Below are 118,028 nucleotides of genomic sequence, written 5' to 3' on the forward strand. Positions count from 1 at the left end.
GAAGCTAGCAGAAGACACGAACAGATGATCGAAGTTGTCCAATGCATGAAATAACTCGACTAGCCACAAAACCGTTTCGTGGAAAAGGCTCCAAAAATGAAGCAGGCTGCATGCAGCGATCAATCAGTATGCCGGAAACGGCGAAATAATTCAGAGAGATCCCTAAGAAATATACGCCACTAAAACAAGTTATTGATAGTTGTACCTGCAACCCAAACGTAATGCCGAGCTTACTCGCGTCCCCGTGAGCATTGGCCACTTTTTGACCCTTTCCTTGTTGATTCATTTGCCAGCCTAACACTTCACTCCAACATTGCTTACTGTACAGCTGGCTTCACCGTTGACATAGTCACTATGCAAAAAAGCCAGCTGCTCAGTACGCAGAGCACGCATACTTGCCAAGACAGCAGTCTTAAATGACATTACCGGAGATGTTAACCGATATTATCACCTGGTTTGCTATCCAGGTGTCGGGTGTTGACTATGGTTTTTTTGAGGACAACTCACCTAAACTATACTCAATAAGTAAAAGCATTAATGATACAAGAAAGAAAAAAATAACAGCATATCGACGGAGTGAATGATGATGAGAGGGGCGAAGCGTCCGTCAGCCCGCCTGTGCTTCCGTCCGGCCATTCATTCCTTCTTCCGTCCGTCCGCGCGACTATCCGTGCGTCCATCCACGCGTCCGTCCGTCTGTCCATGCGTCCATCCGTCCGTACGTCCACGCGTCCGTCCATCTGCCCATCCGTCTTCTAGTCTGTTTGTCCGTCCGTCCGTGCGTCCATCTAGTGAGCACTCCAAGTACCACCATATCGCATCTTGCATCTCCTGTGGCACATACCTGCTCCGCGCGTGTGTCCCTCCGTCCGCCCATGCGTCTGATATTCTGTCCGTCCATTCATGCGTCCGTCCGTGCGTCCATCTAGTGAACACTCCCAGTACCGCCATCTCCCATCTCGCATCCGGGTGGCTACGTACGACAACGACGGGGGATGGACAGACCCACGCCTTAAGGAGCTTCGCCCCTAAAAACTAGCACTTGTTCCGAGTACGAATACAACCGATGAACGAAACTCCTTGGAAGTGGGAAGCAAACGACAGTTCGCCTGATCTCGCTGCTGGCTTTCGTGAAGGCTTGTAGGGCGCGGAGCTGGTGGGGAGGGCGTCTGCTACACTCGAGGGCGGGAAAGACTGAGCGAGTGACTGTGTGGCGCAAGCCAGCCCAGACAACGGGCCTAGTGGAACCCGGAAAATGCCACGGGGTTGAACACGACAGGGCGAAGCGATATTTTCGCGCGTTCGCCGGTTTCAGAAGAGAAGGCAGAGATAGAGATGGAGACAGGTGGAAAAGGAATGCGAGCGGTGATGCGGCGGGAGGCTTCGACGGCGGCGACGGCGGGGTGGGGGCCCAAGGAGCTTCGCTCCGAAAAAATAACCAAACACGCCTTCATGGCGAGATTTAGCACGCGGAAAACTTGAGTCGCCATGGATTCATTCATTCGCCCAGCATGCCACCTTATAAGGACGATAGTCATTCTTGGGATACTTGAACGCCAAAATTTTTTTCTGTCTGTCTGTCTGTCTGTCGCTTAAACTTTGGCAGCCGGCCAAAGTTCAAGCACTTGTTGAAAACCCAGCCATTTTGAACTGGTGGCTGCGTTCATACTTGTGAACATTGTCGATCAAAAAGCAAATATAACGCATATCTGCGGCCCAACACAAATACGTATCAGGTGGTGCGTTCCTTTACTAAAAACAAAACATAGCTACGTAACTGTAGAGATCCTAGTGTTTCTTACGCTGCGCTGTAAATGCGACGCTTGGCACAAAAAAATCACTCTGCCAACGATATGGTGCTCCCACCTGGCAGTTGCTCTGGGTTCTGCGCAAGCTCATGTTTCCTGACACCACTGCCAGATGGCGTCCATACCTCACGCAGCGTAAAGCCCCTTGATGTTGGGGATTTAACACGGCGCCTTTTTTATTTTATCAATGCCGTCCAGATGTGGCCGATTCAACATAGAGGAGCGCTGTCTGAGGTAAGGCAAAACATAAATGACCGCTTGGCCAGTAGAAGACTATTGTCTTTCGACGACATTTGCATCGAAGTACGTAGATACAGATACGCGACCAATTTTTTCGAGGCACGTATTACGTGCAATTGTTTTGAATTATAGAAAGGTGTCGTAGGTTAGCCGGGCTGCTAAGCATTATGTGTCCTGGATGTTGTGTACCGGACATGTAGCGGCTGAATGTGGGAATAAAAACGCTCGTTCTGTACTTACTCTCCTGCGCTTTCATGTTTCATTACGAACAAGCAATACATGCACTTTATCGCTACTGTTGTGCTGTGAAACATCAGCACTACCTCACTTTACACATAAAAACAAAAACCGTACACATCAATGTGCAGGTCTTTTTCGTTATTGCAGAGCTGTTATAATCGTGGTTAGCTGTGTGTCACAGATAGAAAGTTATCATGATCATAAACCGGCACGCTGTCAATCACCACGGTCTGTGTAGATGGTTAACAACAGAGTATGAAACGTGGGAATCTTTAGTGGACAAGCGTGGTGAATAGTGGTGTTTTTCCAATTTATGTATTACGTACATGCTGCAGGAGTTTTACAACAGAGCGGTCTTGGCCGAGGAGTGAAAAAGATAGAAGGCGAGAGAACGGCTACGGGGAAAGAAAAAAGGGGTAAAAGAGAGAAATACTGGAGAAAACGAGAAAAAATAGAATGATAGAATAACAAATAGACAGAGAAAAAAAAGGAAGACATAAACGCCCCCCCCCCTCCTCCCCTAATTTTTTTTTATGAGAAGCATAGCCATTTGTAGTATAGTGTAGCATTGGTTGGGAAAGAGACAGTTGAGAGAGTAAAAGCCTAGCCAAGCCAGGGCAAGCTAGGTGCCTACCTGTTCTGCGACCCAGCCTTGGGTGACTTGGTGCACGATGTGCTATGTTTTTAATGAGTTCATCGATTCATCGTCATTTGCTACGTTCACTACGTTCAAACATAATACAACTACATATATGGGTATACTGGTATAACTAATTGCTTGCGTGGGACAAATGGGACAAGGACACGTGCTGACCAAGGGCGTATAGTAAGGGGGGAGGGGTTCATATTTTCATTTCCCTCTCACCAAATTTTAGGAGCTTGCTCCTTCTGCTGAAGGGTTGTCTCTCGTCGTTGCGCCGGTGTGTACGCTAGTGCTCATTGCTTCCGCTAGAGGTGCAGCTGGGCTTTTCGTTTCAAGAGCGCTCGCTAGATGGCGCGCCGCCGCTGAGGCGACGCTCTCTCCACTCTCGGCGCGTGCTCTAGTTTTGTAGGAGACTGGTAGGTGACCGTGCCTACATATAGCGCTTAGATCGAGTTACTATATATGCTACCTTTAGGTAGCAGAGTTGCTCATAGGTTCACCATTTTTCCCACTGAGACGTCTCTGTCATGCAGGAATGCCACCTCTTCTCAATGAGCCGACGCAGCCCAGCGGCTCCGTGCGTTTTCTCGCTTGTTCATAACTCGTCGCTGGCGCAATGACTTTCGCTTCAAAAAAAAGAAAAACTGGAATAAATATTGGGTTTAGATATCCCTAATGCTTGAGCTCGTTCGATGACAGTCACCACAGGAAGGCTTCTCTTTGTTGTTTTAAATAGCAAACAAGAAAGCACTGACTGAATTTGTCCAGAATCGTGTACACGATTCGCGACAACTTAAGTTCCGCACATCCTTCGATTCACATTTTTCGCCACTTTAAATCATTAAGCAGGTGGCTCGATAAAACAATTGCAAGAACTATCCTTCCGTGTTTTACAAATAACGCAAGCAAACGAGAATTCTGAGCGTATCTATGCGTACAGCTGTGGCATCCTGTCATCATGGCAACTACGCAGAGCTGAGTCACGGCACTGCGCCGCACAAACACCACCAACACTGACGTCCTCTAAAAAGCGACAACACAAGACGCAATCACAACACCAACGAATCAGTACTTCCGCACTCAGCGGGATCACCTCACCGGACCGCTTGGGCAACGGTGGTGGTGGCGCCAGTAGCGACGGCGGAGGTGGCGCCAGTAGCGGCGGCGGTCGCAAGCATTCGCGCTGCCGTAAAGTTTGCTTTCTATGGACGTTTCTTGCGCACGTGAGCGCGCTTGGCGAATGGGGGTGCGAGTGGAGAGTTCGATCAGTTGCGCAACTCTGCTTCTTAAAGGTAGACAGTAAATCTGAATAGCGCTCGCTCTCGGCGCGCTTCCTTTCTCTTTCGTCGGGCATCACTCAGTGCGTGTCGTTACTCTACCAACTACGGCTGTGTTCCAATTCTTAGACAGCACGTAGACAGTCTACGCAGACTGCTTAGAAGACAGCACCGAGCCCATGCTGTCCGAGAATTGGAACACTTCTGGACGGCTTTTACGCGACGATGTGTCACCTCGCGTCGAGAAGAAAAAAGCTAAAATAAACAAACCTAACAGTTGTATTTTCTGGCTTACTTCGTGTTGAAATCAAAAACAAATAAACGTCACTCACATTGGGCGTCTGGGAAAGCATCAGCTTGTGTGCAGACGACCATTCCGTAGAGATATGATCTATCTGAGCGCTTCGCTGAGCCGCCATTTTGTTTAGACAGCAAAGTAGCCTGCATCGTATTTGTCTACGACGCGGTCTTCTCGGAGCTGCCTATTTTGCCGGCTACGTGAGGATGGGAATGGGACTTATGATGGCCGTCATCCATTTAGCTGTCTATTTAGCCGTCTGCGTTGAGTATTGGAACACAGCCTATGAACACCGCAGAAGCCGAGGAGGTGGCGCGGAGGGCTTTCAATGCGGGGGCTCACCGTCAGGGCCCTTCTCAAACTTGCCACTACATCCGATAATTCGAGATCGTCCGGCTTTACTTTACGGATCACAAGGCCAAAAGGAAAACGTTTCTCCGAGCTTATATTGTTGCGGGTTCGCGGCTATGCAGCTATGCGGGCGGTGCGAAGAAGAAGACGACGACGTTTTTGGGCTGTTCGAAAATACACAACGGCTGCCATCTTGACTGCTGGAGTACTTTTCTACTCTAAAGTAGTAAATACATTCGCAACATTTTGGTGGTGGCGCTGGGTACGACGCAAGACGGAACTTCGAAGCGGACGTGTTCTCGACTGCCCGACCATGGCAACAGAAACCAATTCTGCCGCTCCTGTTTCAGCCGCGACTCCGGCGCAGCCTGTACAGCCGGTCGTATTGACGCAACCGCGCGACCCTGGCAACTTCTGCGGCACCGACCATGTTGACGTTGACGACTGGATTCCGAAGTTCGAGCGGTTTGCAGCAGTGTACCGGTGGGACCCTACGATGATGCTCGCCAACGTTGGCTTCTATCTCTGCGGAACAGCTGGCGCGTGGTTCGAGGCTCATGAAGCGGACATAACCAGCTGGGATACTTGCAAACAGAAGCTTCGTGACCTGTTTGGTAAGGCCGTCGGACGCCAGCGGGCCGCTTCTAAAGAACTCTCTGGTCGGGCACAAACTACGACCGAATCATATGTCACCTACATCCTTGACGTTCTCGCCCTTTGCCATCGTGCCGACCCCAACATGTCCGAGGAAGACAAAGTAAGCCATTTACTTAAAGGCATTGCAGATGATGCTTTTAACATACTGGTTTCCAAAGACTGTTCCACCATTGATGACATCATCAAAGAGTGCCGCCGATTCGAAGAGCTGAAGAGTCGCCGGGTCGCCAAGAATTTCTTGCGTCTTCCGAACACGGCCGCTACGTCATCTTGCGAGGACCTTCAGCCGCCATGCAGTCAACCACATAACAACGAGAGTGTGGTTCGCATCGTTCGTAGAGAAATCGAGGCCGCGTCTCCGTCTTTTCTGACCCGCCCATCTGATGATCGACCAACGATCTCGTTGATCCAACAGGTCGTGAGAGAGGAGCTGGCAAACGTTGGGCTGCAGCCTGTATGTTCGTTGACGGAACCTCGGGTCAGTACCATAGCGCCTTCTCCTGCACCAGAAAGATTCCGCCGCTATCGTGATCCTGCTCAGTGGAGGACACAGGACGACAAGCCTATATGTTTTCATTGTCATGGTGTAGGACACATCTCCCGCTACTGTCGTTTCCGCACGTATCCACCTCGGTCGTTTCCTGGCTATCGACGTGACGACAACCACCGGCCCCTGCAGTACAGCGCTCGTGACGATGGACCGTACAATGGCACTCCTGCGACACCAGTCCGCCGGTCCAGCCGTTCGCCGTCCCCGCATGACCGTCGCTCCAGGTCACCTCAGCACCGCCGCTATTCGTCGCCCCACCCTAGTGGACGCCCTTCTTCGGAAAACTGAGCAATGCAGCTCCCGGAGGTGACGCTGCATTGGACTCCCGACCTGAAAACCCTCTGCTGACCTTGACTACGGACAAAAACCTGCTTGATGTAGAAGTGGATGGCCTTCCTGTTACTGCCCTTATTGACACCGGCGCACATATTTCAATTCTGAGCTCTGACCTCCGTGCACGATTAAACAAGGTCCTTACGCCGCCAGAGTCCCTATTTGTACGTGTCGCTAGTGGAGCGACCCCGGCTGTGCTCGGAATGTGCACCGCGCGTGTGAGATTCGCCGACCGCCAGACGTCCGTTCTATTCCATGTTCTCGCTCACTGTCCACATGACGTCATCCTTGGACTCGATTTTTTGTCCGACCACTCCGCTGTAATTGACTGCTCAGCCGGCGTCGTGCAACTTGACTTGCCTGCGGCCACCGAAGAGTCGAAGATGGTACAGAACAAGCTTTCGTGCGCTGAGTTTGTTCGCCTCCCACCCCAAGCCCTAACTTGTGTCACAGTTGAACCATATCCCAGTGTTCCGGATGGGGATTACGTGGTCTTTCCCTCTCCCGGTGTTTTACTGGCCCGCAACGTTTCCTCCCCGTACACCATATTAACTGTCACAGCGAACAAGACGTGCCTTCCTCTTCTGAACTTCGGACTCAGCCCTCAAATCCTACCACAAGGCATTGTTCTCGCCACTCTTTCACCGTCACACGAGTGCCAGATCTCATCAGTGTCACGTGAACTGGCCACAGTCGCCTCGCCGAACCCGCATAGCACCGACGTAGCCAACTCTACACGGCTCAACAATGTAACTAAGATGATTGCCTCAGACCTGTTGCCGTCTCAGGTCAAAGACCTCACTGATCTTCTCACGAGCTATTCGGACATATTTGACTTTGACGGTAGGCCCATAGGTCAAACATCGCAAGTCAAACATCGCATTAATACCGGTGATGCAGCTCCAATTCACAGGCGTCCCTATCGAGTGTCACCATCAGAGCGCCAAGTTATCCAACAGGAGGTGAATAAGATGCTCACAAAAGGCATCATAGAGCCCTCATCGAGTCCGTGGGCGTCCCCTGTAGTCCTAGTTAAAAAGAAGGACAATACCTGGCGTTTCTGCGTGGACTATCGGCATTTAAACAAGGTCACCAAAAGGGATGTCTACCCGCTTCCTCGTATTGATGATGCCCTGGACTGCCTTCATGGCGCAACCTATTTTTCTTCGATAGACTTACGCTCCGGTTACTGGCAGATCGCCGTGGACGACCTCGACCGGGAGAAGACCGCCTTTGTAACGCCTGACGGTCTCTACCAATTCAAGGTAATGCCGTTTGGCTTGTGCAATGCGCCGGCAACGTTCGAGCGGATGATGGACACGCTTTTGCGCAGCTTTAAATGGTCTATCTGCCTGTGTTATCTGGACGACGTGATTGTGTTTGCCCCAACCTTTAAGTCTCACCTCGAGCGCCTTTCCTCAATTCTTTCAGTATTTCGAGAGGCTGGGCTCCAACTTAATTCTTCGAAATGCCATTTTGGGCACCGCCAAGTTACTATTCTAGGGCATCTCGTTGACTCCTCCGGCATCCGCCCCGATCCCGACAAAGTCCGAGCTGTCCTGGATTTTCCTGTACCGACTTGTGTCAAGGACGTTCGAAGTTTTGTGGGCCTATGCTCATATTTCCGACGATTTGTCAGAAACTTCGCAGAGGTCGCACGCCCCCTCACTGATCTTTTGAAGAAAGATGTACCATTTGAGTGGGGTCCTGATCAAGGCACGGCCTTTTCCCAGCTCATAACACTTCTGACCACGCCACCGATTCTCGCCCACTTCGACCCGTCTGCTCCAACCGAGGTCCGCACTGATGCTAGTGGCTACGGTATTGGCGCGGTTTTAGCCCAGCGTCAATCCGGTCACGATCGAGTTCTTGCGTATGCCAGCCGGCTCCTTTCTCCTGCCGAACGCAATTACTCTATTACGGAACGCGAGTGCCTGGCGCTTGTATGGGCAGTTGGTAAATTCCGCCCCTATTTATATGGCCGGCCTTTCACAGTTACCACTGACCATCACGCTCTATGCTGGCTTTCAGCCCTCAAAGATCCAACGGGGCGCCTTGCTCGTTGGGCTCTGCGCCTCCAGGAATTCACATACACAGTGGTTTACAAGTCTGGCCGTTTACACCAAGACGCCGACTGCCTCTCTCGGTACCCCGTTGACGCTCCAGATCTAGTAACCGACGACGCGTCCATCTGTATTTCCTCGCTCTCTGCTTTCGGCAACATGGGATGTGAGCAACGGCGTGACGCGTCCCTACGCGAGCTAATCGACCGCCTGAACACAGGCTGTACAGACAGTTCGCTTCGCATGTTCGTTGTCATAGACGGCATTTTATACCGCCGCAACATGCACCATGTAGGAAACGAACTACTACTCGTAATACCCACTCATTTGCATTCGACCGTACTTCAGCAACTACATGATGTACCAACGGCTGGCCACCTTGGTGTTGCCAGAACGTACGACCGTGTCCGCCGACGCTTTTTCTGGCCCGGCCTCTACCGTTCTGTACAACGTTATGTTAGGTCTTGTGAGTCGTGCCAACGCCGCAAAAGGCCAGCGGTACACCCCGCCGGGCTCCTTCAACCGATCGACGTACCTGCCGAGCCTTTCTATCGTGTCGGCCTCGACCTGCTGGGCCCTTTCCCTCTTTCTACCGACGGTAACAGGTGGGTCGCCGTCGCCATAGATTACTCGACCCGTTTCGCAATTACGAGACCTCTTCCAAGCAGCTGCGCTACAGATGTCGCCGACTTTTTGATTCAAGACGTCATCTTACATCATGGTGCTCCTCGTCAACTGGTCACCGATCGCGGTCGCTACTTTTTATCTAAGGTAATTGACGATCTACTTCGTTCTTGTGCAACCAAGCACAAGCTTACGACGGCCTACCATCCTCAAACAAACGCATGATGATAGATGGTAGCGCAGACAACGAACACGGACAAGAGAAGGCACATAGACACAACACAGCGCTGTGTTGTGTCTATGTGCCTTCTCTTGTCCGTGTTCGTTGTCTGCGCTACCATCTATCATCATGCAACCATACCAACAAGCCCAAGTCGCCACCCTCAAACAAACGGCCTCACAGAACGTCTGAATCGCACACTCACTGACATGCTCGCCATGTACGTGTCGACGGATCATCGTGACTGGGACATTGCGCTACCCTTTGTCACTTTCGCTTACAATAGCTCACGCCACGACACTGCTGGATATTCTCCCTTTTACCTTTTGTATGGAAGAGACCCGACATTGCCGTTCGACACGCTTGTACCCAACCCTGCCGACCTGTCCACAGCATATGCTCGCCGCGCTATTAGCACCGCGGAGAAAGCCCGTCAGATTGCCCACCAGCGCCTTTCGGACTCGCAGCTCCGTCAGAAACGTAGCTATGACAGCCACCATCGGGACGTCCACTTTAGTCCAGGTGACCTCGTTCTTCTGTGGACTCCGTCGCGACATGTTGGTCTGGCTGAAAAGCTTCTACCCAAGTATTCCGGACCTTATCGTGTGCTACGGCAGGTAACTGATGTTACCTATGAAATAGCACCTCTAAACCCTTCGATACCTTCCACATCTTCCGACATCGTCCACGTCGCTCGCCTCAAGCCGTACATCTCGTCCAACACCTGCTAACAAGCGCCGGGTCGGCGCTTTTCGCCGCCGGAGGTCGATGTTGCGGGTTCGCGGCTATGCAGCTATGCGGGCGGTGCGAAGAAGAAGACGACGACGTTTTTGGGCTGTTCGAAAATACACAACGGCTGCCATCTTGACTGCTGGAGTACTTTTCTACTCTAAAGTAGTAAATACATTCGCAACAATATGATCCGTAAATAAGCTCTTGAACAAAATGTATATACTGCATCAGTATGTCACTACCTGTATACAGTACATTGATATGTAAATAATAAACATTGTGTATATAACGTGTGTATACATTTACACCACAAGAAGTCTCGCGTCACGTCTTTATATGATGATGAATGAGCATATGTACAGCGGATTCACGGTTTACTCTTTTTAACCTCTGGAGCAAGCTCCTTCATCATCACTCACTTCGTGGATATGCGAGATTTTTTTTTATTTGCATAAGCGCACACATACAAACGCACGCGTGAACGTACATAAAGTAGGATAGAACCGCGCCCCCCTCCCAAAGAAACGTTTCTGGCTTTACTACTCACACCGTTCAGCCTTCCTATTTGAATAGCAGCTGTCTGACAACACGGGAAGCTTCTTAGCGGCTTTCTCGAGTATACTCTTGCTTATCGTGAAAGTGACTGAAAAGGTAAACAGGTGCAAAATATAGAAACACAACGCGGGGTCACACACCCCTGCCCCCGGTTTGGTTCCATAAATTACAGCTTACCGCTAAGGGTTGTTTTCATAACAGAGAGAAGGAGAAAAAAGGCTTGCACTCACGAAAGAAGCGCTATTTTTTTCTTCCTTGCAAGGACACGGAGGCTACGTCAGGAGCCGAAAGCTGAAACGTCGAGCTTAAAGGCCTTGCGCTGTCAAACTCAAGTTTCTCGCGTCCCTAGTGTCATCGACCTGATGTGCGAGATTTTTATCAGTCGATGATGCGAAGACAAGCTGCGCGAATGTTTGCGCGTCTTCTTGTTTCGCATTTGCGAAACCTGTCCAGGCAGCGGCACCGCATTAGAAAGCTTTGGCTTGCGCGGTGTGCGCAACTAAGTTTGAGTAATATATACTAGCACACATATACTAGGCATATACTAGACACATATACTAGGCTTAGAGGGTAGACGCGCGCGTACCTGCATTTGTGCGCTCGTCGGGTACAGATGGGAACCTGTAGCCCTACCCTGGCGGAACGTAGCAGAATCACGCGACGCTTCGTTCAATTTTTTTTCTTCCTAGATACCGTGCGAGCACTCATTAACCAACTAAAAGTATTAGGACTAACCGCAAGGGCGAAGCGACCAATGAGAGAGCAACAAACTGGAATGTTACGCGACGTGAGGCTTTAGCAGTTCAGCTATAACTCTTATAGAATGCGTTATGGCGTAACGCTACAAAACGATGCACTAGGAGATGGCGGCTCCAGGGAGCGAAGCAATTTTCTTCCGTCTCGACCCGAAACGGCGAGAGCGCTGCACGTGCAAAGGTGCGACCCGTTTACTAATCTCGGTAGAGACGGTCGCTCGCTTATTTTATCGAAGTTCGCCGTTACTGCCCGAGCGAATCAGCACTCCTCCCTCAGCGTTGCAGTTGGTGGCTACTTTGCGTCAAATCAACTGCTTTGGGACCCCGTCTATTGACGAAAATTTCAGGTTGGCTTCGTGGATCGTTTCTTGCTAATTTTGAACTCGTGTTTCGACACACTAAGCAGGCAATTTTCTTGTTATTTGCCACGAAAATGCACCGTTTCCAAGCTTTGCCGTCGAGTCATCCGATGCGCGCGACCGTTCTAACCCGGCGAGCTGGTTCTCACAATTAACGAGGTCTGTATGAGCACTGTCAACTGGAGCCTCGCGAAATTCCGCTTCCACGCCCGCCCTTAAGGAGACCACGGGCAGTCACAGAGCGAATGCTACAGGCGGACACGTATCCATCTCCGTTTATTTGTGCAGAGTTCATAGCAGGCATGGACCCGGGCTGTCCACGCAGCGGACATCTGAGGTGTACACCTCAGCACGTACTATGGCAGCGTCACGACCTCCACAGGGGGCTAGTCGCTTGCTGGATTTCGTGCCGACCGGTTGTGCGCCCGCGCGCTTGCGATCTTCGGCGTCATCGTAGCTCTGGCCGACTGGGCTCGCCCTACGTCACCTCCTGCCGCCGACGACCTTCGACGACAGCGTAGCTCTGACTTACTGGACCTGCTCTACGCCATCTACAAACGCCGACAACATCTCTCGCAAGTGTACCCCGTCCTCGGACTCCAGTGACCGTGCTTCCATCTTTCCTGTCTCTCCTATCCCCTCAGTTTGTTGTTGCTTCTTCTTCCTCTTTTCTACACCTTTACTTCTACCCTTTTTATCTCTCCTCACCCCCATCCCTTGTGAGCTCTGTGGCGGTGTCGCTCACTGAAGCAGACAATAACGGGGCTCACTTTTCTCTTCCTTTCTCTTTCTTAAGAACCACTCCGCCGACCTCCACAGGGGCTCAGGGTCTCCCTCTATATACGGAGAAAGACTGTCTCCGCTCCGGCTCCTCACTCACTCCACCTAGGAAGAGCAGCTCAAGGCTGTCCAAAAAGCCCTCTAGGTCGCCGAGACTCTCAACCTCGCGGCTCCACCATGGGTGCGGCCTGAAGACGGTACCCTAGGACAGGGACGCTCTTCTTTTTCTCAGGGCCAAATAAAGTTTTGCCTGGTGCGCATCGAAAAGTGCACCAACACGAGACACTGCGCAACTACAAAGACGGAATGACGAAGTCGCGTGCATGTTGCAAACGCATGGCAAGCACGGTGCTTGCCCTCTATGCTGATACTACGCACAAGTTTCTCGCCGTGAACTTAAAGAAATCTACGCCCAAATATGAAACTGGGCTGTTGATATTTAACCATATTTCACCATGTCAAACTGGACTGGTAATACTTATACTCTACTTATACTCTGTCATGATTTTCATGTTAGGGTCTGTCGCCAGTGTACGCCATGGAATCATGTCATACCATACTAGTTTTGCAACATGCCATGTAAACGAAACCACCGCAAAAGCTGCAGGACTATGAAATGTAAATCATGACATAAATGCCATATTATTCATGTTATGACTAGTCAGATATGTTCTTCCTACAGTCATGTTATGCCATACCAAGTTTGGTATTGATACCATTATCGAAACGGCCAGGAGAGCTATAAGTCGTAGGCGGCTAGACAGACAGACGGACAGACAGACAGAGAGACAGACAGACAGACAGCCAGACAGACAGACAGACAAATAGATAGATAGATAGATAGATAGATAGATAGATAGATAGATAGATAGATAGATAGATAGATAGATAGATAGATAGATAGATAGATAGATAGATAGATAGATAGATAGATAGATAGATAGATAGATAGATAGATAGATAGATACGCTCAATGTGGCCGAAGTTCGTTAAGAAATGCTTCGCATTTAAAAAGAGACATATTCTTGCTTATTCAAATTTTTTTTTTATTGATCACTACTAAAGGCTGTGCTGACACCATTTCTGTTCTGTTTGGCTACAAGTTTGACGATGATATTAAATAACATAGCTCCTTTAGCTACTTTTATCTTTAGTTCTGGTTCCTTTACAAATCCACCCAACGGCCACCCTGCCCCCAAACCCTCCATGCTCCTTTTCTTGCTGTACGATTAGGGCCTGACCACCCACACCCGTTACAACGCGTCAGCTCAATTTTGCACCGTGCAATTTTGACACGGTGCTCCGCCGACGACAAACTCTGGAGCTTTGCGGACACGCAGCGCCACCTGTCAACACAGTTTTGAGTAGTGTAAAGCCCGACTCCCTTGCACAGTTTGCTGCGCAACCAGGTGCAACTACGGCGTTCGAAACAACGATTGAGCTAAACATTAGCTAATTTGCGCATTGAACACTTACAAAAAGAGCTATGAATTTCTTTCTGCTAGTCAGACGCGTCACCTAACCGCCGTGAAGTGCTGGTTCACTCGCCAAAACGACGGCGAAAACAAGAGAACAAGCAACAGCTCCGCGCTCTACGAAAAAAAAGACCCCAGTCGACGCTACTGTTGCGTTGTGAATTGTCACAGGCGTAAAGGGCTACAGTTATAATAATTTCCGCAGCTTTCGCGAAGCAGAACGGCGAAAGCGCTAGATATGGGCCGTTTGCAAAAGTGTTAGCTAAGCGAATTACGCGCGTTCTCCACAGCCGTTCGAATGAGAAAGTGTGATAATATAGGTCTTCTGTTATTGTTTTGAGTAGCCTTCACGGAGAACCGTGGTAACTTTGATTATGAAGCTTAACAGAGCCTCTGACCGCGGTGCACACCGTGCAGCAGTAGACAGATAACGCGCTTTTTGTCCACCATTAAGCTCTGCCTCCTTTTTTTCTTTCGAAGAAGGGACCGCGCTCGCAGTCAATGAAGGATCGAAAGGGTCGATACTTAAGCAATCTTCGATAAACCGCACTCGTGCGCACCGGGGCGCTGATGATTGAAGGAAACGGCGCACCCAGGCGCTAGGTGCGATTTTAGGTCAAAAGCCTCGCATGCTAAGAACTTTGATTATGAAGCTTAAACGGTGCACGCCGTGCAGCAGTAGACAGGTGACGCGCGCGATAAACATGGCACACGCCACCGCCACCGATAATTTCAAGTTCCGTCTTTAACTATAGGAAACGCGAACAAGTACGTCATAGATGTAAATCGCAAATTGATCGCGACCACAATCAGGTCTTTCTTGCCGTTGGTCTCCGCCATTGCCGGAGCTAACTCGGAGGCCTTTTGCTGTACACCGGAAAAGCTGACACGCATGTATCCCCATAAGCAGTATATACAAACGGATAACAACCATCAAGAGAACATCACAGCACGCGTAATAAAACAGTACAATGCATCGAAAGCGAAGATCGATAGAGAATACAACTTCAAAGGCGTAAATCGCTAGGGCTATTCGTGCCGGACAAAGCGAGCTCCGTACCACTGTCGTAAGATAGATTGCGCGTGTAAATGTACCTCATCGCTTCGGCATCTTGTATATGACCAAATTAAACGCATTTAGGCGTTACACAACGCACGTCAGAGTGCGGTGTCTCGGACTCGCATGCGATGCTCGCTTGCACTTCAACTGCCAGTTGCAGTACACCGAAATAAACGACATATTTCGCATTGTAGCCGCAGTTCGTTTTGATGAGCTTCCTAATTCTCTGAAGCGAGGTTGGATTGAAGGAAGAAGCTTGTCAGGTACTTGATATTCGGGAAACCGCACCTCAGGCACAACGAAAAAGCGGGGCCTACGCACTTTCGCTTACGAGCGGCTCTCCTTGCACTACCCATTTATGGCCAGCGCGTCGATGGGGGCGCTGGTGGCGGCGTTTTTCGCAGCGCCACTTGGGAAGAGTCTGAGTGGGCGTGCAGCTTCGCTAGCCGCGGGCTCTCCCTCTCATAGGGCGAGGCGCCACGCCAGTAATATCCGCGCCGACGCGCTGTAATGGGGCCTTTACCTCAGCCATGAACCATTGCGTGCGACAGCTCACGCACCCTTTCGAGTTTGAAATCCCACCTCATGGGTTCATCGCCGACTTACGCATACGGCAATGCACTTCGTGGGCATGCGTGAGAACGCAGCGACGAGCTAAAATGTGGCGAACACGGACCTGCCGAAGGAACACATTCAGCAGTGCAATGGACCCGGGCACCATTTATCGTTAGCTGCTGCAAACATACAGAGTGGACCGCTTGGCGGCACCAGTCGAAGCCGTTGGAGGCCACGCAGCAGAACGTTCGAGTTAACCATGCTGATGGCTGTAAGCATGGCAACCAATACACATTTTTTGACGGTACTAGACAATTTCTTTATTTAGCACAGAAGACTACTAAATGCGACAAATAACAAAGGGCTTGGCTTTTACTACAGTTTTTATTACGCTTATATACAGATAAAAATATATGCATCCTAGCGAAAAAAAAAAAACTGACTTCAATTCCTAAATCAAGTAAAACAATATGCAAAGAAAATAAACAAAGCAAGTCTCAAGGAATCATAAAACATCAACTATTCAAGCGGCAATTATGAGAGGAAAGAACTTAAGTTGCTGACAAAATGTGCACTCTGAATGTCTTTCAAAACAGCAATTAATGAGAAGAAAAAAAAGTGATGACCTGCAAAAATATATGTACACTAGCTATACAATATATCCATATAAATTTCAATTCACTCATTGCATCATGACCAAGGAAAGGGGGCATTATTTTCATCACACAAACACGGGCTAGACAGTCACCGTTACGTAGCCACTCAAAAATGACTTCAGTCTCCTAAAAAAACTACACTTGCTTCCAAAGCATATTTCTGTCCGCTCATGAAAAAAAGCGTAAAACTACAAAACACCTGTGCAGCTGCACAACGAGCATTCTGAAAGCTTCCCATTTCGAAACTAAGAAGTTTCAGCATTTAGAAAAATGTGAAGAAAGAATGAAACACTAACTGCATCTACTGGCAGTACAGTTACGACAAATAGGTGTCTGCTTCACACTGCAAATGTAAATGCACACAAAACCCTACAGCTTAGTTAGCTCATGTTCCAGTCATCACTTTTTAAGCCATGCCAAATCAACCACACCTTTTTTTTTTGGCTGTTCTCACCGATTAGCAACAGAGTTCAACTAGTCAAACGACACTACAATGTGAGAGCAGCTTACGATTAACATGAACTTTGCCAAAGCTTCAGTTGCTGTGTAAGGGACAAGGACTATTACACTGTTAAGCCGGCGCACAGGCTGGAGTTGGTGCTCGCTTCTGCAAGTTGTCTGTAGTGGTTCCAGGTGGCATATCGACAAGTCACACTACACTCTAAGAAAATATGGAGTATTCGGGGAGTAGTTCTGCTAAACAATAACCGTCATCTGACATGCTCGTGTTTCCTTTCTCGAAAACCTGGTGCACACCACTTTCTTGTCGGGAATGCTATGTCACCGATTACGAGTGTGTCGCTTGCGACCGCACACTACCGGAACTGTGGTGATAACGCGAAGAAAGTACTCGAAGCAGTTGACGATTATTGCTGTGTAGCAGAAACACTCCCCAAATACTCAGTTTTTTTTTTAAGAGTGTACATACACGCATTGGAAGAGAAGATAACCTTAGCATCGGATTCACCGTGTTAAAGTTGGCTACTTTCGATATAAAAAAATTGGTTTGTTGCTTGAGCCTACATGTAAATGAAGTTTTCTTGTTTTGCGATACCCTTTTTAAACAGAGCTGCAAGATGATCTGCCTATGCAAAGAGAATGACTGTTGAGGTCATCTACACTGGCAATGCATGTATGCAGTAACAATATGCCACTATGTATGTAGCCCAGCTGTTCCTAAGCAAATGTAGTTGAAAATTTGCATTTGACCCATACTCTCGTGTTCCCTTCAACAATGAGAAGCCGCTGCACATTCAAGCAAGCTATGCAAGACTGCTTGGATCGACGTCTGGAAAAGCAGATACCAATTGGCAGCAATATTTTTTTTACAGTGTGCTCGGAAGGCATCCCACTAAGCGGCAGCATAAGCAGATTGAGTAGCTGTCAAACTACGAGTGGCTAACAGCGACCCTTCATTTCTATGTTAGCTAGATGACAGTGTTCAAAGGCAGAGCCTGTGCAGGCAAACTCAAATACTACAAGCTACATTGTTGCCAACTTTTTAATACAGTGAAGTGCCCATGGGATACTAAATTGGTGATTATTTTTTTTTTTGTGCAAGGCAATGTTTCCAGCACTTCAGTGTAACTTTTAGTTTGCTTATTGACAACATCACTATGTTAATAACAAAACATTCATTAAGGATGAAACTTGCCCATGCTTAGGATCCATAATTCAGACCCTCCAGCATTCACTTATGTTTGCATTAATTATGATAAGAGAGGGTTTACAGAAGGTTTAAAAATGGGTCCAATCATCTCAGAGAGCCCGGGATCTCATGCCGCTCAGCAAACCACACAGCAAGAAAGAACACAATTTAAGAACTAGAGAAAATTAAAACTAATTAGGAATATGCATGCCCCAATACTGAATTACCAAAACAATGCTAGTGGCGAGATAGAGCCTGCTTTTGTTTAAACCACAGTGTCGCATCTTGCAACAGTAACACAATTGCTTGTTATGCTGTGTGATGGTGTGAATTGCACCCCAACTTTGTCTACATTAAGCACATTGGGAAGAAAGAACTTTTTGAAGATTTCGTGACAAGATCATTCAGATGTACCTGCATGTAAAGACAGTTTTAAAAAATTAGAAGTGCTTGCAGTAACTTAAAACTCAAATAGAAACAACTTTACAAAGGCAAACTATTTAGTACACACAAAAAGTGCAAGAGAGCTTTGAAATATGCTGGAAGCACTTTAACTTCAGAAAGTTCAATGCCAAAATTCACTAAGACATCTAAGCTCAATGACTCTTCAGCTGTTCCAATACTTACATCTTCCAAGGTACGAAATTTGCATTTCTTTTATTATACACCACCGAGAAAGGTCCTGAAAAAAATTAGCGCCGCATCTGTTCGAGCCAGCACAACAATAAAACAAGCCCTGCAGTAAAACTCTGTATTTGTTGCCGAAGTATGTACACACGGACATGCCACACAAAGGTTGAGCCCACCGGAAAGTTCTGATTTACTACTGCCTTCATCTACTGCGTTCGCTTATAATTAAGCTTTTCCAAAAGAGTGTGAACGCGCTTGCGCTGCGTATGTGGAGTGTACAAGATTTAGCATGTGTTTCAGCGTTCACTTGAAGACTATGACATGTGGCCTATCCATGCTTCTTGCTTTTCACTTATGCAACACACCGAAATTTACAGTCGTTAAATTTAAGGTAGACAGTCCGAGCAGCCACGATCTCTACAATAGAACCTTACAAGCGTCTAATATGCCAGAATCATAATTTTACAAGAAAACATATCCAAAACACATGATTGTATGGAACTATTTGATACATAAGCCACGCGGCCGAGTAAGGGTTACATTTTTTTTCTTTAAATGCCAATATCAGGTTTCATATCTTTTAGACCAGTCTCCAAAACAAAAATTAAAATATAACTCTGTTTCAGAACCAAGTACGAAATTCCGCGTCTTGCGGTAATGTATCCGGCTAAAAGTAGGCGGTTTTCACATTGAATCTCACAACTACATCCCTATGGCAGAAGTCCCCTCTGTGTTCAACGTGCCTCTTTGTTGTTTCACCCTTTCACGAAAAAAAGACAATGAAATGCATCGGGAAAATTCCATGAAAATGTACTATTAAAGCGTACATTATGACACTGCCTGTACAACAAGTGCTGAACAGTGCATGGGTGTGAGCAAGAACGCTATCGCGTTAATTTTACACCTGGCTCTTTCAGAACGCCACAAGGGAAGTTGGGCAACATTGCAAACATGCACACGCACAGGTACACGCACACCGGAAAAAAAAAAGATGCCAACCAACCAAAACAACTTAATTAAAATGAAGACATGCCCTTAGAGGACCCAGGTCAACTGCATTCACAGGACAAGGCCCTTCACAAATCATCTGCACTTCAGCGCAATTGTTACAGCTTCTTGGCAAAACCGCCCTGTCTCGCTTCGCTCAAAATGTTCACCCTCCAAAGTTCCTCACAGACACTGCCGAAAAGCAACCCGCAGTGCAGCTTTTCACGCCTAACTGCTGGCACGTATGGCACTAGAATCCATCGTCACTTTCCATTGACTGGAGATGCATGTCATTCAGGTCTGCCACAGAGCTCCCGTGCGACGATTCTGGGTCTATGGGATTGGACTCGATGCTCCCAGAGTCGTCAACCGCTGGAAGAGCAAAATTTGATTATATACGCACTGGCACGATTCTGAGGACACTAGTGAAAGGAAGACGAAACACAATGTCTCTATAACCACTTGCATGGCATAGTTGTGAGAATGAAAGAAGGGTTTGCGAAACAAGCGAAAAGAAAGATGTGGAGAATGAAGGGCACATGGCCCACATGCCTAAGTAGCAGCCACACATTTACACCATGGAGTGCACATGCTTCGCCCGCTAACGAGCATGACAGGGAGCATACACAGAAGGAGTACAGTAAATATAGTGTTCTGTGTGCACCCTGCTCCTCGAAACTAGGAGGATAGATAATTTAAGGGAGCAGAAACAAATTACATAACAGTGCAAAATGTGATTGGTATTAGTTATTTTGGTCATCAAATGCTAGAGCACCCGTTAAGAGACTGCAATTCGATTGTAGGTGACTACAAAGGTGCATGTTTCACACGCTCTAATGTTTTATAAATGTGAAGTAGGCACTCAGCGTAGCCCCATCACTCCTCCATGGGAGGACATTTTTCTGCACCCTCGACTCATCACTGCCCACAGTGCAACTGGAACAGCTAAACCAATAACAGCCGTTGCAGTTCTATGCACCAAACCACGAAACGAATACGAGAGACACTACAGAGGAGGGCGCACTGTAGAGAAATTTCAAACATGTGGCGGTTCTTTATTATGCACCCAAGTCTAAGCATATGGCTCTAGCATTTCGCCTCCATTGAGACGCGGCCGCCGCGCCCAGACTTGACCTTCTCATCTTCAGGCAAGCAGTCGGGCCCTATAAATGCTTCAACATCGCGGGAGATGAAACAGCCAGAGTGCAGAAGCTCTTCGGTCGTGAGACGTTAGGGAAAAACAACCAACTTGAAGGTCCAAAGAATGAAAAAAAAAAAAAAAAAGAAGAGAGAAAACTCCACTTACACAGTTGATGGACAGCGGCAATGTCTTCTTCGTCATGGCTGAAGCGCTTGTCGATGGACTCCTTGATCTGGTTGTTGGCACCCTTAGGGTCCAAATCCATGGCCCACGAAAAATTCATTAGGGCTAGGTGGGTGTTGCCCAACTTTTTGTGAACCTGCATACAAGATACAACCAGGACTTGACACCGTTGACGAAAATGACATCCGGCCTTTATTTTTTAAACGCCATTGTGATGTTTTAAATCTTCGTTTAATGATTATTTCTTGATCAACTTTGATCAAACATGCCAAGTTTATGTGCGTTTATGTGCTATTTCAAACATCAAATTATTTTTCTAATGAAATATGTAGTTTTTAGAATGTAGTTTTGCGAAACAAGCAAAAAGAAAGACTAAATGAGTTACGAAGTCATTCAAAACCATATTTACTCACGTAATCCTCGCACTCCTATGATTCTCACCCCCCCCCCCCCCCCTCCATTGCCCAACAAAAATATGATTTTTTTTCGCAAGTAATTATTGCACACCCAAAAATTGCAGCCGAAATGTCTTCTGCTCCTTCCAACCACTGGTGATGACAGCGCACGGCAGCCTGGGGTCATCTCATATGCATTACCGTAAAAACCCCCGTATAGCCCGGGGTTTTTTTCTAGATTTTAGGGTGCGAAATTTCGGCCCCGTACTATATGCGGGTCCCAAGAATTTTCGGCCCAAATTCAGTTTCGGTTTCGGCATAGCGCGGTGCTATCATCATCATCAGCTGTCTGCGCGCTTCTGCGCTAGGTAGTGTTAGCGGCGTTAGTCTTAACTGGTCAGTTGGTCAGTGGCCTTTGCTTCAACTTGGTGCCCATAATGACGGCCTCGATTTTGCTCCTGTGATTTTACGCCATGTCAGGACCGCGCAGGCAGTACTCTGCTGCTTTTAAAAGAAAAGTTATCGCTGCTGCCGAAACCATCGGCAACTGTGCCGCGGAGCGGCAGTTCGGAGTCAACGAGCGGAGCATTCGCGGTTGGCGGAAGCAGAAGGAAGCCCTCTTTGCATGCAGCGGCCAGCGAAAAAGTTTCCGCGGACCAAAAAATGGAGCATTTCCTGACGTGGAACGAGAACTCACAGACTTTGTGCGGGAGCAGCGAGCTGCACATCTCGCTGTCAACATCGAGCTGCTACAAGCGAAGGCAAGGGAGATCGCTCGAGACAAAGGCATTCAGCCGGAGGATTTCAAAGCGAGCAAGCATTGGGTGTCTCGCTTCATGCGCCGCGCTGGGTTCTCCCTACGTCGGCGTACGTCGATCTCCCAGAAGCTACCAGAGAGCTACGAAGAGCACCTCGTGGCTTTTCAAAGGTACATAATTGTGTTGCGAAAGGCAGTCCCCTTTCAGCTGGGCCAGATCGGCAACGCGGATCAGACGCCGGTCTACCTGGATATGCCCTCGGCGCTGACGGTGCATCAAAAAGGCTCCAGGCAAGTTATCGTGCGGTCGACTGGAAACGAAAAAACGCGGGTGACTGTAATGTTATCCTGCACGGCTGACGGTCGCAAGCTGCCACCCTACGTGGTGTTCAAACGAAAGACGCTGCCGAAGGGGGAGAAGTTCCCGAAAAATGTCGTCGTCCGCTGCCAGGACAAGGGGTGGATGGACGAATCGTTAGTCCTTGACTGGATAAAGTCCGTGTGGTGTCGACGGCCCGGAGCACTGCTGGGGCTCCCTTCGATGCTTGTGCTCGACGCGTTTCGGTGTCACCTGGCCGACTCCGTAAAGCGACTGCTGCGCGACTCCCGCACCGAGCTCGTCGTCATCCCGGGAGGGATGACATCACAGCTGCAGCCGCTTGATGTGTGCCTTAATAAGCCATTTAAGGACCATGTCAAGCGCCTGTACGTGGAGTGGATGAGGTCCGGAGAACCAGAAGTGACCCCTGCCGGACGGCTGAAACGGGCCTCGCCAGCGATGCTCTGCTCGTGGATAGTCGAGGCTTGGGCCTGCATTCCAGAGGCGCTCGTTTGCCGCGCCTTCAAAAAGTGCTCCATCTCCAACGCGCTTGATGGCACTGAGGATGATGTGCTGTGGGAGAACATTTCCGACAAGGGAGCTTCGGAAGAGAGTGCGTCCGACGACGAGGATGAATGAAATGTCAATAAATGCATTTTTTCCATTTTCCTCGGACTATATTCGGGTGAAAACTTTTTTTCTCACGTTTGCTATCCCCGAATTACACCCCGGACTATATGCGGGTCCGAGCTATATGCGGGTTTTTACGGTATTGCTTACTCTCAACGCATAGAGATGCAATTCAATTCCAGGCAAGCCAAAGCAGCAAGTGTGCATTGGGACGTTAGGGTGCCTAGAATGGGGAGGTGTGAAAAGCGAGCCGCGTTTCCCTTGCCCGAAAGTGTCGCATTGCGCGGTCTCTCCAATAAGCCAAAACATGCCGTGACACTTAAATGCACTGCCAGCTGACATGGGGAAGACCGTAGTGTAGGCCACTGCAACAGTCAGCGTTCCACATGGTTTTACAAGTGCTTTCTGTTAGTGTGCATTGAGAGGAATGGCGTCTGCGAAATTAAGAAAAATCAGGGACCGTGATTCGTGTCAGGCACTGCCACCAGGGGTATGGAATATGCAGGGGCAGAAGTGTCACTTTCCCCTGCGCCGGCAGACTGATAGATTGCAGTTTGGAAGCTTGCCACGCCCAAGGCCGATAAAGCTATAATATTTCTTCATTGTGGGGCTAAGAAGAAAAAAAAAGTATATGGAAATACCCCGGCTCATACCATCAGTAAAACGGGGATAAAGCTATGCAAGAAAATTCGACCACCCAAGAAAAACAAACATTTTGGCTCAAGTTAAATGTATAGAAGCCAAACAAGTGCTACAAAAGTCTTATGTGAATTTGTGAAAAACACCAGCAGCTAAATTACTAAACGATTTGCAGAGCTCTTAAAGAACTGAACGATTGCTTTGCTGAGTGCATTCATCTAAACGTTCTATTTTCTTTTTTGGTTTTACTGCATTATATTTTCATAGAGTATACAAAGCAACACAGTGATGCTCACCTTGCGTAGAGACATAACAAATAACAAAAATGCATGCATCAAGCCCCTATAAAGCATTGCAAAACAGCTGCAAAGTTAGATAACTATAAAAGTGGATATTTAAGGCCTGCTGTACCCAAAGTTTGAAGACCAAGGCATCTACAAGCTAGAAGAGGCTGCGTATTTCAACAAGATGCTTATGAATTGCCTGTTCACTACCATTAGCGGATCCTCATCCGTAAGTAAACAGAGCAAGGAGCATGTCAGAGTGCTGTTTGTTGCCAATGTAAGCTTCAGTTCTAGATGCTGGAGAAGGCAGATAAGCCATAGCACAATTACAGAATGCAGCATTTCCCAAGGAATGCATCTACACAAACTACAAGCTAGCATGGATGACTGCTGCTATTATTGAGGACTATGTGCACCTTATGAATAGACTGTTCGAAGCAAAGAACCAGCAAGTGCTTTCGATAAATAGAAATTGTCCTAGCCAAGAGAACACAGGCATTGAATGGGTTACTCGAAGGTCGCAGGTTCAGATGCTGCTGGTGGCAAGTTATCTTTTCATCCACTTTTATTTCTTCACATTTACATTACAATTACTTCTAACAACATCCTTTATACGTACTTTCCCAGGCATGATTGTCTATTAGTTCTTATTAACAAGGCGATCACTTTGGAATTTTCGACTGCACACAACTGCGGTACTGCAACTGACGGATCAAGGCACCATTAAAGACCACTCAGAAGCTGGACTCTTTTGCAGTGCATGTTCACAGCGTGCCGGCTCTTCGTGCACCGTTAACAGAGACACTGACGATGACCGGATCAGCGGCGATCTGCGTGAGGCTGTTCATTAAATTGCTGGCCAAGATGTAGAAAAAGACTTTCCAGACGTTTGTGTTGGCTGACATCGCTCCCATGAACGTGGAGATTATTGACACTGTGTAGTGGCCTCAACAAGAACGGGGAGACGTGAAGTGCAGATGTAGGAGTGCCTATGCTTGCTGCGAAATAAAGCTAAACGCATAGACAGCAACCATGCCCTTGTGCAATGCCTGGACAAATTGGAGCAGGGGCTGCTCGCACCCAACCAGAACCTGAAACAGTGAAAGTTCAGTGCCTTTTTTGCAATTTAATAAAGTTCTGCTTCAATAATTACATTGTGCTTCGACTTCCTTGGCGGTGTGGTGGAATGAAAGCTCGACTGCTCTGGCTTTTCTTGAGTGGTCACTTCCACCGTTAATGATGAATTTTTTTCACTGTACCGCTGCCTTCATTATAACGGGAGATTACAGCACAGTTAAGCATTGATAATACGAATTCGAGAAGAACCACAGGATTCGTTGATATAAGTAAGTGCAAGCTCCAGAAAGCCTTTCTAGAATTTATCCCCTCATGGCCTGTGCAGTACAATGCGCTCCTGCATGCACTAACTGAACCATCATCGCACATGCCAGAAAGTGAGGGAGTCTAGAGGCGAGTGCACCGCAAGAGATAGGGTGGCAAGCACATGTGTGAAAGGAGGGCTGGGCTAAGTCCACAAGTGTTGAAGATTGGGGGAGTTCGTTCATCGTCTTGACGTGGTATGGCGCATTACGGTAAAGAAGAAATGGCCGCGCATGACAGACCGACACATCTTTTGTGTCGGTCTGCTCGGCCATTTATTCTTTACCGTAATGCGCTATACCAGTTCAAGGTTTGGCTAAAATTTCTGATCAACTTTAAAGCAGTGAGTTAAAGCAGTTAAGGCAGTGAGGGAGATATTTTCTCTACACAGTGACAGAAGTTCGAAATAGCCACTGACAAGCTGTGAAAAACAAAATAAAACAAAAAACCTCGAAACAGATTGTCTTCAGCTTCGTAAAAGGACGCATTCATAGGACAATAGTTTTACCTTTCCACTGAGGAAGTACACTAGTGACTCTTTGGGCACAAGCTGCTTCAGCTCATCTAGCTCTTTGAGTGCCTCCTGGTAGCGATCCACCGAGAAAAAGATGGTAGCTCGCTGAAACTTGCACAGCGCGTTTTTGGGTTCCATAGAAATGGCCCTGTTTAGAGTTAAAATGGACTCGTCTGTCCTCTTCAGGGAGTGCTGTACCTGTGTGTGAAATGAAGCAAAACAACAAACATGTACAATGCTCCTGTTTAAATGTAGATATACATTAGCATCAACAACCTATTACTGCATCTAATCTGCCTCGTTAACCAATAATACCAAGGAAAGTGTGGAAGCATCCCCAGAAACCTTCATAAATGCCTGCACTGAGCAAGTAGCTGCACAGCAGCCCTAAGTGAAGAAGCTTCAAAGCAACGCTCCACCAAACTTGTACCAAAATATTTGTGCACCGACAAGGCCTTACACTAATAGACTAGGCGTAACCATAAAACGAAGCATTCTAATCCACATCAATGACATCATACAATTGTTGCCTGCAGTTAGTAATCAGTGTGCAGATCATATGCACAACACGGCACTTCATCATTCAAAAACACTTAAAATAGTGTGCTGAAAAAAATCTTACGTGTCAGCATATATTTAACATATAAATGATTGAATGGTCCCACATCAACCAGCATTATTCCACAAATATAGAGCACGTACAACAAGTTTTTTCTTTTTTTAGACTCGGAAGAGTTATTTGAAAAACTGCCATGACAGAGCATAACTCTAATTTCAAGCTGGATTACACAGAGGCAATAATACGTAATATATAATAATTGTTGGGCTTTAAAGTCCCGAACCCCCCATATAACTATGAGACGCCGGAGTGGAGGGGAACGGAAATTTCGACCCCCTGGGTTTCTTTAACGTGCACTTAAATCTAAGCAGACGGCCCTCAAGCATTTTCACTTCCATCGAAAATGTGGCCACCGAGGCCAGGATTCGATCCCGCGACCTGTAGGTCAGCAGCCGAGCGCCTTAGTCACTAGACCAACGTGGCAGGTGGATTACTCAGAGGCAGACACTAATTGAACAATAAATCGAGATGCATGATCAACCAGTTCAAAATAAATCAATAATGAAGCTCTGTTATTAATTAGCATATATGGCAATTGACTATACACAGCTGCAGAGCTCCCAAGGGCTGTACACAAGAAATAATTTTGGAAAATAACACTAGTTTTAAGACTAAGCAGTTTAATTATGCCCAAATTTTGCACTTTGTTCGACCTTTTCAACTAAATGCCATTTTCTAGAACACAAACAGCTATATATCCATCCTCCACTATAGGGATAAATTTGTTGAAAATGGTGTCATACCTACAGATTTTTTCTTCACACCTTGGCAATATACTAGCTACAAGTCAGTAATTGCAATTTGCTGAAATCATAAGTAGTAACTGTTAGATCTCTCTTTGGAGCAGTCTAAATCAAGAACTAGAACTGTGCTATCTACCAGCAGTTCATTTTTTTTTAATGTACAATCTAAACAAGTTTCACTGGTATAACTTCCTAGACAGACACGTCCAGCACCAACACAAATGCACACAATGACACGTGCGAAACTTACCACAGCAATGTGACAAAGAAGCACAGAGCTCTGTGGGTTGATTTGGAGGGCTCGCTTGAAGTGCGCTTCTGCCATATTAAACTGTTCCTGCTTGTAGTAGATCATACCTGCCCCATACCTGGTCGAGCACACAAATACAAAATACAAAAAAAAGTCAAGTACAAGGGCAATTCGCACCCACACATGCACACACACACATGCACACATCTGCAAATTAATACAGGGTGCCGACAAAGCTTTACCATTTCCTTCACACTGAATGATGTAATAAAATTTTCTTAACACCTACACAGAACATCAGCATTCTGCTTGCGATGGCATCATAGAGTAAAGCAGCTTTCCTCTCAGACTCCGCTCGCCTTTCCAAATTTTACTGGGATGATAAACAAATGCTGCCACCGACAGATTCCTGATCAGTTATTGATACACCCCTACCTGCCTTACACAGCGAATTTACAACAGCAACCAATGGTGTAGAAGCTGTAGAAGTGGCCATAAAACCTGCGGCTGAGTGGATAACAAGTGCTACAAGAAGCTTCCAAATTCACCCGCGTGCCCAGAACCTTAAAAGTTTATGTGCTAACTGAAGCTAACAGAATATGCACAAAACAGAAACAGTAAGGTTTTTCCCCATCTGCCCTTTGTGGCGTAGGTGAAGTGTAATTCAGAATGGTTAGTGCAGCAGGCAAACACAGATTACGCCTTGATGATTCAAATACCACAACACTTTGAAATGAACATTACTTATGCAATAATAGTGAAGGGACGTTTGTACAAGTACTGTAAGCTGATGGTCAAAGAAAAAAAAAGGTAATAAGAATTATTCCACTAAAAACTTGTCATCAGCTACAATGATTTACTGAAAGGGGAACATACGGATTGTGGGCAATACCGTATTTACCCGCATAATAGGTGCACTTCTTTTTGAGAAAATCCGATTTCAAGTGCCTATTACACGGGTTAAAATTTCAAAAAATATTATTTCTAACTACAGCACAGATCACTGATAATTTAAGCAACGGAAGTCACAAATATCCGCACTACAGCCGAAACAACCTTCGTCAGCGCAAAACGTGTTCACCATGCAGTGTCGCATGTCTGACAATTGAGGCATGAGATGCGGTAGGCTCAACTCTGTAATTACCATGCCTATTCAAATCAATCACCGGTGATCAATGCTTTGAATCGCTGTTTTTGAAATGTTGAATTTGTTTTACATGCACCCAGTACTTCCTAGTAGTTACCTCAGTCACTGACCTTCCAGAATCGGTTTGAACATGCCCGATTTGCAACATAGTAATTCTCGACAGATTTTAAATGTATATTAAAGCATTGTTCATCAACCAATGTTTGTGTGTAGTTGTAAAAATGTGCTTGGCTGATAAATTTGAGAGAAATACATGCCGCTACTGATTACGCTGCAGTAACATTAAAAATCTGTAATCAAAAGAACCTTAGCAAGTGAAATATCAAATTGTGGCATCAGCTTCACAATCTGACAGTGTTGAGTCGTGACAGTTGTCTGAAATATTTATGCCAGCTATTCACTAGAGAGCTGTTGTTTGGAATCGGAAAAAAATATATTCTAAAAAACATTTTTTACGGTGGTCCGCCGCATGTATAACGTGTTGGGGTGGTCTTTTAAGGTAGTTTCCAGCCGCTTTGGTTTCCCTTCTGTTGTTACATCTGACACAGGGTCGTATCCAGTGACACTAGTGGCTCCTATGCACAATATGCACATTATCACGACCGAAATTTTGTGCGCTGAATGGTACCGATTGTTTAATTTCATGGGCTCACACCGCAATCTAATCGCAAACCACCCTTCGAGTGTTACAAGCACCACCCCATGCTCCCTTTCCTTCAAGTAGAGCCACTGCAAAGAACTACATTGACTTCGTATAAAAACCGCAATTTCAATTGCCCATGACTGCCACCGAAAAGCAACAAGCAATGATTAGACCTAGCCTACGGTTCAGGATGTTGTCGCAAGAAGTTTGTAAAAGACAACATGAGGAGTGCGCGTCCAAAAAATCTCACTCAAACACCGATCCAAGAGTGGCGCACGCGATACCATGTTTAGGTTTACGGCCGGGAAATCAACGGCGACACAGTCCGCCAATCTTGTGCAAGTTCGCGGAGTAACAGCAAAAGCGAAAAGTGGTAGAGAGCCGAAAAGCTTATAAATTTGCGGACAAGGTAACAGACGCAATGATGACGACGCTTTTTCCGACAGGAAACTCAAAGCGCACTTGATGCGGACACGATCGCACGTTCTATGCAGAGCGCGTGCGGCCGGCAAATAGCCAGGGCCACACTGGCGCTCGTACGCTCGCAAAGTTTGCAGGCACCTAATGCCATATATTTAAGCAAGTGGGCAACGCACAACGTGATTTGCGATGATTTGGTTGTTTTTTGCTTTAGGGAAGTTCTTCCCTCCCCGCAAGAAGCTTCGGGTAGCTGCGTGTGCATGACGATCATGGCGTTGTTTCCCCGTGCAGGTGGTCCTATAAGACAACACGTTTCTCTCGAATCGAGTGCATCAAAAGCAGATTTCAATGACAGAATCAGCAGCAGTGAGTCCAGAGAAGATGTTGAGATCAAATTTAAGCCCCGATGGCGCGAACGCGTCAAGTCCAGCCGCAACATCCAGCGAGCGAGTGCCGGCTGTATGAGATCTGTTAGAAAAGTATCCAACCTTCGGTGGAAGAAAAATAAAACTGGCATAATTGGACTGTTAGTCCCCCTCCACACACTTCTCCCAGCAGTGCTGCAATTGTTGGAAGCATTCTGAGAATGCCTCTTAAGAAATGGAGTTTAGCTCAGCTTTCGTTGCAGCCATAATGTTTTCCTTAGTCTGAAATCGCTCTCCTTTCAATGTCCTCTTGAGTTTGGGAAGCAGCCAGTAGTCCCAGGGGGCCATATCAGGAGAGTAAAGAGCCTGTTGAACTACAGGAATAAAACTTTTCTCCAAAAAAGTATTAACCAAGTGTGAGGAATGTGCAGGAGCATTGTTGTGATGGATGCGCCAGTTTCTTGTTGACTACAACTCAGGTCTTTTGCGCCGCACAGCATCGTGTAGGCGACGGAGGACATGATCATTTGACCCTGTGGTGCGTACTTGTGGTGTACCACACAGCAGAAATCAAAGAAAGCAATCAGCATCACTTTGACGTTGCTGCGCACTTGGCGGGCCTTCTTTGGTCTTGGCGACGTGGAATGCTTTCACTGTGACGACTGGGATTTCGTTTCCGGGTCATACCTGTACACCCAAGACTCGTCACCAGTGATAATGGTGTTAATGCAGTTAGGGTCCCTACTTCTTAAATCCAGCATGTCCTGCAAGACTTCAACACGGGGTTGCTTTTGCTTTACCGTGAGCAGTTTCCACACTAATTTCTCCGCAACTCTTTTCATGGCGAAATCTTTGGTCATAATGGAATGTGCAGAGAAAGTGCTGATACCCACCTCTTCTGCAATTTTTCGGATAGTCACACGAGAGTCCCGCATCACCAAAGCGTTCAATGAATGGCAATAAACGGGTCATTTCAGCATGTTGATGGCCGGCCAGAGCATGCCTTGCTCTCTGCCAATGTGCAGCCGTCTTTAAACCAGTTGCACCACTCCTTAATCAGTGTGCGGCTTATAGTGTCACCAAAAGCTGTCTTGATCTTCCGAATGGTTTCCACTTGGCTGTCGCCTTGCTTCTGGCAAAATTTGATGTAGTAGCGCTGCTCCAGCCACTCCGTCATTTTCCATGCAATGAAAAACTGACGAAAGCACTGCGCAGTACCTTGCGCAAATGTTGCATGAACTTTTTCGTGAACTGTCGGAGCACGGGCGTATTGAGGCACACAAGCACCTGATCAGCGTTTCTGATCCGGCCCACCTGAAAGGAGGCTGCCTTTTGCAAGGAAATTATGTGCTTCTGAAAAACCCACAAGCAGCTCTTCATAGCTTTTTGGCAGCTTCTGTGATATCAACGTTAGGGAGAATCCAGTACGGCCCATAAAGCGGCACACCCTATGCTTGCTAACCTTGAAGACCGCCAGCTGAATGCTTAGATCTTGCGCGATTTCCTTTGCCTTTGCTTGCAGTAGCTCGATGTTGACAGCGAGATGTGAAGCCCATTGCTCCCGAACAAAGTTTGGCAGCTCTTTTTCAATGTCAGAAAAAGCTCCATGTTTCGGCCCCCGAAAACTTTTTCGCTGGCTGCTGCACACGATGAGGGCTTCTTCCTGCTTCCTCTAGCCGCGGAAGCACCGCTCGTCCACGCCGAACGGTCGCCCCGCAGCACACTTACTGATGGTTTCAGCAGCTAAGATAGCCTTTCTTTTAAAGGCAGCCGTTCACTGCTTTCGCAGAGCTCGCATGGCTTGAAGTCACAAAGGTAAAATCATGGTCGTTGTTATGTGCACTGAGTAATTGCAATGGCCACTGTTGCATGCCTGTAGCACCTGTAGAACTTTGGACTAACGTCACTAATGCTACCTACTGCAGAAGCATGCAGACACCTGATGATGATGAGAGCACCGCGTTTGCCAAAACCAAAACAACGAATTCGGGCCAAAAATTCTTGGGATCCGCATATAGTCTGGGGAAGACATTTTGAATAGTAAAATCTTAAAAAAGAAACCCTGGGCTATACGCAGGTTTTTACAGTATTATGCGTGGAAACAAAAATTGATTTCTTGTGAACAAACTGGAGGTGCGCCTATTATGCGACTACACTTACAAACGAGTAAATACAGTTTTTCTCGCAATTTAGGGTCAAATTTATTAATTTATTTTAATTTTTTAAGCTGCTTGCAACTTCCCAATCTCTTTCCTCGCAGGTCAACTAAGTCAGCAAATAGACAAAGCTGCCACTTTAGAGTTTCTGACGACTGTAGGAAAAAAATGAAACGGATAGTAGAATATTACACTGTGGGTGAAATACTGATCTTACAGCTACCAACTTTTACCTCAGATGGGGAAAAAAATAAACACACGTTCAACAACACCAGAAAAGCTTTCGTTTTCTTTCAAACTTCTTTCGTCTTTAAAGCACACATCTATTACAACTCTTGGGCGTACCAGGCATTGTAGTGGCGAGGGTTGACCAACAAGGCATTGCGGAAGGCAGACAGGGCCGGTTCCATTTCTTCCATGGATGCCAACTCGTGGCCAAGCAGCGTGTATGCATAGACAAAGTCTGGGTCAGCCTGTACAGCCCTCTGCAGGAAGCGCACTGCTGTCTCATGCTCCCTCTGCAGACTGAAGCAGTTGCCAGCCGCACAGCATGTCTGAACATAGAGAGAGAGAACACACAAAAGATTCAGCTGTTTCACGTGACGGAAGTGCCCAGTACTATTACAAGGCGCACAGTAGTAAGGAGCTGTGAAGCATCTCTGACTGTCGAGTCCATTAATGTGCACCTAAATCAGAGTCTCACTTCAGAACAGGTACTCTGCTCTTATCGAGGAAACCAACCTTAGCGTAGATACAATGAATGATAATATGACTAGTACCATTACGGAGTGTACAGTGGAAGTTGGAGGCACGGCAGTTAGACAGGACACTGGCAAGCTTTCCCAGGAAACGAAGAATCTCAGTAAGAAGCGTCAAAGCATGAAAGTCTCAAGTACAACCACCAAAATGGAACTGGCAGAGCTCTAGAAGTTGATTAATAAGCATAAGGTATCCGATGTAAAAATGTATAACATGGAGAGAATTGAACACGCTCTGAAAAACGGAGGAAGCGTCAAAGCAGTGAAGAGAAAACTTGGGATAGGTGAAAATCGGATGTATGCACTAAGGAACAAAGAAGGTAAAATAACTACCAATATGAATAGGATAGTTAAAATTGCGGAGGAGTTTTACAGAGATCTGTACAGTAGCCGAGACAACCACGACCTTAATACTATAAGAACTAGCAGTAACCCAGATGACACCCCACCAGTAATAATAGAAAAAGCCAGAAAAGCCTTGGAGAGCATGCAAAGAGGTAAAGCTGCTGGTGAGGATCAGGTAACATCAAATCTTCTGAAAGATGGAGGACAGATTGTGTTAGAAAAACTAGCCATCCTGTTTACGAGGTGTCTCCTGACGGGAAGAGTACCAGAGTCTTGGAAGAACGCCAACATCATCTTAATACATAAGAAAGGAGATGACAAGGACTTGAAGAATTACAGGCCAATTAGCTTGCTCTCTGTAGTATACAAGCTATTTACAAAGGTAATTGCTAACAGAGTTAAGAAAACATTAGAATTCAATCAACCAACGGAACAAGCAGGATTTCGAACAGGCTACTCAACAATCGACCACATTCATACTCTCATTCAGGTAATAGAGAAACGCTCAGAATATAGCCAACCACTATACATAGCCTTCATAGAATACGAGAAGGCATTTGATTCAGTAGAAATATCAGTAGTCATGCAGACACTGCCGAATCAGGGCGTCGATAAAGCACATATAAACATCCTGGAAGAAATCTACAGGCAATCAACTGCTACCATAGTGCTTCATAAAGAAAGCTACAGAATACCAATCGAGAAGGGTGTAAGGCAGGGGGTACAATCTCCCCAATGCTATTTACCGCGTGCTTAAAGGAGGTTTTCAGAGGCCTGGAGTGGGAATAAATAGGGATAAGAGTTAATGGAGAGTACCTTAGTAGCCTACGCTTTGCCGATGACATTGCCTTGCTGAGTAACTCAGGGGACAAATTGCAACTCATGATTATGGAGTTAGACAAGGAGAGCAGAAAGGTGGGCCTTAAATTTAATCTGCAGAAAACGAAAGTAATGTACAACAACCTCGGAAGAGAGCACCGCTTCGAGATAGATAATAGTCCACTTCAAGTTGTAAAAAACTATGTCTACTTAAGGCAGGTTATAACCGCAGAGCTGAACCACGAGATTGAAGTAACTAGAAGAATATGAATGGGGTGGAGCGCATTTGGCAAGCACTCTCAAATTATGACAGGTATATTGCCACAATCCCTCAAGAGGAAGGTATTTAACAGCTGTATCTTGGCGGTACTTAGCTACGGAGCAGAAACCTGGAGGCTTACAAAAAGGGTTCAGCTTAAATTGAGGACGACGCAGCAAGCATAGGAAAGAAAAATGGTAGGTGTAACCTTAAGAGACAAGAATAGAGCAGAGTGGATTAGACAACAAACGGGGGTTAAAGATATCATAGTTGAAATAGAGAAGAAGAAATGGACATGCGCCGGGCATGTAGCGTGTAGACAGGATAACCGCTGGTCAATAAGGGTAACTAACTGGATTCCCAAAGAAGGCAAGCGGGTTAGGGGGAGACGGAAGGTTAGGTGGGCAGATGAGATTAAGAAGTTTGCGTGTATAAATTGGCAGCAGAAAGCACAGGACCGAGTTAACTGGCGGAACATGGGAGAGGCCTTTGTTCTGCAGTGGACGTAGTCAGGCTGATGATGATAATGATGATGAAATCAAAGTATGCACACGAGCGCTGTTGCATTTTACTCCCTTTGAAATACAGCCACTGCAGCGACAAATGAAACCTGCATTTTTGAGCTTAGCAGCACAAAAGAACAGCGGTTCAGATAACATGACAGAGAGCACAGCCAGGCTCAACAGACACGACAGTAGTGAACCACCATATCAAGCTGTCAGACTATAAACTATCAAATTAGAAATGTGAGACAAACCTTCGATAAAGCCCTGCATTCCTTTAACTGCAAAGGTGTGACAATTAGCTGGAACACCACACGCGTCACAAGAAGGATGTCGATTTGTCTCTCAATGGCAGCGCGGTCATATTATATGCAATGACAGCAGTTCAAATAAAGAAATACAGTAATACCTCATTAACTCGAACTCGCATATCTCGAAAAATGAGCTAAGTTGAGATTTTCCGCGGCACTGAACATTTCCTATACGTTCCATGTATATTGTTATTTTATCTCAAAGTATTTTTGGGATTGAATTGCGAATAACTAGAAATCTTGACTGGGAGTGGAACGAAAATTTCGCTGCCGAACCATTTCACAAGATTCGCGCGATGCTGCCACGCCTGAAGTCCATCAATTTTTCTTCTTATTTAGCCGCCGCGCTTGCCACTATGCCGATGCTTCCCACGAACGCGAAGTCCCAGCCCAGAGACATTTCAACTTTGTCAAGCAAGCCTGTAGCACATCATGTGACACATGCGCTGAGCAGAGGCCCTCTGCCCACACTTGGCGTAGTTTGCCTCGTTTGCTTTGTGCAGTGCACATGATTCACCCCGAAGTGTGATTTCCGTTCATCTGTGCAAACCGAGCGGTACGAATTCATCGCTGACTGTGATAAGCGGACACTAGGCGTGAGTGCAGCAAGCATAACGCCAAAGCAGTGCAAGTTGCTAATGCTAGAAAACAAAGGTTGCCCTAATTAAGGAAGTGAAGAAAAAAGGCCGAATGAAATCGAGCATAGTGCGGGAATTCGGCATCCCTTTGTCTATGGTTTCGACGGTGCTGAAAAACAATCACAAGCCCCGCCGCAGTGGTCTAGTGGCTAAAATACTCGGCTGCTGACCCGAAGGTCTCGGGATCGAATCCCGGCTGCGGCAGCTGCATTTCCGATGGCGGCGGAAATGTTGTGCAATATGCTGTGTTATTTCTCCTGCAGCACTTGTATTGCTTTTATTTTTCTATCCTGTAAAGAAATTATGAACTTTTTTTTCTCTCTGTGTTTATTCCCCTTCTGTAATGACTCATGGTCGGTTCAACAGTAGCAATCAATAAATGAATACATAATGATCACGCACCTCTGGTGCTGTCTTGTCCAACTCCATCATGTCTTGAGCGAGTGCAGAGAGGCCCACTTCCCTCTGCAGGTGCCAAAGTGCTGTGCTGTAGTACTCTAGGCCTTGTAGCCGGTGTGGCTCAATGGACCGGAGAGTCTCAAAGGCACGGACAGCCTACACGAAAAAGAGGGTATCTATCCACGTGTGGTCTCTCAGGCAAAATCACTGCAGCACAGTTGACGCTAGCATGAAAAAATTAGGAGCCTCCACTTTCTCTGCCGACCAACTACTTTTTCGCCTTTCTTTCTTTCCGTCTTTCTATCCCTGGCAGAAGTGGAACAGCCCAGAGTGGTTACGGGCGTGATATGAGGGCACGCCTGCACAGTTGACAGCGTACTTAAAGGGCCCCCCACTTGGAATCCGTGCGTTTGAAGAGAGATGAGAAAAAGTGCTCAAGGTCATGACATACATGTGACAACTTCCGTCCCGCGAGCCATCCTTCCCTGGTTAGGCTCCAGTACAAATGCCAGATAACAAAAGAAAGAAAGCAATTACAGTAATACTACCTCATTACTACCTCATGACCACTTGCCAATAGCATTCCTATATCGCCTCGGCAACAACCACATAACCAGCAATAATTTTCATGGCTATACTACACGGCTTGATTACGACAGGGTTTCGCAGCTGCTCTCTGCAGCCAATTTTGAGGACCTTAACGGTATGGATGTTAGCGAACATTGTCGGACCCTAGTCGAACGGATAAAGTCGATTATCAAGGACAGCAGTAAAAAAATTAAGAAAACGTACCATACGCATCCAATATGTCCATGGATGACAGCTAACGTACTAAATGCTATAAAAACGCGAGATTTCTGGTACACCAAAATGAAACAAAACAGAGGGAACTCTTATTACAATAACCAGTTTAGAATATACAGAAACAAAGCAGTTGCAGCTATGCGTAAACAGAAGCGACTCTACTACAAGAAACAAGTAACTTCAACTTCCAATGACTGTGGCAAACTTTGGAAAGTTATTAACTCTATTATACAGCCAACTCCATCAAAAAGAGTCCTCCCTGAAATGCCGCAAATGCAGAATCTTGCAAATCAGTTCAACGAGCACTTCTGTTCTGTCGGTTCAAACCTGCATAGTGGCCTAAGTTCACCAAAAGAACCTTCTTTACCTCCTTGGCATGGTCCGTCATTTGGTTACATCGACATAACTGAAACAGAGGTTATAGCAACTGCTAAAAATTTGAATTCAGGGAAGGCTAAAGGCATTGATGGCATACCTATTTCGGTCCTTACAAAAAATATAGAAATCCTAGCTCCAACCTTAGTATTACTTTTTAATAAAGCGTTCCATACGGGTATATATCCTGAAATTCTAAAAATAGCTAAAGTAACCCCAATTTATAAAACTGGAAACCAAAATGAACTCAACAATTACAGACCTATATCCGTCTTAAGCTGCATTAATACGTTGTTCGAGAAGTTATTAGCGATGCGAGTAAAAAATTTCCTGCATAAAAACGGTATTCTATCGCCGGACCAACATGGCTTTCAGAAAACCAAATCAACTCTATCTGCAGTACTTTCCGTGACAGATGTAATTAATGAGGCCCTCAACAACAACCAATTTGCTATAGGTGTGTTTCTAGACATTAGAAAAGCGTTTGATACAGTTCATCTTGAAATATTAAGCCAAAAGCTTGAGCGATACGGATTCAGAGGCCAGTCCCTCCAGTTTTTTAAAAGTTATCTAAATGGGCGATACCAAAGGGTAGTTATTGACGAGCATGTTTCCAGTTTAAGACCAGTAGATGCGGGAGTACCACAGGGCTCCGTTCTCGGACCCATTCTTTTTACGTTATATATTAACGATTTAACCAATTGTCTTTCTAGGGTAAGTGCTGTAATGTACGCGGATGACACAGCGCTAGTTTTCACCACCCCGTCACTTCATACTGCGGCACATATTTTAAACGACGAACTTTTAAAAATCAGCGAGTTGTTTACAACAAATAGGCTTACTTTAAACACCGATAAAACCAAATATATAGTTTTTAAATCCCCTTGCAAGCCTGTAGACTTCACTATGGGCAAGCTGAAGATCAATGATAAAGAAATAGAAAAAGTCGGTAGGATCTCATATTCAGGCATAATTCTGGACGATGCGTTGAACTGGAAGCCCCATTTAGACACACTGGGGAAGAAACTTTCCTCTGTCTGTTTTACCCTGACCAAAGCTCGACAGCATTTTGAAACTGATATCTTGCGCACCATCTACTTCTCTCTGTTCCAATCTCAGATAACATATTGCATCGAGTGTTGGGGATTCACCTATCACACATACATCAAGCACATAATATGCCTACAAAAGAGAGCCTTGAGAATAATAAACCATGTTCCCCCTCGTACACCCTCTCAGCCTCTATTTTCCAAAACCGCAATAATGCCCGTGCTTACGCTACGAGATTATCGTATAACTCTCTTGGTATATAAAATAATTTGTAACAACTTCCCCTTTCCTAGAACTATTTTCCAAACACCAGGTAAAAGTAGTCGCTCTGCCTCCGAAGGCAAATTTTTAACCCCTCTCATAACACATACGGACAACGCCGTCTCAAGCACGCCGGGGTTAAAGTTTGGAATGATCTCCCGTCATCCGTTTTACAATCAACCAGGGTAGATCAGGCGTTAAAAGACTTTTTCTTGCATCACACAACATCCAGCTTATCGAAGAACAAAAAGTAGGAAAATAACATCAACTTATAATACCTTGTACATGTTTTCCTACTGCTGCTGTTTTGGAGACGACAATAAAAATTTGCAGCCTCTACCACTGACGATGTACTGCAGTCCTGACGTGTGGTCTTTTGTATGTGTGTTATTGCAATGAGAACTATACACAGCTGTCTTATTCATAGTTTTTGTATAAACCGAGCGTTTGTTTTTAGCACTGTAATTTATCTTGAATGTATCTTTCCTATTCATACACATGCTTTTTATGGACAATTTTTTGAACACCTGTATATACTACATTTCCCCCCAAACATGTGATTGTACATACATAGCCCCTGATTCATTTGTATTATGTTTTTAATGGATCCATTACTAGCCAATAGGCTAAGGATCCAGACATTCATGCATGTATTTGGTGAAAATGAAAAAGAGACAATAAACAATCTTGAATCTTAACTCAAACTCGCATATCTCGAAAAATCGGCTAAGTTGAAATTTTTCACGGCACCGAACATTTTCCTATATGTCCATGAATATTTCTCGCTTTATCTTGAGATATTTTTGGGTCGGATTGTGGATCAACTCAAAATCTAGACTGGGATTGGAACGAAAACTATGCTGCCGGACCATTTCAAGAAATTAGAATGATACGGCCAGCCTGAAGTCCGCCAATATTTCCTTTTTATTTAGCTATGCCTGCCACTATGTCGATACTTTCCGTGAACGTGACAAGCGCGATGTCTCAGCCCAGCGACATATCAACTTTGTCAAGCAACCCTTTGTCAAGTAGCTGAGGACTCCTCGCTAGGCCCGAGTGCGACTGCAAAACATACAAGCATTAGAATGTTTTTCTCTACTAAATAGAATGGCAGTGCAGCAAATCCCAGCCAGTTAAAGTCTCTAGTATGTTACTTTTATCTCTTTTAAACCTGCACGAGAAGATTGAAAACTGTCACTGAAGAGATGGTAAGTAGTAGTGTTTTTCTGAAAAGCTTTCATTTTTTCAGGCAATTAGCACAACTTCGCTTATCTCAAAAATTTGTTTATCTTGAAATTTTCCCTGGTGATGGGGCTTCAGGTACAGTGATAGCGTGGCTTGAGGGGGGTGGAGCCCCCCTTGAACATCCCTGCCTACGGCCACGGCAGGGACCCTTTATCACTTGTGTTGTGGCGCTAGTGCCCGACGGGAGGTCGTGTTCATGTCCAGGCAACAATGAAAAGCGGCAACATGAAACGACAAGCGAGCTCAATAAAAGATCAGACCGCGACATAAGAAACATCAGTTATTGGAAAACGATGCATACAAATACGTATATTGCTGTACACCTTTTGAAGGCTGCATTTCTGCACTCGCCCGGCACCTGCTTTTTCGCATACGGAGATGCTGCTATCAAAATCAGTCACTGATAACAAGACCTGCATGAAACTCGGTCATGTTAACTGAGCACATGACGCAACATCACCATTTATCCATATGCTACTATGAAGTCATGTGAAGCCTTCAGCAACCTTCACAATATGAAACATTCACCAATTCGGGAGAGACATCTATACAGCCAGAGAAGTCCACAGTTAAAACAACCAACTCCAATAAGTAACATAACTAGCTCTGTTTATTGTCCTAAGGTGACACCAGGATTTCATGACAAGCGTCAAAAATACCAACTCATTTATTTCTAAGATAATCAAACAGTGGAACAGGCTAACTGAACAGAAAAAGTACATTGTGCGAATGAAGTTGCAGTTTATTCAATGCTATAAACCCATGCTGTAATGCAAACAAAGGTTTATTCATATGTGACCAAACTTTTATTATTTGTGCAAAAAAAGGTGTATTTCATTTAATGTTGTATGCCCACTGCTGTAACGCCTTCGGACGCTTTGGAATATCTGGTGAATAAAGAAAAAATACAGAATAGTGCGACCTATGGGAATGCACAAAGCTCAAAATTAGCATGGAATGCCTGCAATTTATTGTCGACTCTGAGCCGTTGAAGCTTCAACGCAAGGCAATCGAGACCACCTAGGCAACTTGCACTGCACCTAATTCGAACTACCCCTTGAAGCAACTATCATTACTAAGTGTTATTTCACGCTCATACAGCACCTTTTCAAATGTTTTGTGAGGACAGCAAAGCCAATGCAATAGCAACGATACACAGCGCAGTAATGAAAACATTGCTGCAGTCAGCATTATGGTCATAATCAATGCTTGCCTTGTCGTACTCTCCCAGCTCGAAATGCGCCCTGCCCAAGGCAGCAAGAACCCATCCTGTTGAGTATTGATGGGGTGGAAGGGCCTCCAAAGTCTCGATGGCTTGCCGACACTTGTACTGACCCAGGTATAGGCGTGCCTTCCCCAGGTCTTGTAGCAGCTGCATCAGGCCCTCTGCAACATGCGAGACAGAAGCACATTCTTCGGTTGCTCGACATGATTTCGGACCTCGGTAGTGACTCAAGCTTTCTGAACCCTAAAAATGACAATTTTATGTAAAAGTTTGCACTTTCAAGGCACTCTGAATAGACAAACTTCTAACTAGATGCATGTATTGGACAGTGGAAGTCATACCGTGGTACATGACTTGCACAAATAATCAGCAAAAAGAGGCAGCAAATAATAATAATAATAATCATATGTTGGGTTTTACATCCCAAAACACACTACAGTCGAAACCCGTAATAACGAAATCGCCGGGGAAACCGAAAAATTTAGTTTTCGCGAGAATTTCGTTGCCGCGAGTATGAGACATAAAAACAGTGATACGGCCGGCAGAACAAAAATTTATTGCCAGCAGTCGGTCAACTTACTTTGCCGACCCTTGCCATGCAAGAACTTCAAAGCTCTCCCTTCGCACTGGAAAGAGTGGTCCATTGCTACGTCGTCGTCATGTGCGCTGAAGAAGGAGCGAAGGGTGTCCAGCGCATCCAAAACAACCCGCTGGTTGTCTTTGATGCGCTAACGCATCGTTCCTGCCCGCAGTCTCGCTGTCAACGGAGTTAGGGCTAAAGCCGACTCCAATGACGCGCCGCGCTCGTAGACCGCGCGCCCGCTAGTAATCTGATCGTGCATCGGTGCGGCCACTCGTAGTAATCTGACCGTGCCGCCGCTTACAGCTTCGTTGCTTGCGACGAAGCACGTCACCATGAGTGCGCCAGCGCGTCGTTCCTGCCTGCAGTCTCGCTGTCGGCCGAGTGAGGGCTAAAGACGACTCCAATGACGCGCCGCGCTCTTAGTAACCTGATCGCGCATCGGCCTACTGCTCCTAACTAAAGCGTAATTATATTTTAAGTGATCATCGAGCCGTGAACACGTCACAAAGTAGCAATTTTTGAGAGCCATGTCCTGGCGACGCACAAGCAGCAGATGACGATCTCCCGGAGTGAGCATCGGGCCAATGGCGAGGCGAGCTGAGGCAACATGGCGGCCACAGCCAATCAAGGGCCTCGAAATGACCTTCAAATGTTTGCTTTTTGCGCGCTTGTTTTTAAAGGGAGGAGCCAGCTCCCAAAGCCGCGTCCCCCCTTAAGTAAACAAAAATGCCGATGCCCACGCTAGCGCGGCAAAAGCAGACGTTTACAAATTTTGAGTGCGCATAACACGCATACGAGCATATTTTCGACAGTTAACCTTTGGTGGTAGGGTAAAATAAGGTCCGCACCGTGGTAGAAAATTCGTTAATGCAGGATCGCTGTCCAAAAACATTTCATTGCCGCGAGATACGTAATACATGGGCTTCTATGAACGTCCGCCGGGGATCCGTAAATATTTCGTTGCTGCGGGGATTTCGTACTTGCGGGGTTTCGTTATTGCGGGTTTCGACTGTATATGGTTATGAGAGACGCCGTAGTGGCAGGCTTCATAAAATTTGGCCATCTGGTGTTAACGTGCAATCGCTGTAGCATAGTACATAGGCCTCTCGCCTCCATTCAAATAGGACCACAGCAGGCAGGATCGAACCCGCGACCTTTTAGTCATCAGCCGAGCCCCACAGCTGCCATTCCATGAAGGCGGACAGGGAGCAAATTATAACACACAGCACTGCTCTGCATAAGGCTGACCCTGGCAAGTGTACCAGATCGGCTGTGCTCAGCGACAGCTCAACAGACAGTGAATCGACAAAAATAACTGTTACAGCAATAGCTTCGTACAGCTCGTTAGGAGAGTTCCTTGATAAAAAAAAAAACTCTGCGTGTAGTACAAAAGAATGCCATCCACGTGCCTCCTCACTAACCCAGTAACTTCACAAATCCCTCTACCCACAATTGGCTAGATGGGAATAAAGGGATGCTGGAGTGCAAAAAAATCATTCTCGTATTAGTGAACTATTATTCCATGATACCAAAAACACCATGCTTGCGGCCAGAAAGTGCTGAGTAAGCGAGAAAGCGTACAAAACGATAACGTGGGTGGCAACACCAGAGTGAAGTTTCCGCACCATACGACGTGATGTCACATATTTTGACATACTAAGTTTGAGGAAATTTTGTGGAGTCAATGGTGCCCAAGTGAGACAAGTACACTTTCAAATTGACGTCACATCTTGAGATTTGGGCACGATATTTAAAAATGAAACTTTGAACTTTATTTTCTCTTGTATTAATGATGATGATGATGTTTGATGTTTTGTGGCGCAAGGGCCATTTCACGGCCAAAGAGCGCCAGTTCATCTTACTAAAAATATGGACAATGATTGTGATAAGCGGCTGTATAAGGGCCATAAAATTCCTCGCGGTGAGGCGGGTAAGAACATACAAGTAATAAAATCATGATCATGCCGTGAAAGGTGCGTGTGGTGTGAATAGATGACAAAAGTTGGTGATAATAAAAGACGATGGTGGATATGTATGGCATTAGCACAAGTGCCTCACTTGTTCATACCCTTGCGTCCAAGGGCCGTGAGGCAAGTGCTTTCTTGTGTAGCCATTGCAGCAAAAACCTCTCTGGAGAGGTCATGCTACGGAATGCCCGGGTATATGATATGAAAACTATGAATTTCTTTTAAAAACTCTAACAATTATTTATGACTAAAAAGCGGTTCCCTACCGACGAACATTGCAGGGTGTAAAGGTATATGTTGTCGGTAGGGTAATGGAAAATGTTGTTTTCTTAGAGTTTCTAAGTGTTTGCACTGGATTAGTATGTGAAGGACTATTAATGCTTCACCACATTTGTCACACAATGGTGGATCGTCACCAGACAAAAGGTAAGTGTGTGTGTGTCGCGTATGTGTGTCCTATCCTGAGTCTCGTTAGTATTATATCTGTATGACGCGATTTCGATACGGGCAGCCAATGACCAAGGTGTGGCTTAATAACGTGTAGTTTGTTTTGTGTGTGTGTATCCCACTTGCTCTGCCAGTATACCCTGAGGTTTCGTTTGAGAGAGGGCTTAAGATCAAGGGCCGGGATCACTGATCTCCACTAGGGTGCTGGATGGCGCTTCGAGCTCTCCGGCGTGCGGCCGCCGGAAGTTCGAGCGCTCGTCCCGGAAGTCGGACAAATGGCCGCCGTTCCAGCATAGCGCGTGCTACGTATGGGCTGGTTTCGCGCGCATTCCGCTAAAAATGCCTGCTTGTTGCGCCGTCAACTGCACCAGCAGACCAGAGAAGTCGTCTGGAAAGACGTTCCACTTGTAAGTATTACAATATTCTGTGCGACGTGCGTGATACGCAGCGAAACGCAAACGTCATATCAGTGTCGTTGTTAAGCTGTGGCTCTTGTTACGCAGGTTCCCACGCTCTAAGCCGGATTTATACCGGCGTTGGGTGGTAAACTTAAGAAGGGACAAATGGACTCCATCCCCAGGTAGCAGACTCTGCAGTGACCACTTTACTGACAACTGTTTTGACAGAACGGGCGCACGAACTCGGCTACAGCCTGACGCCGTGCCCACCTTGTTTTCTTTCCCGAAGCACCTGGAAAAGGTATAGTACGACATCTCGGCATTTTGGTATAGCGGCCCGGAAAAAAAAAGCATACTGTTCGGCCATCGCAGTTCGCTCGTTTAGCGTTCGTATAACTACCCCTACAGTTGATGCTACGTTTATTAGACACTGAAATCGCCTGAATGGGTGCTACCTTCTTTCGTAGTTCATCTGCTGAGTCCCTTTAAAAATGACGCCCTACAAATTAGCTCGGAGCACAATAAAATCTACATGTAGCTGTGAGAAGCTGTGGTTGAGGAATTGTTTGGCAGACTTACTCTGAAAACCATGTACTGTAAGCAATGAAACGGAATTGGAAAAACATGTCCATTACGTTACAAAGCGCGAGGTCTTGAATTTTAAGTGCCCAATTTTTTCTTTCAATTTCTGAAATGCTCCTATCTGCGTTATATATCTCAGTGGTGCTATGATAGCTGTCTAAGATGCTAGTGGTATAATTCAGAAACTGCTAGACTGCTATAATATGCTTGACGCCAGCATATTTTTTTACTTACAGCATTTTGCACTCGCAGTAATAAGTAAGCATAACTGTGAATGAAACATGGCTGTTTCAGAGGACTGCTGAGAGAAAGCTGCCTAAGCAGAGAACTGCCATTGTGGATGTGACCCCAGTGGAACAGCCAAACGACAACACTCCAACCACGGTGCAAGAGAACTCAGCCCATGCAAGTTGCCTTTTTTTGTACTACGCTGCCCGAGTGCAGCTACTTGGTCCGTCCTCGGTTGAATGTAACTAGTCCGATGTTAGTCAGGCCACTTTCTTGCAATCTCGTTGTAACCAACACGATAACTTTGTATACATTATGCACACCAGGATAGCATCCAATTCGAATCAAGTTAGTAGTCCTGGTATGTTCTGTAGTCATAGCAGAACATTGGTTTTATTCATGGCTGCAGCACCAGTTTTTCTAATCCAGGGAAAATATTGAAATTCCTGTCTGATGTGGCATTTCTCGAGTGCACCGGTAAATGAAGGGGACAAAGTTAATTTCTAAACTCCCCTGTGCACCTGGTTGCTTATTTTCTGCGTTAAACCACGTAAGCTACGAACAGATGCCTGCTTTACAAAGACTGTCATATGATGAGTGGTTTTTGTGAAAGGTGTCTTTTTCAACAGCTTTAACTTTCACTGTTTTGTTTTCAGGTCGCCGAGCACAGCTATGCAGTCCTTGACACGCCAAAAACACTGAAGAGGAAACTGGATGCTTGCACAGATTCAGCGGCTACAGTGAAAAGAAAGCTGAAGCTCAGCCTTGAACGAGAACGTCGGTTAAGAAGGAAGGTCAGCTCATTTAATGAAATAATTGATGACCTCAAGCACAAGCAGCTCATTTCAGAAGATGCCTCGGCAATGCTTGAAAGGTGCTTCACGGGGATCCCCTTGGAAGTTACGAAACGGTTGCTCAAGCAAACATCCAGTGAAGGCGACAAGTCGTCTGTTAAGTTAAGCCGAGACAAATATTCTCCTGCACTGCGTGCATTTGCACTCACGCTACAGTTTTACTCGACAAAGGCATATAACTATGTCAGAGAAACATTTCAATGTTCCTTGCCACATCCATCGACTATAACTAAATGGTATAGCTCCATTAACGGAGAACCTGGATTCACAAGCGAAGCAATCAATGCCATCCGAGCAAAAGCCAATGAGGCTAAGAAGAACAACAAACAGCTTCTCTGCAACCTTGTTGTTGATGAAATGGCCATTAGAAAGCACCTTGAATGGGACGGCAAAAAATTTCGAGGCTACGTGGATATTGGCAATGAAGTGGACGATGACAGTAACGCAGTTGCGTCTGAAGCCCTTGTTTTCATGCTCGTATCTCTGGACTCCCACTGGAAGGTACCGTGTGGCTATTTTTTTATCAATGGTCTTTCAGGAAAAGAGCGTGCGAACATTGTGAAGCTCTGTCTGACAAAGTTGCATGAGACAGGAGTCCACTCGCCAGCATAAGTCCACTCGCCAAAGTCCACTCGCCAGCATAAATTCCGTTCGAGCTGCGTCGTCTCCTCTCGAACCGATACCTAAGTGACATTTTCGTTCTCCTTCGCAATTATATACTGCTTCATATTAACGTCGCATGTTTCGGTATAGCATAAGTTGTGATCTGAACGCGATGTGTATCACCAAAATGCAATTAAGTGAGAACAAAATGCAAAATGCGTCAATGGGAACGCTGATCAGCGGTTGAGAAGCGTAGCAGACGCTCAACTTCCGGGACGAGCCATTGAACTTCCGGTGGCCGTGCGCGCGCCAAGCCGCGACAGCGGCGAAGCGCCATCCAGCAAACCTAGTGGAGATCAGTGGCCGGGATTGATATGGGTGTAGGGGCAGTACTTTTGAGGACGGATGCAGCGAGCTGATCCGCCCTCACGTTGCCTTGAATCTCACGGTGCCCTGGCACCCAGCACACTACAACATGTTGTTTGAATGTGTAGAGTGTGCACAAAATGGAGTAAAGTGAGACAAGGACTGGGTTTTTGTGTTTTTTAAGAGTGTGCAGAGCCGTTACCACACTGAGGGAGTCCATATAAATTACTGCTTTTTGTATTTGTAATTGCTTGATGTGTTTAGCCGCCACAAGTACCGCATAAGCTTCCGCTGTGAAGATACTTGTGTCTGGATGTAGAGGGCCAGCATCCGAAAAGGATGGGCCGACAGCAGCGTAGGACACAGAGGAGTTAGACTTGGAGGCATCTGTAAAGAACTCAGGACGTGTGTATTTGTGTTGAAGTTCCAGGAAGTGTGTTCGGATATGGGCAATAGGCGCATGTTTTGTAACTTCTAGAAAAGACACATCGCAGTTTATAGTCTGCCATTGCCACGGTGGCGGGTATGCTACAGGAGCCATTAAACTGTGTTCAAGTGAGACTCCAGTTTCCTCAGCTAGACTCTTCAGGCGAACTGAGAAGGGCTGCCTCATCGAAGGCCTGTTTTGAAACAGAATTGAGCTCGACAAATCATTAATAGTAGAGTATGAGGGGTGCTTCTTGTCTGCTTTTACCTTAAGGAAATAAACAAAGGACATGTAAGTTCTTTGCAGATGAAGCGACCACTCATTTGACTCAACATAAAGGCTTTCTACGGGGCTAGTGCGAAAAGCAGCCGTAGAAAGGCGGATGCCCAAATGGTGCACGGGGTCCAGCATCTTCAAAGCACTTTGAGTCGCAGACTGATAAACAACAGCCCCATAATCTAAGCGGGTGCGAATGAGGCTTTTATATAGGTTCATGAGACATTGCCTGTCACTACCCCACCTAGTACGTGACAACACTTTTAGAACATTCATGGCTTTTAAACATTTTGTTTTTAGATACTTGATGTGCAGTACGAAGGTCAACTTGTTGTCCAAGATTAATCCTAAGAATTTATGCTCCGTATTAACAGACAGACGTTGACCGTTCAATTCAATGTCGGGTTCTGAGTGTATGCCTCTCTTTCGGGAGAACAAGACACACGTGCTTTTTTGTGGGTTCAGTCGGAATCCGTTTTCCTCTAGCCATTTGGAGACCTTGTTACCTAACTGAACCTGCCGCTCACACATTGCCAGATTGCAAGATCTAAAGCCAAGCTGGACGTCGTCGACGTATGTACAATAAAACATATTGCAAGGAATAGACAAGCGCAAGGAATTCATTTTGATGAGAAAAAGTGTGCAGCTAAGTACACCACCTTGTGGCACGCCTGTTTCCTGGACAAATAATTGGGAAAGAACCGTGCCCACTCGGACACGGAATGTCCGGTTTGACAGGTAATTTTCGATTATGTGAAACATTCTTCCGCGCACGCCAAGGTGGGACAGGTCTCTTAGAATTCCAAACCCCATGTTGTATCATAAGCCTTTTCGATATCGAGGAATACAGAGAGAAAATATTGTTTATGGACGAAGGCGTCCCTGATCTGTGCCTCAATACGAACAAGGTGGTCTGTGGTGGATCTACTTTCTCGAAACCCACACTGAAATGGGTCGAGCAAATTGTTTGTTTCAAGGATATGTACAAGTCGGCAGTTTATCATTTTTTCGAAGACTTTGCACAAGCAGCTTGTAAGTGCAATAGGCCTATAACTCGAAGGTAAAGAAGGGTCCTTGCCCTCTTTCAAGATGGGAATAATAATAGCCTCTTTCCAGGAGGTAGGGATAGTGCCAGAAAACCAGATAGCATTGTACAAACAAAGTAAGGTTTTTCGTGTTTCGATTGGTAGGTTTTTTAACATTTCATACACCACACGGTCAGAACCTGGGGCAGAAGTACTGCAGGAGTTCAGAGACGTTCGCAGCTCAGCTAGACTGAAAGCTTGGTTATATGCCTCGTATCTAGTGCATTTGTGTTCGAGTTTCTGCTTTTCTATTCTTGTTCTGTATTTTTGGAAAGTGTCAGTATAGTGGGATGAGCTGGACACCTGTTCGAAGTGTGCACCGAGGAAGTTTGCCTGATCTTCCAAGGTATCACCCTGAATGTTTACGAGTGGAAGTGTGTGTACTTGTTTTCCTGCTATCCTACCAACCATGTCCAAGACTTTAGCCTCCTGTGTGTATGAATTGATCCCTGACAAAACCTTCTGCCAGCTTTCCCTTCTGGCCTGCCGACGCGTTCTCCTGCCATGAGACTTTATTTTCTTGAAAGTGTCGAGATTTTTGGCTGTCGGTGAGTTCCGAAGCAGCCTCCAAGCTCTGTTTTGCTGTTTGCGCACGTTTCGGCATTCAGAGTTCCACCATGACACACGCCGTTTTCCAGGGTGTCCATTTGTTTGTGGGATGCATTTTGTTGCAGCATCAATCAAAAAGGCTGTGAAGTAGTTGACAGCAACATCAATGTTCAAAGTACATATGTCATTCCAACCTAGACGAGCGATGGTATAAAACTGTTCCCAGTCGGCTCTATTTATGAGCCACTTGGGAACACGTGGTGGGCACTCAGTTACTGTAGTTGTGCTCAAAACTACGAGGAAGTGGTCACTTCCGTACAGATTACTGACGACATTCCACTGGAGTAGAGGCACAAGAGATGGAGAGGCTATGCTTAGGTCTATGGAGGAGTAGGTGTTATTAGCGAGATCATAATAGGTTGGTTCTTTTCGATTCAGGAGACACGCGCTCGACGAGAGAAGGAACTGTTCGATCAGTCGACCTCGCGCGTCATACCGAGAGTCACCCCATAGCCTGCTATGCGCATTAAAGTCTCCAAGGAGAACATAAGGCTCCGGAAGTTCATCAATTAGAGAGTGTAAATCACGTTTTTGCAGCTGATAGCTAGGAGGAATGTAAATAGTGCAGATTGTGATCAGTTTATCAAAAAGAACTGCTCGAACAGCCACTGCCTCAAGGGATGTTTGGAGTTGTAAGTGTGTGCATGCAATTCCTTGATTCACTATGATGGCAACACCTCCGGATGATGTCATGGCATCAACACGGTCCTTTCGGAAAATAACGTATTTACGAAGAAAATTTGTGTGTTTTGAATTAAGGTGTGTTTCTTGTACACACAGCACTTTTGGTGAGTGTTCGTGTAAGATTTCTTGGATGTCGTCAAGGTTTCTGAGAAGGCCCCTGACGTTCCATTGTATAATTTGAGTGTTCATGATGAATGTAAAATAGTGCTGTGTGTACGAAAAGCGAGTGGCTGTTTATACAGGGAGTTTGAGTTCACTTAACAGGGCCGTCACCAGGCCCTGTTATTTGCTTTTTTGTTTTCTTGGCGCGCTCCAAGGAGCCACTCCGCTCTTTCGGCACCAAGGGTACCGATGTATCCATTGCCTCCTCAGAGGCACTGGATGCCCGCACGTGCGGGCTGTTAGTACGAATTTCGGGCCTCGCCTGGTGAGATGAGGCCTTGAGACCCGAGGACTCTGGAGTCTCCGGTCTCTGTTTGGGAGTAGGCGGTGTAGCCTGGGCTACAGCCGCCTTGGGGGCAGGTGCCACAACCACCGGCTCGGTATGCGCGGGCCGAAGGTGTGGCGAGGGCTGGTGCGGCGGTGCCCCCTGACGCGCCGCATCAGCGTATGTAGGTCCATAGAATGGAGCGACTCTTCGCCGTGCTTCCTTAAATGTAATGTTCTCCTTCCCCTTCAATGTAATTATTTCTTTTTCTTTTTTCCAGTATGTGCAGGAGCGTGAATATGCGGCATGGTTTCCTTCGCAGTTTACACAGTGTGGCGGTTGTTTGCAGTTCTCAGACACGTGGCCTAGGACTCCACATTGTGCACAAGTCTGGCGACCACGACAGGTTTTAGAGCCATGGCCATACCTCTGGCATTGGAAGCAACGACGAGGGTTTGGTATGTACGGCCTGATAGATGTCTTCGTGTACCCTGTTTGAATAGATTCCGGTAGTTTACTGGATGCAAACGTGAGTATTAAGTGTTTTGTCGGTGTTTCCTTATTATCTCTTCTGATGACGATTCTCTGTACATTGGTGACATTTTAGCTCTTCCACCCCTCCAAAAGTTCAGTCTCAGTCAAGTCAATTAAGTCCATGTCAGATACCACTCCGCGAGTTGTGTTCATTGATCTATGTGGTGTTATGGTTATTGGTATGCCACCGAAATCTGAAAGACGGTCTAGCTTTTCAAATTGTTCTTTGTCGCGGATTTCGAGGAGAAGGTCTCCACTAGCCATTTTGGTTACCTTGTATCCTGTGCCAAAAGTTTCGGTGAGACATCTAGAAACTAGGAAAGGAGAGACGGTCCTGGCTTGCTTTTCAGTTTTTTCACAGTGGATAACATGAAAGTGAGGATATGTTTCTTTTGGCTGGTTGAAAAAATTTATATCATCGGTGCATACCCGCATTAAGCCGGTACGATCAGACAGTAGGGGGAATGCTCTATGCATGCCTTTCTTATTTTTGTTCAGCAGCGTTGGCGGCCACCCACCACGGAGCCCAACGAGGGGACGCTACAAGTTTACAGATGCTGAAAACTGCAGACGCCAGCCGTACAACGCCACTATAACCCAATGCGCCTAGACCAAGGTACACACCTTGCACAGGGTTTGCACAGGGTTAACCCTAGCCGCCAGGAAGTTTGGAAGTAATCGGAAGAGAGTAGAAGACAGGACAGATAAATAGTAAGAGATAAAGACGAAGATGTAGGGAGAGAGAGATAGGAAAAGGCGACTGCCGATTTCCCCTGGGTGGGTCAGCCCAGGGGTGCCGTCTACGTGAAGCCGGGGCCAAAGAGGTCGGCTCAACCCCCAGCCCAGGATCCCCTTTTCCCCGGACACGGCAAAGTCACGCACGGCTAGGCGTGGGAGGGAGTAGAAACTCCCCCGTTAGCTCGGGTCCGTGGTGTCGCTACACACCAAACGCCTACTTGCGCAGGCGCCCCTGCGAGCTCTCTTGTATTAAACCTATGATGGTGGAATTAACAACGTTCATGTTTCCAGAGTACAATTTATCAATCTAAACCGATTCATTATTTCGTTTAGCGTTCTTTAAAAAAACTGCTCAGTACACGCTTACATCAAAACTTGAGTTGCTACCATTGCCATGATATCATACTGTACCTCACCAACTTGCAGGAGAACACAGATCTATTTGGTTAAAATAAGAAAACCAAGAAAAAGGCTCACTGACTATGTCCTTCACAGCATCCACCATCAAAAATAAAAGACTAATGAATGAACTGAACTGAGCAAATGGAAGCTTTGCAAAATTATTACTGAGTGCAACGGGAAAGTCTTCATTTCTTTAGATTGTGCAGATTGATCTCTTCGCCAGTTGGAAGACATGTGCCTAACCACCACTGGAGAGCACAAAGTTGGCAACATAACGTCCAGTGGGTTGATTTACCTAGTATGTGTCAGAGTATGCTTTTGATTATAATCAAGCTCAATTTAGAATCAAATTTCATGGTCGCGATTCACCGACTTGGGCAAGCTACAAAAAGCCAAGATGACCTGGCTTAAAGGGGTCGTGAAACGATTTCAAAATATTTTTGAACTACGTGTGTATTGAGGATCCATTTAATACTGTACCTCGACTAGTTTCATAGTCCAGGTTCATTTATTGGATATAAAAGCACAATTTCAATTAGCCAGCTCATGTTCCCCTCAACTGTACAGCTGATGCCACTTGCCTCAAAAGTCAATAAAATGTCTCTGTTATCACCAAAACCTGGAGATGAAACGATGTTTGCCAAGCCATAGTTGCCTGAATTTCATAGCATGATACTGAACGTTGTTCCCAATTTTATAAGTTGTGCGGAGCTATCTGACAACGCACGCAGTTGGTGTAACGAGGACTGAGCTACCCTAAACACACCATAAAACAGAAACTGACACAACCAGTAAGAAGAAGCTGGGACGCTGTCCAAAGCAAGCGAAGGCAACCGGGGAGGCAAGAATGCGCACGTGCCGGGGAGCGAATGTATTTGAAAGCGGAGCCAACCGCATCACTCGCTGTAATTGCTACGCTATCTTTTTCTTTTCTTGGTTCCTATAAATCTACAATTGAACCCCTTCACAAGAGGCATGCTCCGGGCAACAATTCTCGTCTCTTATATGAGGTGGCTCTTATAAGCAGGGCACCACGTATGCATTTTCTTATCAACCTGTATTTTACTGTAGGCACACTGGTCACTCTTAAACCAATTTGTCTCTTATAACAGTGTCTCTTATAAAGAGGTTCAACTGTATTATTTTAGAGCAAAAGAAAGCTAACACTGTGTTTATAACTTCGCTTAGCATGACAAGACGCATTACTGCCTATGGCAGCCAGTGGTCCCACATGGTCGCTTAGGGGACCAAGAAAACTCCTGTTTTAAGCTGACATCATTAATTATCGACTAAATATTGTGCTGAAATAGTTTGTAAATGGCATGCCTAACACTTATTGAAGCAAGGAAAATATTCTTTGAATGTCTGTCGAGTCTATTCTTCAATGTCGTCCACAGAGGACATTGCAGCTGGAAGCGACCAAGGAATACCTGAAGTTTCTAAGAAAAACTAACTTAGACAAGCAGCTGTGACAGTGATGTCGCCTAACTCGCAGCCGTGATGGACTGCACGTTTGTGTGTGTGCTGTTATGCGCTATCTTTCTCTCTCTTCCCACTCATTCCTCTCCCTCTTTCGATCTCCCCTTTCCCATCCCAAGTGTAGGACAGCAAACCACCTTTCCTGGGCTGATTAGCCTCCCTGCCCTTCCTTCTCTTCTTCTTTATACACAAGTGAAACTATGCTATGCAACACCAGTATAATCAACCAACATACAAATTCGGCACCTAAAAAAGGAAAATGGTAGCCTGTTCATGCTGTGAAAACCATTGAACAAAGAAGCTGTTGCCAGTTTTGCAAGACGTTAAATTTTGCTCCCATGTTTCAGCAAAGTTCACACTTAGACTTCTTTGTCGTTTCCATGTTTTTCAGGTTTGGCCATGTCAATCCTGCATGGTGATACGCTCATTTACAGCCGTGCTGAAATGCTACAATAGCACATCAGTGCAACCGTGGCTCACTCCACTTGCCCACTTACCTAAAAGATGTATTTACTGTCACAGCTGCTCAGGAATGTAAGCAGCGTCACCACCACAATTTAGCATCATCTTTAAAGTTTAATTTCCTACCTCCTTTGGTCACATGACCTGCGTGACGCCTACTACTGCTACTACCATAAAATCCCGAGCAAGCGCCCCCCCCCCCCCCTCCTTTTCTTCTTCAGGGGATTTCCAAATATGAGGCCTTTTCTCCACCCCCCACCCCCCACTTTCACTGTATCATTTACTGACTTTACTCACCCAACAAGGCGGAATGAAAAAGTGAATGTTACAGTATTGAATAAAGCATAGCATCAAAAGCACCGCGGTGCATTCTGTATTCTTAGCAGCTTAAGCTGCCATCTTCAAATTTGATCACATGACCGTTAAAGGGCTCCCCTCTAAATTTTGCCTAATTATCCTTTACTTTGAAGGGGGGAGGGAGCGCATGCTAAAGATTTTAACTACTACTACTACTACTACTACTACTACTACTACTACTACTACTACTACTACTACTACTACTACTACTACTAGAAAAGTGGCACAGCACAGTAAAACAGCTCCACAGTAAAATAAAAGGGGTGGCCTGCCTGCAGATGCCCTCTGCATGCAGAGTGCAGTCTGAGCCAGGGACACGGGCAATAGCTCGGGCTTGTTCATCTCGTTGAGCTCTCCCTCGGTGATGGCGCTGGCATTGTTGGAGCCGGAGGTGGTCGTGTTGGTGCGTAGAGCCCCCCGGGAGGGTTTACTCTTCTTGGACGAGGGCAGCCGGGCGGCCAGACTCCGTATGGTCTTGGGCGACGAGCTCCCCTTGTTGTTCTCCTTGACCGAGTTGGAGCTGCTGAAGAGGCGCGAGCTGCGCCGCACGCTGCTCAGGCCACTGGGTGGAAAGCTGCAGGGCAAACAAACGACGCTGCAGGTCATGGCGATTCTTTGATGAAAGCTCGAGGTAGGGAATGGCAAGTGAAGTTTGGCAAATGACATTTCTCGAAATAGAATCGGAAGCAGGCACTACGTTTCCCCCTAATTTTCTTGGAAACTACAGCACCCCCAATCAGGACAATGTCTGCTACTCCATGAAGTGACAGCCAAGATGTTTCTCCTATCTGCCATTACTAACGTACAGCGCTTACGGATTGAGAGGTCAACATTTAAGGCTAAGTAATGCACGTACTTTTGCTTCCAGCAAGTACAGTTCGTGTTATATAGGCTTTATTTCGATATTAGAGCCAGCATTACCTTTAGCAGCTAGATTTGCAGCGACATGACATGGTTGTCACACAAAATTGCTCACAGTAGTCATTACCATAAAAAAAAATGTTGCGTTTCAATCTACAAGTACTGAACCAGTAAGCAGTCATTGTCAGCCATGGGCTGTGTATAATAAAAAAACTGGCTAAATAGGCTAGAAGTAGCGGCCGATTGTACGAGTTTTTTTAAAGGAAACCAAGCTCTAACCCAACTATTTGCTCAAAGCAGGCTTCACAAACGCTTATATGGCATTTTCCGTTTCCTTCCCCAAAGAGATATACGTGCAACCAACTTCACCAAGCCATTCACACTTCAGCTACATGCGGGAGACAAGTGCAAGGATAGGAAAGCAGCAGGAGGATGTCCAAGCATAGCTCTTTGTTGGGGGGGAGGAGAAGAAGGGTTTCAGCCACGTGTGTACCTGGTTGGAACTGGTGGCGTCTGCAGCAAGTTGTTGTTACTTGACTGGCTGAATATTTGAACCTTTGGAGTGTTCAGTCCCTGAGGTTTCCTAGCTAGGTTCTGCAGAAAACACAGCAAATTGATTAACGTTAAAAACAGTTGAACTCTGAATGGCACTGAAGTTTGCATGTTTCTCTTGCATGCTTTCCAGAGTCACGATAGACCCATTGTATGTCAGGGACAAATCTGCATCGCAAATTAATGGTGCTCCCTAGCGGCTCATGTAAAAGAACAAAAAAAATGAACGAGTTCCTTTAATTGAGCCAGATGGGTTTAGATCAACATCGTTCTACAGAGCGAGCGGCAACCAACTCCCTACTAGCAATTGTTTACAACATTTATAACACTTGATTTTAACAAAAAGTTTATTCTTCCTGAAAAACTGAAGAATTTATTACATGTCTCATTTATGCACTGGAGGCATCAGCGACGTGACCTCAACAAAAGTTGTGGGTCACGTCACGTTATTTAGGACACACTCTCCAGGGTGCTTGTGAAAACATGGTGGTCTTCTAAATGGCCTGCTAAAGTCTCGACGCTCAGCGACTTCTTCCTCTGGGGACCAACTAGAGAGGAAGTTTGCTGAATGACACGAAAAGCACTCGTAGTATTTGAGGAATGTACACAGTAAGTTCTTGCGAATCCACTGCAAGAACATCTGACGAAAGTGTCGCAATATCCGTCGTTTACAAAAAAAAAAAAAGTGAATGGTTGTGCTTACATGAAATTTTAGCAATGCATAACGATTCTTCAGCTGTAAGGAACAAAATGCAGTTTGCTCAATTAAAATGGGTTAATATAGAAATTATAATGAATGAAATAACTTAAGGAAATATTTTTCTTTATAATATACAACCTTAATGTCACTTTTCATTGAAATTATAAACAATTCTTAATAAAGGTTCTATCCCCCCCCTGTGATATCAAAATTTTCTCTTGTATTGTTTTTATGTCCCAGTTACTTTTTGTACAATGCAGCTGTTGCAGATCCTACTTTCTTCAGGCATTTGCCTGAATAAGCTTCCCGGAAGAATGCACTATAATGCTCGCATAGAGATGTTCATATTGAGCAACTTCACACTCATCTAATGTCTTGCCATATACTTTCAAAAGTGCCATTGAAGATCGGGACATGAAACACTTTCAAAAACTGTATTAGTCCTGAAGACTGATGAAGTTATGTTGTACAAGACCAAAGTTAATAACCTTAAATAAATGTTCAGAGGTTTGCAAATGTGCATAGGCCCTGGATGCAAAAATACCAAGGGCAGTGTACATACCTTTTTGACTGGAGGGCAAGTTTCCTTGGAGATGGTGTCTAAAATGCCTTGTGAAGTGGGTGTGACATAGGCAAGCATGCCACTAATAGCTGTAGGGGGTGCTGTGCCAGGTGAGGAGTTGACCAAAGGTAGCACACCAAACCTGCACAAAGGGAAGTGAGCTACAGTTTAGCCAACAACAGCGAGAAAGACAAATTCGGCTGATACAGTTGTCCTAGTGTTGGTGCTAGCAGTAACATTCAGTATTTTGCATGCTTGAGTAAGATGGTGGGCTCGGTAGCTGTGCGAAAGCGCAGTCTACTAATCCGTTCGTCTTCACTATGCAGATACTCACCGTTCTCACGAGCTCGCTCCTGACGGCTTTCCTGCCTACCGGACAAACGCCGTATCCCGCCCCCAATACCTTTGTGAATGGCTCCCACAACTGGTGCCATCTCTCGACCGATCTTCACTTCATCGTACCGCCGCCAGATGTCTCGATCTACGTTCCAGCCTGGCCATTCTCGTCAAAGCAAACTTCAACGTCACCGGCTATAAAAGAGTGCCACCCGTCTTCGCCGCTCTGTGGGCTCGGTAGCTGTGTGAAAGCGCAGTCTACTAATCCGTTCGTCTTCACTATGCAGGTTGGTAACACCCAGGCTATCTTTTGTAAAAAGTCAAGTAATTATTCTCTAGTACAGCTGCCGGGCCCGCAGTGCTGTGTTGCTATTATTGTCGAATGTTTTCAAGTGCTGCGCTCATTACTGCTTTTGGGAGGGGATGTTGAAACTAACCCGGGGCCTCCAGATACCATACATGCTGTACTCACCGAGCTGAAAAATCTTTCTGTAGCACAAACCAAATTGATCGCGAAACTTCAAACTGTTAAAGATCATCTGCGATCAACAGACGCAGCACTGAACGATGTATGCAAGCATCTGACTAATCTGGAAACGCATTACTGTCAACTTTCAAGCATGCGCAGAGAGCTAGATGACACAAAAACCTTAACCACTGATATCACCCGGCATTATCATAACTTTCAATCCCGTGCAGACGTTAGCGAAAACCATTCCCGCCGAAATAACCTGATATTTTATGGTATTCCTGATCCTAATCCCAAAGAATCCTTTGCCGATTCAGAGGCAACAGTCATTCGGTGTATCACTGAAAACCTTGAACTAGAAATACAGCCTTCACAAGTTGAACGCGCACACCGCCTTGGTCGCCATTCGCCTGACCGCGTCCGTCCTGTAATTGTAAAATTTAGTTCGTTTAAGGTCAAACAGTCGATCTTGTCGGAAGGCAAGAAATTTAAAGACACTAACTACAGCGTTGGTGAGGACTTTTCCCCTGCCGTCCGACATGCACGAAGACACCTTGTCACTTTTGCCAGATCAAAATCTACAGCATTTAAATTAAGCTTCAAAACTTTGCTCATAGGTTCTAAACGCTACGTCTTTGATGAATCCTCCCAGGCAGTGAAGGAAGTAACCTAGCAATCACTGCATCGTCCGTTATCATCAACTAATCCCCAACCAACACAGCAAACTACCGTGTCTCTTTCCGTAATCTTCACCAACATTCGCAGTTTCATTTCGAAACGCGAAATCGTCTCTAATCTTGTTTCATCATCCAGTAGCAACTTGCTTTTATTAACGGAAACATGGCTTAATAGTGACGTAAGCGATCAGGAAGTTCTAGCTGACTTACCAAATTTTCAGATCTTCCGTAAGGACCGGGACGGCAGAATGGGAGGAGGGGTGCTCATTGCTGTTAGCCAGGGCCTACCCGCAACTTTGGTAAATATTTCGTCAGACTTGGAAATAATATGGATAAAATACCAAGCCGTACCGCAATCAGTTTTAATTGGCGTGTGCTACAGGCCCCCACATAGGAATCCTGACTTTCCCGGCATGCTTAATTCGGTGCTAAATGAACTTTCAACAAAGTACCCTAATGCCCATATTATCTTGTTTGGCGACTTCAATTTCCCGAATATTGACTGGCCTAATCTAACTGTTAACGGAGGACTACAGAGTGAGGCGAGTGAATTTGTTAATGTATGTCTAAATTTCAACCTAGCTCAAGTTGTCACCAAACCAACCCGCGTAACCCAAGACTGTGAAAACATATTAGACCTAATACTAACCAGTATTCCTGAAAGTGTAACATCTATTTCCTACTTGTCAGAAATAAGCGACCATAAAGTAATTCAAGCCGACATTTTAATCACTCCTCCAAAACAATGAACCACCAAAAAAACCATACGACTATATGATAAAGGAAACTACACTGCTATAAATGATGAATTAAACTGTTTTCTTCCAATATTCAAAGATAATTTTCTTTATCGCACGGTGCATGATAACTGGAAGTTATTTAAGGATAAATGTGATACACTGGTCGAAAAATTCATTCCTAAGCTCAGTTTCCGTGCCTGTTCCCAAAAACCATGGTTTACTAAAACGCTCAAAAAATTAGAAAATAAGAAAAAACGCCTTTTTCGTTCCGCCAAGCAGCAGAATATCGAAAACGCATGGTTAAAATATTATGCTGCTGAAAAAGCTTACCTCACGGCAATACGAAACGCTAAGCATTCTTTTTTTCACACTCACTTACCGAAATTGCTTGCTAGTAACCCTAGGAAATTTTGGCAGGTCATAAATCCCATCCACTCATGCACTATTACTCTCACTAATGAAGCAGGTGACGTGGCCACTGACTCGGAATGTGCCGACCTGTTTAATAGAGCTTTCTCATCGGTTTTTAGCAAAGAAACTGACGTTCCACCCCCGCCACAGCCTACCGTAGTCAGTACTTCCATGCCGCCAATCCTTTTTGTTGAACCCGGAGTTTTGGCAATCATTGATAAACTTAAATTATCTTCATCATCAGGTATCGACAACATAAATTCGAAATTTCTAAAGAACACTCAACAGATCTGTGCAAAATTTTTGTGTCTACTTTACTCGCAGTCTCTTTCCACGGGTGAGCTTCCTAGTGATTGGAAACACGGAAATATCACCCCAGTATTCAAATCAGGTATTAGAGAGTCACCCCTCAATTACCGACCGATTTCATTAACCAGCATTCCATGCAAAATCATCGAACATGTCATCTACACCCGGATTATGGACTTCCTAGACTCAAATAACTTTTTCAATTCCACGCAGCATGGCTTTCGCAAAGGTTTGTCGTGCGAGACTCAACTGGCTATGTTTTCGCACGACTTGCATATTAACTTGGATTCTAACGTACAGACTGATGCCATATTCCTGGACTTTGCGAAAGCATTCGATAAAGTACCCCATAAACGCCTTCTGTTGAAACTTTCCCGCTTAAACCTACACCCCGACGTCCTAAAGTGGATCCGTGAATTTTTAAGTAACCGCACTCAAGCTGTCTTTGTTAACAATGCTACCTCTACTTCATTTCCGGTAACATCTGGTGTCCCGCAGGGGTCGGTTCTGGGCCCGATTTTATTCCTGATATTTATTAACGATCTCCCAACTCATGTATCCTGTAAAATCCAAATGTTTGCCGACGATTGTGTTATTTACCACACTGTTTGTAACGCTTCTGATCAATTAGCTCTACAGAGTGATCTTAACAATGTAAAACAATGGTGCGATGATTGGCTAATGGAACTTAACCCTCACAAATGCAAAGCCTTATCCTTCACCCGCCGCCGTTCTCCACTTGTTTTTCCATATTCCATCAGTAATGTTTCAGTTGAAACTGTTAATTCTTTTAAATATCTGGGGGTCACACTCTGCAACGATCTTTCATGGGGTTTGCATATCACGAAAGTCATATCATCGGCAAACAAAACACTGGGATTCTTGCGACGTCATCTACGTAACGCACCTAGAAATGTAAAATTATTAGCTTACAAAAGCCTTGTTAGAACTAAACTTGAATATGCTTCCCCAATCTGGAGCCCGCAACAGGCCTATCTTGAAGACGCCCTTGAGTGTATTCAAAACCGTGCCGCTAGGTTTATCAATAATTCTTACTCCCATGACGTCAGCGTATCTTCACGAAAGGCAGAACTTCAACTGCCCCTCCTTTCCCTCTGCCGCCGTATCGCCAGTCTTTCGTTATTTCATGTTTTTTCACAGCTCGATGCGCATGCCACCTTATTTTGTTCCCCCAGCGCACATCTCTCAACGAACTAATCATCCTCTTCAAGTCGCACGCCCACGTGCATGCACCGTTACCTTTTCAACATCATTTTTTCCTCGCACAGCAGTTGCCTGGAATGGCCTTTCAGGCGACATTCCTGCCATTACTTGTACTTCTACCTTCACAACCAGTATCACTAATCATCTTTCACTTTAGGACAAACGATTGTTTTCTGCTCAATTTTTATGTACCCACCCCTTATGTAATGCCCCGCAAGGGGTCTTTAAGGAAATAAAATGAAATGAAATGAAATGAGATAGGTGAAACAAAAAAGCCTTAGGCAGGAGTCTATGTTTAAGAAAGAGTAATGCTTGCTTGCTTTCACACACACATAAAAAGGCAAGTACAGAAACAAGTCCTCTTGTCCAAACGTTCGTTCAATTTAATGAAGTCCCCCAGCCAACCCCTGACTAAACCTCAATGGACCCCTTTTCTCTCTCTGTTTTGGTATCTGTCAAACATTCCCAACATTCAACTTCCTTGAACCCTATGTCCAATTACATTATTTTAGAACTGGTGAAGATCATTGTATTGGTGTTAAAACTTTGTCCCCAACAGCATGAGAATTTGTTAGGTCATATCACAACCAGAGTCTTTGAGGTATACTATAACCGAAAAAAAAAGCACTAGGCTCTTCTTTTGCAAACTAACTGAACACTGCGCCCACCAAAGGACCCTGCTGTTCTCATATTGAATCAATAGTAATATCTGGCGTTTAACGTCCCAAAACAGTGGTATTATGAGAGACTCCTTAGTAGAGGGCTCTGAGAGTTTCAACCACCTGCGGTTCTTTAACGCTCACCGAATGAATGAATGAATGAATGAATGAATGAATGAATGAATGAATGAATGAATGAATGAATGACTGTGCAGCGAGCATGGACACTCACGATGCCGAGAGTGGACTCAGGGCTCCGGCTCCTCCTGCCAAAATATTGCGTACCCCCTTGACAGCTGAAAGCGATTGTGCTTGCTTGCCACTTTTACTGCCCAGGCAGATACTGGCGATGCTCTCCTGAGCCTGTAACTCTGGAGTGCTTGTCATGATGGTCAGAGGGGTGACGTCTAGCGATGACTGCTGGGGCGTGCCTGGCGTCCCTGCTGAACGCATGACCAGCAGTGGCGCTTGCGATGGTGGTGTCGAACCCGTCGACAGTGGCAGTACAGACACCTTGCCCGCAGCTTGCGCGACCAAACCTGTCCCCTGACCACCAACCACCTAGCACGACAGGAAGGCGGAATATCAAATTATTCACAAACCCTTTCAGACGCCACCTATGAAGAAAGTCTTTATATGCACCAAATTTACACATTGCTTCGAGAGACAGTATGCTCGATTTCAACAAAAATGATGTCCTAGTATTTTAATTTTTGTGTTATATAGTATTAAATCTCAATTGACCTATATTCAATCTGCAGTAAGCCATGTTCTGTTTTTGTATAACGAGAGCCAAATCTCAGGCTATAAATATAGTGCAATATCTTTTCTGATTACATTCGTGCTGAGCAAACAACAATTACACTTTTGATACGGCTTCCCGTGGGTGGCACGTCATATGACTCGTCTAACATGGCGGTGCCTTCAAGCAAAAAGATCATATGCAACTGTACAATGCAAAATGAAGCTAAGTGAGACATTTATTATGCAGGAGGTTCAAGTAATGTAAACCTTGAAACTTTTCCTTCCATGCAAGATGCTAGTAAACACAACTTGCAAAAACAACTAGCACGCACAATTGGGTACAGAGGCTCTCAAAGGGTTAGGAAAACACTACTGCTTATATACCACATGATGAAAACTCGTTGAAACACCTTAGTTCATTTAGTGTGGTTGTGTCTGATCCATAAATGTCACACAAAGCCTAATACATCACTCATTCTTACTCATAACCATCTGGTAGAGTATGTGTACCACCAAGCAAACCTGTTCAGCACTTGTTAAAGTAGCTGCCTCTTTATGCCTCTCTCCTCGAAAACAGACGCAAAATGCATGCTTATAGGAGGAAAGCACAATGACAAGTAGCATCCCCTTCGGTTTCAAAGCACAGACTGGACAGTGAATAAAACAAGGATAGACTGGGCATCACATATCAACAAATGCTAGATGTTCAATTCTGCAGAATATATTTGCCATCAAGAGCTATTTTCTGACATCAAAGGACTGCCACATTCAATGAAAGTGGCAATTTAAATATAAGTGATTGTGGCTACTATGTCGGCAACAAGAACAATTTAAAACTCGAGTCCAAGTAGAAACTCATAACTGGGAGCAAGTTTGCACATAGGTAACAGAAAGGCTTTCGAGAGCAAGAATACGTACTAAATGACATTGGACTTCTGCGTTCATAAATGTGTTTGAATCTGGTATGTTGCCCGAAATTCAACAACAAAGAAAGAAAGCAGCAAGAAGCATGTACACTGGAATCTCATTTACCCTGTTCTGGGAAAACAATGCGAAAAAAAGAAATGTACAGTCGAACACCGCTACAACGAAATTTCCGCTACAACGAAAAATTTACGGTGCCCCGTCAGCAGTCCATAGGAGTCAATGCATAAATATTGTCGCCACAACGAACCCTTCTTTTTCTGTCGTCCCGCTTTCAAGGAAATTTAACGATGCAATTTCAGGCTCAGATATTTATCGCTATACAGTAAACCCTATCTTTAAGATTTTGATGCATTTTCAGAACCTAAAAATACGTCAACAAAACACGTGTTGGCTCTACCAGAAAACGCCGCTGTTCAGCAAGCATGGGTGCCTTCATTGCTCGATAGTGATGGCAATGAGACTGCCCCGATTTTGCCACTGGCTTGCTTTTGAGCCGCAGATGATCCGAATCTGAAGCTCAGTCGCTCAGCTCATGGTTTTCTACACGCAGCTGCTGGGTACAACTGCGGAACGATGTCTTTTCAGATTCCAATGCTTATCATTTTATTCGCGCTTGGCCAGTGTGGTACATAATCAGAGCGGCTGTTCGTCTGCATTATCAACAAAATCAGCTAGCCGCGACTGATGGATGATAAGAATGACATAGAATAAGGCAAAAGTCACCGCTCCACGATACCATGCCTCCATCTCGCCGTTGTCGGATACACTTTGATGGCGTACAGTTGCTGGTGTTAACCTGTCAATGCTGTTGTAGGCATTGTTTGCAATGCCTACAACATTGTAGGCATTGTTTCAGGCATTGTTTGCAATGCCTGTTGTAGGCATTGTTTCAGCGTGCTTTTCACCATGGCCTTGCAATGCATGACTAGGAAGCAGCGAACACTTTTTCATTTTTAGAATAAACATTCCTTTGTTTTACTAGCTCAGATCAGCTATATTTTTTTATTTGCCTACAACGAAAGTTTCGCTTTAACAAAATATTTTCCGCATCCGGTGAGTTTTGTTGTAGCGGGGTTCGACAGTACAATATGAAAAAATTTATCATGCAAAAATTTAAGAAATGTCACTGTTTCACTACATAAGTGAAACATTGATAGAGATATTGAATTACCTTACTACACAGCACATCGTAACTTTGATGTTGACAACTTCAACATTTCGCATTCATACAGAAAGAAGCGAACCTCTTGGGTCTATGGGTCTATAAGCAGTTCAAATTGCAGTCAATGTCTGCTTACTACCCAATGCAGTAGAGTCTTGTTGATACAATTCTCGGGTGTGTTCATTAAAAATGAAAACGTATTATCTAAAAATGGCAGTGCTGCAGTATCCAAAACAGGGCCCAAAAGGCCACAAATGACCAAATCAATTTCTCCCAAAGCAGAAATGTTCAGTGCTACGGTCTGTTTTGACATTTTAACAGCAGCTTAACTGTAGAGCCACCAATACTCTCAGTTACAAGCCCCTTGCAACTTATAAGGTTTAAGTCGGATCTAGTAGCCAAAACTGCATCACACAGTTGCAGCTTGGTGAAAGAAGCAACAGTGGTGCGGAAATAAAACATTTTCTGTGTACGTACTAAATAGGAAAAAAAGAAGCAATACTTAATTAAATCACTTCCCTACCCCGTTCCCCCGATTACAGATGGTGGCACTAGAAAAACGCACAAAACGAAACATAGCAACAAGGTTCTACAAGGCAGTATTCTTCATTTTAAACAAGGCAGTATTCTTCCTCCAAAAGCAGTACATATTAGAAGCGACCAACACACAGTTTATGTGTGAATGTGTGTGCCCCTCTAACGACTTTAGTCTGGTAGTTGCCCAACAAGATTAACACTATGGGTAAAAATGCAAGCCTTACCTTTATGTCATCTGCGATGCTGTCAATACTGGTCTTATTTACAAAATTGACAAGAGGATTGCTCCCTTGGCATAAACTAAAGTTTTCAAGAGACGATACATTAAATATTTCCGTTGGGTTTGGCGATTCTCCTGCAATAGGAAGAAAAACAAAACTTCCAAGGCCAGGAAAGCGTGATGTATTTCAAGAGAGAAGGTAACAATGAAATAATGCTTCAGCTGTGAGCTACCACAGACTAATCATTTCTTGTGGTTGAAAACAAGCTTAATCATTCAACAGTACATGGCCAACACAGTTTAAAGCGACACAAAGGCAAATAACAATTTATGTCAGAGTGAAAGCTTGATGTATGACAATGTATAAAAGGGTATCAATAGCAGTGCCCTACTTACCAAGAAATTAAGCTAAATGTACCACACTACGGGCCCTACGAGTGGGATACTTTGGAAATGATAAAAATGGCATCAGAGTATTCCACTACAGCTTCTCACAAGTAATCAATCTAATTAAAATATAAACGAATTAAAAAATGAACTTCTGTGCATCGAGAGGGGTAATAAAATGCTGCTTGTCCATTTCTGTTTGATTTTTAAAAAGAAGAACTGCCGAGCATTACTATGAGAAATGGAACGAGTGGTTCAAAAGTTTCACTTTCACCTAATTAACCTGGACAGGTGGTGCCATCTAGCGGGGCCCAGTTGAACCAAGCACCAACCCACCATTTCGGAGGCCATGACAGAAAATTGTTCAATGGCCATTGTTGCTGCTGTGGCTCCCCCTACTTTCGCTCTGCTGCTGCTAGTGCCGACAGCCATGCAGTAAAGCCGGGCAACGTTGTGCACGGTCGGCAACAGTGACGTGAGACTAACCACTTCAGGCGGGGTATTTAATGTGCGCTAACGCATTGCGAACCACTAAAAGGCGATTTTGTTTCAAAATGAGCCTTTCCTGGGCACAAAAGTAGCACTACAAGGTTTTTGAACCGCTATTTCAGCAATCAACATCGACTTAATATTTCCCTTTGTTGTCTCTTTAAGACAATATAAATACATATTACATGAAAAAACTGATAAATTTAGGAGGCAAACCATAGTGAGGGGGCTACCTATAAGTTATGCCGACATGAAGTTCTTTGACACACCTTAATTATTGTGTACACTCCTTTTAGCATTTCGCATCATCAAAATGAAAATGCCACAACCTCCATTGAACTCAAAAACCATGAGCTCTGCAGCACAATGGCTCTCCAACATGAAGCAATCAACATAATGCAATGTTAAGCAATCACCGAAATTGCTTGTTATAGAAATTAGCTAGACAAGCAAAGATCACAACGAAATTCAAGAAAACGTACCTAGGTCAATGAGGGACTCGTACGAGGACCAGAGAAATGGGTTGAGCTTCAGGCTTTTCCTGTGTTTAGAAAATTGATAGAAAGGCAATCAGGAATACAGCACCACAGAGGTAAGAGGCAAGCTGTCTGAGAAATAATTTTGTTAAATCCCTTACAGCTTACCAAAATAATGAAAGTAATACTACATATCTACCTAACAACATTTTTTTACTGTTGAGGTATTCTTTAAAAACAAAAAAATGCTCAGTTAATTTAATCCTGAAGCAAAGTATGGGCATTATTTCCTCAATACCATCGTCCACCGCTATAATAATAGTGAGCTTGAATTATTTCTTCAAGGTATTATAAAACATTACCCAACTCTACTTGCTTTTGTCGCTCTCAAGCAGACTCGCATTTAACTCCAACAGTTTCAAGGAGCCAAAAACAAGGATAAATGAAGATAAGATGACATTGCAGGATAAAAAAAATTAAGACTAGGTTCTGCTTAATATGAACATAAAAATAGATTCTGCTTAACATGAACATGAGCAACTGTAGATTTAACATACAGACAGAATTTCAAAACTGCACAGAAAAAAATGTTATTTAAACGGCATAGACATGCAGCAGCCTTTGTGTAGAACTCAACATTAATCAAAACCAGCATCCTGATCTGTACACCTCTTGCTATGGGATACGGCCATGTGTCGGCTCCACACTCTATGACCTACTAGCATTACACAGCGACCACAGTACCCACACTAATGCGATACTATTCACAACAGAACAGAGCAATTACATTTTATGCCGCACACTGACATAACTCAATTGCACAGCGCCATCCCTCCCTGTGTAGCATTCAGCACGCCCGTCGGGACAAGGGAGGAGAGGAATCACTGAAATCGTGCAACAACACCCTGGAACTCTGCTCATTCTTGATGGATCCGATTGATTTGTGAAGCAATAAGCTCTGATGCTGAAGTCAATCGAAAATTACAAGGAAAAGTGGTTGAAGACGCCTTTTAAGAGAAAGTGGGATGTCCATTATTTTTTATGTCCCCGAGCCTAATGACCTAGCATCCTGCATCAATGATCTACAGCACAGAACTTGTCAAAAACTCGATCAGATTTTTCCAGAGTGCTCACTTGTAGGCTTCTGTTGCACGGCCAACACGCTCCGTTTTTGAATACAGTTGTCCCAGGAGGCCCATGGCAAAGGAGGCAGAATCTCCAAATGCTGTTGCCGTCTCATCCAGACCTCCTTTGGCTGAGCTGCGCGACGACAGGCCGACATCGCCGTAGAGCGCCGACTCGGCTTCGGCAAACTTGCGCAGGTCAATGCAACAGCGCGCCAAGAGGAAGCGACTCTGCGGCGAGCGGCACCCGCGCGAACGGAGCAGCTTGTATGTCGACACCTTGTTCCCCGCTCGGTAATGGCAAGTGGCTAGAAGATGCAGGCTTTCGTCCGTGTGTACTGAAAATATTAGCAAAATATTTGTCGATGTTTTTCGTTTCAAAACAACAATACGATTATGAAAGATGCCACAGGGGAGGCATCTCTCATAATCATTATCATAAAAGCTGGTCATAAATTTTGACCATCTGGGGTTCTTAAAGGGACACTAAAGGCAAATAAAAATTGGTCAGAGTGAAAGCCCAATGTATGACAATCTTTAAAGCGGCAATATTATCAACATCAGCGCCCTACTTACTAATAAATTAGGCTAAATGTATCACACGACGTGTGCAATGAGTGGGACATTTTAAAAATGATCCTGATGACGTGATAGCATTCGACTGCAATAACCAGTAAGCAAACTAGCTGCAATAAAAAGAGAACCTTCGTGCAACAAGAGACATAATAAAATGCTGCTTGTCCATTTCTGTTGGATTTATAGAAAAATGAATCACCTGGCATTATTATGGGGAATGGCGCGAGCGGTTCTAAAGTTCAACCAAGCAAGCAGAAAATTGTTCAATGACCGTTGTTACTGCTGTAGCTCCCGCTACTTTCGCTGTGCTGATACTAGTGGCGGCAGCCCCGTTATGAAGGCGGGAAACATTAGAAACAGTGACATCAGAAAGAACGGCTTCAGGCGAGTGATTTGAAGTGCGCTAATGGGATGCAGAACACTAAAGCATAATTTATTTCGAGATAAGCACTTTCATGGCACAAAAGTATCTCTACGAGGTTTCTGGACCACTATTTCAACAGTCAACGTCAATTTAATATTAAATTTGAAGCATTCATTGGGGAACTACACCGACTTTGAGCGTATCTATCTATTTCGCCGCCTACGACTTTTAGTTCTCCTGGCCGTCGCGATAATGGTATCGATACCGAAATTGGTATGGCATAACATGACGGCATGACGAGCATTACTGATTAGTCACAAGAAATTCATGACTTGTATGTCATGATTTACATTTCATGGTCTTGCTGCTGTTGCAGTAGTTTCGTACACATCACGTTTTGCAAAACTGGTATGGTATGACATGACTGCATAGCAAACATAAGTGACAGACATAAGTGACATAAGTGGTATCAGGGGACGTGAATGGACAAAGAAGCTGACACATTCAAACATGATAATCAAGATATGCATGTCATGTAAAACATGACTACATGCTACGTTCATAGCGTGCTTGCGGCCGTTTCACTAGCTCCACACGTAGAAAATTTGGGTATTACGTGACGTGAACAGGCGATGAAGGTAAATGACACATCCAAACATGACAATCATGACATGGAAGTCATGTGCGGCATCATTTATGTCCACCTCGTAATGTTGTGCTCATTTTAAAGTGACATATTAACTTTCCTCATTCGTTCTTCGCGTATAATCGATTCCCACAGTATGTGTGATCTGCCAATTTTTTTCGCCTTTAGTGTCCCTTTAAGCGGATCACCTAAATCCCACAGACATTTAGCATTCTGTCTCCATTGAAATGCTGCCCTTGTAGCTATAATGCGATTCCTTGAGTGTATATGGAAGAAGTGTGGCAGCAATAACAGTAAAAACAACTTGTTACACAAGTTCACAAGACTTCAGAGGGTGCCGCTCATTGCCCTACCATGCAAGAGTTTTGAAAGCCCTGAAGTATTTAAAAATGACATTAAAGTTCTGTCACTTTCATTGCTAGTGGATGTACTATCAGAGTCAACAGTAGCAAGCATTAGCAATGGTATAGTATGCACAGTCCAGTCATTACTATGGACATGTGCGCGCATATACTGATAGCTGCCAAACAGGATTCAGGCGCTTTTCCACTGTGATGACTGGACGGCGTGCACTATACCACTGTGAATTCTTGCCATTATTCGTGGTTCATTTAACACCGACAGTACACAATTGATTTCACACATTCTGTATAAAAAGAAAGAGTGCCGCAAAAGCAAATCATTCGTAAGAAAAATGCCATTTGATTTGCAAGTCATTCTGCTACAGATTACAATCATTGGTAGGATCTCATCATAGCAGCAGTCAGCATGGCATAAGTCAAAGGTACAACAAATTGGCTCATGACCAATCGTGACATGACGTGACCACCCATGCAAGCATGAGTGGTCAGGTGTTGTCATGCCTGCATAGGTGCTGTTTCAAAGTGGTGACACTGCCAATTCTTGCCCATAAGAATCCAGCCATCGGTATAGTTCCTTTTTTCAACAAGTTTTATAATGCCGAGGAATACAGCGCACTCAACCTGGTCCGACAACAACGAACCCACGACCTCTAAGTGGTCAATGAAAAACCTTTCATTGTAAACTAATGTGCCATTTTTGTGATCACTGTAATGCACATATATTACTTCAGGGCTCATCAAATGATAAGAATTTCTTGAATAGCAGACTCCCTGTAACACAACTTGGATTAGTGAAGCAAAAAAAAATCATCTTACCTTCTGCATAAAGCCGTTCTGCAAGAAAGATGGCATCTGAGAAGGCATAATGATTGAGACAATGCCATATGGCTGCCTGCAAAACACGTAAAATATCAAAAGTAAATGTCACGAGGAATGCAGATGGAAAATCACATCGAACACTGAACAATCCCTTATGAGACATTAAATTCTTGAATTTACTATGTGCACCACTCTGTGAATTAGCAGCATGGTCCTAAAATATAATACCTTGGTTACAATGCATGAAATTGCCGAGTCAGAGAAGATATCGAAAGCATATATGTTTTATTCCACACTCTAAAGCTACAAAAATCTGGGTAAAAACAGGAAAAGGCCCTTTAATGGGTTTTTTCGGGTAAGTAGTCGGCACGTGCTCATCGGCCTCGAGTAGGCACGCGGGATCATTTTATTGGTGGCGAACAGAAGAAAGCGGGGGGAGCACAAAATCGGGGGACGAAACTGGGTGTCCGCCTCTGCACTGACACACTGAGATTAAAAAGTCACGGTGGACACCATGTTGGGGTACCAGCACAGAGAACCTATTCGTGACACATCACGTGAAATCTATATATATATAGTGCGCAGATGCTGTCAACCTTTGTAAAGTTATTTGGCTCCTTTCACGCCTGACAATACTCAGTTTTATGGGGCTCTCGTCTCACAGTACCAAGATGTGAAAAACTTGCGGGTATACAAAATGTTCACATGATGTCACAGGCAGGTCCTCAGCGCTGGGTATCCAGAAACAGTGATGGAAGCGACATTTCGCTTTTGTGAGCAGATTCTGGAGCAGAAAAAATGGTGCTTCGAAGCAGTCTTAAGTGTCTTCAGAGTAGAAAAAAATTCTATAGCTTAGAGTTGCTGTTGGTGTTTTCGGAGCAGATGCATGTTCCTAATGACTCCCGCTGTCTAAAACATCCCTTAAGCATCTAATAAATATTTATATTTATTATTAAACATGCCGTAGCTAGTATAACAACAGTACAGTTGGCAGGAAGGGGGAGGTCAAGAGAGTCCGGACTTCCCTTCTGTTCAAGTTGGGGAGGACAACCCTTGCAACTGCCCCCCTTGAGATTTAGGTTTACCACGTGATATAATTGAGTTAACAGTTCAGTATAGCACAATCAGCTGTTTAAAAGGCTTTTATCTTTTACTGTGTACCTGTGTTAAATTCCCCTCTGTTGTGTGAACTATGGAAATCGAAAAAAGGTGAAAAAAAGAGAGTGAATAGAACAATGCAACTTCTCGAGCTCGAACCCCATGCTTGTTTCTTGTTTAATTTTATTTGAAAGCATGATTTAATTCCTATATGAATAAATATACAACCCATATTAAAAACATGAATTGTACACCGTGGCCTAATATGTGTCACCCCTTCAGGTTTTTCTAGATTTACGGCACTGAGTAGCATACTAGGATGATAGTGTATACAGCTTTCTTTTGGTTTCGCTTAGGCTAACGGTATGTTCCCATGGTTTAACTTCATTCTTGTTAGTTTGCCAACATCCTTTTGGAGCAGGTTTGGGGCAGTTACTAGCAAATATTGCACTTAGAAGCAGCATGGAGCAGCATTTCTCTTTTGGAGCCGTTTGGAGCAATTGGAGCAGTACTTCCATCGCTGCAGAAATGGTGGCGCATGTGCATTTTTATCTTATTAGTGAGGGCCTGTGGAGGGGAGGACACACAGTCGTTCGGCCTTCGTGTCCTTTTATGCTCGTTGGTGCTTTCTTCTGTTAGTCGGCCACACAACGAGTGAACACGAAACAGCACAAGGGCCACTGGCACTACTCCGTAGTCACAGTGTCTCGCTTTGAACGTTCCAGTAGGAGTGCACATGGCGTCTCAACTAGCTGGTACCGAGAATACCAGCTTCGGTGGTCTAGTGGCTAAGGCACTTGGCTGCTGACCTGCAGTTCTCGGGATGGAATCCCGGCCGCGGCGGCCGCATTTTCGGTGGAAGCGAAAATGCTTGAGGCCCATGTGCTCAGATTTCGGTGCACGTTAAAGAAACCCATGCAGTCGAAATTTCCTAAGCCCTCCGCTACGGCATCTCTCATAATAATATGGTGGTTTTGGGACGTTAAACCCCAACAATTATTATTAGCTGGTACCTAAAGATGGTGGCCACAGTTACATTGATGCACACTATATTTAGTCAATAAATGCTTTTGCTAATACTTTCGCAACGAATGAGACAAGCCAACCGAACATGAGACGACATTCCTTCTCCCATGTCAGTCGAGAAACCATGGGAAATCTGTGAATTCGACAAATGTCTTTCACACAACTACAGTTATGACAACCCCTTGATTCATTATAGGGGTTTTTCATAATATATGGCGTGAAAACAGACTTGGCTGTTTCATGTACCAGGAGAAGTGATGAATCACGACTTAGCCGGTTCCTTTTTGTGATCTCACTGATCTGCAGCTAACTAAAAAGACTTACAGACGCACCCAAAGAAACACTGCACGTACCAGCATCACTGCTAGTTTAAGACAATGTGCACAGGGTTAACATGCTTAGTAGGCTACACGTGCTCCTAAGCACACTATCTTGAACCCAGCAAACACTACAAAGCATCGCCAGTTCAGGTGGACGATGCAGTATTAAGCTGTATCTGGTAACATAAAATTACGAGAATTCCATTACATCGAATAATACAACAGATGGTATGTACTTCTTTCTCAAAGCGAACATGAGCTGCATGAAAAGTTTTATGTGCCTTCATAGCACAAGCTACAGTGTACAAAAAGAAGCACACATTCAACTGAAAACAATATGAACACTTGCCTAGCTTTTCATGTGTACAAGAACTCGACAAGCTAGGTTTTAACTGAGACACTGCACGCAATATAAAAACAGTTTAAACACTTTGCGACGAGGAGGCCTACTATGCTGAAGCATAGTTCCGCCAAAGAAGCTTGGAGTTCATTAGGCAAATTCAGCCTTTACACGGTGCCATGCTTATTTTTCAACATATACTTATGCATTATAACAGTCGTGTCGTGTTGTCGGCAAGCTTCACAAGTAGTCTCTGTGCATCAGCAGTAAACATAAAGTACACTAACTCAACAGCATGTATATCTTTATCGTAAAAAAAAAAAACGCAGCCATTTGCATAAATCTTCAACAGATGTAGTGTTGTTACACAATACATACTTGATTTAAAAGTGAAAGGATTAGCATAAGTGCCCATGATGCCTAAACATTCACTTACAGATAACTTTAAAAGTGAGCAATAAACTATTACAAGGTACACTAGTTAGCGGAATAGAAAACGAAAATGCAGAAGCACTGGTTTATTTTCTGCAACTAAGTGGTTATTATTAACGATATCACGCACCACTACTACTTTGTGGGCGTGTTTACTTGTTACCGATAAACACGAGCTCTGAGGTAGAGTTCATCGTATTATGATGACTACAAGAGATACACACGGTGCTTGTTTAGCTTCTCACCACATCATTTAAGCCTACTTGGTGTCTAAGCGGTCCAAAGCCTTGCGACTGTCCATTCATCGCATGGAGTAAAAGCAAGTTTCACTAGTTCCTAACGGTCGTCCCTCACGCAACTACGCCAATCACGCGCACATCCATAGCACTTGCTTCGAGCATGGCATCATCATGAGGGTACGCTGGGTTAACGTCCGTGCAGAATTGTTTATCCTTCCCCGTTCTCGCGTTAGTACCTGCACATCTACGACCGCTTCAAGGTAGGATGACAACTACACGCAAATAACAGTTACTCCTGATGCGTAGAGACGACTTCGATCAAGCACATACAGAAAAGGAAAAAAAAAAAAGCAAGACAACGCGAAGGATGCACGAGTGCTTCGAGGCTGATAGGCGAGTGCGAAGGTTTAGCACCACCTTACCTGAACCGGCTCTTGAACTATCATGGCCACTGGTTTGTTTCAAACCGCAATCCGATCCAGCCTGTCTTCTTGGCGGCGTCCGCAATCACACAGAATGAGAAGTATGCACTGGTTGAACGTGATTCTGCATGAACACGGACATCCACAACTACCCAACCGTCACAGCCATATTTCAAACCCAACGTTGGCCGACTTCTTCACGCGCAGTCGGTGCAGTGGCTTAGGATGGAACTAGTTGGATTGATATGGCTGTAACCCACGGAGGAAGGCCTCCGTGCTGTAACCTTTGAAGTATGAATGGATGGATGGATGTGGCTGACCCTTTAGCATGACGATAGCTATAGCGCGAGAACAAAACGACAACGAGCGCTCGTGTCTTTCGTGTCCTTCTTGCCTCTGTGTCGTCGTTTTGTTCTCGCGCCATAACTATCGTCATGCCATACCGACGAGCCCAAGCTGCCACACTTCTAACGTACCCTTTAGATTGCGTGGCGGCTAACGCCACTTAGCCGTAATAATTAGTGAACTAACCGTTAGTTTTATGTTTTTTTTTTCCCTTTAAGTAGTGAAGTTGAGGATTGGTACTTTGCAGTGAAGGGTTTAATTTTCACTCGTGGCTTGACTTTAGCCACCAATCAGATAACCTTCTTCTAGATAATTCTACCCGCTTAAAGTCTGTTTTGCCCACCCTGACCCTAAACCCCAGTGCTTTGAAAGACTCTGCGCCATCATCCTCAACTATAAGGTGAAGCCCTTTACAGAACATTATCAAGTGTCCGGCAGTTTCCTCCTCCTCTCCACATGCACTGCATACCGTGTCTACCCCTTCGTATTTGTCCCGATATGTCTTGGTTCGCAATACTCCCGTCCTGGCTTCAAACAGTAGAGAACTACCCTGAGTATTATCATAGATCCTTTCCTTGGCAATTTCCTGCCTAAAAGTTCGATAAATCTCTAGTGCAGACTTCTTAATCATGCCAATTCTCCACATGTCTCCGTTTCCTTCACTTTCTTCTTAACCGATAGTTCTTTTTGGTTTGGCCGCCTGCTGTTTTCAATGTATTTACCAGTCAATTTCCTGGTTCTCTTCCTCCATTCTTCTATTTTGTATCGATATTCTTGATGTAAAAGTAGCTGAAAACCTTTCTAGACCGACGCTCCTCCACCATTTCTCTCAATCGCTTCTCAAGTTTTATCTTGCTGCTAGCTTCCCTGCCCCTCAAATAACGTCCATACCATATCACCTTGTACTCCCATATTTGGTGTATTCCCGTGAGCTCCTAAAGCAAGCCTACATATTCTACGTTGCTTCATTTTATAATCTTGCTTGAACTTCTGATCTCATGCACAAGACCGCATTGCCGAACGTCAGCACAGGAACCATGATCCCTTTCCATATTCCTCTCACAACATCAAACTTATTGTAATTCCACAGTGCCATATTTTTCATCACTGCTGCATTCCTGTTACTTTTGGTCGTCACGTACATTTCGGGTTCCCTTAGGTACTTGGTTCCATTGCTTATCCATACGACCAGATATTTGTATTTATTTGTTATCTCTAGCGTGACTTCCTGTATCCTAAGCTCACAACCTTCATTATCATTAAAAATCATGACTGCTGATTTTTCCTTCCTGAATCTGAAACCTAACCTATCTCCCTCATTACCGCAGATGTCCACCAATCTCTGCAAATATTCCTTGTTGTCGGCCATTAGCACTATATCATCTACGTACATCAATGCTGGTATAGTGCCTGTTCAATGAGCTTACCTTGTTTGATGAAATTCAGGTTGGAGCCAAGTACACTTTCCTGTAATTTGGCCTCTAATCCTTGTAGGTATATCATGCATAACAAGGTTGATAGAGGACACCCCTGCCTAAGCCCCCGTTTTATCTCTGTGGGTTTAGATACCTGTTTACCCCTGCCTAAGCCCCCGTTTTATCTCTGTGGGGCTGGATACCTGTTTTTTCCATTTTTATAAGTACCTTGTTACTGTTATAGATATCCTTTAAAAGATTAGTGACTCCATCTTCCACCCTAGTGTGTCCAGTATTCCCCACAAGTCGTCTTGAACCACGCTATCGTACACTCCCTTGATGTCCAAAAATGCCAGCCACAGGGGCCTGTGTTCCTTTTCTGCTATTTCGATGCACTGCTTCAGTGAGAACAGATTGTCTTCCAACCTCCTGCGTTTCCGAAACCCATTCCGGAGTTCCCAGCACCCCCTCATCCTCTATCTACGCCTGCAGTTTTTCCCTTATAATCTGCATCGCCAGCCTGTAGACCACTGATGTCACTGTTATAGGACGGTAGTTGTTTATGTCAGCTTTGTCCCCCTTTCTTTTATAGATCATGCTCATCCTGCTAAGTTTCCATCCATCGGGGACTTCACCATCGATTATAGTTCTGCTCACTGCCTCTCGCAAAGTCTGTTTCGACTTCGGACCCAATGTCTTTATCAGCATAATTGGAATGCCATCTGGACCTGTTGATGTACCGGTACTACTTGGAACCCTCTTCTCAGCTCTTTCCCACTCTCGTTGTGAAATTGGAGCCATTGCGCCACTTGATCCATCCTTGTCTATTGTGATGCATAGGGCACTTCTTTCTGTCACCCTTGTTCTTATATATTGCCAGCTGGGTTCTTATATACTGTCACTTGGGACGGCGCTGCCTGGGATAGTTGGGGCCGTCATCCTCTCTAAGAGAAGTCTGAACTCGGGGTCCAGTCCACGGATCCTTCGGCTAGCACGGTGAACAGGCGTAACCACCGGTATGGGGCTGGAGCTTCTTGTACTGCGAGGAGTTCGGTGCATAGGGTACCCCGCACCTCCACCAGTTGTCACACGCTAGGAGCTCGAAGAAACGTACAAGGAGACGCGACTGTCAAAATCTCAGACACAAAGAAGGACGTCTCCGCTGGCACGGGTTGCTCGTCTTCGTCTTCTTCGTTCACTGGCACAGAACTTGCTCACTGTTCACTGGCACAGAACACCAGGTGGCATTATGTCATCACTGATCGAGGGACATTACTGACAGCGAAGTTCTTGGATGATATCTTCAGGTTGAGTTATACAACCCATCGAAAGACCACTGCGTATCACCCTAAGAGTAATGGTTTAACAGAAATGCTAAACAAAACGCTAGCCGACGTGATCTCGATGTACGTAAATGTGCAGCACAAAACGCGGGACGACATCCTGCCGTGCGTAACATTTGCGTACAACACTGCAACGCAGGAAACTACAAGACGGCTTTGAACGGGTAATAGCCTACGCAAGTCGCACACTGTCTCGCGCAGAATCTAACTATTTTACATCAGAAAAAGAATGACTCGCGTTTATTTGGGCAATTACAAAGTTTAGGCCATATTTCTACGCAAGACCATTTAAAGTGGTGACTGATCGTCATGCTTTGTGCTGGTTGACCAATCTACGAGACCCTTCCGGACGATTAGCACGATGGAGTCTGCGCCTTCAGGAATTTGATGTCACCATCGTGTACAAGTCAGGCAAAAAGCACGAAGATGCCGACACGCTATCACGAGCACCTCTTCAATCCGCCAGTACAAGCGCAAACGAGGACGGTGCCTTCGTCGCAACTCTGAGTGGGCCGGATCTGATGTCTCATCAACGAAATGACGCCGATCTAAGAATAATTATAGATCACTTAGAAGGTGGCACCGCGCCTATTCCTCGTCCGATGTCACGAACGTTGCCATCATTTTGCCTATGAAATGGCGTCTTATACAAAAAGAACACCGGTGCTGGTGACAGATCGCATCTTCTCGTCGTGCCTGAAGCCCTCCGCGATGACGTCTTATTAGCTTGCCATGACGAGCTCACATCCGGCCATCTGGGCTACTCGTGAACTATGGATCGGGTGCGACAACACTACTGTGCACACTTTTCTTGAGCTTCAAGTCGATGCTCTCTTGGGAGGAGTAATGCCACCTGGTGTTCTGTGCCAGCGAACAGTGAGCCAGTTCTGTGCCAGTGAACGAAGAAGACGAAGACGAGCAACCCGTGCCAGCGGAGACGTCCTTCTTTGTGTCTCAGATTCTGACAGTCGCGTCTCCGTGTACGTTTCTTCGAGCTCCTAGCGCGTGACAATATTCAATAGCTTCGTCCCCTTCTAGCCCAGCACCTTGAGCTGTAGTTATAAACCTCTGCTCTAGGCTTCCTTCATTTCTTAAGAAGTTTAGATTGTTCCAAAATTTCGCAGCTGCCTTTCTGTCCATTTTATGTACTTCTGCCAGCCACTGAGCACCCTTTCTTCTGATCTTTTGATTGATCAGGAGGGATGCTTCCCTTCTGGAGCTTAGAAAGATGTCCCATTTTCTTTCAACATAATATGTCGGTTCACCCCGCTGCTTAGCGTGCCTGTGTTCCCTAGAGGCTTCCTGACGTTTTGCTATGACTCTCTTAACTTCCTCATCCCACCAACTCTTGGGGCTTGTGTCTTCTCTTCCGGGGTGACTCGTCACGTGTCTTAGCAAGCTCTAGCCCAAAAAGTCGAATTAAATTTGTGTATGTCCGCACTGTTTTATTATCCTCAGTGATTATTTTCTCAATTTTAGTAGCAATTTCTATTTGCCCTTCTGAATGAAACTTTTCCTGTAGTTGCTTATCTTGTCTCCTTCCCTCTTTCGCTGCTCTTCCAAAACTTAGCTTGATACGTTTTTGATCACTACCAAGACTTCTGGAGCCACCTTCATCTATGTACATTCCCCTGAGCTTATCATACATCCTATGTGACATGATTGCGTAATCTATCGTTGACTGCAGCCTTCCCACCTCCCATGTTATTTGCCCTTCACACTTCTCAGTACTGTTGAAAATTATCAAATCATGCCTTTCACACATACCCATGATCATTAGAATGATCAGCAGTTACCGCCACCTATAGCCGTATTACTTAGTGAACCAACAATTAGATTTATCTTTTTCTTTTTTTCCCCTTTAAATAACGAAGTTGAGTTCTGGTACTTTGCAGTTTCATACAGTCATTAAAATATATGTTTGTAGCGAAGCAAATAGTGTAGCGCTTTCGCAGTGAGCTGACGCTAAAAGGGCTGCTGTACTATTACCATTAGGGTTCCTCAATGCGCCCGTCTCCTAAGGCGGCGGCGGAGGGGCGCGCTTCGAGGAACCCTAATTACCATTAGAGTGTTTTGATAACCTCGATGCGCACACCCCGTACTCCCTTCCCTCTTCCAGTTAGCCTTGGAAAGATCAAGTCACAGGTCAGAGAACACCTATACCACTAATATCGGTGCACTCCACAGTTCCAGAAGATGCGATGAAAACAGCACGCTTAATTTCTGTCGCAGGGTCCCTTTAATAAGAAACATATTCGACTTCAAGCCACCTTTTGAACTATGCATGTGAACTTCCATAAAACCGGCTAAGCATCGGGGGTAATGAAATAGAGAATAACACGAAAGTTCCCCGCCTCCCTACTCTGGAGGAACTCACTTGTGGGGGGCGGCCGGTTAAAAATCTTAGTGCGGCTTCTGGTCGTTTGCCGTTTCAATAATTTCCAGCTGTTTAATTATCAGAGGAAACGTATGCCGTCGAATACAGTTTACACTGGTACACTGTAGCCGGTAATACCGAAACGCTGCTCAAGCGCAGTGCCTCCATCCCTGTAAACCTCGTGCGTGCGTCTGGGAGGGTGGGGGCGGGGGGGGGGGGGGTCATTTTTTGCTCTCTATGCCATGGCAAAAAAAACATTTCGGGGAGGAAGGGGGGGGGGGGGCACGTGTCCGGCGTGCCATCCCTTGGCTACGCCCCTGGTGCGTGCGCCGGCGTACGTGTATGTCGAGATCTGTGTGTGTTTGCGCTTGACAAGAAATAAACTTTCGACTTAAAAGCGTGGCAGTTTGACAATCATGACGATAGTTATAGCGCGAGAACAGAACGACGACAAAGAGACAAGAAGGAGACGAGCACTCGTCTCCTTCGTGTCTCTTTGTCGTCGTTCTGTTACTTTCTACGCTGTATGTTTAACGCAACCGATCATGTACGATGCATATGCCTACATATGTGTTCCGCGCGAGCTCGTTCGCAGCATTGATAAATGACGTTGCGTTCGACAACGTTACAGGAGCACGCGTGTACCTGGTTAACCTTCCCGCCTTCCCTCTTGCCGTTCTTCCTTCCTTATAGCAGCACTTAAACAAAGTTTTGAAGGCGAGATAATGAGCGAAATATATATTCACGTCGAGACATACACAAGATTTTCGAGATATCGATGTCAGTAGAGCATAGAACATATTTAGAATCAATTTTAAAGCGCACGCCGCGCGACAGCATCACCTATAGATGAGAAGCGCCTCGCGACGTCGACATTATAGTGGCCAGAAAGAAGCCTTTCTAGCCACTATACTGATATCAACGCAGAGGCAGTGTAAACAAATCTACGTCACAAGTTTGTGTTGGCTGATTGCTGGAACGCCCTTTTAAAAATTGCGTTTGCAGTACCTCGGATCTCCTCCTACGTGCCGGTGGCTTCGCGTATGCTGACTCTGCTACATAGATTTAACAGTCTGGTATATTAACTCCATGCTCTTCTGGTTGTCACTGCAGCGCACGCTGTTGCGAGCAGCGCCCACGTCACAGTTTTGCGTGGTCACGTTGCCAGATGTGTTTACCTTACCACCGGAACTTTTTCCGCCTGGTGGTCTTTGAAACCGAAACTGAGACTGTGCGTTCTAAAAAAAACGTCTCTAAATAATATAACCGTCGCCGCGCAAGAAGGTTTCCAGCTGTGATGAGTGGGTCGTAAGATACCCATTGCAACAACAACAACAATAACAAAACGAAATGTTTTTGTGTGTGTGTGTCAGGGCTCCTTTATGGCAGTGTTTTCATCAAGTGGCCGTGTTTAGTGTTTATATGGCCTCCAAGACCGTTGCGCACAGGCCACACAAGTTATATATATATATATATATATATATATATATATATATATATATATATATATATATATATATATATATATATATATATATATATATATATATATATATATATATATATATATATATATATATATATATATATATGGAGTCTTTATAAGCAAATGGACAGGTGTGACGTGCGGGAGACTTTGTGGAGGACCCTACCGTCGTGGTAAACCCTAAGTTTCTATTATGAAGATAACTAAGACTGCTCGCCTCTGTACCGTAGCCTTTGTGCCTCCCATTGGCTCTCTTGCATATCTGCGCCCTTGCATCTCTGGCATCTCTACTCTACAATACGCGGTGGTAGTACCATAGAGTTAATACACAGTCGTTTTATTAACTCTATGGGTAGTACGGTCGAGATAAAACATAGTGGAGTGAGAACATAGTGAGTGTGCCAACCGCAGGTGGTGCCAAGGTGTTCGAGGTTCCTGTTGTGAGCGGCCGTGTCGCGGCGCTTTTGCGTTATTCACGATGTGTGCGAGCTTCAAATCACGTCGCCAGGTTCCGCTTGTTGCGGAGCGATTTGTAAACGCACTTACTACGACCCATCCTCTGGCCCATCTTTGTAGGAAGCGTGCAGGGACAGCAAGAAAGAAGGCATGACACAAGCGCTTAACTTTAACTAAGCGTTTATTCGGAAAAGCGAACACGTATATAGATGAATAGAGGTGAGTGGGGTGAAACGTCCGTCTGTCTGTCTGCCCTTCCGTCCGTCCACTCCAATCACACTATAGAGTACGCATCGGACGGACGCTTCGTCCCTCTCATTATTTTTCACGCCGTGAACATGCTGTGAATTTCTTATAATAATAGCGCCATCTATCCTTTTTAATCGTCAACTATAAAAAAGCCATCATGGCCTTCGATATGGTGGGCGCGCAGTGACCAAAGAGGTTTAAATAAATATTTAACCTCCTTGTCGATGACACGCCGCGCGCCCGCTATCGCGGAGGCCATAAAACCACTATTGCTATCTTCTATTTCCAGTGGCATATACATACATCGCCATCTAGTGCGCAATTCTTAAAACTAACTAGAAGTGGCTCCAAGTGGTAGTATATAGGTGTTCTGTGGTGGCACAGCTGATCTAGCCCTCTAGTCCGGCCCCATGGAAGTGGCTATACTACAACATACCACGAGGGAATGACCCACACCCTAATGAACTTCGCCCCTAAAAGCTCACGTGTCACTCCAGGCATTACTCGTCTATTGCTTCCTAACGCACCATTGAAAATCTAATTATTTACGTGTAAGCGAGACAGACGGTGCCCTGACACAAACAATATCACCACGTCGCAGCTATAAATATGTTGCGGCTGCGCATACATTGGCCAAACACAAAGATGTATCAATGAACGCGTAAATGAACGTGCAAGGTGCAGGAATTTGCGGATGGTCACCTGGTTGTGGGCACACAAACACAACGAAAACTATGGACGGAACTGCAGTACGTCTAAAGTATAGATGAGTTACATGAGTACAGGTTACAGAACCTCTCCCCCCTCACCCTCACATCTTTCTTGGCGACACAGTAGAAGGACGCTTTTAGGCTGTAGTGTAGTCGCTGTTTGATTCCTGAAAAAAAAAAAAAAAACTGGGATGGGTTTGGAGAGGTTTGTACCACCATGTGCGCGTGCGTACGGGTGTACTGTGGGCGAAACAATGAGTGAAATATGGGTGGTCCTCCAGACCTTCTTAAGCAAGCCGTGGCGTAGCCTAGGGAGTTGGAGGGTGGGGCGTTTAACCCCCCCCCCCCCCCCCTTAGCCCGCTATGTTTTAAACTTAGCATTGTAGTACATTTGCGTGCGCAAGGTTCCTTTTCAGGGGGGAGGCGAAGTCTCGACGCAGAGACCCCCTCCCTATATTATGTAAACGTACGGCTCTGACTTTGAGCCCCCCCCCTCTTAGGTGATTAAGGGGAGGAGCCACCCCTGACACCCCCTTCCCATGCGCACTCCTGTGGCGTGCATATACATACACACATGCACACAAACACGCGCACTAACATACATAAAGTTTAGATGAACCACTCCTGTAAACATTTCTGTCTACGCCACTGCCTTCAAGTGAATAGACTACGACCTCCCATATCTCCGGCTAAGTCGATACCCTGAAATGATAATGGCGCCGATTCGAAAGCGAGACGGGCAGCATGTTTAAATTTTCTTTAAACTGTTATCTCCATGAAAATATATGCTGGAAAGATTACCGCTTTCGCTCACTTTAGCCTTGTGTCTTTAGACGACTGCGCGGGCTGCCACGGCCAAATCTTTCAGAGGTCGCCAGCCCGGGTATAAATTCCTCGCCGCTATAAAACTTCCTTATCGGAAGCGGCGTGAGCTCAGTCGCTGCTGAAACGGACAAAGCGATGGCTGACAAGTACCGGCTGCTGCTCAAAAACGCTCGGCAAGTTGTCCAAGTCGTGGACAACGGACAAAAAATCGTGAAAGGAGATGCCATGAGGCGACTGGCGGTCCTGCAAGAGGACGATGTTACATTCAGCGTTGTGGTGAATCAGTAAGTAAAACTCAAAAGCTGATTTATTTCCCCTCTTCCTCTACGATCGCTGTATCTTGTAAGCGCAGGTTTACAGCGCATTAGTCATTTTTTTCTTACGATCTCTTATTTTTGTACTTAACATCGCCACACACACACACACACACACAAAAAAAACATTTTGGCGCTTATTCCTGAACTCAACAACAGTCTGTCCTGCAACTTAATTACCACTAAGGATTGTTCCGCATATGTGTCGTATATAACAAAAAATTGCTTTAGCTTTCAATGTGTTAACGTCCATTGGAAACTTGTATTTATGCCCATACTGATGCATCTACTACCGTCTGCATTCCATATGCACTACAGTCTTCAGTCCGTATGCACTATAGATACGCCTAACCCTCCCGGTCATCTCTTCAGCGTGTCAGCCCATATATAATTCTGTCTATGCATGGGGTTTTCATTCCACGGTGTTTCCATAGTACGTCCTTGTGTGTTGTTTGTACGTCCTTGTGACTGCAGGAATGTCATTCTGCGTGGTTTCCCTTGTAACCGAAAGTACGTTTTCGCTTCTAATGTAAATACTATAATAATAATAATAATAATAATAATAATAATAATAATAATAATAATAATAATAATAATAATAATAATAATAATAATAATAATAATAATAATAATAATAATAATAATAATAATAATAATAATAATAATAATAACGTTCGTCGACATTACCTTAGTTGCATAACACATTAAGTTTCCCTACGAGTGATGTTGGAATATTTAATTACATTTTCCTATAGGGTGATCCCGAGCTCTCGAGCTCAGGAACACTCTTTCAGGAAAATTAAACGTTCGTTTCATCTAGTAAATTTAAGATTTTAGTCTGAAATCTTGTGACCCGAACACGAGTCCGCATGGGGAACACACCACCCATCCTATAGACGCACACGTCGATCCATACTCCATCTTGTAGCGTTTCATATACTTGTGAAGCGTTTCCCTACTTATTGGAATGCGCGCCTCCTCCTCGCAGCTCAGCTCGTGCTCACGTTGACATAACCAAAGGGTGCCACACCGAGCCCCACACCGCCTCCGTAATTAATTTATCCCATAAGATACAAAACACAAAATGACACTCGACCACACATAACCTGTCTGGATCACATGTCAAATCAAAAGAGCACCCCCCCCCCCCCCGTTGACCGAAACATACCAACGCCACTGCCTCCTCAAGTTTATTTTTTTTTCACCACAAAGTCGCCGAAGATCATTGTCTGTAACTGCAGCTACCACTAATAAGTATAAGCAAGCTTGTAGCTATAGCTACCCATAGTTAGTATACCACGTATACGCTGTAACTGCATCTTTATCTGAGTCCCCTTATTAATGACAAGTGTAGCCAAAATACCTTATAGTACTCATTATCAGTGTACGGTAAGAAGTTTAGGAGCAATATCGGTGACCGGCGAAAGAATCCGTACACATATCTATATACAGAAAAAGTGGTGAAGTTACCTCCACTGTGTCTAGAATAAATAAAGCGCTGACAACCTTTTTCCGCAGCTGTGAGCGAAAAACTGTTCACGCGGTGTTTCAAACGATTTCCCTTGGCCCTTAAGGTGACAATCCTATAGCGCAAACCATGACGAACCATAAAAAAGAAAAAAAAAAAAGGTAGAGACGAGCACCGGTGCCTTGTGGTCAATCATGGTTTGCGCTGAAGCTTTCACCTTAAATGCCATGTATCAACTAGGTGGAACAGAAGTTTAATTTACTAAAGTTTCTTAGCCTGCTTGAAGCATGTTACAAGTACGTACGGGGAGGGGTCTCTGTTCAGAAGAGGGAATTGGAGAGTTTCGGTAGCCCTATTCGGCACAAGTATATATAGAGTCACCCCACCGGAAGAGTTAAGGAAGGGAGCGCTGTGGCATATTGTTGAAAAAAGGCTGACCTTTCCTACCTTTCAGTTACGATAAGAGAGCGCTCATAAATAAGGTTTAGTATATATATTATATATATATATATATATATATATATATATATATATATATATATATATATATATATATATATATATATATATATATATATATATATGAAACACGTGTTTTCGAAAAATAATCGAGCTGCAAGCGCATAGCGAGAATCATAATAATCTATAGAAGTGATTATGATGATGGCGATAATTTAAGAAACATTTAACACGTCAATTTGCGAACCCCCCTTTCCGCATTTCATCTGTTACAGACATACTGCTTAACATTTCTTAAATTATTTCATTTTATTTGTTTGCATAAACCCACCTTCTCACTGTTATTGGAGTTCATTTCTGAGTATGCCTCCTCATGAAATGTGGTATGCATGGCTGCTTCATTATTGTATTTTGCCCCTCCTACAACAAAATTATTTCGATAAACCACTCCTTCAAGTAGAGCAGTTTTATACCTCCGGTTCGTTCTTGCTTGTTCACTTCGTTTGTGTTTAGACCACTTCGTTTGTGTTTTGTGTTCACTTCGTTTGTTGTTTATTCCAGGTTCGGAAGGATAGTTGCGATAGACGAAAGCAGCGTGATCGCCGAGAACTACGAACTAAGTCAGTTTGAAGAAGTAATTGACGCCACTGGTTGCTGCGTTCTCCCTGGTGAGTTTGGATTGTGTGTATTCAAAACATTCCGGAAGATCTTGTTCTTACGGCGATGCTTTGAACCGCAACAAAGAGCCGGGCTGGAAAATACCATAGTGTTGAACTTTTCACGTGTGTTCCACAGGACTCGTTGACTCGCACACACATCCAGTGTGGGCAGGGGACCGCGTGCATGAATTCGCGATGAAGGTGAGTGCCACGGTTGTATACTTTCGGCTCGTTAAAATGTACACATTCAAGAACATTCATAAAAGCGAAATTTGACTTGCTTGTCTCGCCGATGTTTGATGTGTGTGTCGCATGCACTGCAAACTGGAGTGAGTCCCCAAACAATGCAACATTAACGCGATGGGACGATCGCGTAGGGAACGTGGTGACTTGGTGGGCAGATCCCAAAATCAGTGCAAGATATGCGTGCACGTGACGGTTTTATACTCAGGCGTGCGCAGGCTTCACTGTTATGGGGGGGGGGTTGTCGCACCCCCCCCCCCCACATCCTTATGGTCAAGGCCAAAACACATGTTCCACAAAGGATGAAATCAGGAAAATTAAGCGATAATTAGACGTGAGGGGGCCTTCGGCCAACATTATCGAAAAAAAAAAACTGTGTCACCTTAGCATTACTATTTAAATAATGACGCGACAGAAGTAAGGATATAGGACCAACTTTGGCCCGGCCCTTAAGTTATTAACGCCTCCCTCGTTTGCACGTGTATGGTTTCAAGTGATAAAGCAAAAGCCTGTCTCATCTAACGTAACAATCGACCATCGGCATCAACGAAAGTGTTGTAAAAAAATCAACACGTGATAACGTCACAATATGACGTCATCACGACATCAGAGATAGCCAAATTTGTGTCATCATTATTACGTCACTATGACATCCACAAAGAGGGTTCAGCTTAAATTGAGGACGACGCAGCGAGCAATGGAAAGAAAAATGGTAGGTGTAACCTTACGAGACAAGAAGAGAGCAGAGTGGATTAGGGAACAAACGGGGGTTAAGGATATCATAGCCGAAATCAAGAAGAAATGGACATGGCCCGGGCATGTAGCGCGTAGACAGGATAACCGCTGGTCGTTAAGGGTAACTAACTGGATTCCCAGAGAAGGCAAGCGGTTTAGGGGGAGACAGAAGGTTAGGTGGGCAGATGAGATTAAGAAGTTTGCGGGTATAAATTGGCAGCAGCAAGCACAGGACCGGGTTACCTGGCGGAACATGGGAGAGGCCTTTGCCCTGCAGTGGACGTAGTCAGGCTGATCATGATGACATCAACAGATGGCGTCATCATGTGACGTCAATTAATCAAAGGTGGGCCCACCAATGGAGCCAGTGAAAAACCACATTAAATACACGAGGGCGGGGGGATGGAGCGGCCGTGACACAAGGATGCACAGATAAAAAAAAAAGAAGCTGGCCTTTTTTTTTTTGTTTGCTTGGCGGCGCACGTGATGGTGTGTTCTACCTTATCGCTCACTATAACATTAACACCTCCACCCCCCCCACCCCCCACCCCCCCAAAAAAAAATGTACCAATAATTTCCGCAGTTTTCAGGCAGAATTTCAGTATTTGTACGAATAAAGAACTATACTGTATATGATTGCATGTGCTACCGCAGTTAGCCGGTGCGACGTACTTGGAAATCCACGAGAAGGGCGGCGGAATCCACTTCACAGTGGAGCACACCCGGAATGCCAGCGAGGAGTACCTGCTGGAGAGTCTGGTGCAGCGGCTGGACGCCATGCTGGCAGCTGGCACCACACTAGTCGAGGCCAAGTCTGGCTACGGACTGGACCTACAGACCGAACTCAAGATGCTGCACACCATCGAGAAGGCTCGCCTGAAGACGCCAATAGAGATATCCAGCACTTTCTGCGGAGCACACGCTGTCCCCAAGTGAGACCCTTCCGTGCATGAGCATGTCTTTTTTTTTCGACGCGCTCACACGACTCTTTACGTATATTCGGGCAAGTGATAGTAGATTGATAAGGTGAGATAAAAGTATGCTGTCGTCGTCGCTTCGCGTAACTTCATCTTCATTAACGTTAAAAGATGGGCAAGCTGTAGATAGTTTGGTTTACTTGAGACGCAGCGCACGGTGACAAGGCGCTGTTTCACAAGTAAACATGAACTATCTCCTCTCCACGTGCAACGTATTGAGCGCGCTCTCTTGCCAAGCGGTCTCTCACGCCAAGGAAGTCGTCTTCCTCTTTTCAAGACGATAGTTTTTCTTGGGGGACCTTTGCCGGAAAACTTTTGGTCTGTCTGACTGTCTATTTGTCTGTTTGTCCACCCTTAACGATACCTCTAGGGCACCGAACGATACCCCAAATGGCCGTCCCCATCCGCAGCGACGACCAATATTGCTCAAGCTTCAGCGTTCATACTTGTGAAATTGTCAATTAAAAACAATTATTGCGCACATCTGAGGCACTCTTAACAACACGTCAATATTTTGCATGTGTGTCTTTATACTAGAAAAGGCATGCATAAGTAATTCTAAGGACCGTAGCGTTTATCACGCTGCCCTGACAATGCAACGCTTGCACGAAAAGGCAAGTGTTTCCGACGCTTTGCTAAGACGACAAGGTGTTGGCACCTACCCGTCGCCTTTCGTTCAACACCTCAACACCTTATCGCCCCCGAGACGCGCACGCATGTCGCGCGCTTCGTTTTCTAAGATAACTGCCAGATAGCGCTCATGTCTCACATGTGACGTGACTTGATGCGCTCGTTCGCCTCTGCTGCACGCTTGAGGCACTCTAAAGCAGCGCCGCCAGAATACCACTCACCCATTTTCTTGCGCAGAACATCAAATAAGCGTTTCGTCCCCTCTTCCCATACGCAAGACTATCGTCTTTCGACGACATTTGCAGTGTAACATGTAGATATGGGGCCAATTTTTTCTAGCGTCCTCATAATGATAACTCATCATCGTCAGCCAAAAACTGTGCATTCGACGTAACGCAGGAGAAGACCACGTATTAAAGTAGAAAAAAAAAGAAGCAAGCGCCAAATAAAAAAGAGAAAAAGGAAGAGAGAACAAGAAAGGCAAACAAACAGATCAAGGGATAGAAAAAAAGAAATATAAATAAAACATATAAAATATAAAAATGAAAAGAGAAAGAAGAAGGGGAGAACAAACAAGGAAAATCAAAAGAAAAAAAGAAGGCTGCCCAGCTCCGCACTGCTTTTCAACATTACGAGGTTGATGACAGAAACAGCTCATCATCTCCGTGTGCAGTAATGTCCAGCTAACACGGCCCTACGCATACTCCAAACGTATCCGGGCAAGGACTCTCATGCACAGTGCATCTACAGCGCATTTGGCTTGTTACATATTGAAACAGTAGCAAGGCGGTGACATCCAACACTTGCCACCGGAACCAGTGGGGTCAAAGGTCTTCAGATAGGTTTTAAACAAATTGCGAACGTAGACAGAGGGAGAAGCTGTTCTCCCTATGTCTGCGTTTTTCGCGCAGTTTTCCTCATAACGAATGACCAGCAGGATTGTTCTGATTACAACGAATCGAAGCATCGTTCATGTTCGTCTGATTTTGAATAGTTCTAATCATGCTTTCATGCTAAGTCATGTTTTAGTCAGGATTCTGATGCAATTGAATTGTGAAACAACGCCATCTTGCCGTTTTTGGTTTGAGATAATCAAAGATGGCGGACTTTCTCTGACAATTGTAACTGACAAGATACAGCGGATAGCAACAGCGCTGGCCCTTGGACCTGTCACAGGATCGTTCATTCTGTCCACAATGTCCCTTGCTGTATACTGTGTACCGTTTCGCTAAAAAAAGAAAAAAAAAGTCACTATACCAGATGTGCTTATTACAGCAATCTTTCGTCGCAGGGGAAAGAACGCTCAAGAAGCCACAGAGGACATTGTGACGAGGCAGCTGCCGGAGATAAAGAGGCGCGTTTCGGAAGGCACGTTGACCGTCGAGAACATCGATGTGTTCTGCGAAAAGGGCGTGTTCGACGTCGAGAGCTCGCGCCAGATCCTACAGGCCGGTCGCGAAGCGGGCCTCAGGCTCAACTTCCATGCCGAGGAGCTGAACTGGATCGGCGGAGTTGAGGTGTGAACACTAGATGCACACGTCCGTCTTTGAAATACACGGAAAGTGCAGTACGTTATATAAGTGCGTGCATGGTGGGACGAATTTTGGAAGACTGAAATAAGTTGTGGGTCAAAACATGATATCCATCAAAAACTATAAGTTGGAATGGGCAAAGATAACGATAATTAATGAGCTTATGTTCCCTACAAACAAGTTTAAAGATATCGTTTTATTGGGTAAGGTAAAAGGAGCATAACAACGTGTAGAGTATTTGTAGTATACCGCCGGATCACAAGTAGTTAAAATTTCACTCTCTAAAATTACTCGGGATAACAATGTGATTATAGGGTGAAACCTTTACCCATCAGTACGCATGCTGTTGGCTGGCCAATTTCTACGCTGCGCACATGCTGATGCATTTGCCCCCCTTTCTTTGGACACTTCACATCTGGACACTTCCACAGCATATGGCGGACAGATGCGGGAGTGGATCACTCTAGTCACTTTAAGGCACTGCGGGAAGTGTTACATTCGGCTCCTGTTAAATTTTCACTCAGAAAATCTTGTATACATAAACATTCGGCAGATCCCACGTACCTTGGGAATCGATGTTATGCGAAGAATGCGGATGGAAGGTGACTGTATTGCAATATTTTATTGAGCGCTACCTTACGAATTGGCGCCAAAGATATGTACAAATGAACGCACATACACACGTTACACAGCCTCATATGTTTTGTATAACCAGTTGTTAACAGTTGCGGTAACGATGCCAATAGCAACATATATTAGCAAAACCAGAAGCAGTAAGTTGTTAGGAAGCGTTGGTGCTCACTGGAATGGTATAGCCTATAGACACTGCTACATAAGTCAACTTCATCGGTTGGCACTTAAGTACAATTGACGTTAACCCGACGTGACGGTGGTATTATAGGACTACAAATGTGCTCTTTATAAAATTCGATGACCAGCACTGCAACCGCAATTGACGTTTCGCGAACATTATAGACAATTAGAAAAGTAGTTCCAACACTTGCAGAACATGGCTCTGTTTTTCCCTATATAAGACGCGTATGCAAGACCAAAACGCAGGTATAATCACCTCTTCACGCACACATTTCATCCGTATGGCTGTTCACTAAAAAGAATGTTTATGATGAACTTGAGTTTCGGTGGGACTGGTGTCCCATCGTGGCAACGTGCTTAGTCTCACCACTTTTCTCATGCAGCACATGAACTCTCCCTAGTAAGACTTTAGCCTTCGAGTTTCTCTTTAAGCAGTGCGTCTGCGCTTACTTTCGCTATAGAACTGCAACAGTGTAATTCTGTGCGATACTGTGTAAAAATATATTGCGCATTCTATTAAATGCCATGTTAAAAAAAAATCTGGCATGGCTCTGTGGCAGAATACTTGATTGCCACGTAGAATGCTTGTGTTCCACAATATTTGTTGTTTGCATTTGTCGGGTCAATTCTTTCGGTGTCAACTTTTCTTTAATCTCGTACGCCTTGAAATTACTCATGTCTGTTCTCGCCGTTGCTGTGCCACAGGTCTGGCGGAAAGGGTTTGACGACATACTCGACCCATCTTACCCTACCATACTATTTTCGGTTTACCCAAAGTTGAAGGGCTGATCACGAAAGCACCCAGACGTAGATAGATAGATAGATAGATAGATAGATAGATAGATAGATAGATAGATAGATAGACAGACAGACAGACAGACAGACAGACAGACAGACAGACAGACAGACAGACAGACAGACAGACAGATAGATAGATAGATAGATAGATAGATAGATAGATAGATAGATAGATAGATAGATAGATAGATAGATAGATAGATAGATAGATAGATAGATAGATAGATAGATAGATAGATAGATAGATAGATGCTCAAAGTGCCTGCGCTGCACGAAAATGCTTCGCATTTAATGCATGCGTTCTATCGCTGTGTTTGGGGAAGTCCACCTGGAGACTTTGGGCAGGCACGACTCTTCACGACTTCCGCATATCCTGGGCATGCGCGCAAAGGATTTCAGCTATTCACCTATGGATGCTAACGGAGTACCGCGTCACTTCCTGCAGATGGGGGCATCGCTGTGCGCCGAGGCAATGTCCCACTTGGAATGCGTGTCTAGTGCCGGCATCGAGGCCATGGCCAAGGCGGGCAGCGTGGCGGTGGTGCTGCCCACCACGGCGTTCCTGCTGCGGCTCGAGCCTCCACCCGTGCGACGTCTGATAGAGGCAGGCGTGGCCGTTTCCCTGGGTTCGGACTTTAACCCGAACGCCTACTGTCTAGCCATGGTGAGCATTTGCGAAATAGGCGTCACGGCCGCGCGTACGAGCGAGTGGGTGCTGATGAAGCTGCAGCACCCCCCCCCCCTCCAATCACCTAATGACGGTCGAAGGCTCAAAATTTTACATTCTAAGAGTACTGTGATATACCTTTGACCCTCCCCTCTCACTCTCTCTAATATATACCGGGCTCAGCGGGATACCGGACGTACCGTGATAATTTTTCAGGTTTAACGTTACCGATGCAGCGTAGGTGTACATAGTGTACGTAAAACATGGCGGCGTTCTCGGACGCCCGCTTCGAATTGATTTTGTTGTAGTCGTTGAAAGATTCACTTTTTTCGCAGCAAACGACTATTTGAAGAGTCTTCGCTTGCCTTCAGTTAGCTTCGATGACCGAGTATTAAGTTGGCATAGCTTTTGATATAGCTTCCCATTTCGGACGCTTCTAAGCCTAACTACAAGATCGATGTAAACAAATCGGCAACATCATTTTTTTTCGCGTTTGGAGCGGGGTTCATAGTTATTTGCTTTTATTAGTAGTAAAATAAACTTGTAATAATGCTTCGTGCGGTTGCATAAGCAAACAGTCTCGTTTTCTTTTCCCTTTCACTGTCTTTAACTTATTAGCCGTCTGATAGGTGGCGCCACCATCCCAGCTGGAGCACGTAAACGCTATTCCGCTAAACCACAGAACACCTACCGGTAGCTAAACTATAAGACGCTGTCCACAACGAACGTTTGCTGCACGGTAACCCCATTCTGTTAGCCTGCGCTATCACGTTAACCATAAACTGTAACTGTCTAGTGTCGTGCGAGTTCGCTCAATGACCCAAAAGGCCTGTCAATATGGGGGCCTCTTGCACCATGCACAGTATGGTTAAACCAGCCCCGTAGCCTAAAATTTTCTTTTTGAAAGAAGTATACTTTCTTAGTACGCAGGGAACGTGTCAGATAAAAGACAGATAGTCCTGTCTTCTTGTTCACTTCGTTTGTGTCTATACCAAGACGTGAAACGTGTATCACAGGTTTGGAAGGATAGCTGCGATGTCAGTCCGTAGTTCTCGACGATAAGTCGGCGCTTGTGTTTCATCGTTTCTTGTTTTAGTGTCTTATCACTTCCTTCGCGCTGAGTGAATACACCATTTTCTAGGCGCGCTCAAGCACCACCATCTTGGACTGATAACGTTTCAGTTCTGTATCACTATCAAATAAACAAACAGTGCTTGGTGATCTCGCACGCGCGAAAACGATTGCGCCGGCACATCTAACCCTTCATGACCGCGATCGTTTCATATTACGACGTAGAAAACCGGCAAAACAATCGCTTATCAGTCCAAGATGGCGGCGCTCTTACGAAGATGTACCGACTGGCTCAACCAGCTTAGGAGCGGATCCACTCACTCATTCTAAGGGGGGGGGGGGGGAGCGGTCATTTGAAGTAACTCAAGTTGGAGAGGGGAGCGTGATCATGACTTCTTGTTTTTATTAGCCGAAAAACACCTTCATATCAGTATTCTGTTAATATGCCTTTACAGTGGTTTCACTCATTTGTCCTAATTGCCCCGCCGCGGTGGTCTAGTGGCTAAGGTACTCGGCTGCTGACCCGCAGGGCGCGGGTTCGAATCCCGGCTGCGGCGGCTGCATTTCCGATGGAGGCGGAAATGTTTTAGGCCCGTGTGCTCAGATTTGGGTGCACGTTAAAGAACCCCAGGTGGTCGAAATTTTCGGAGCCCTCCACTACGGCGTCTCTCATAATCATATAGTGGTTTTGGGACGTTAAACCCTACATATCAATCAATCATTTGTCCTAATTGGTCATAGGAGGTAGACTGCAAGCACTGAGGCGAAGGGGGAGGGTGCTGACACATACTCTAGGGGGGCGGGGGAGAATGCGGTCGCTCCTACCGCCCCTCTCTATACATCCGCCACTGCACTAGCTTTGTTTAAGGTTGGTAGATACGACAGGGAAAGCCTGCACTTTCGCGTGTCTAGCTGCACTGCACCTGACGTTCTCGACTCGCGGCGCAGCCCATGGTGATGTACCTGGCATGCGTGGTGTGCGGCATGAGCCTCGAAGAGTCCCTGGTGGCGGCCACCATCAACGGCGCCGCTTCGCTGGGCCGCTCCTCGACGCACGGCTCGCTGGAGGTGGGCAAGTGCGCCGACATGGTGGTGGTGGAGGCGCCTTCCTGGGAGCACTTGGTGTACCGCTTCGGCTGCCACCACAGCCTCATCAAATGGGTCGTCAAGACTGGGAAGGTCGTCCACCAGAGAGCCGATTGCTAGAGCGCCGTCTACTGGTGACAGAAGGCCCTCCACTAGAATTCGCCAAGTTTCGTCTTCAGATCTCGCCGTGGCTGAAGTGAATCGGTGTGACGTTTTATTTTTTTTTTGTCTCTGCGGTTTCTCACGCAGCTACGCTGATAAAACCGCCATGGCCTTATCTTAATCTTAGCTGGCCTAAATAAATACTGAAATCAGTTCGATCTGTCAATGTGTGTGTGTGTGTTTTGGGAAGCTATATTTCGTTATATTCGCGGCAAAATGACTGTGAAACGGAAGGAAAGAAACAACCTAACAGGCCCATTTGTTGTGCTTTGCACCGGAAGACCAACGCCTGAACGTCGTGACGTCCCAGATTTTTTAGAGTCCTTGTTTCATTCATGTCGTTGTGGCTCCGTAACCATTTTTTAAGAGATGAATTGTTGAGTCTACGGTTGTTTCGGAGTACGACGCAGTTCATCTTCAACAATAAAAGCTAGCCGAGTCAGGAAGGAGACATATCCATGATGTCAAGCTCTGCTGTTGTAGGAACTTCAACGTGACGCTATCTCTTTCTTCTTTGCTTCTGTTCTAGATTACCGAACTTTTTTCTCATTGTGCCAGCGTCTTATACGGCGTTTATGAAAACACTTTCTTTTTTCAGATACAGCTGAATTATCTCAGTGCATAGCAGCATATTTTTTCTGCGTTGATGTCACCTTGTACATCTAATAAGAAATAAACTAAAGATAACTTCATACTTTATGCATTGCTGTATTAGGACACTGCAGGATGTCCTTTGTGAAACTATTGAGCACGTCATGCTGAACCACCTAAAACGAAAAGTGGCATATCACTTTCCCGTGAATATCCGTCGTGGTAGTAATATGCACAAGGACGATGGGCAGGGTATGTTTGTCTCAAACTATCACACATTCGGGCCTGTCCAGTCATGGTTTAAATAGGTTTATTATGACTAGGCAAGGGTTTCGACGATAATGGCAACCGATGACCCTTGATGTTCCACTGCAAGAACCATATATAGGCGTTGTTATGCCTGCGAGTCCACGCCGAACGTTCATGCCTCTGAAAAAGGCAATCTGTGTCAAGGCCAGCCCGCGAGCCCGCCTGACGCGAACAACTCAACGGCGTCATCACGCGGCGGCGCCTGTCTGTCGCGCAACGCACAGCGAGCCCCCTCAACCCATGAGCCCGTCGAAGCAATCGGCGCCTTCCTGTCTGGCGAGTCTTACGCAATGCGTGGCGGCGTCACTTGGGTGCAGCAGCTCCGGATTTGATGAGAATGACGCGGCCCAGCGGCGACCCCACTGGAGGATTCTGACCTCACGGCCAGCGGCGCTTCTGGTTGGACATTTGGTTACTCAAAGAATCCACTCGGTGCATATAAAAAAGAAGCCCTGCGGCGCGTCGCGAGCAGTAGACGTATGTGTAAGTGAATAGAGCTCGGCTCTTCGAGTCTCTAAGCTGTCGGCCCCAGTGCCGAATTTGTAACGCCTCTATTTCTATGCTGTACGTAAACCTTGCTTTAACTCACCGTCGTCTCGTCCGCTCGTCTATCAGCTCTGCGCAGAAGCAGTCGCGAGCTGAGAAACCTACGCTACCAAACGGCTGGTGACCGTGTCGGCGGAGATCGGAGCAGTGGCGCCTTCGGGACCGTGTCGCCGTCTTTCGTAACAGCGTGCGCATGGGAGGGCTTCTTTCCTAAGAGGGCGTGGGGCGCGATACTTTCACTTAATAGTGAGTGGGGGCGCTGCGAAAAACTTTCAACCACCAACCTGAAGGGAACCGTTCGCACGTCTCGGCCAAGAGATGTCTTACTGAATTTACCCTCGCATAAAGCATCTGCATCCATTGGAAAGCCTTTCTTTCGAGTTCGGCCAAAATGCGCGTGCGTTAGGGGAGGGGGAATACGTGGTGTCATGACTCAGAATCAGACAGCATCAAGGCAATGCATCAAATTCGTGATATGGTATAAGATATGTAATGCTCAGCATAGTGCAGTGTGCACACGGGCCACACAGTCTCTCTCTCTCTTTTTTTTTAGTTTGTGCATTAGACCCCACTTAGCAGTGCTGTTGTGTTTTTCTTCATTTAAATGACCTATATGGCGATCTGCGTTCTCCACTTAGTGTTTAGTAAGTACATAAAGGAGTACTGACACATGTCGGAGCCAAGCTAGCCTGCGGGATCGATTCTCGTGAACATTCGTATATCATCTGCAAAATATCAACAGCGTTTATAGCTTGGGAGGTATTTTAAATTACTTTTGATGTTTGCGTAAGCCCTCCACACCATCGTGCCATTGACACCTTTGAAGGGGCCCCTTTGGGGACCCCCTACTTCCCTCCCGTCACCGCGCTGCCGCCAATAAAACAAGTTATGATGACGTCATAGCCGCCATTTTTTTTCTTTTACCACGTTTGTTCCCGCAGTCTGTACTTCTCGGCGGCTAGTTGCGTGTGAGTGGCCGTGGCGCACGATTTAGAGGTTTTGTGTTTGGCGACACTCCCGTTTCCTATTCGAAAGTATAATTCTTGATGCGGAGCGTGCGGAAGTGTGTCACAGTTCTGTGTGCTGACGTGGTCAAGAACTGCACGCTAGGTGGCGATATAGTTGCACACGGCGGCTTATCGTTTTCAGAGCTCTTTCAAACCAAAACTGGTGCCACCGATGCCAAGTACAACTTGCTGGAGATGGGAATGTTCTACCCGCAAGCCTGAACAAGTCTATATTGCACGGTAGACATTAGTTTCAATATTTACAAACAACTTAGACATGTTAGGAACGTATTTCAGCTCTTTTAATGAAGACATCCCAAGTAAAAAAAAAAAATCAGGTCATAGCCATACCTCAGCTCCCCATGTGCCCAGTGGACTAGTACTTTTTTGCTTGTTGCTGCCAGTTTTCTGAAAAAATATTGCTGAAAATTTTGATTGAACATGTAATAGGAGGTTTAATTTTGACCAACTCCAACTGCACAAACATGTTTGAAGCTACCTAGGCAAGTCTATGGCAGTACATCTAACTGTTCTAAATGCGTGATGTTTGGGATAAAATAAAATACTGCAGCATTTCTTGGGTTTTTGTTTTAACTCATATTTTACTCGAATCTTTCATGTAGAACAGACATGCATGGACACACATACATAGATTCCCTTGAAGTACCCTGCGCAACAAAAGCAATCTGCCATCAATTCTAAGCGAGATTAAATGAAAGGAAAATATCACAGGGGTGCAACATTCTTTTTTACCTTCATTTAGCCTCTGCATGTTTTTTGTGAATAAATGGTTTTTGTCAGGTACTTCCATTGAGAAATATCTTTGTACAGTACCAGTATTGCAGAAGGTGCATGCGCGCACTTTTGTACGACGCTCGTCTGCACATTTATCAACAAACACACAATCAGGAACTATTAATATGTGATCTTGTACTATCGTTCCGACATATCACAAATGTTCTCATGCAATATAATAGTTCTGTTTCAGGAGTGTTATCCATATCGTTGGCCGTAATGCACAAGCTTGGTCGAGGGTCATTGCAAACAAGACATTTCATGCTCACTAGAAAGTCACTTGTAAATTCACTCATAAGGACTCAAGAGAATGACGGTGGCCAAAATGTTTTCAAAAAACATTATGAGTACATTAAGAAATTCTGAAGGAATACATAGAGAATCAAATGACTAGTGTTGATGTCATAGGTCATACAATCACTTGTGAGTGAGCATTAGAATGACAGTGGCCAATATGTTTTTGAATGACATTACGAGTACGTTAAAAAATTCTGAAGGAACACATTAGAGAATCAAATGACTAGTGTTGTTGTCAGAGGTCATACAATCACTTGTGAGTGAACATTAGAATGACGGTGGCCAATATGTTTTTGATTGACATTATGAGTACGTAAAAAAATTCTGAAGAAACATGTTAGAGAATCAAATGACTAGCGTTGATGTCAGAGGTCATACAATCACTTGTGAGTGAGCATTAGAATGACGGTGGCCAATATACTTTTGAATGACATTACGAGTACATTAAAAAATTCTGAAGGAATAGATTAGAGAACAAAATGACTAGTTTCGATGTCAGAGGTCATACAATCACTTGTGAGTGAGCATTAGAATGACAGTGGCCAATATGTTTTTGAATGACATTATGAGTACATTAAAAAATTCTGAAGGAACACATTAGAGAATCAAATGACTAGTGTTGATGTCAGAGGTCATACAATCACTTGTGAGTGAGCATTAGGATGATGGTGGCCATAACGGTGTTGAATGACATTATAAGTACAGTGAACAATTCTAAAGGCACACATCAGATGGTCAATTCGCTGGTATGTCAGCGGTCATTAGACTTCCAGTTTGAACTCGTCTTCCATTTTCATAAGGGTGGTCGCTACTGCTTGCTCGGTGTCTGGTCGGCGGACCCTGTTTCGCGTGGCGGCGAGTCTCGAGGGTGATTGGCGCTCATGTATCGCTCCAGTAGTCGCGTCTTGAACTTCTTGAAGGCCGGCGACATTTTCTTCGGGCTCTCTTCCGAGTCAAACAGTTTCCGCTTCACGCCAGACAGTGGCGCTGGCAACGGGCAAGCTTGAGGCGACCCGACGAGCTCACCTGATCGCGGAAAAGAAAAGATACGGACAAAAACATGTAATGAGGAGAACTTGTCTGCAGAAGAGGAACAACAAGTAACCCATCACTGCATTACCTACCCCATAGAGGATTGCATGCATTTTTATTTGGTGTCTCTTGCCCATTCCAAACGTACAGAACAGTCATCCGGATTATCGCCCAGCTGAGCGTCTGTCTTTTATGTCCTGTTATCTGCCCGCACTCTTCTTGATGGCCCACTTGTTTATTTTTACATCGCATATGCAGTGCGCCAATTTTCTCCTCTGCCCCTCGCCACGAAAAAAAAAACTAAATATAATATTATATGCTTGCTACACCGATACCAATTATATTATATAATATACGCATGCTACACACTCCCCACAAGAGTGCAGAAGTGTAATGCGAGAAAGAAATAAGAGAAGAAAGAAAGATAGATAGAGAGGCGCGCATACCACGTTGAGTGGCGGGAGGAGACGTGGCTAGTCGTGATGTCTCGACTTCATCTCCGAAGGCGGTGGATTCGTCGTCCGAGTCATCTCTGAAGGCGGTAGATTCGTCGTCCGAGTCATCTCCGAAGGTGGCAGATCCGTCGTCCGAGTCATCTCCGAAGGTGGTCGATCCGTCGTCCGAGTCATCTCCGAAGGTGGCAGATCCGTCGTCCGAGTCATCTCCGAAGGTGGCTGATCCGTCGTTCGAGTCATCTCCGAAGGTGGTCGATTGGTCGTCCGAGTCGCACGAGGGCCGAGGTCGCTCGCCGTCGAGACCTCGATCACCGTCAATGCAGCGCAGGGACTTCGCTCGTCGTCTTTCCATTGCGTTGTTGTACACGTTCCTCTGAAACAGTAACCGAAGGCTCGTTCTTCGTTGCTCCCCAATTCTGGAACAAGTTCCCATTACAAGTTCCTCAAGTACGAAAGGAACTCGTTACATTTACATTTCAAAAATTGGAACTTGGCGTTACAAGAACCTTACATTTGACTTTTTAATAAACATGCATACTGTCGGATAATTCTTTTGCGGAATAAAGTGAGAAAATTAAAGCTCACACTGAGCTACGTGTATTACACGATCGAATTGAACATCACTCACGGGATGTTGTACGAAACATCAAGAAACACTCCTGGACGAATTCTCTAGAGAACAACGGCTTTACTGCAGGCATGTCTAACTTAAACTTTCGTTCTCGGCAATTTCAAGTTCCACACATGTCGGACTTACGTCCTTTTCACATCTGCTTTCAAAGACGCAGTCGGGCAACCGTGCTTCAGATATTCAAATATAAATCTCCACCTGTGCACTAATGTAATGAAATTTCCAGCACTGAAAATCACAATACTTAGGCCGTTTAATGAGTGCTGATTCAATATTTCAGTGAAAGCAGAAAATAATGTCTGTGGAAGAGAACCGTTTGCAACTAAAGTGAAGTATATGCAGTTCGCAGCCAGCAAACATGTTTCGGTATATTTCTTTCTCTGTTTTTCTATCTTGTTTCTCTTCCCTCCCTCTCCTTTCTATTTTCATACCGCTTTCTATCCCCTAGAAGTTGCTCTCTCGCCTTCTATAATTTCTCTCCCTTTTTTCAATTTCTATCTTTCTCTACGCTCGTTCTCCTCCCTCCTTTCCACACTCCTCACCCGTACTACCTTCAACCCCTTGACATACTGCACCATACAATTAAGACAATGCTATGCGATGCTATAGAGTGCGGGCATGTTGCAGAAAAAAGCTAGTCAATAATTCCCTGGACATCCTATTTCATTAGGAGCTTTGTTGTTAAATATCAGCTGTTATTCCGACACAAGATCAGTCCCGGCGTCTTTCGCTCCCCGGCACCTCCGGTGGGTTCCTTGAAGTAAAGACCAGGATGAATGACACATGACAGCGGCGCGCGACCGCCCGTCCACCCTATATATTCTTCATGATGTGCTGCGCAACGTTTCTAGAACAGTTGGTGCTGCGTGCGTGCGCAGGGCATTTGAATGCCGAGGAACGTTTGCGTAAAAATGCCGTTCCCTCGATTCCCCCGACCCTGATTGGCGTTCCCGCGTTCCTCCTAAAAGGAACTAGTTTCTGGAACGTCGTTCCTTGGAACGCCGTTCCACACAACACTGGTTCATTGCCGCAGCAGCAGCGGGGCCTCTTCTCCATCCCGGCACTTGGTGCTTTTGCCCCAAAGAAGTGTCCGAGAAACTGTGCTCGAACGGCTCGATCGGCACGCGCGTGGGTTTCTCGCGCCACACATGCGTCAGAAAAAGTAGGGACTTAACCCATCAAGATAGACTAGATTAGATTTGTGGGGTTGAACGTCCCAAAACAACCATATGATTATGAGAGACGCCGTAGTGGAGGGCTCCGGAAATTTCGACCACCTGGGGTTCTTTAACGTCCACCCAAATCTGGGCCCACGGGCCTACAACATTTCCGCCTCCATCGGAAATGCAGCCGCCGCAGCTGGGATTTGAACCCGCGACCTGCGGGCCAGCAGCCGAGTACCTTAGCCACTAGACCACCGCGGCGGGGCACTTAACCCGTCATGGTTTTAATTAGCAGGTATCACCGCTCTGATAAGCTCAAGGTGGCGGGTTTGATTCCAGATCGGGGTATACTGCACGGAAGGAAAGGATTACGACAAGCAGATGGGTAGAAGCACAGACCGTCAACTGAACAGGAAGTGACGGGAACATAAGTTGGCGGTTAAAGTAAACTAAAACTTGGGCACTGCGGTAATCTGATTTACGGCCAGTGCTCGCAAAACAGTTGGCCCCGTGTTGGGCGCCAGTGTGGTAATCTCACTAGCCACCATAGACGAGACAACCAGGGGTTGAGGCTTAGCGAGCAACAGGACCGCGTCTATATATGACTTGCACTGATGTCACTGTGGTCGTTATCTTCAGCTACCAGCTGGTTAAAGGGGAACTTGAATGATTTTTCGATATTCGCCGATTTCAATAAAACTGAACATGTGTTCTCGTCGGTACCATGGTGACAGTTGCGAAATTATACAACCGTAAGCCATCTGGTTTTACTCGGCTATACGAAAGCTCGTCGAATACCCATTAGACAGTAGGGAGTTTTAGAATAGCATACCGCGAGCCCTTGCGTAGCGGTCGCTGCCACTGCGCATGCGTCGTAGCGCGAGTCGCCGTTCGCGTTCGTGGCCCGCACGCAGAAAATACGAAATAGCGGGTGGCGTGTGCGGCCCGCAAACTCTGTATTCGAGGCTACAACGTCGCTGCGATTATGCGTTACGGTTTGCAGGAGGGGCAAACGCTATTCTAAATCTCATATGGCGCCCGCTACGCCGGCAACGCCCGCAGCGCCTGCAAACGTTATTCTAAAATCTTCCTAGTTATAGTGTACCGGGCTTACCGAGATACCGTGATAGCGGGATCGAAGTGCGCACCCATAGATACGTACCTTTTCCGTATACCGCTTACCGTATGCGTGGTATTTTTCAAATTTAACTTTACCCGGTGGTAGCGTAGGTGTACGTAGTGTACGTAAAACATGGCGGCGCTCTCGGACGTCCGCTCCGAAGTGATTTTGACGTAGTTGTTGAAAGATTCACCTTGTTCGCAGCAAACGACTGTTTAAAGTGGCATCGCTTGGCTTCAGTTAGCTTCGATGACCGAGTTTTACCGAGTAAGTTGGCGTAATTTTTGAGATAGCTTCCCATTTCGAACGCGCCTAGGCCTAACCACAATATCGATGTAAACAAATCGGCAACATAATTTTTTCCGCGTTTGGTGCGTGGTTCATGTTTATTCGCTTTTATTGTTAGTAAAATAAACTCGTAACAATGAGTAGCGTGGTGGCATAGGCAAACATTCCCGTTTTTTTTTCTTTTTACTGTCTTTAGCTTATTACCCATTCGATAGGTGGCGCCACCATCCAAGGTGGCGCACGTAAACGCTATCCTGCTAAACTATAAGACGCTGTCTACAACGAACGTTTGCTGCACGGTAACGTCATTCCCTTAACCTCCGCTATCACGTTAACCGTAAACTATAATAATATTGGTTCACCTTTACGGTCGGTGAAACTGGGAATAGAGAGTTTTAGCAAGCTACGGAAACACGTTACGGAATGACGGCAACACGGAACCGGCTGACGAGTGCGCATGCGCGACCATTGTACGCGCATACGGAAAGAAACCGTGTCGTATTTCCGTAACCTGTTTCCGTATAGCTTGCTAAAACTCTCAACTATTGTACGCGGTGTGTGCAGTGTGAAAAAAGCGATGCGTCCTGTTTGCGAAAACACTGCAGTATTCGTTGTGGGCCGGTTGCAGTAACCAATTGTCGATGGAACTTTACGATCTGACATTTTAGTCAAAGTGAAAATGCATTCAACGCAATCATCTGCGAGTGGGTACAGCTCAGAGTATGCGCGGCGTGGAGAGAAATAAAAGTGCATGATCTCCGGGTGATATATACGACTATACACGCTTGAGCTATAAGCATGTTGTAGCGTTGCCGAATCTGAATATACGCTTGACCACGGCTACAACTCGTAATATTGGATACCTGATACGTGTTAATGGAAACAGCGGAGATTTCGGTTTCTCATCTACTTTGTACTTTTACGGCTCGATCCTTACGAAGTGACAATGCGCGTTAGAAGCTTGCGTATCAGGCGTAAAGGAGCAATATTAATTCAGCAAGATAACTGTGCCAGATTATATTACATATTATTACGTTGTCGGGTTTTACGTCACACGAATTTTCACTGGGTTATTGAGAAGCGCAACGGCAGAATTTCACTTCCCTGTTCACGAGGATATGTTAACGCCAGCCTAACGCACGGCAAGAAGTGTTTTTTTTTTTTCATTCATCTCCGATCAGACTTTTGTGCAATGAGTGAGAATCATATTCGCGACGTCGGGCTCAGCAGCTTAAAACCATGCTGCCGCCAATGCTGTACCTCGTTTAAAACTGCGTTGCACATGCCGCGATGGAAATCGAATAAGTTTACATCCATGTCATGCAAATATTTCTGAAAGTGCCAGTCACCGTGAACATTCAAAACGTTCACTTTCGAAAAAGATCGGATTTTTTTGTGGCTGCCATCTACGTGGGTGAAGCCCACTGCGTGCTATAGTCGTGTCTCTCAGTATTCTAAATAAAGTTTCGCCATCCATCCAACCATCCACGACGACTATATATGAGCAGTGACCCTTCGGCAACCACATTCTTTCAGAAGCTGTGGCTTTTTCTGCCGAAGGAATGCAGACACGCAGCTCTAATATGCAGAAAGATGCCACCAGCGGAACTTTCTTGCCAACCAGCACCTGCTCCGAGAGAGGGTATGGTGGGCGGGGTGCCCGCAGTGACGTCACACTGTTTACAGACAGGGAGAGGTCTATTCCGCAGTGCCCCATTTTTCATCACCGCTGCATTCCTGTTACCTTTAGTCGTCGCGTATATTTCGTGTTCCCTTAGGTATTCGGTCCCATTACTTATCTATACACCCATATATTTGTATTTGTCTTATCTCTAGCGTGACCTCCTGTATACTAAGCTCACTACCTTCATTATCATTAAAAATCATGACTGCTGATTTTTTCTTACTGAATCTGAAACCTAACCTATCTCCCGCATTACCACAGACGTCCATCAATATCTGCAAATCTTTCTTGTTGTCGGCCATTAGCACTACATCATTTGCGTACGTCAATTCTGGTAGTGCCTGTTCAATGAGCTTTCCTTGTTTGATGAAATAGAGGTTGGAGCCAAGTCCACTCCCCTCTCTTTTTGCCTCTAATCCTTGTAGGTACATCATGCTTAACAAGGTTGATAGAGGACACCCCTGCCTAAGCCCCCACTTTATCTCTGTGGGGTTGGTTACCTTTTTTTCCCATTTTATAACTACCCTGTTACTTTTATAGATATCCTTTAAAAGATTAGTGACTCCATCTTCCACACCTAGTGTGCCCAGCATTACCCACAAATCGTCTTGAACCACGCTATCTTACGCTCCCTTGATGTCCAAAAATGCTAGCCACAGGGACCCGTGTTCCTTTTCTGCTATTTCGATGCACTGCTTCAGTGAGAACAGATTGTCTTCCAACCTTCTGCGTTTCCGAAACCCATTCTGCAGTTCCCCCAGCACCCCCTCATCCTCTATCCATGCCTGCAGTCTTTCCTTTATAATCTGCATCGCCAGCCTCTAGAGCACTGATGTCACTGTTATAGGATGCTAGTTGTTTATGTCAGCTTTGTCTCCTTTTCCTTTATAGATCATGCTCATCCTGCTCAGTTTCCATCCATCGGGGACTTCACCATCGACTATTGTTTTGCTCACTGCCTGCGGTACGGCTTGCTCGGCTTGCTGACGACAGCTACGACGGCTGCAGCCGTGGTAACTGTCATGCGCGCCATTTCCCAAGAATGGTAGATATTTACCGAAGACAATAATGCACAGCCGAAGCCACGTCCGTGTAAAGCACGCGAACAGCCGATTTTCGCTCTGCCTTGGGGCAGTATCAGGCTCTGACGTGGTCAGCTTGACAACTAGGCCGTGCATGCTCCTCAGGAGATACACCACTTCAGAGCCCAAAAGTGCCTCGAGGTTTCGGCCCGCACAGCGAAGACCGGCTGCTCGAGTACTCTACACAGACGTGGCCGCGGCCGCACTGCTTGCTGACGCAGTTTTCTGGCCCCGGCGCGATTTTCTCGGCCTTAGTGATTGACGGTTGCGGTCATCTTTGTGCTTATGAATCACCCCGTGTGTTATATCAAACTGCACTTGAGAAAGATGAGGAGCTACAGTTCCTCGAAAATGGCGTGTGCCTCGTTCCGGTCACTTCCTGACTTAGGCTTAAAGCCCGTGGTGATTTCACCACTAACCATAGTGGACACCACCACGGTTTCAAGTTTAGCGAGCCACACGGCCGCCAACCCTCGAACGCCGCGCGGTGACAACAATGATGGTGTCGGCGGCGATTTCTTTTAGCCACGGCTCCCGCATCCCGCCATTCGTCCCTAATTTGTGTAGCAAAACAGCCAGTTAGGCTGGTTGGTAAAGGTTCATTATGAAAGACAGAAGTGTGGTGCAGTAAGTAACAGGGCTTGGAGAACAGAACAACAACACCAGTGTGTTCTGGCCCGCGGTTATGGCCCCCGAGGGCCTTTCTCGACGTCACCTGTTCCCGGGTGATAAAACCCGTCCTCAGAACGAGAATTTCGTGAATATCGGGGCTATCGACACGCGACCACAAGTCCAAGTGACTTACACAGTCACCCGCGTGAATGGACCCAGTCCTCTGGCACGGCGTTTAGGTGCAGTCTTCCGGTGACGCTGACATCGTGCACGGCATTCCTTGGAATTAAATTTGCTTCGCACTCGATCACGCCTGCAAGTCACGGCGACCCTCGCAAGCCCGACTGCGCTATCGAAATCCCCGACCGATGTTGACGAAAAAAAAAAAAAAATGTCTGCCTACTCCCCAGTGCATAGCGTCGCCGCCATCCGTTCAAAGCTCGCCAAACGGCGAGCTTTGACACACCACCCGGGAAAAGTCCTTCGCGACTACGCAGCGCAAGTACGCGATAGCCGTGAATCAGAACTTTTTTTTTTTGTTTTTATAGCACCAGGTATACGCACCCGCTGAAGATTTTGCGGCAGCCAGGCAGGCTACTTACTGTACGGCGGTTCTCATAGGAGACGTCGCATAGAGGAAAAAAAAAAAAAAACGCCTGCTTACCGTGTGTTGCTTGAGGAAAGAGAGTCCCTTCACGTACGTCGCGCTTGCTTGCTGGTGAGGCGTATAATCAGGGCCCGAGAACACGCGAACCACCACCACGACAGAACACGGCCGGACTGGAGGAGTAGCACGTGTGCACTCTCCTTACAGCGATCGCCTAGTGGATGCGCTTGAGCCAACCGACCACCCTCTCCCTCTTCCTTTTTTCCAGTCAACGCCTCGTTTCTGACTAAGCGAGCCAACCACGCCAGCCGCACGGGTTTGCATTTGAACCGAGGAGGAACTCGCTTGTCTGGCGATAGATACATGGATTGGTGGTGGTAGTGGTTAGAAGATGAGAAAAGGCACCTAATTTCTGCAACCCAGTCGGGAGCACGGCGCAGTGCCTGATGGATTGATATGGTTGTACCCTTCTCATAGATAGATGGATAGATAATGTGGCCAAGTACCCTCATCGGGCGGCGGCTAACGCCATCTAGCCGCAATGTTGAGTAACCAACAACTAGATTTATCTTTTTTTTTTCTTTAAATGGTGAAGTTCAGGACTGGTACTTTGCAGTGTAGAATTTTAATTTTCACTCGTGCCTTCATTTCAAATAACCTCCAATCAGACGACCTCCTTCTCGTTATTTCTATCCGCTTAAAGTCTGTTTTGCTCTCGCTGTCCGTAAACTCCAGTGCTTTGAAATACTCTGCGCCATCATCCTGAACTACCGGGTGGAGCCCTTTACAGAACATTATCAGGTGTTCGGCAGTTTCCTCCTCCTCTCCACACGCACTGCATACCGTGTCTACCCCTTCGTATTTGGCCCGACATGTCTTCGTGCGCAATACTTCCGTCCTGGCCTCAAACAGTAGAGAACTATCCCGAGTATTATCATATTATCCCATTTCCTGCTTAAAAGTTCGATAGATCTCTAGTGCGGACTTTTTAATCATGCCGATTCTCCACATATCGGTCTCCGTTTCCTTCACCTTCTTCTTAAACAATAGTTCTTTTTTGTTTGGCCCCCTGCTCTTTTCCAAGTACTTACCCGTCAATTTTCTGGTTCGATTTCTCCATTTTGTATCGACATTCCTCATGTACAAGTAGCTGAAAACCTTGCTAGCCCAACGCTCCTCCCCAATTTCTCTCAATCGCTTCTCAAATTTTATCTTGCTGCTAGCTTCCCCGCGCCATAAACTATAGCGACGGTGAAAGGTGAGAACTAGACGCGAAGCGCAGGTCGATGGATGGATGGATTGATATGGCTGTACTATTTTTATCGGGCGGCTTGCTAACGCCAACTTGCCGTAATACTTAGTGAACAAAAACTAAATGTATCTTTTTTCCCCTCCTGTGCTGCTCAGAACTTCTGCCCTGTGTTAAAATGGAATAGAAATACCTAATTTGCTTACTGGAGTTAATGCTGAAATGAATTCCCAGTCAAACACAGTTAAAAGAAAAGTAAAATTCAACCCTGCTGCAGATATCTATCATTCCCATAATTTTGTCCAGCCGGACAGGTTTCTGTCTGGGTATGGCACTTTGCAGTAAATTATTTATATTTCCACTCGTGCCTTGATTGTAGATATTCCGTTCTCGGAGTGGGTGTAGTGGTTAGAAGAGGAAGAAGGCGCCTCATGGACGGTTTGTCAAAATCTGCAAGGCGGCTTTACTGTAAGGTTTATTTTCCGACCAAAACCTAGCTCGTTCACAGACTGCTTCTCGCGCTCACTGTGTTTTCGCCTTTCCCCTTTTCCTTAGGAACGACAGGTTTCATGTCGTCCACCATGCGATGGCTGAGGCTACGTACGAAGCGGAACAATCTCATTGTATTAGTTGGGGCAAAACACGTTCTGTTGAGCGTGTGGTTGAAGAAAAAAAAAGGCACTATCTTGTGCAGCCCTCGGGAGAGCAAGAATCAGCGCCTTGACGTTTTGTTGTACTCGCGTGCCTTCGCTGGAATTCAGGGAGGTAAGAGCACAACGAGCGAGAAAAGCTGGCTGTGAACAATAGTTTTCGGTGGGAAAGCGCACCTTACCGGAAAGCCGCCTTGCAGATTTTAGCGAACTGTCCATTTCTGCAGCCCGGTATAGGGAGCACAGCGCAGCAGCTGTCGGAGTGTGTAGCGAGTGCGCACAGCCTTCTCGCAAACGCTAAATATGAGGTCGAAGGTGGAGCGTAGCACTTGAACTGGTATAGCGCATTACGGGGAAGAAGAAACGGCCGAGCAGACCGACACAAGAGGACAGAGCGCCAACTTCCAACTGAGCTTTATTGTCCTCTTGTGTCGGTCTGCTCGGCCGTTTCTTCTTCCCCGTAATGCGCTATACCAGTTCAAGTACCACGAACCAACTCGCCCAATCTTCAACACTCGTAGCGAAGCAAAACTTGCAAAAACAGGGTGAGTGTGCGATTCTAAAGTATTTGCTCTGCAGACTTTCTTTTTCCCCCACCTTTGTTCCCGAGCCAGCATCGTGGTTGATTTTTTCCTGCATGGGACACGACGGGAGTTGATTGACCAGTTTTCCATCGCCAACGGGCAGTACACGTGCCCTTCCTCGCGTCTTTATTGGCACCTGCCACTGAGCAGAGGGAACACCACGGAGATATTCGCCGCTTCATTATCACCGTGGCAGCAGCCGCCATGAATGTAAAAAAAAAAATGAAACCTTCGCAGTACACATCCTCGTGCTCAAATGACTCTCCTTTGTGCGCTCTTTCACAGAACTGGTACAGCCTTAATCTGGAACGGGAAGGGGGGCGGAGGGGGGGGGGTTAATATGCGTAACTGCACAAAAATGCACCGCAGGGTCGGAATTCGCTACTTCTTCTTGCTAGGCTGTGTGTTGTGATGCCACTGTCGTGTCTCGGAAAATCCATAGCTGCAGGCGCCTATCGGCAGTTCTGCACAGTTACCGTCATGCTGGCCAGGCTTTGTCGATCTGTGTTCCTTGTCACGTGCCCTCAGTGAGAGCCACTTCTCTTGCTTCAGCTTTTAAAATGGCCGCGAAAGGTAGCCAGAACATAAAACTGACAAGTTTTTTTTTTCCTGTGTCCGCGAATGGCCCAGATTTAGGCAACAGTGAAACTTGATCTGTTACTCCCGGCAATACCGACCATTCCTAAAATATACAGACTCGACGATGACACATCGGATGGGATGGATGTATCCGGCTGTGCCATTTTGATCGGGCGGTGGCTCACGCCACCTATAGCCATAAAGTTATGTGCTATCACTGTGTGTTTGATGATTGATATTCACTCGCGCCTCGATTGTAGCCACCAATCAGTTATAGCCTCCTCCTGGATATTTCTACCCGTTTAAAGTCTATCTCGCGTTCACTGCTACTAAACGCCAATGCTTTGAAAAATTCGGCGCCATTATCATCGACTACAGGGTGGAGCCCTTTACAGAACATTATCAAATGTTCAGCCCTTTCCCCCTCCTCTCCATACGCACTAAATACCGTGTGCCTTCGTATTTTGCTCGGTGCGTCTTGGTCCGCAATACTGTCGTTCTAGCCTCGAACAGCACAGAATTACCCCGAGAATCATCGTAGATCTTTTTCCTTGCTATTTTCTGCTTAAAAGTTCGGCAGGTCTCCAGTGATGAATTCGTAAGCATTTCCATCTTCCACAAGTCTCTTTCTGTTTCCTTCACCTTCTTCTTAACCGATGTTTCCTTTTGGCTTGGTATTCTGCTGTTGTCTAAATACTTGCTTGACAATTTTCTAGTTCCTTTCCTCCATTTCTTATCGAAATTCTTCATGTATAAGTAACTGAAATTTTTACTAGCCCAACGCTCCTTTCCCATTTTTCTCAATCCCTCCACAAATTTTATCTTGCTGCTAGCTTCCCTGCACTCAAACGATGTCCATCCCATGTCTTCATGTACCCCCTGATTTGGGGTATTCCCGTGTGCTCCCAAATCAAGTCTACCTATGCCACGTTGTTTAATTTCCAATATTGCTTGAACTTCTGATTTCACGCACAAGACCGCATTGCCGAACGTCGAACCCGGGGCCATGACACCTTTCCAAATCCCTCTCACAACATACCTATTGTAGTTCCACGGTGCCCTATTTTTTTTTATTAAAGCTGCATTCCTGGTCCCCTATAGTCATTACGTATCTTTCGTGCTCCCTTAGATACTCATCCCCGTTATTTATTAATAACCTAAGTATTTGTATTTATCCACTATTTCTAGCGTGACTTCCTGTATCTTATGCTCACTGCCTTTGTTATAATTAAAAATCACAATTGCCGATTTTTCCCTTCCGAACTTCAGATTTAACCTATCTCCCTCATTACCACAGTTGTCTATCAATCCCTGCAGATCTTCCTTGTTGTCGACTATTAATACTATATCATCTGCATACATCAATGTTGGTAATGACTGTTCAATGTGCTTTCCTTGCTTAGAAAAAGAGAGACTGAATCCGATTCAACTCCTCTCTAATTTGGCATCTGGTCCCAGGAGATACAGCATAAATAACAAAGGTGACAAGGGATATCCCTGTCGAGCGGCCCGCGTTGTATCTCTAAAGGTTCAGATGCCTGTTCTTCCCATTTGGTAACTACCTTGTTACTTTTATAAATATCCTTTAGAAGATTAGTTTTTACATCTTCCGCATCTAGTGCGTCCATTATTCCCCATAAGTCATCTTGAATCGCACTATCGTAAGCTTCCTTGATATCTAGAAATGCCAGCCACAGGGGCCTGTGTTCTTTTTCCGCTATTTCAATACACTGCATCAATTAAAACAGATTGTCCTCCTCCTTCGTTTACGGACCCCATTTTGTAGTTCTCCCAGCACCCCCTCATTCTACACCCATGTAGCCTTTCCTTTACTATCTGTATCACGAGCCTGTAAACGACTGATGTCACTGTTATAGGACGGTAGTTGTTTATATCGGCATTGTCCCCCTTTCTTTTACAGATCATGCTCATCCTGCTTAGTTTCCACCCATTGGGAGCTTCACCATCCATTATTGCTTTGCTCGCTGCCTCTCTTAATGTTTGCTTAGAGTTTGGTCCGAGTTTCTTTATGAACATCATTGGGATGCCGTCAGGGCCTGTTGATGTGCTGTTAGGAACTCTTCCACTCTCGTTGTCCCAGTGGAGCCCCTGAGCTAATTGGTCTATCCTCATCTGGTACGGTGCATGCAGCGCTTTCTTGGTGTTTAAATTTTTCCGTCATCATTGTTTTTATATATTCTATTGCCTCGTCCCCTTCTAGTCTGACCCCTTGAACTGTAGTTATAAAGTTCTGTTTCTTGCTTGTCTTATTACTCAGAAAATTGAGATGGTTCCAAAACTTTGCAGCTGCCTTTCTATCATTTTTGTTTACTTCCACCATCCATTGAGCCCCCTTTCTTACAATTTTTTCACTGATAAAATTGGACGCTTCCCTTCTGCAGTTCAAAAAGTTATCCCATTTTCTTTTCACATCATCTTCCGGTGCACCCCTCTGTTTAGCCTACCTGTGTTCCCTGGAGGCTTCCTGACGTCTTACTATGGTTCCCTTAAATTTCTCATCCCACCAGCTCTTGAGTTTGTGTCCGCTTTTCCCGGTCAATTTGACTCGTACCTTAGCAAGCTCTAACTCAAACAATCGAGTTATATTTGTGTACGTCCACTGTGTTTTAGTGTCCTCGGTGATTATTTTCTGAATCGCTTTAGTTGCTATTTCTATTTGCCTATTTGAATAAATATTACCGTGTGGTTGCTCGTAATGCCGCCTTTTAATTTCATTTGGTTTTTCATTTGGTGGCTTTGGGACGTTAAACCCCACATATCAATCAATCAAATCAATTTCATTTATCTTTCAAACCTCAGCTTGATACGTTTGTGATCAAGGCTTCTGGACCCATATTCATCTATGTTCATCACCCTTAGCCGATCATACATCTTATGTGACACTATTGCGTAATCTATCGTCGACTGCAGCCTTCAGATGCGGTACAGCGCCACCTGAACGCCCTCTATTCATCCTCCTTCTTGCTGCTCTTCGCTTCCAAGGCATGTGCCCTGGTTTGTCCGGCGCAGGATGGAATATCTCTGGTGGGCGATAGAACGGGCAAAGAGAGCGAAACAAAGAGACAAGAAGAAAAGAAAAAAATAATAAATTATTCGCCAAAAACAAATTCCGGCTCGACCAGATTCGAGACCGTCTATCCACGATACGAAAAGAGAGCGTCGTAATCATTCTGTTATCCAACTTTTTTTTATGATGGTAATTATTTAACATAGGCGTGGCACTTTACAGAAATTCCTTACAGATAAAGACATAATATGTTCATTTTGCTCGTATCGTGACTCAACGACAAACACGTGACAGAACCTTAATTTGAATTCACAGAGCGAATACATTGAGTAATGGCCATTACCAGTGACACAATAGAACGGCGGTAAAGGTAGACACTACACCAATACAAATAACATTCTGGCTGTCTGTTCATTTGCTCGTATACACCTGTTAGCTGAGTGACTAATCTAACGAAGAGGGATTTTCAGGAAATTATTTACTTTGCGTTTCGCTGCAACATGCACGCATGCATGGTAGAGGAGCGTAGGATAGCCTTATATAGTATAATGTAGCAATGGTGTATAGGAAAAGGAAGTGAGGGGAAAAAAAGAAAACGAGCATAAACAAACAAAGAGAGGAAGAGAGAAGACATATATAATGAAAGAGACGATAAGTTTAGAGAAAAGGAAGGGAAATAAAGAGCGAGAAAGATCGGCAGAGAGTGAACTATGCAGAAATGTGTTCACTACGCTCATTGCAAACAGGGGAGTTTTCTAAGTTGCAAATGTATAATCTGGACACCTATAACTATCGTTCATTTTCATGGGACATTTCTGTGCAAGATATTTAATTATATTAGTGCAGTGGCGGATATTTCTATATGAATATTTGAAGCGCAACATCCTGATTGCGCCCTTGAATACCGCAAGTGGGATGTGCCGCATGTGTGACTTGAATTGGGCAAACACAAAAATTGCAGTACGACCACTGGTGTCTAAAAAGCCTCGTCTAAGAGCGTTTATTTAGATTCCTTGTACGCACTGCATCCGCACGGAACGAGATTCTAACTGATCCGAATTGCGACGACACTCTGATTGTGATTCATTCAGAGAAAGTCCTGTACACCATAAAGTATTCATGACGGCCAGCTAGGAGTGTCCTGACGGATTTTTCGACTCGGACGTATAACCTGTTCGCAGCGATATCAAATTCGTATAAATATGTGTAGGTATAGATGCAAGCTTTAAACTGCTCACTTTATTTCGCCTCAGGATTATCAAACACTATATATTTGTCGAAAAGTCAAATGTAACACTAATGTAACGACCCGTTCCAATTTTTGAAATGTAACTTCGACGAGTCCCTACTGAGTTTAGGGAATTTGAAACGGGAACTCATTGCGAAATCGGGAAGGAACGAGCTTTTGTTACAGTTTTAGAAAAACGTCAAACTGCTGAAAATATATCAGTTATCAAAAAAAACAAAAAACACAGGGAACTTGAAAATTGTGCAAGACACCTGAACACATCAATTTTGAGGATTGGAAAAGGTTTTAGGTCGGTGCTGCACAGGGGGGATGACGTGGCGTGCGCGCTCCCGTCACTTGGCCCCTGCAGCGGATGGATGGATGGATGGATGGATGGATATGGCTTTACCCTTTCGATCGGGTGGTGGCTAGCGCCACCAAGCCGCAATACTTAATGAACCAAAACTAGATTTATTTTTTTTCCTTTTAAAAAGTGAGGTTGAGGATTCGTACTTTGCAGTGAAGCGTTTAATTTTCATTCGTGCCTTGACTTCAGCCACCAATCATATAACCTCCTTCTAGTTAATTCTACCCGCTTAAAGTCTATTTTGCCCTCCCTGTTCCTAAACCCAACTGCTTCGAAAAACTCTGCGCCATCATCCTGAACTATAGGGCGAAGCCCTTTACAGAACATTATCAAGTGTTCGGCACTTTCCTCTTCCTCTCCACACGCACTGAATGCCGTGTCTACCCCTTCGTATTTGGCCCGGTATGTCTTGGTTGCGGCGGAGTATGCAGCTGTACCACCACCTGCCGTGCGCGCCGCTCCCTAGAGTAGAGGATTCCCAGAGGAGAAAGGGGGAGGGGATGCGCATGCGAGTGGGTGTGGACGCCACGGGGAGGAAGGAGAAAGGGACAAAGCCCGCGCCATAACACTTAAAAAAACTGCCAGTCCTTTGTAGGCCCGTTTACATTGACCGGACGAGGGCGTGTTGAGTCGAAATAAACAGGTTTTCTGGACTCGCCCTCCCCATGTATAAGCGGACGCGTCGGGGCGGAGAGTCGTCGCGGCGAGTCCCGTCGACCCGGAGACAGTGGGTAGGTTCACCGAACTCGCCGCGCTCAGAAAGGGCATGTAAACGGGTCGCGCTGAGTTGACGGCTCGTGACCTCTCCCGCCCGTCGCCTTCTCCGCTTCCCCTGTCCCCATCACTCCGACGTTGCTATTTCTCTGTCGGCCGGTACGCGCGGAGGACATCGTTCTGTTATGTGGTAAATGCAGATCACTTTTACGTTTAAATCTTGCTTGGCACGTCCTACGGGAGCTTGTTGGTTATCGTTCTCACGACCGGCTATTTTGCTCTGCCCGTAGCAGGAAATCGGCTTGTGCGCCAGAAATCTCAAATACGTGCACATGAACGCTTTAATAAAGTTTCTGGTCACCTCGCCATCAGAATACATTTGCGTAAATTCACAGAATTGTCTACTAATGCGCTGCATTCCAACTCCGCTTGCATTTATTTTGCGTTCTTCACAGCCAGGTTCGACTATGAAAAGGCAAATACTTTCGGGTATTTTATTCTTTGTAAGTTTTGTATTGGGTTTTTTTGCAAGTGGTGTAAATTGACTTTATCACAAAAATTAAGTGCCTTTACAAATACATGTAATTTTCCCCAGAGGAAAAGCATAGTCCAGGGTTGGTTTCGCTCTTTTTAATTCGTGTTTCATGAATCCCTGAATGGACTTAGGCATTTCGAACGTTTTTTTTTGGGTTTAGTGTTCGGGTTTTAGAGGAGATGAGGGTCGTTCCACGCCAAATATCCCAGACAGTACGCTAGACCATTTACGATTACACTTTAAAAAGTAATGGTTGGTCACTTTACTACACTATTCATTTTGGGAACCAATTTTCTAAAGAAAATTTTAATTTCTTAAATATGGTGGCAGTTAGGTTGCGACTAAACTTCGAAAAAGTGAAATATTATACGCAGCATGGTAAAACGATTCTAGTCGGTAGGAAAAGAACCACATTTCCTTGTTAAAACGCATTCACCACTAGTGTATGTTAATGTGCTTTGCGGGGAAGCAATGCAGTGTTCTTGACCAAAGTCAGAAATTTTTACAGCTTTTCAACTTTTCCAGAGACAACGCAGCTGCATAGCTTGCTTGCATTGTTGACGGTAAGTGGGGGAAAAACACGAGTCGCGAAGACAGTAGTTTGGAAGCGCTGGCACATGAACTTTGAAAAATTTGCAATATTGTTCATGTTCAGGCACTTATCGGTCTGTGTGGCGCTCCATATAAAAAATATACACTTTGGATCATTTCAAAGGGTGCAGAAACAATATTTATTTCTGTAAGTTGAATACGAATCTTTGTTTTACGCGAGAAAATATTATGTATATTCGGTACGGCCAATTCCTGGAGAGACCAGCCAGGGGTGAACAGGGGACGGTGCGTCAGGCTGCGGATACGCCTGCGGTGAGCGCTGTGCCGCAACAGAACCACTGCTGCCATCGCGTTGTGCAGTGTTAGCCAAGACACCAACGCAACCATAAGGTACAGCAGGTGCAAACTGAGAAAAAATACCAAGACAGCCATCGCGGTGGCGGAGCGACAACTGCGTAAACAACCGCAGCCCACAGCGGCGAGAGGCGAGAGCGCAGGCTTGGAGGAGCGGAAACCGGTACCGGAAGACGGGTTTTCAGCTCGCCTCGACGCAAAGCGTCGCTGCGATCACCGCTCCCCTCAACTCGTCCGTGCGAGTTCATATAAACTCGGGCGCATCGAGGTAAGCTGAACCCGCCACTCAACTCAGCCCGCCCCCGTCGCGTCAATGTACACGGGGCTTGTGCCAGCTTTGGCGAGCTTTCAGAGCTTA

The 118,028-nt window shown here is 45.5% G+C and overlaps 2 protein-coding genes across 3 annotated transcripts; one reads left to right on the plus strand and one right to left on the minus strand.

Moving 5' to 3' along the window:
- Window positions 1–19,303: 19,303 nt before the first annotated feature.
- On the minus strand, window positions 19,304–74,959 carry Cdc27 (cell division cycle protein 27). Of its 2 annotated transcripts, XM_037436211.2 has the most exons (17): window positions 74,792–74,959; window positions 70,912–70,987; window positions 68,158–68,485; window positions 67,030–67,088; window positions 65,676–65,806; window positions 62,314–62,642; window positions 57,257–57,398; window positions 56,698–56,730; window positions 55,936–56,036; window positions 54,854–55,155; window positions 41,062–41,234; window positions 36,117–36,269; window positions 32,427–32,635; window positions 27,351–27,468; window positions 25,733–25,936; window positions 20,803–20,956; window positions 19,304–19,868 (listed from the first exon to the last, which is right to left on the minus strand). In XM_037436211.2, exons 1-17 carry the CDS (start codon window positions 74,813–74,815, stop codon window positions 19,747–19,749), a joined length of 2,658 nt encoding a protein of 885 aa, XP_037292108.2. In that variant the 5' UTR covers window positions 74,816–74,959; the 3' UTR covers window positions 19,304–19,746. The 2 variants fall into 2 exon arrangements, with proteins under 2 accessions (XP_037292108.2, XP_037292109.2); XM_037436212.2 differs by lacking the exon at window positions 56,698–56,730.
- A 9,138-nt stretch (window positions 74,960–84,097) lies between these two features.
- Window positions 84,098–95,777, plus strand: LOC119188257 (putative imidazolonepropionase). The gene is made up of 7 exons (XM_037436213.2): window positions 84,098–84,281; window positions 86,800–86,906; window positions 87,034–87,098; window positions 88,530–88,807; window positions 90,774–90,999; window positions 93,071–93,289; window positions 95,312–95,777. The coding sequence occupies exons 1-7, from the start codon at window positions 84,133–84,135 to the stop codon at window positions 95,567–95,569; spliced, it is 1,302 nt and encodes a 433-aa protein (XP_037292110.2). The 5' UTR covers window positions 84,098–84,132; the 3' UTR covers window positions 95,570–95,777.
- The last annotated feature ends 22,251 nt before the right edge of the window (window positions 95,778–118,028 follow it).

Source organism: Rhipicephalus microplus, chromosome 1, assembly GCF_043290135.1.
Source record: "Rhipicephalus microplus isolate Deutch F79 chromosome 1, USDA_Rmic, whole genome shotgun sequence".
NCBI classification, from domain to species: Eukaryota; Metazoa; Arthropoda; class Arachnida; order Ixodida; family Ixodidae; genus Rhipicephalus; species Rhipicephalus microplus.

Coding starts and splice junctions, on each gene's coding strand:
- Cdc27 (XM_037436211.2), bottom strand. CDS start 74,815: ATGATAGTTCAAGAGCCGGTTCAG. Junction 55,156..55,935: donor ACGCCACCAGTTCCAACCAG/GTACACACGTGG, acceptor TTTGCCCTGCAG/CTTTCCACCCAGTGGCCTGA. Junction 36,270..41,061: donor AGCTGGGAGAGTACGACAAG/GCAAGCATTGAT, acceptor TTTTTCGTGTAG/GCTGTCCGTGCCTTTGAGAC.
- LOC119188257 (XM_037436213.2), top strand. CDS start 84,133: ATGGCTGACAAGTACCGGCTGCTGCTCAAAAACGCTCGGCAAGTTGTC. Junction 84,282..86,799: donor TTCAGCGTTGTGGTGAATCA/GTAAGTAAAACT, acceptor TGTTTATTCCAG/GTTCGGAAGGATAGTTGCGA. Junction 88,808..90,773: donor GGAGCACACGCTGTCCCCAA/GTGAGACCCTTC, acceptor CTTTCGTCGCAG/GGGAAAGAACGCTCAAGAAG.